Below are 144,179 nucleotides of genomic sequence, written 5' to 3' on the forward strand. Positions count from 1 at the left end.
GGCGGAGACTCAAGCCGCGAGGCCACGTGGAAAGGCTTCTTCAAGCGGAATCCTGATTGTCCGGTGTCTGCGTAGTACGTACGCATCTCGGAAAGGTTTCCCACGATTGATTCCCAAAACCACGGAAGAACCGGTGCGCACGTGGCAGGCAGGATGAGCTTGCTGGCGTGGGAGCCTGGAGGTGAAGTGGGTAGCCTGTCTGCGTCTTGAGATCACGTGGCAGAAGGCGACAGTCCTCAGCGGAATTTGAAAGTAGTCTTTTCCATGAGGACTCTAGTGCAAATTGCAAATGTTGCATGCGCCTCTGCGCCGGTCGGTCGCTCCGCCCTCACAAAATCCACACGAGTTACAGCTACCGAAAAGGAGGAGGCGAGGATTAGTAGTCGAAGAGTTAACTGAGAGACGCAATCAGTCACGGTTCTTCCCAACTCCGATCGTGGACTCCTTCCAAAATTCCAATCCCTGCTCTTTCTCTTTGTTTGCGTTCTATTTCCTGCCCGCCTCCCTCAATCCCTTCGTCTGTCGACGTTCCTTAGCCTACTACCTACTCTCACAAGCTGGTCTTTTCGTTCCCCCATCGATAGGGCAGGCCGGAAACGAGTTCTTCGTGAAGGCGCCTCGAGCAAAAGCCGCAGGTCTCTCTCTCTCTCTGCGTAGCTATAAGCTTTTCTCCTTTTCTTTCATGCCTCAGTATAGACGCTCTCGCTTTGAACAAGCTACACGTTTGCTTGACTTTTACTGGTATTGCGTTTCCTTTGATGGCCTATGTGTGTGTGTGTGTGTGTGAGAGAGAGAGAGAGAGAGAGAGAGAGAGAGAGAGAGAGAGAGAGAGAGAGAGATTTGCAAGTCTCCTTATCATTGCATCTTTTCAAGGTCTTTATGGACTGGAGAGAAAGAAGTTCCTCTCCCAACTGCTTGTGAAGCACTAATGGTAACCCGCAAGAACAGCTACAATAGCAAAGATAAATACGTTGGTTGTTCCTATATGTGACAGGTTTCGGAGTAATACAATGTTTAGAACAGCCCGAAAGTCAACAAGCTCCCTTATTCGATTCCTTTTCTCCAGGTAATCTGGTCAGAATATGCTGAACACCGTCTATAACGGTTTTCTTGATTGTTGACTCTTGTAATTGAGACAGAGGTTTGCGAACATACTCTCCACCAGCAACATGCAGGGGTCTCCTCCATCTGCCAAACATATCTCGGCCATTCTTTCGCAATCAAGATGTCCTTAAACCACAATGGTTCTTTCCACGGGTATGCAAATCTGGCGTGCTGTGAAGTTCAACGTGTTTTCAATAGAAACCATTGAGAGCAATATGGTGATCTGCAGTTGATTGAAAGCAGTCTTGGATTTCTTTTGGTGTGCATTTAGTCGTACTAGTAAGTATTAATTCTGGTAATGTTAGATGAGGATTGTTAACTTTGGTCATCTTACTGTGAATAGACCTTTGGGTCCCAGTCCATAAGGGAGATTGATGACAATATTCACACACTATCCAGTGAACCGGTTTCATTCTGTTTCACACTTGACACACTCATGCTGCACACTCTTTGTATGTCAACTCAAAGAGTTATGTAGTCTTTGAGAAGAGAATCTAGGAGTGAAAGATCCCACATAGTCATATCTCAAAGTTCACATTCTAAGGAGTTTGTTGTTTGTGCATCTCAATCTTAGATCCCACAAGTCCCACCTCATATCCATTCTCTACTTCAATTCATCTTGTTTCTACATCACCACTCACTGATCCTGTTCCATCTCAACCATTCAATGACGCAATGGCTATAGACTTGGAGTCTCATCTCCATATGGCATGGTCCCCACTCGTGTACCAAGTGTTCGTGGTGCTTCCCTGTGAACGCCACGTATGCACACTGTACCACCCTCATGCCACATGTATAAAGAGCCCTAACATAGGGGATCCCCACTCACACCCACAAATTGCTTAAATGCCTTTTCTGAGTTGGCCTTCTTACAATTTTAGCAGCCCTTGCACTTGTAAATCCTTTTCGAAGTGCTGCAGATTCATCCCTCCTTGTGCCAAAGCCATTGTGTCAAGCATCCCTCATGGGTATGGTGGGCACTTTGGGATCACCGGAAGCACATTCTACTCCTAACCATCCTCCATTAAGCTTGTTGCCATGGCCCAAGTGACAAGACACTTCAATGGGTCGATCTTCACAACTTGGTTGGACCTCATACAACAAGTCCTTGAGTCCTAGGGTTATTGAGAACTTGTCCAAAGATTAGAACCACATCCTTATCCTCACATCTCCCACCTTGAGCTTATCAATTGAAAGCTTGCAATGCTATGGCAAATATCAGGTTGATGTAGGGTCTAATGCTTGAAATTCACCTTCAATTACAACACTTCTCCCATGCATCTGTCTGTTGGAGCTGAACCTGGCTCGTCTTATATACCTCCATTGGCATGGGATTGTACACATTGCATAATGCTTGTTTATGAACTCTAGGAGTTTATTGTGAAGAAAGAGGATGACTTGAAAGTCAAGAAGACCGAGTATCAATGTTTGCTCGCCTATTTTCCCACCAGTGGCCCTCTAAAGTCAAGTGATGTTCAAATCACTCTTTTTCTTAAAAAGATGCTACCCAAAATTTCAACTTCATGTAGCAAGTCGATGCACTTGGTCTTGGATGACCCACCTAGGTCTCCGACCATTCATTGGAATGTGTGACCTGGAGGAAGAAGTAGTTCCGCCCATCTCGAGGAGCTAGTAGGTGTGCCTTGCCATTTTGAGACTTGGAGATCATGAAAATTCACCCCACTCTCATGTATGACCCATAGAAGTAACACTCTTATGGGAGGAAGGTATGGCCTTGTGTAGGGGTCGTGGCACCCGGCACTGAGCAAGAAGGGTGGCTTGGTTACTGTCGAGGAGAGGACACTAGGGTCGTAGATTAGGAAGCATTCTTCTTTATTTCCACCTATTTGAGAGTTCTTCATCCTGGATCTGCCAGTAATTGTTGTACATTGAGTCTGCTATGCACTGCAAGCAAAAGAAAAGAGCCTTTATTTATTTCTCAAATCAGTCTTAGTTCTGTTTTTTGTTTGTTTGTTTGTTTGTTTTGCGGTTGGGGGGAAAAGGGGGGGAAAACCATGCAAATGTAGGAAGTTGTCAATGTTAAAGCTCAGGTTGTATGTCTATACCATTTGCACCTGCAGTTTACAGGGATGCAAAGCTTTGCTTCAAACACCCTCGGTAGTGTTGCAGATGATGGACTTCAGAGGATTTCATGGTATGATTCTTTTGTGTCTGAGAGGAAATGCTATGCTTTGTTTTTTGAAGCTTGTGGTGTAAAGTTGATGGTTGAAATCTGTGTGTGAATGTGTGCATTTAGAGGGCACAAATCTTTTCAAGAACCTGTGACATATTTGAATGTGTACATTCAGACCTTGTTGTGTTGTCATAGTTTCTAGTTTGTGATGCTGCCTTATCATGGGTAGATATATTAAAACATGGGCTCATCACCACAATGCAACACTAATCACCACAGAAAGCATCCCATCTGGTTGAATCTTTGTTTCTTGCAAAAGAACTGAAATTTTGTGAGCAAGGAATCGTGCTCTAGGATTGTGGAACCTTGTCGGAGGACTTAAGGGGATAGGCCCTATTCTGCTCTATGCTGTGGGCCTCTTATGTGTGAACCAAGGGTTGTTGTTGTTCAGTGCATGATGTTGAAATTCAAAAACATTTACAATCCATCAGTCTACTTGCAGTCCAATTAGTGGCCTTCTCAATGATGCGAACAAAATTCATGCTAAACAAACAACCTTTTACTTGATAATCTATGCAGTTGACAAAGGATAATTCCCTAGAGTTAGTAAGAATCATTTCATGTCTTGCACTTTCCATGATGATTCATTGCGAAGAGGACATGGGTTAATAGTGCGAGATGCAGTTTATACTTCTAGGCTTAAACGAAGTATACTATTTTAATGGATATTAATCCAATTTTTAATTCATTTCAATGCATAAAGCTATTTGCTAGAAATGCATTTATGCTTCCTTTATTTTGCATATTTTATGTAAGTAGACTTTTGTCCAATTAAGAATGTCATGGTTCACAAAATTTTTCTTCATAATTCAAGTTCTTTACCCAATTATGAATATTATTGTAGGCAAGTCCCTGTTGTTAGAGAAAAGAGGAGAGATGCATAATGGGTATGTCCCCACAAGAAGCTTGATTAGAGTTAGGTTGTCCAATACCCTTACTCTTGAAGTGCATTTATGTGTATAGAGCTCAAAATCCTAGATTCATATTTGTACAGATTGTCTGACATGCATCTTTTTAATTGATAGACAAAATGTTTTTCTTTTCCAATGGAATTCTCAAATTGTGTCAGCTCCTTAAATTCTTGTAGGGATGCTGATCCAGTATCTGATTTTGACTGGGATAACCTTGGGTTCAAGTTTTGTGAAACGGATCACATGTTCGTCATGAAGTGCGATATGAATGGAGAATGGTATGAAGGGCAACTACAGCCCTATGCTGACTTAAAACTAAGCCCGTCAGCTGGAGTGTTGAACTATGGACAAGTGTGTTTTCTTTACTGAGCTCAATTTCTCCAGATTATGGTAACCGTATTTCCCTGGTTGGTTGTCAAAATCGTTGTTATACCTTATTTTCAGGGAGTTTTTGAAGGTCTGAAAGCATATAGAACTGAGGATGAATGCATTCTTTTATTTCGTCCTGAAGAGAATGCAAAACGAATGATCTTTGGTGCGGAACGTATGTGTATGCCAGCACCTTCAACAGATGTGTTTGTGGAAGCTGTCAAGCAGACAGTCATGGCCAACAAGCGTTGGGTACATATTTTCTAAGTTGCTTCTTGAAAGTGGAGAGAATCTGTCCTCAATGTTTACTCCAGTTTCAAACATCATGGTTTTGTACAGGTTCCTCCTGTTGGAAAAGGTGCACTGTACATCCGTCCATTGCTTATAGGCTCTGGACCGGTCCTTGGATTGGCTAGAGCTCCTGAATACACCTTTCTCATATATGTAGCACCTGTGGGAAACTACTTCAAGGCATGTTTCTTTTTGGCTTTGGTTAACATGCTTGGTGGGGATAGCGGGCTTGAGCTTGTTGCTTTGCACCCTACTTCTCCTGTTCACATTATCATGTTTGCCTGCTAGTAGGAGTTTTATGCCTACGTTTCAAGGATGTGTTATGGCATTCTGTAACTGCTTCAACATCTCTACCTTCTCTACACTGATCAAGTATTTCTCCATCATTTGTGAGTCTTATGACAGGATTGTGTGTGCACACAATGAAAGCATAGTAAGTTAGTTGCATTGTAATATGTTTGTCATAATGCAAGAACTGCGAAAGAGCAAGTGATGAGCAGGAGTTGGGACATCAGAATAGATAGAGGCCTTTATGTAGGCTATGAATTAAGTGGTTCTGAGTGAGTGATAATGGATAGGTGGAAAGTAGACCAGGTGCTTTTGACAGGATGATGCCAAAAACAATGACATTGAGATACATCTATCTATTCCCCATGGATATGCAGAGTATGTTTTACAGGAAGATACCTGACCCTAAAAGTGGCCACCTAAGTGTGTGCTTAATTGCCAGTCAGGAATAGGTGTTTGCTTCTCAACATTTTGGATGTCACTGAATTCTTGAAACTGTTCATGCTTGAGCTTGCATATGCCCAGCAATAGACTACATCAAAGACATGCAAAACTGCACGAACATGTTGAACTTTGAGTAGTATTTTGTATTTTTAAGTGCAATCTCAAAAGATCAATCTGCAGGTAATGCAAGTAAATCTATTCCGTGTATTTCCAGGAAGGTCCATCTCCCATTCACTTGAAAATAGAAACCCTATTTTCACGGGCTGTGCAAGGAGGAACAGGTGGAATCAAAACTATCTGCAACTATGGTCCTGTAAGAAATCCTGCTCTATTTAGGCAGGCCTGATCTGATGGCATGCTTGTTGAAAGGTTCTCATGTTTTGTAGATTTATTTTTGAAATGTTTGGAGGTCTGAACTTGAGTTAATGGCATGTAACTTCCAAAGTGGGCTTACAGAAGCCAAAGTGAGTACAAATTCACGCACATTTAATTGACAGCATGCATGAGTCCCCAGATTTGTTGTGCTTTGTGTCATCTATTATTTCAAGTTGTCAAGGTCAATTTTATATTTCATTTGATGTCATGGCTTTCTCAAATGCAGCAGAGAAATTGAGAAATATAATGCCAGGATGGACGTGATGGAGAATGCTTGCATAGTATGGTCACTGCTTGTTTGGGAGCATTTGTAATGCTCGGTGGTTAAGGCCCTTCAGACACGACCTCAACCCGGGTTTCAAGAGTTAGAGGTTCCATATTTGCCCACATGGAGGACTTATCATGCCTCTTTTTTTCATAAAGGCGACCTGTTAAAGAGATATATGTATTTTTTCCAACATTCATTTCCTGCAGGTGCCATGATGGTAACGACCTGTTTTCTGAATCTTTCTTAGGATGCCTTTTTCAAGGGGTACACCATGTCTTCCTAAAGCTGAAGCCACTGTATTGGGGCTGCTTCTGCAACTTCTCACCTTTCACCGATTTTCCCTTGTGAACCCTGCCCCAAGATAGACCTGTTCTATGTGCATGAGTAGGGGAATTATGAAATCTCTCCAAGATAGACCTGTTCTTTGTGCATGAGTGGTCTTGTGATCAAGGAGGCACCTCAATCTCTGCCCTCATATCCTCTAACATTCATTTACATCTTGGTCTCCTCTCCTTCTTCCTTGGAATGCTGCCAAAGAGGGTTTGGCTGCCCTCTCCCTCTCTTTAAGGGTTGTACTCCTGCTCTCTACCTCTCCTAAAAAGCATTGATCACTTGAAGGCAAAGATCTAGATTGTGGGTTGCCTGTCATGCCTTGGAGGATCTAGAGGCTCCAAGCCTCTAAAATTGCCATCTTGAGTATGATGTCATTGTTGCACTTGTGGTGGGGTCCTAACCTTTGTGAATACAAGCTGAAGTAGTACATGAGAGCGCCCAAGGTAATGCCTATGCTTCTCTATCAGAGGCATATCCATGCACAAAAATCTATAAACCTTGGAGATGACCCAGCATCCTTCTCTCTGTCTCTCCTAGAAAACTGTTAATAATTTAGTAGACCTACCAAACTGGGCTACAATCTAGAGATCATGCCCTTTGATAGCTACATGAGCTACTCCCAAGCTTCCTTATCTCTTCCTTGGGCTTACACCATGTTGAAGTCTTGTCCAAGGATCCACACCAGCCTACGAAGATTCTGTCTGAGGATGGCTAAGCAATGTTTACGCTCACCTCGTCTATTAGCATCACCCTAACGTGATGCCTAATGGAAGGTGACAATGCAGAACTTCTCTATCAAAGGCATATCCATGCACACAAAATCTATAAACTTTGGAGATGACCTAGCACCCTTCTCTATGTCTCTCCTAGAAAACAGTTACAATCAATAGCCAAGCCCTCTTTGGATGCCTTGTTCATCCCAATTAGCATAGTTCTAAAATAGCAAAAGAAAACAAGGGGAAAGGACAAAAAAGGTGGAGGTAAGAGGGAGATAGCAGAAGGGACATGAGGGTTAAGGCCATTGGTCGAGCGCGCACGCATGCACACACACACACACACACACACACGCACGCGCACACACTAACTGCTCCCATAGTATCAGCTTGGGTCCATCATCTCTTGGAGCTTTTTGTCACAAATTATATACATGATTGGTTAGTAGGGCCTAGATCTAATACTCTGTCTGTATGTTTTTTGTCAAAGGTCAGTAGAGCCAAATCAGGGACAGAAGGGAAGATGGAGTGTGAGAGATGAGTGGCCATGGGTCGATTTGTGTGTGCACATACACACGCATGCAGCTGCACACTTTGTGTGTGCACATACACACGCATGCAACTGCGCACACATGCATGCATGTGGCGCACACACGCACAGATCTTTTGTGGAAGTAATTATGCCAATAATCAATATACAATTGACTAAACACCATAAAAAAGTGCAAGAAAGCACTCATTGAAAAGACCATATTGAGGTCTATTCAATGCTTTCACGACAAGTTTGTCAGAAAGAGATTGATGCAAACATCTTCCAAAGTATGTATAACCATTAAAGACAATGGCCTCAAAAGTAGCTAAGTTTTGAAGCTTCCAAACAGTTAAATGTGTCCAAAAGTGTACCCAAAAAAATAAAGAAGCGTGAAGTTGGAAAATAACCAAAGACCAAACAAGGTTGCCAAATCCAAAAGAAGGAAAACGGAGTCTGAGAGAAGTGGACACTTTGAATAATCTGTTGTGATTGAGGATGATGTCCAAAAATGTGTAGAGAAGTCTCATATGAAGTACCACCATCCAAGGAAGGAGCAACACCAATCATACATCTCCAAAGTAAAAGATGCTCGTTCAGTGGCAGCTTGCAGGCCCAAATTTTGGAGTTTCTTCAATACTATTGACTAATAGAATACATACAATGCCATAATGGATTGGCAGGTGTTGCGGTTTTGAGAGGATATAGAGTTGTTTGAGCACTGCATCTGAGAGAGAAGAATTGTGGCAAGAAAGATGAGATCCAAGGCTAATCCGAGTTGCATGACAAGAAAGATGAGATCCAAGGGTATTCACAATTGCATGTAGCTTTACCATCCTCAATGTTGCACTCAGCCTCTAGATGATATTAACGTGCAACTGTACACCTCAGGGTTATTGAAATAAGAGAGTAATGAATGCAGAAGCAAAGATGCAAAGCCACACAAGCTAAAAGTACTATTAACAAGACTTATTGGTCATTCATCAAGAGAGGTATTATTGGGGCAACACGATTTAAGGCCCAGTTGTAGTGAGCACAAGTTGTGGAACTTTTGGATTCTTTCAAGGACTAGTTATTTGGAACATATAACTAGTTAGGGAGGAATGTAACACAAAACCTTCAAGATGAGAGACTTTCAAATTTCATGTTGAGGTTGAAGCAAAATGAGAAGATTCAATTCTTTTACTACAATTTACAAGAACCAAGAACACTTTTGCATTACTTACAAGAAGAGAAAGCTAGATAAACTATGTTGAAAATCTAGAGAAGTAGGATAAGTTGAATCACACTCTGATAAACTATCATGACATTGATCTGTTGAAAGCTCTCAACAGCACAGCCAACCACCAAAAGCCACAGCTCTGTCCAATGGAGCATGAGAAGGCATGCAGTAGGACACCCTCAGACCAATCCAAGCCCCTTGAATGGTGACTACTAACCCCACTCTCTAAACATCAACAGTCTTGCACCGCACTTAAGGCAAAGGCAAAGAGTGTCACCATTAAGAAATAGGCCGTCTCTACCAAACAAGTAGTAGGTGAGTCCCTAGATGCATAGGAGATATGAAACCAACCTTTCTTTTGTGGATGGGTGGTAATTCCTTGATTACAACCTAGTTATAGCAGCAACATTTATTACAAAACTAAGAAATGCAAATTAACTTATAATCTTGGACAATGAACATCTTGTTGGCCCCAAAACTGGTGCCCCTTTCGGTATTTCTTTAACTTAATTAAAGAAGTTGATGCACAATGGGATTTTCCCAATCCCTTTTGATATTCCAACTCTCCTTGCTGTCCAAAATGACTAGCAAGTCTTCAATTTGATTTGCCCCTTGATTCGAGTAGTCAATTGACCTTCACCCACTTTGATGAAGATGGAAAATTTCCCAAATTTATTGATTTGTTGGTCCCTCCATATGAATTTGACTGCTTCAGCCCTATTGTATTCAAGTCTTGGAGCTTCCAATTTCTGGCAGGCTTCCTAACGTTGCTACTAAACCCTAATTTTTGTTATAGATTAGGCTTTACAACAAAGAAATCTGAAATTTCTCAGCCTCTAGTGATCTCAATGTTGTAATCTTCAAAGCAAGGCTTTAGAAAGGTCGGGAGATGAGAGAGAATACTGAAGGGGAGAGAAATTTCAAACTTTCTTCGCAATGAACTTAAGAAAATTGGTCATTTACTGCTGTTGCCTTGTCTCAACAGCTTGTAGATGCTGTCACTTCTTGTTGATTGGTCTTCTCCTGCCCTTGGCTGTGTTAGAAGATCCTCCAATGGCTGTAGATCAGACCAACAGCATCTCCTCTCTCTCTTGCATGCTGAATGCACAAAAAATGCCTCTCTCCAGTCTCTAAATACATTTTTCAGTCTTGGATGGGCATTTTTGACAAGTGGTAGCCTTTTCAAATGGTTTTTCTAACATCATTTATAATTAAATATTGATTATCAGTCTTTAAATACTAAAAATTAATCTAATAATTATTTTGGTATCTAGAAAAATAATACGACTAGCCAATAATTAAATTGGCCAGGCAACTTCCATTCGCGAGTGTCTCTGTGTCATCTTTGACCATTAGATTGGTGTTAGATACTATTGAATGCCACTTCTCTAGTGTCACCAATTGACATTTATGTATGGCCCAACAATGAATGACCTAGGCCAAGAATTGGCACCAAATATCACCAAGTACTTCTGCAGCATAATACATATTAAGTGAGGTTTCAAAAATACAAGTCCTCATGACAAGATATAGTAGGAATAGCAAAAAAATTTGCAGCCCTATAGCCTAAAGTGATCTCCCTTTCCTCTCCCTCCCTATATTGCTGAGAGCGAGCAGCCATGTAGGAGGAAGAAGACCGTAGATGTAGCTCCGAATAGGTTGTAGTAGCCATGGAAGAAAAAGTGGAGAGGAAAAACACACAGAAGAAGAAGAAAGAAGAGGAGGATGAGGAGAATGAAACAAGAAGAGAAGATGAAGAAGCAAAAGAAGAGGCAAAAGAAGAAGAAAAAGATGAGGCAAGAAGAAGAAGAAGAGGAGGGACGAGGTTGGAGAAGAAGCAGAAAAGGAAGCAACTAGAAGGAGAGAGAGAAAAAGGGAAACATGACACCCCTCCCCTTCCACCATCCCACCACGATACCTTCCCCCTCCACCATCAACCTCTCACCCTCATCTTGAGCCACACACCTTCCCTCTCTAGGCACTTTTGAATTAGTTTCTCAAAGACGCCTAACACCTACATTAAGCCTTGTACTGTACCTCCACTAGTCACTTAGATCTCAAAGTGTCAACAATTGTTATTTCACAGTGGTTTTGGCTAGTCATATGTAGTGATGGCTCCTATAAAATGATATTATTTCTTGCAGGTTTATACTCAAGCGTTCACACGCCAAGCATTATTTGTGCCTCATTTGCATGTAGCTGCTTTCTTATTTTGCTGCAGAATACTTGTACTTGGGATATTGAGCCATATTTTTGGCTATCTTTGTACATCACACAGTGGATAGCCTGCACTGTAGAGTACACTCTTGTGCTTCGCTGGAGTTTGTGCACCACATTCACATGCTAACCCATATTTGTATGTGTTCACACGGATCCTCATCGCATTGCTCTTTCGTTTCATGTTCTCACACGTGTGTGTGCGCATATGTTTGTGAGCCTAGTTCTTTCCCCATCTTGCTCATACCTTCTCTCACAAACTTTGCATCGGTTCGAGCTTTTTTCTGCAAGCTATCACACACCTCACCAAACCATTATTTCTAGTTATCTCTCATCTGCCTTATTCACAGTTAATTGTGCCATATTTTCAGCGTTTGGTGTTTTTTACAAGGGGATAGAGTATAACTGCAGCTAGCACACTACTAGCTATTTCTAGATCTAGATTTCACACCTTGACTTCACAGTTAGATACCATAGATATAGATTCAGATTTCTATGCTGATTTATATCATGATAAGTACACATTATCTTAATTTAGATATCTTGCAACGCATCGAGACATCCAATTGCATCATCTAGACTAGTTGCTAGACCATCACGTGTATCATCTAGAGCAGTTATCATACCATCTACACTTCCTTGTGATTCTTCAATTTCTGATAGTAATCCAGATGATTGTTCTCAGCCAGTATCTACTATGATCAGATCAGCAAGTAGATCTGCTGGCTCATCAGTGCTCTCGTTTAGATCATATACTAGTAGACCTCAATCATTTATTAGATCTCCTAGCTCATCTACTAGTGGACCTATGCCATCAGCTACATTCACTAGAGTTTCACCGTCTACTATCCACCCATCCAGTGATGAGGATCCTATGGAGGAGTTTTGGGATTGTATATTGGGCTATTCTTTATCATGCATGAATTCCTAGATTGATAGAGATGTCCTTGAGCAGTTTGATGATCATATCAGAGTTGTCAGTTTGGGGACATATTGCACGAGATGCAGGAGCTTATTCATGGTAACATCTCCTTATATGCTTGTGGATTAGTACTCTGGTTGTCTTGGTGAGGCATGGAAACATAATCAGCAGAATGGCCTAGCTAGGTAGAGATCTTTTGATGCTTGGCATGATTCTATTGTTTTTGGCAGCAGTGCTATCGACCAATTATCTATAGATCTGTGTTTCACATTCCTCTAATGATACATCTAACCCACCAGATGACACAAACCTTCTGATGTAGCTGACTAAGAGATAACTATCTTTCATGAGCAGTCATTACCCATTGTGTTCCAGTTTCAGGAGGCATCCATTTAGTATTGTCTGTCGATTGTCTCTCAGATGATTCTACTCCATGCTCTATGATGGGATCAAGAGGATTCTGCCTCAAGGATACTTTTACTAGAGGATGCAACACTACTAGTGGACATAGGCTCTTTGTTTGACTGAAACCAGCCTTCTTTGAAAGGGTGGTAAATAACTTGATTAAGCACTAATTACAACAAGCATAAAATTCATATAAACTGAAATCCAAATGTTACCAAATAGTAGAGTAGACTCCCAGTTGTCCCCAAAACTAGCACCCATTTCTTTAGCTTCTATTGATATTGGATGAAGTACACTGAGATTTGGCTCCAATCTCCTTCAATACCCAATGTCTCTTCCCCTCAGAAATGACCAGCAAGCCTTCTTATCACTTTGCCCCTTGATTTAATAGGGGAATGGCCTTCAATTGATGCCTGGCTGGTCACATCTAACTTCAATCCAATTGAGATGGTTGGCTTCTTAAAACTTTTTCTGATTTCTCAAATTCCAATCATTGTTTTTAAGTTAAGCCTTCAATTTATTGGCATGAGACACAAGGTGGCTACTAAACACAGATTAAGCTGTAAATTAGGGTTTACAGCAGCAAAAATAAAGGTACTTTTCACCAGGGCCTAAAAATGGCTGAAATCTACCGAGGAATTTTTTATAAAAGAGAGAGAAATTTATGATTTCTATCACGAGAAGCTGCTCAAATTTGCTCCTGCACTGCTGGAAATGGCTGAATGACTGCATCCCACCATGAACAAGAGCCCCACATGCAGTATCTAGCTACTATGGGCCCCAAAATTGCTATCACCCGCCTATAGACAGCCTATAGGGGTTGTCGATGCCTCCAACGGCCTCTTGATCAATTGCCAGTAGCTCTCTAACAATCTCCAATGGGTGGGTTGATCACCAATGGCTGGAAAATTGTAGTAGTAGCTCTTTCTTCTTCTCTACCAACTTCTAGATTCATTTTTAATCCATTTATTTAATTTTTCAGAATTAATAGTTCTAAAAATTAACTTAGCTCTTTGTCCCTGCCGAGAAAACTAGTAGCGCCCATCCACAATGAAATTGGCTAGGCCATTTTGAAACACAAGTGGTCTAATGCATGCATTGACCCTTGAGCTAGAATTAATTTATTAATAAATGCCTAGTTCGTAGCGCGTCATCACTAACACTCGTTGGTCAAATAAATGCCCTAGGCCAAACTTGACACCAGACACCACGTTGTCGAATATGACTTATTACAACTTTTGCGTTTGATACCAAACAATTGATATCTTGGGGTCTTTGCTCCATCATTGTGAATTAATTGCCTTACATAACACGTGCACTTCAAACCTGTATATTTGATTATTAACTTAATCAAATGCTAAGCAAAACGTAAAATATTCATGTCCTTGTGATACAAACTCTATATTGATTGCTAGATTTGTTTTTTATTGTGAGGAAGATAATGACATTCTGTATTATGATTGCACCTATGATAGACACTTTCTCCTTTAATCAACATGCATTTGATATATTTTGGGATTCTATTTTTCAGTGGGATGCTTTAATCAACATGCATTTGATACATTTGTGAAACTTATGATGAGGATTTCCTAACCTTTTAGTGGAACCTAGCTAATTGGGATTTCTTTTTATCATCTTGTGGGTGTAAGCTCTGTTATTAGCATGTTGTATGATTATGAACTTTGGATATACATTCCACAGAACACTTACAGAGGCATATAGAATAGAACAAAACAGAAACAGAGCAGGAATAGAGGCTCTACAGAAGCACAATAGAGGGTTACAGAAGGTGAACAGAAAGCATCAGAACCTCATAACTCATACTAAAACCATTTCAAACTATCAAAAACCATTCAATGATATTTCAAACAATATAAACTTCCATCAATCATTAATCCATACTTCATACAGAAGAAAAACAGAACAAAACAAAAGCTAAACAAAACCAATCAGAACCTCAACAGAACCTATCAAAACATCATAGAGCCTCATATTTCTATTGAAAATTATCATGAGATTTCAAAACATAATCAATCTCATTCAAAACACTTTCAAACACTTCATGATTCCTTCTTCAACAATGTTACTCATTTGTAGCCTTCTCATGGTGAGATTCTTATTGGAGATAGTTCGTCTATTTCTATTCTCAGGGACGGGGCAATATGCATCTTATTCCAGATGGGCGTGGTGGTGCCCATGCATTTGAGGTACTTTATGTGGTGGCTTTGGGGTATCATCTTCTCTCGGTGCACAAGATTTGTACCCTCAGCCTCTTGGTCGAATTTGATGTGGATTCTTTTCGAATTCTTGATTGAGGATCGAGAGGGGTTCTTTCTCCAGGTTACGAGGAGAATGGAGTCCATAAGTTGCAGTCTTCTTCTGCCTTGACTTCTCTTCTTCTTACCTCCCAAACTCAGTTCGAGCTTTGGCATGCTTGGTTTGGTTACCTCAATTATGAATATCTTCGAAAGGCGTCTAAGGACAAGTTTGTTCAAGGTTTGCTAGATATTGTGGTGAGTCACCAGCCTTGTGTATCTTGCATTTGTGGGAAGCAGAATCGTGATATTGTTCCCAGCAAGGCTTTGAGGCGGTCTTCAACACCCTCAGAGCTTGTTTCCACCGATCTTTGTGGACCGATGAGGACAGAATCGCTTCAAGAGAGTTTGTATTTCATGCTCATTGTAGATGATAACAGTAGGATGAGATGGGACTATTTCTTGAAGCTGAAGTCGGAGGCTTTCTCCAACTTCAAGGATTGGTTGCTCTTTGAGGAGAACTGATCGGGGCAAAAGCTGAAAACCTTACGATCGGATAAGGGCGGAGAATTTGTTTCTAATGAGTTTACTCGGTTTTGTGTAGATCGTGGCATACACCAGGAGTTTGCCAATACAAACATCCCTCAAGAGAATGGCATTTTGGAGCGGAAGAATCGCAATGAGATTGATATGGCCCATACCACGATGGAGCATCGTCAAACACCTCAGTGTCCATGGGCTGAGGCTGTGGCTACTTCAGTTCACATCCTTAATCGTTTCCCTACTTCCGTTGTTGTTAGTATAATTCCTTTTGAGGTGTACTTTGGCCCGATGTTTCTTATTTCAAGGTTTTTGGGTGTGACGCTTATGTTCACATCCCGAAGACACAACGTGATAAATTTGAAGCGGCTTCCAGAAGATAAGTGTTTATGGGCTATAGCTTGCAATCTGAAGGCTACCGATTGTATGATCCTGTTAAGCAGGATGTCTACACGAGTCGTGATGTTCGGTTTGTGGAGGTTCCAACCCCAGAGAGGGGTCAGGATCACCTTGTACTTGGAGATCCCGATGATAGCTGGGCCCCAGTGATTGTTCCTCTCGAGCCTGTGACTCTTGAGGACTCTTCTTCGGATGAGGAGTCTACTTCCCAGCCATTGGATTCACCGATTGGTCCTCCGTTGACAGTGGACCTTCCAGAAGCTTGAGTAGATGGAGAGCGCCGAGGCGAGATTCGGCCTCCTCCTCATTGGGCCCATGACACGCTCCGAGATTTAGGGATCGAGGGGGTCCCCAAGGAGTGGAAACCGCAGGATGGACTGCGGAGGTCATGGTAGCACCAAGCACATACTACGGAGCTTGTTTGCTCTAACTATTGTTTGATGTCCCGTGTTATGTAGGATAGAGAGCTTACATAGTAAAGGAAGCTTTACAGTTTGATCATTGGCGAAAAGTGATAGAAGCCGAGTTGGAGGCTATTGAGCGGAATGGCACTTGGTACCTTGTGCCTCGTCCCTCTCGTAAGAAGGTGATTTGTGTCAAATGGGTTTTCAAGACCAAGTACCATAGTGATGGCTCTTTGGACAAGCACAAGGCTCGCCTTGTTGCTTAAGGTTTTGCACAGCGTCCAGGTGTTGATTTCCATGATACTTTCGCCCCTATTGCTCGCATGGTAACTATTCGTGCTGTTCTTGCCTTGGTCATAGGAGACGGCATGTCTTTCAGTTGGATGTGAAGTCAACCTTCTTGAATGGTGATTTGAAGGAGGAGATCTATGTAGAGCAGCTTCCTGGCTTTGTTTGCTCAAATGGGAAGGTTTACAAGTTGAAGAAGGCCTCGTATAGCCTAAAGCACACTCCGTGTGCTTGAAACGAGAAGATTGATTCGTTTCTCTAGGCCAAGTTGGGATATCGGCGCTCTAGGGCCGATACACAGCTTTATGTGCACACTTCTGAGGGTGGTCTTGTGTTTGTTTTGTATGTTGATGACTTGATTGTTACAGGTGATCATGCCCAGCAGGTCACTAAGACAAAGGTAGCCCTACATCAGAAGTTCAAGATGATGGATTTAGGACTTCTCCATTTTTTTTTTGGGCCATGAGATATATGAGCCTTAGAGGGGGATTTTCATCTCTCAGCAGAGATATGTGCAGGAGCTCTTGGTGACTTTTGAGATGGAGAATTGTTGGTCAATTTCTACTCCTATGGATCCGAACTAGAAGGCCACTTTACACATAGATTCTCCTTTGACGGATGCTACCCGCTACCATTAGTTGATTGGATCATTGATTTGGCTCCTCAACACATGGGTTGATCTATGTTTTGTTGTAGGTCTCTTGGCTGGGTTCATGAGTGCACCTCAACAGGTGCATTGGCAGGCTACTCAGAGGATACTTTGGTTCTGAGGGGAACCTTCTGACCTCAGGATTTTCTATATAGTAGGTACAGATGCTTCTGAACTTGTTCTTGCAGGTTGGATTGATTCGGATTGGGTTGGCGACGTGGATCAAAGGTGGTCTACTATAGGTTATTGTTTTACCTTGGGTGCTGGTGCTATATCTTGGAGTAGCAAGAAGCAGCCTACGGTACCCCTATCTTTGACTCAAGTAGAGTATTGGGCTGTGTCTTCTACCACATGTGAGACTATGTGGCTTCGGCGGTTGTTGGAGGAGCTTGGCTGCCCCCAGACTCGTCCTACTGTTTTGCGGTGCGACAATGAGAGTTGCATTGCCTTGGCACGGAATCTCGTATTCTATGTCCGGACGAAGCACATAGAGATCCAGTATCACTTCATCAGGGAGAAGCTTCTGGATGAGACCATCGATGTGGATTATAAGACCGAAGACAATCTTGCAGATTTGTTTACGAAGGCACTTCCCCAGGCTTTACTTCACTGACACTCCAGATCCCTCCATCTGCTGCCTTGTCCAGGATCTGAGAGGGGGTGTTAAGAGTCATTTCTTGGATGCGGCCACATCAGTAGTGCCAAGTGGCAGCAGTTGGTTCAACTACATCAATTGGCTACATTTAATGTAGCCGACCCGATCATTTATGGGCATTACTTTCAGCCTATAAATAGGTTGAGTTTCTAGCAGTCTTTTTGCATTGTCTCTAACAGATTTCAGCCTACTGATTGCGGAGATGGCTCTCGGGGCTGACGGAGATCGAGATCCTCAAGGTGGAGACATACGCAGATATTTTCTCTACACATGTGTATAATTCTGCAACCTTATACATCATCCTTCACTACAGATTTTCTGTGTTTCACTCACTCTCTCTCTCTCTCTCTTCACTCTTTGTCATGGTCATTCGCTTCCGCATTGCTTCACTTTGACAGGACGTAGGTCCATTTCTACCCCTATGGATCCAAACTGGAAGGCCATTGCCCACTCCGGTTCTTCTTTGGCTGATGCTACTTGCTATCGGTAATTGATTGGGTCTTTGATTTGGCTCCTCAACACTCATACTGACTTATTTTTTGTTGTAGGTTTGCTGACTGGGTCCATGAGTGAGCCCAAGATGGTGCATTGGCAGGCTGCTTAGAGGATATTGCGGTTCCTGAAGGGGATCCCCGATCTAGGGATCTATTATCCAATAGGTGCAGATGGTTCAAATCTTGTGCTTACAGGTTGGAGCAATTTAGATTGGGTTGGAGATGTGGACCACAAGAGGTCCACGATAGGTTATTGCTTTACCTTGGGTGCAGGTGTTGTTTCTTGGAGTAGTAAGAAGCAACCCACTATTGCCTTATCTGAGGTGGAGTGTTGGGTGGCGTCTTGTACCACATGCGAGACAGTGTGGCTTCGGAGGTAGGAGCTTGGCTGCCCTTGCCAGATCCTACTACTCTTTGGTGCAACAATGAGAGTTGCATTGCCTCCGCACAAAACCCAATGTTCTACGCTTGGATGAAGCACATAGAGACACAGTATCACTTCATTCAGGAGAAGCTTCTAGATGATTCCATAGATGTGGAGTACTACAAGATAGAGGACAATCTTGTAGATTTGTTTACGAAGGCGCTTCCTCAGGTTTTACTTCAACAACATTCCAAATCCCTCAGTCTCATGCTATGTTTAGGATCTGAGAGGGGGTGTTAAGAGTTATGATCATCCCCTAGACACACATGTATCAAATTAGGTAGTGTTCATGCATTTTCTTGTCAAACAAGCATTCGAGAACAGTTCATTAGAGTTTGTGTTGCATATGCCACATGGTAGGCTATACAGTCAGCACAGGAGTGACACATGGCAGTTGCATTTATTCTAGATCAGATTATTGTGTTGATGTGATAGTTTTGCCATTTTTGGCAGATTTTTGTGTAGTCAGCCAAATCTAGCACAGGTTGGCTAGATTGGCAGGCCGACTGCTATTTTGGCTGGGCCATAATTACTGCTATATATCGCAGATCTTCAGCACACATTCACACTCTTCAGATCGCAGATTTCAGGCTGAGATCGTGTTGACTGCAGCAGACTTTGAGGTGTACAGCAGGGTGACATCATTGAGGTGGAAATATGCAGACATATGCACTGTGCCCGTGTACATATCTGCATTCTTATTCAGTATTCCTTCATTGCAGATCTTCTTGTTCCTCTTTTTGTTTCTATAAAAACTCCATTGCCATTGACATGAAAGAATCAACTTCAGCTTTGGACCACATACCTTAAGGTAATAAGACTTGGATGTAATGATAATAGATTGCATAATTCACAAGTGAACATACAAAGGCCCTATAGATAACTTCCAATAATCTCATTTGGCTGTCACTTTATCTAGTACCCAACGTAACATTCTAGTACCCAACGTAACATCAATTCGAGGGAAATTTACCAGCTTAAAGGGTAGCCCAAATGTTTGGAAATCACACATGACTTGGATGTCACACAACTATGATAAATGATGCCAATCTTTCACATTTAGATGAAGCAACTTAGGTTTTCGAAATCGACCCTCAAATCTGTGGTCAATCCAAATGTTTCCAAGGCGCTCATGATGCAGGAAAGTTCCTCTTGTTGATTTCTAGGTAGAAAAAAGATCATCAGAACGGATGAGTGGCAATCACATAAAGCATAGAGATAAGTGGACAACCCTGTCTCATTGATTTGCCCAAAGTCCAAGCTTTTGCCATCATGTTAGAACCAAGAATACAAGATGCATTGCTATCTTGATAGAGACAAGATATGGCATTCAGCATTTTTGGTCCAAAGCCTAATTTCGCCAGTCTGGAAAATGGCAATCATATGAAGCATAGAGTAGGTGGACAACCTTGTCTCATTGATTTGCCCAAAGTCCAAGTTTTTGCCATGTTGGAACCAAGAATACAAGATGCATTGCTATCTTGATAAAGACAAGATATTGCATTTTGCATTTTTGGTCCAGAGCCTAATTTGGCCAGTCTAGAAAATGATATCCCAATTCACCAAGTCAAAAGCTTTCTCCACATCAATCTATGACAACAAGCAATCCTGGTTTGTGTGCTTGGCATTTTCAATAGTAGAATATACATTTGCCATTTTGTTGGTGATTTGTTGTCTTGGGAACAAATCCATATTGAGCCTAATGCAGACCAAAATGGAGAACTCCTTTCAGCATTTCAACAATCATTTTTATGACAATTTTATAAGCAGCAATCATCAATGTAATTAGTCACATTCAACAAGTGAGAGACATTCACACAGACAAGCATGCACTCAAAAGTAAATTTATGTCGGGGTGGTCGTGGTTGGTGGAGGGTTGGCTTTTTGGTGGTAGCTATAGTGGAGAAGTCAATGAGGGGTCACTGTCTAGGTGGGCTTGAGGATGGTATACATCTCTCTCTCAAAAGCATGCTCTCTTTTCTGCCGTAGCTGCAATAAGCCTAAGGCACTCCATGACCCAATACAGTGGGTCAAGTCACTCTTGAAGGAGATCGTGGTATCACCCTCCAAACTCATAGTAACACTACAGTGGTTAATGTAGTGCTCCTCCATCTCCTCCTCTATCTTGCATGGTTAGCGGATATGATTTCCTACTGCAAGGACCTTGTATCTCCCAGTCTGCTCCTTAGCTGGCATGATCAAGTGTGGATTTGGCCCATGGCACATGTGAGGCCATGCAAGTGTACATCTGTGTTTGTTGGGCATGTGATCAATTCATCAAGGGAGAGACTCATGGACTATGTCCAATATTGCATCATCTTCGTACCTAGTGCTGCATAGGACACAAGCATGTCCTCTCAATGTCTAGCTTCACTCAATTCAGCACCAGTCTACCAAGTTCAAGATTTGCATAGTCTAACTTGCAATTAACAGGGGGAGTCTGTCAATACTCATCCATGGAGGCTCAGCCATGTGTACATCCGAGCATGCCACCAAAATTTGTTCCCTAATGCTAGTGAATTGTCCATAAGACTTGAGTGCCGATCATATCATGTGGTGTGGATGACTGTTTGTGAGTCATGCACACTATTGTCATGGTCAAAGGTCTTACTATGGGCTGCCAGCCATCATAGAAGTTTCTCTTGGGCCTATCCTGTCCTAATTATGGCTCTCTTCTCGCATGGTAGAGACCAGGTCCCCAGATCTCTTCTCCGTAGAAAAGGTAACACTACAGTGGTTAATGTAGTGCTCCTCCGTCTCCTCCTCTATCTTGCATGGTTAGCAGATGTGATCTCCTACTGCAAGGACCTTGTATCTCCCAGTCTGCTCCTTAGCTGGCATGATCAAGTGTGGATTTGGCCCATGGCACATGTGAGGCCATACAAGTGTACATCTGTGTTTTTTGGGCATGTGATAAATTCATCAAGGGAGAGACTCATGGACTATGTCCAATATTGCATCATCTTCGTACCTAGTGTTGCATAGGACACAAGCATGTCCTCTCAATGTCTAGCTTCACTCAATTCAGCACCAGTCTACCAAGTTCAAGATTTGCATAGTCTAACTTGCAATCAACAGGGGGAGTCTATCAATACTCATCCTTGGAGGCTCAGCCATGTGCACATCCGAGCATGCCAGCAAAATTTGTTCCCTAATGCTAGTGAATTGTCCATAAGACTTGAGTGCCAATCATATCATGTGGTGTGGATGACTGTTTGTGAGTCATGCATGCCATTGTCATGGTCAAAGGTCTTACTATGGGCTGCCAGCCATCATAGGAGTTTCTCTTGGGCCTATCCTGTCCTAATTATGGCTCTCTTCTCGCATGGTAGAGACCAGATCCCCAGATCTCTTCTCCGTAGAAAAGGTAACACTACAGTGGTTAATGTAGTGCTCCTCCATCTCCTCCTCTATCTTGCATGGTTAGCAGATGTGATCTCCTACTGCAAGGACTTCGTATGTTCCAGTCTGCTCCTTAGCTGGCATGATCAAGTGTGGATTTGGCCCAGGGCACATGTGAGGCCATGCAAGTGTACATCTGTGTTTGTTGGGCATGTGATCAATTCATCAAGGGAGAGACTCATGGACTATGCCCAATATTGCATCATCTTCGTACCTAGTGCTGCATAGGACACAAGCATGTCCTCTCAATGTCTAGCTTCACTCAATTCAGCACCAGTCTACCAGGTTCAAGATTTGCATAGTCTAACTTGCAATCAACAGGGGGAGTCTATCAATACTCATCCATGGAGGCTCAGCCATGTGTACATCCGAGCATGCCAGCAAAATTTGTCCCCTAATGCTAGTGAATTGTCCATAAGACTTGAGTGCCAATCATATCATGTGGTGTGGATGACTGTTTGTGAGTCATGGACGCTATTGTCATGGTCAAAGGTCTTACTATGGGCTGCCAGCCATCATAGGAGTTTCTCTTGGGCCTATCCTGTCCTAATCATGGCTCTCTTCTCGCATTGTAGAGACCAGGTCCCCAGATCTCTGCTCCATAGAAAAAGTGCCAAAGCTATTAGAGTAAACAAAGTGATGATGAAGTCCAGCAGCTCCAGATCTCAACTAGTAGTCAGGGTGACCGCAACAAATTGTGTTAGCAGAGTATTTGTCAGCTCATGTGTGAGTCTGAGCTTGATCTGAGCTGGGCATTTTTATTAGGTATTTTAGGTATTTTTCTGGTGTGGCATTTTATGCCATTGGGGCATTTTATGCACCAGTCGGCCAGCATTATATGCTGTCCGACCAGCATTATTGCTCCCCACTTTTTCAGCCTATTTATACTCAGTGGCTCCTCCTCAGTCAGTCACTTCATCTTCACCATCTGCAGACTCTGTGGAGAGAGGAGCCAGTGCCAGTGCCCACGCAGCCAGTGACTCACTGTTGTATGAGACTGTCTCGTGTTCAGATATATGGATTCCATTTCCCGTGCATACATCTGAGTTCTCATCTGTATCGTGTTCATTTCTTTTCTCTTTTTGTCTTGTGTTTCAGCAGTTTATTTCAGCACATGTTTATGCTTTCACCGCTGCTCCACTTCTGACATGGTATCAGTTTTCAGGATTTGTGTTTCTGCTGTGTTTTCTTGCTGATTTCAGGACTGTTTTGTACCCCTGCTGATCAGACGACTGCTGTCGCAGCCAGGCGACCTGTTTGGGGCTGTTTTCAGCCTGCTTTTTTTGCAGTTTTGCCATCGCCTGCTGCCTCCGCACCCTCTGCTGCCTACGCACCCTCTGCTGCCTGCGTTTTTCATCAGCAGCTGCTGGCGACAGTTTTCTACCTGTTTTTCTCTAGTTTACAGCCTACGTTTTGCTGATTCAACGTCTCTCGTGGCTGGGTGACTGTTACTTCAGGCCGTTTTCTCTGTTTTTGGCAGTTTTTGACTGATTTTTTGACTTTCTGCAGCAGATTTTGTCTTCTATTGATCAGATTTTGGGTTATATTGCATGTGACCTCACTATTTTTGGTGTTTTTGGTTGCGTTTTGGCTGTGTTTCCTCTCTAAATTCCATCTCTTCTCTACTTCTCTTCTTCTCCTCTCCATATGGCTCCTCCGTGCACTTCCCCTGATGATAAGTTGCATGAGACATCCTTGAGATTACAGGGGCGGCTTCCGGCACATTATGGAGGTGAGGCTTATATAGCTTCAGAGAGGGGTGACGGGAAGAAGAAGTCGAAGGCCCAGTGTTACCACTGTGGCAAGAAAGGACATTTGCGGAAGGACTGCAAGAAGTTAGCGGCTTCCAGGAAGAAGGAGCAAAAGACGAAGCGGGATGCTGACTCTACCGATGAGTCCTCTCCTTCATCAGACTCCGACTCCGATCCTCCGACCAAGATGAAGTCCAAGGAGCGGAAGGGATCCTCTTCTTCGGATCACGGGAAGGGCTTGGTGGCCCCTTCCTCAGCTGCTTTCTAGTGGTGGTGATGAGGTCATCCCTCACGACTCTCTTGTGCCAGAGAGGGAGTGTGAGCGGGTGTTTAGATGGGGCAGCCGTGCCTCATCTATACTTTTATACAGGTGCACAGGTTCCAGAGAGGGATGTCCCTGACGCATCGATTTTAGTCTGGCGGAATCAAATCCTGGAGCTGGGATTGACATCCAGGTTCATGATGAGCTGGTCATCTGACAGAGAGCGGGAGGCTTTCGTCTGGAGCTCACGTGAGGGGATACTTTGGCGGTTTGGCCAAAGGCGGGAAATCCGTGGTCACCTATGTTCAGGGGCATTTTTGACAGGATGGTCTTGTATGCTACTGCGAGACATTAGTGATGGACACAGAGACATGCTATGATCTTCTCTATTTTTCAGGTGTTTGGTACAATCGACATCGACATCAGGTTCTCTCCGAGGCACCTTGGTGGTGGCTTGATCACCCACTGCTTGGGTATCCATGGTTCTACTTGGTGGTTCTATGTTATATAGTTTTTGATCCCTTTTCATTGTACTATTGTATTGTATCAGATCACTCATGATCTGAGAGAGGGTGTTAGCAGAGTATTTGTCAGCTCATGTGTGAGTCTGAGCTTGATCTGAGCTGGGCATTTTTATTAGGTATTTTAGGTATTTTTCTGGTGTGGCATTTTATGCCATTGGGGCATTTTATGCACCAGTCGGCCAGCATTAAATGCTGTCCGACCAGCATTATTGCTCCCCACTTTTTCAGCCTATTTATACTCAGTGGCTCCTCCTCAGTCAGTCACTTCATCTTCACCATCTGCAGACTTTGTGGAGAGAGGAGCCAGTGCTAGTGCCCACGCAGCCAGTGACTCACTGTTGTATGCGACTGTCTCGTGTTCAGATATATGGATTCCATTTCCCGTGCATACATCTGAGTTCTCATCTGTATCGTGTTCATTTCTTTTCTCTTTTTGTCTTGTGTTTCAGCAGTTTATTTCAGCACATGTTTATGCTTTCACCGCTGCTCCACTTCTGACAATTGGGCATCTCAGCAGGTACAGGCTGGACAGCACTCCATGAACTGAGATGACTTCTGTATGGGGTGTGAACAGTAGTGGAAACAAGGCAGCAGTTGTTAGAGAGGGTAGATCTACAAAACCAGATGACTGAGTGGCTGTGCAGCCCTTCTATATATGGATGTGGGTCCAACCAAAGTTAGGGTGTTTGCTTATGTGACATAGAACCTTTGTAGCATATTGAGTTTTGCATTTCTCTTAGTCACATTGTACAAAGGCATGACTTGTATTTTTTGCTTAGTTGCTATGTCTGGCAGGTTAAGCAGCTCAAAATACATGATGATGTAAATCATGGAGAAGTTCATGATTGTGTTGATGGCAGTTGATGATCCACTTGGGATGCTTTTGCACGACTTCAAGAGTTTAGGACGTGTGACTCAGGCAAATATTTCTGGCTGCTTTCATGGCGCATTGTGGTGCTATATGTGGGATTCCTCTATATAACAAGATTTTGACCCTTCTTATAGGCCAAAGGAGATCAGCTCCTTACGAACAGAGAAACTCAAAGCTAGATGTTCAATATCAGGGAATTCAATCCTAGATGTAAGATCTGTGAATTAATCTATCAACATGCCACAAAGCTTGAATAGGATTCTCACTCCAGACTACTTGCAAACACATCGGACTCTGAGGCATTGTTGTAGGTGGCAGTCGATTGCTAGTATCATTGCTTGGTTCATTTGGATTGCAAGATGTAGCCATGCTATTGATCTTCAGGATGTCTCCATTGTCTGTATAGAAACTTTCTATGATCTAGAAAGAGATTCCTCATACTCTTCACAAGAGACGGGTGAGGCTGTAGGTGACTTTGAGCAGATGATGTAGAGCTTTGGCAGCTTCTTTCAAGTAGCACCACTTATGGTCTAGCATTATAGCCCACTAGATTGGTTGTTCGCTCGAAACCATTGTATTTATGATGTACTTAGCTACCCCTTACACTGCCGTCTTTGAACTGTGTATTTTATCTGAAGGGGGTTTTCTTGGGAGGTGTCATTAATAGAATGTTCTTCTCTTTGAGAAGAGAAATCTCTTTACTGCTACTAGCTCTTTGTTTTGCATTTGTGACACCCTCTATTCTGTGAGTTCAATGACTCAATCAAACACTTATCAGGTGTTGAAAGCGCAACTGCAAGCCAAGCAACAAGGCTTTTCCGATGTGCTCTATCTCGATGGAATCGAGAAAAAATATGTAGAAGAGGTCTCTTCATGCAACATTTTTATTGTTAAGGTACGCTTTCTTTTGTGATTTTGCCTGTAATTTCAGCTGCTCTTGCACTTTCATGTGCTTAAAAGAAAAGAAACAAACGTTTGGCACGGCGTCCTACATGTGGTCTTAATATGAACAGGGAAAGAGAATTTCGACACCAGAAACAAGAGGATCAATACTTCCGGGTATCACAAGAAACTGCATCATGGAGCTAGCCAGCAATTCGGGGTACCAGGTGGGGTTGTAGGCATCAAACGATTCGGACGTAGAAGCACAAGCGATTGCAATTCTGAATGTTGGGCAGTATCATATCGCAGGTTGAAGAGAGGAAAGTTCGGCTGGAGGAACTCCTGGAAGCTGATGAAGCCTTCTGTACTGGGACTGCGGTGGTCGTGTCTCCAGTTGGAAGTGTCACTTACGAGGGAACCAGGTGTGAATGTTGTTTCTACAGCAGCATTTTGCAGTATATTTGCGGACTGTCTGTGTTTTCCTCATACCCAAGAAGGAGGGCTTAGGGCTTAGCGTATACTGAATTCGATGCTCGCAGAATCTCATACCAAGAAAGAGGGTTGGGAAGCGTCTCTCGAGCACTTCACGACAGTCTTCTCGACATCCAGACAGGGAGCACTGCAGATCTGCGGGGCTGGACAATGAAGTTGTAGAGGCTGAGACGTGAAAAGTCCCGGGGTGCTGTAAATAAGGTGAATACTCGTACCGTCTGATAATTTTCTGTTTGTGCTCTTGATTTTCCCTACACTCTCTTTGGTTCTGACACAGGTATATAACATCACATTACTTGTCAAGGCTGGCATTTATCCTCAAAAGAAGGGCCTCATTATCTTAACCCGACAAGGAGGGTAGGGTTTTGCTAAGTAGGCCAAGGTGCCTACCGAATTCTTGCCGGGGTGTCCACACATAACCAAGGTTTAATGTACATGAATTGCAAAAAATCTAAAAAAACACCCTTCAAAATCCAAAGAAGCTTTTAGACCTTGAATTGTACATAAACTTTAATCATAATTAGTGGTAGATACACCTAATTTTATTCAAAAATCCCTTCAAAAGTCTAAGGGTTTTTGTATCTCCTACCTATAAAGTTTTTTGTGAATATTAATTCTTGCAATTGATTTTAAATGTAGCAATGGTGACTTAAAGACATACATCTTCTATATGCACATACTTCGTAATTTAAAATTTGCTTCTTAAAGATTGGTTGGTTACTTCACTATCTTTTAAAAAAATTCATTTTAGAACTCAATAATTAATATATAAAAGATGCATATATTTGGACTAATCTACATAGGAAAAGTCAAATACATTAAAATGAAAGAAAAATTACCAATGTACCTCTCCATGGAAAGCACTACCCTTTTGAGGTTTCTTCATGGCCATTTTAGATATTTCAAAAAATGTAATCCTCGACAAGTGGCATAAATGTATGTATATGTAGGTTAATTTACATGCCATTTTGAGGCTTCTTGATGGCCATTTTAAATGTTTCAAAAAATGTGATCCTTGACAAATTGCATAAATATATGTATATCTAAGTTAATTTACATATAAATATAAATTTGTTGTTAATAAGGGAAATTTACCAACATGCTTACGCAATTTCAAGCATTACCAAAATAATGCTCTTTTTTTTGTGCCAAACTACCCAAATCCCATCTATTTCATTGTTTCTACACAACATCTACTAAGTACTTAGTGAGATTGAGAATAGTTGCATCTGTCCCTATGAATCTTCAAATATTTCATCGAACTAATGCATGATACCATAGAAAATCATCTATCGTTGAGATTGACATGCACAATGAATTTCTTGGAACAATGGACTTACAGGGCAAAAACCAATTGATCCCAAGTGTTCACATATTGTTGTCATAATATATGCATGTAAATACACAAATAATAACTTATCCAATTTGTTAAATATATTGAACTTTATTTTCTTACATAGCAATCAAGGAATATGATTATGCCATTCACTTTGGGAAAAATCTATCACGCAAACAAGACAACTTTTGTAGTTTCATGTAACAAAATAACCTTTCCAATATATTTTTTGCTTCAATTTATCTTTACATCTTCATATGATGCCACTAAATTGAGACAACCCATATCAAATATGTCATGTACATTGATAGATAATCCCTATCTTTTCCAGATATTGGCCTCCTCACATGCGATACTCTTTTTAGAGCAATGTTGCATAGGCCTCAACTAATTGAAGCCCTAGTATAGTAGAGTAGATAACTTGCAAAACTCGTTGCACACTTGATAACCTAAGTGCTCCTATATCCATAGGACAACGGCCAACTCTCTTGTGATTTGTTAAACATACATATCACATTAGTAGTTGTGTCCTTTTGTGCCATGAAGAATCTTAGAGTTCCATCGTTTTGTCTTATGTGCCTTTCTTCAAGGCATCTTAAAGGACATGTATATATGTATGTAATCACATAAATCTCTTATTTCCTTTGAAATTTCATCACATATTTTCTTTGAAATTTTATAAATGGGGTCGCTTGTGTTCTTCTATGCCATGTGATACATGAAGACTATATTTGCATGTATGCATCTTTAGTAAAGAAAGGGAAAGTTTGTACGTATTGATTAGTATGCTTGTATAGGCTTGTAATAATTAGGGAGATTCAACCTAAATTTTAGGAAAATTTTACCCGTAGCTAACTAGCACTTTAAGGGCTTGATTTTTTCCCTTATATTATATGCACTATTGTTAAGCAAACATTATCTGCACTATTGTTGAGCAAAAGATTGGCGATTCTTTTTATGTGGGAATTTTTTATGTTTCTACTTTCACATATTAGGTTCATTGCATGTCTCTATTTGATAATAGTGTTTGCATTGAAGAAATCCATTTTCAAATGACATCAAGAGCTCCGAGTTCAAAGAAAATTTGGATTGACATCGTTGCAATGCTTTTGTAGTTGTTTTTGTTCTTTCATATTTCTCAAAGAATCCATCCATTGCGATATATAAATTTTGTATCCTTAGCATATTTTTCCTAAATCAATAATACAATTTATTAGTAAATGTTTATATCATACATGTTTTTACACAGTAATTATGTTCATCTAGTGATCATTTAATAAGAGATAATAGAATGAGGACAATTGTATTCCATAATTATATAATTTTATAAAAAAATAAAATGGGAATCGTATTGAGATGGCAAGCTCAACATGTGCAGACATTGATTATCTATTGGTTGGTTAGATGGGTTTGCATGTCTACACTTAGCACGTTGGTGGCCATTATGATTTTCAAATGGCCACTGACTTATCACTTATTATCTTTGGTTGTTGTACCTATCTATAGTTGGCATAGTTATAACATTAATTGATTAGTATAGTCAATTATATATTGTTTGACTTAGTAGGTTACTTTTTTAAATGTTATATCTTATATATACTTTGTGTACATTGTATTGTGGGTGAAAGAATAAGAAGAAGAAGAAACCAATAAGAAAACATTCTGGCATCCATCTCTATTTTTGTATTCCTTAAGTGAGCTTCCTCTTGTGTGTATGGTGTGTGTTTGACGCACAGCTCAAGCAAGTCTCTTCACCACATGATTCTTAACATGGTATAAGAGCGGACTATTTCTCTTGGATAGTGTTTGCAGAGGCATCGAAAGCAAAGCAAAGCAAAAATCTCAAATTGGTATAAGATTTGGTATGCAACTAGAGCATTGTATATTCTATAAACAACAAGTCCTTAATGACTCCTTCGCATTTTTTTTAGTCATCTAAGATAGTTTAGGATCTTGTTTTAGACATATAAAGTTGCGGACATTAGCTTTAGGGTATACTCTGATTTTCATTGTGTGGACTAGAAGTTAGTGCACATGTTACAGATTTTGAATTTATAAGTTTTGAGGTGTTTGGCAGGAACCAAACTTATATTTTATTTATAAGTAGGTTGCAAATTATATGTACTATAAAGCAATTAGTAAAAAAGGTTGCTTTCTGTATTGTTGCCTACTTGTTGTGAAAGGTTGCAAAAGGTAGGCTTGCTGTTTTGTATCAATTTTGTGATAATGGCAAAGAATAGTGAAAACCCCATTATTGAGAAGCTAGATAATAACAACTACAATCAAAGAAGTTGCATGTGACGAATTGTCTTATTGGAAAATGCATCTTCAAGTTTGTTTCAAGTAAAAAAAAGAAGCCAGAGCTGAGTGACCTTGCGACTACAGATGAATTAAAGATGTGAAAAGAATGGAATGCAAAGGAAAAAATGTGATGTATTGGCTATCTACAGTCATTGATAATACTATAGTGGGATATATAAAAAATGTAAAAAGTTTACATGTAGTATGAATCACATTTAAAAATATGTTTTCTGTGAATACATTGGTACGGAATATTCAGCTTAAACAAGAGCTAAGTACTTTGAAGAAAGAAAAATTGTATGTCAATGAGTACGTTTTGAAGGTAAGGAGCATTGTAGATACTTTGGCAACGCTTGATGCAATGCTTGATAATGATGATTTAGTATTATCTACTTTGGGTGGTCTTAACAATGAAAAGGTTTGAAAATATTTTGTTACTTTTGTGTATATATGAAAGCCATTTTTAGATTTTGAAGATTTGGTCTCTCTTATGATTACTGAAGAGATCAACATGCAGGGTGAATCATCTGAAAGAAGTGGTGAACAGATCCAATGCATTTTACTCAAGCTCAAGAAGAAGACATGGCAGATTCTCTTCAAGAGGCAATTGTATGGGACATGTTAGTGATAATTAGCAAAATAGGTTAAATCAGAAGTTTGGTGAAATGCATGTTTGAGGAGGCTATGAAAAAACGAGTATCCATTTGTTATGTAACATATGATGAATGTTGTCACAAGAAAAGACACATGATGATGTATGTTATGTTTATTCAAGTGCATCTAATCATATGACCAGCTATGTTGAATGGTTTGAAGAGATATAGAATTTATAAATTTTAGGTTATATGTAGGTGGGTGATAATTCATACTGCCCAATTTTACACATTAGAAAATGTCTCTTGTCCTTGCATAATGGTTACACAAAGAGTCTGTCAAATATATTACATGTGCCATTCATCACAAAGAATTTAGTGTTTGTTGGTTAGATAGTAGAGCAAGGGCCGTAGGTTTGATTTAATACAAATATTATTTTGTGAAAGAATTTAATGATAAGTGTAGAAGACTGGTTGCAAAAGAAAGTAGAGTTGGTTGCAATTCACCTTAAATATTGAAATTTCTATTATGAATGATGTTATGTATGCTATAGGGCAAAGGAATGGTTACATACATTGAAATATAGCACAAATGTATTGGGCATACAAATGTGCAAAGACTAAAATTAATACAATCCAAAGGATTTGTTACAAGATTGCTTGCTTTTAGAGTTATAGAATTTTATACAGTGTGTGAAGTATGTCAATTTGGTAAGTAGGTAAGATAACCTTTTTCACATGATAAAGATATAAGTAAGAATATACTTTATGTTGTGCATACAAATGTTTGGGGACCTACACAAAAAATCTTTCTTGGTGATACCATATATTTTGTAACATTTATTGATGATTATTCAAGAAAGTTGTGGGTATATTTCATGAAGGAAAAGAGTGATATATTTGAGCACTTCAAAACTTTCAAGGCTGTTATTAAAATAGAAATAACCTTGAAAGTTAAGTATTCAAAGTCAAACGGAGGGTGAGTACTTCTCTAATGAGTTAATTGATTTCTTGAGATCTCATGGGGTAAAAAGACATTTTACTTTGCAGGTATATTCCATAGTAAAACGACATTGCAGAAAGAAAAAATAGATATATTATAGAAGTTATACGAGCATTGATGGTTGAAAAGAAAATGTCAAAATATTTTTGGATTTCTCTAATGAGTTCGTTGATTTCTTGAAGTCTTATGGGATAAAGAGACATTTTACTTACAAGTATATCTCATAGTAAAATGGGGTTGCAGAAATGAAAAATAGATGTATGTAAAAGTTATATAAGCATTGATGGTGGCTGAAAAGAATATGTCAAATATTTTTTGTCTGAAATTGTTCATACTACTGTCTATATTATGAAAAGAACTCCCTTAGATAGAGTTCATAGGATGATCCTGAATAATGCTTTACATGTAAGAAGTCCGATATATCACACTTGAAAGTGTTTGGTTGTATTATATATGTTAATGTACTAGATGAGCTATAAAAGAAGCTTAATCAAAATGCTAAAAAATGTATTTTTATTGAATATTTTTTAGAGCAAAAAGGATATCATTATTATAACCTTGTTATATGTGAGTTCAAAGTGAGCATGGATGTTATTTTTTATGAGATGAGCAGTTGATATGTATCTAGTGGTGATGCATTGGATGATCATGATAATCCTATGCAGAAAGAAAAGCAAGAATCACATAGTCTTAGTGGACCAAAAATATCATTTGATACTACATCTATAGTTAGTCCTTAGTTTGGGAAACTAAGAAGCAGTCCCACATCTTCACGTACATCTACTACTGTTGCAGGTAAAAACAAAGGAAAGAAGAAAGTATCAGATAGTAATGATACATTAGCTAGTCATTTGGGGTTTGATAGAGATTCAAATGGTTCAAAGAATTTGGATGATGAGCTTGGTATTCCTTCAGTTAGGACACTAGGTGTACTGAGAGCACATGGTAATGTAAAGGCTCTACTAAGTGATCTAGTGGTATACAAGCCTAGTAGGGTCAAATACCCTATTAAAAGATTTGGTTTTGAAGGTTATGCAACCTACCATTATGCTTATACGATAAAGGTGGTTGAGAATGTTAAGCCCACTTGCTTTGAGAATGCTATTGGTCATGCTCATTTGGATGCATCAATGGATGAGGAGATGGTTTTGTTAGAAGCCAATAAAACTTGGGATGTAGTACAATTGTTTAAGAGCAAAAAAGATATTAGCTGTAAGTGGGTCTAAAAAATCAAGCATAATATAGATTATTCTATTAGCATGTAACAGGCTAGGCTAGTTTGCAAAAGGCTATGCTCAAATATATGGCATACATTATGATGAGACATTCAATCCAGTTGCTAGGATAGCAATTGTTAGATGTGTGATTGCTTTGGCAGTAGCCAAAAGTTGGAGTTTGTAACAAATGAATGTTAAGAATGCTTTCTTGTATGGTAAATTGCAAGAAGAGGTATGTATAGAGCAGCCAGTAAGTTATGAGAATTTAGAGCATCCCACATATATGTGTAGGTTAAAGAAGACACTCTATGGGGTTAAAGCAAGCACCTAGAGCATGGTCTAATAAGATTAGAGTATCTTGTCAACATTGATTTTAATGTTTCTAATACTAATGACTCACTTTATGTGAGAAAGAGAGATTCAAGTTTGATCATCACAGTCATCTATACGGATGACTTGATTATTATATGATGGTGATAGCGAGATTGCTAAAGTTAAGGTATTCTTTATGAAGAAGTTTGAGATGAAGGATTTGGGTGAGCTAAGGTATTTTCTTGGTATTGAGGTGATCAGATGTGATGATAATATATGGCTGTCCCAAAGACATTATGGCTTGGATATATTGTCCAAGTATTGTATGATAGTATGTAAGCCTCTTTTAGTGTCCTTGAAGCAAAACGTGAACTTGATTGCTCATGTTGGGGATGAGATAAAAGGCCCTACTATGTTCAGGAGGATAGTAGGGAGTATAATTTAAATAACTATTGCAAGGCTAGACTTAAGTTAAGTTATTTGCCTTGTCAATCAATTTATATAGATTCTTAGAAAGCCTCATTTGGATGTAGCTAGATGCATATTGAGGTATGTGAAGCCCACTTTGCATTATGGACTTTTTTATGAGGTAGGTAAGGATATACAAGTATTTAGATGGGTTGGTAGCATGTCTGACAAAAGATCTGCCAACAAATTCATATTTTCCCTTAGTGTAACATTTATGTGGAGCAACAAAAAGTAATTTACAATTGCTTTATCGAGTATAGAGATGTTGTTATGGCAACATGTGAGGTGGTATGGTTGCAAAAATTATTGGGTGATTTGGATATGTAGGGAGATAGTCCAATTGCCATTCATTATGACAACATGAGTAGAATACAATAAGCTAGGAACCCGGTGTTTCATGCTAGGACAAAACACATTGAGATGCATTAGCACTTTATGAGAGAGAAGGTACTTGCAAGAGAGATTGACTTGTTGATATATGTTAGTATTGCATCAAGTACAGAAATGAAGCTTACTTGAAATTGTAGAGATACATTTGAGCTTGAGGGGGAGTGTTCATATGGTAAGCTCAATATGTGTGGACATTGATGATGGATCGCTTGGTTAGATAGATCTGCATATCTACACTTAGCATATCAGTGGTCATTATGATTCTCACATGGCCACTGACTTATCACTTATTATATTAGGTTGCTACACCTATCTATAGCTAGCGTAGTTATCACAATAGTCGATTAGTATAGTCAATTTTGTACTCTTTGACTTAGTAGGCCACTTTTATTAATGTTGTACCTTATCTATACTTTGTGTACATTATTGCATTGTGGTGAAAAAAAATAAGAAACTAGCAAGAGAACATTTTGGCCTCCTTCTCTCTTCTTGTGTTTTTGAGTGAGCTTTCTCTTGTGTGTATGGTATATGCTTGGTGCATCAGCTCAAGCAAGTTTCTCCACCATGTGATTCATAATAGATCATTTCTAGGCTTGGCCATGGTCATCTCTGATAGCCCTTGTAGTAGAATGGATTATTGCAACCATATCAAGGGTAATATATTGACACCTCAAGGTTATCCTTAGCGAGTCAATACAATTGTACCTTAGCACAAATGACTTTTTAAAAGCAATTAAAGCTTGGGATATTGGTTGGTTCAAAGCAATTGAGGACAATGACTTTGAGGAAATGGTTGAAAAGGATAGAGAAAATGAAGTGCAATCTACTTCAATTATTGGAGGAAATGCAACAAAGGGTGAAGACATGGTGAGTAAGCCTAATGTTGTTGAAGCAGTTAGAGTTGCTTTAGGTCAGTTGAGTGTGAGCTTGAAGCTAATGAAGAAGTTAGTGTTACTTTGCTTGATGACAATGGATGCGAGCTTGAAGCTGATGAAGGCTCTAGGGTTTCTTTTGTTGATGTTATTAGATATGAGCCCATAACTATTGCAGCAATTAAGGCTACTTCAATTGATACTAGTGGATATTTGAGAATATAGGATGGGAGGGTGTATCACCTTTGGGAGGATCCAAAGAGTCACTCGTTTGAGACAAGCCTAGCTATTATCTTGGACATCAATGGTGTGCTACTTACATCATTAATAGAAGTTATGTAGAATTGATGCCACACTTTTTGCATTAGTTGAAAGAGGTAAATATTGTTGTTGTGGCATTTTCCAATTAAAAGGGAGATACATATTAGTCCTTGGATTTGTGCTTCAAACACTTAAATGTATTTGTGGCATTTATTGAGATATTATTTCCTTTAGATTCAATAGATCAAAGAAGTCTTTGCACAAAATTTCTGAAAATTAGAGAGTGAATGTGAAAGATGTGGAAGAAAACTAGATATTTAGAAGAAGTTGTTGCTTTTTCTAGTGTTGAGATGTTTTGTCATCTCAAGTGGACTTGGAAGGACTTTTCTATTTAGAGAGATGTTACATTAAGCATGGAATCCAATATAGATCCATTGTAGACCCATATTGAGACTTACTTTGCTCCTACTACTAGACTTAGTGCTACTTCTCACTACACAAGCCAAAGTACACCCTCCTTCATGTCATGATGCTACTTATTGCTCCATCGAATGGGGCATCCAAGCAAGTGAGGGTCATGCTTTTGAAGCACTATTATGAGATAGTAACCCACATTAACAAAGGAAACTTTAGAAGCAATGACTAGGAAAACCTTACATTCAACCTAAATAGCGAAATCCTAGGATCCTATAGTGTAGAAGAGGTAAGGATAGGATTGATACTTTTAAAAATAAGTACGAGACGGAAAAGGAAAAGGAAATACATAGTTTTGAAAGTAGTTTAACTTCACGTGGGAAGAAACATTTTTATTTTAGAACTTAGTGTTACTTTATATTTCAACTCTCACTTCTTATTTCATATTTAATTCATTGTATCACTCCATTCTCCCCTCCCACAAGTGCATCCTTACACTCTTTTCTCATGGATCCTCATATCCACTATAGTGAGTGGTACTAATATTACCTTCTCTAGTGAATCTAATCTAGTTGTTGTCTATGCCTCAAATATTTTGGCTTTTGGAGCCAAACAGTGGAAATTTCGAAAAGACTAAATAGTGGATTGGATGATCTTGCTAGCTAAAGATTTGGAACATGTCCTCTAGGTTTGAAAATCAATTGCATGGGCAAGTGTAGGCTTGCTTGCAACAAGGATTCATGGGATCATCTCGTGCATGCTTCTGTCATAAATGATTTTGCTCTCATTGCCTCCTTTAGAAATACCTGACCTTACACTTGACATATTAGACACCAAACTCCATTGTAGAGCAAGTAGACTAGATCATTTCTTTCACATGGGGCTTTGTGGATTGATGAGAATATGACCTATCTCACAGTCATAATGTTTCTACATCCAACCACATTCCAATTTTGGCAACAAGAGGGATATATCTACTGTGTGGAAAAAATCTAGGAATAGGAATGCAACACCTAATTTCATTTGGGAGGAGTATATTAATGTTGTCATGGCCTATGCCTAGGAATATGGTAAGTGGGTAGTTTCCAGGCAAATATTCAACTTCTATTTTTCCATAAAATCCAGGGATTATGAAATTGAGGATTGCTCCATTTTCATGAATTTTTCTTCCCTAAACAACCCTAATGAGTGCCTAAGTCAACCCTAATGAATTTTTCTTCAAAGCCCTAAAGTTGAATTCTAAAATAAGTTGAATTTTTCTAGACAACCCTCATGAGGGTTAGACAACTTATTTTTAAGTACAACTTAGAGGTAAGTGCAAGTGCCTAAGACGACCCTAATGAATTTTTCTTCAAAGCCCTAAAGTTGAAGCATCAAAAGAATATTATAGCCTCTATTGAGGAATCTAGTGCAGGTTATTATCCAATATGAAATCTATAGCTACTATTTTTTAGAATCATTTGGCTGTTATAGTGGGCATGAAACTTGATCATGTTACCAATTACAATGCGTTGCTCAGATAAATTCTCACAAATGTCACTTGCCATTCTATCTAATGAGTGTTTTTTTTTGGAGAAGCCCTTCTCCAAAGAAGAGATCAAACTGGTGGTAATGATAATGAAGCTAGGGAAATCTCTTAGACCTAGAGAAGAGAGACAAAGGGCACATGAGGGTTAGAATGACAATAAGAAACCGTTTCCTCCATGTCAACTTTTTAGAAACATATTATTGATAGCAACCTATGACCTTTTCTTATTGAATGCTTTTTCGAGCACATGGATAGTAAGGAATGTCCAATAGCCTAGAATAGCCATCAGCCATTCCCACCATCTTGGTCCCCCCCAAAGAGGCCAATTTGTGCTAGGCAAGGAATAGGAGCTACATTCACTCTATGTTTTGTTTACAACTTCTGTCTTTAGACTACATCTAAGTACTTTTGCCTCTTTTCTGATGGATTGAAACTAAGAAAAAAATCTATTTTTCTTTTGATTTCTTGGATTGTTGGGATACCTTTCAACATATGTTAGTCGTCCTATTATATCATGTGCATTAACTTTTCTTCATGAAAACCCATAGCACCATCAAGTGTAGCAATTAGTGGAGGTGAAAACTCTATATTATCCAAGAGTGCTTCACTTACTAAGAGTGATGGTGAGTTGGTTAATTTTGTATCCAAAACTAGACCTTGAAAGGGCCTCAAATTGCCACTTAGGTACACAAAGGCTATATAGTAGCCCAAGGTACACAAAGACAATCACAAAAGCAACAAACCTTGGCAAAACAATGATACACTCATTAAAGCATTATGGAAATAGCAAAAGAAATTGGGTCATAAAAGCTATATAGAGGTAACACTCACCATAGAAGTACTAGATTTTGACAATGCCAATACTCTCATTGGCATTTGAGATATGTTTTTTTAATGTGCACATCTCAAGAAAAGTGAGAATAGCATAAGCATAAACTATTCTCTTTGCGACAAAGATGCTACACTAGTGTAAGTATATCCAAGAAGGATTGCATGCAAAATCTCTATGATGCATAATATCTATAAATTACTTTTAGAATTGAGATCTCCCAAACCAAGAAGAAAACCTCCCAAATTCTCCATTAAGTCATCACATGGAAATATGTCGACCCACATAATGGTCAACCATTGCCCAAAATTTTCTTATAGGCATATAGAGTGTACACAAATGTGTTAGATTGATTTATCAACTTGAGTTGCAAACATTTAACTAATGTAACCCAAAGTATTAAGCACCTTCACATGGGAGTGTAAATTTGAGTCAATGCTAATGGGAGGTATGTTTGTTAAACTCTTAATGAAATGCTTTCCATATGACCAGCATTTGCTCTTTCCTCTCATGATTAATTTAGGAAGTCCATGAGTTCATAATGTTTGGAGGTTATGAGAGATGCAAATCACTAATTAATATTTTGGATTCCCATGAACCTTGTGGGTGGTCTATCTTAGTCATTTTACTAGTTCTTGTATAAGCAATAGTAAATAAAACTTTGTGCAGAGCTTCTTTCTATCTCCGCAAGAAAGGGGTTACTTTTTGCTTAATGATATTCTAACGTACTTGGACCAAACTTGAATGATGAACCTTAGATTGTAGAATTTTTCTACCAAGTGGTCTCAACATTGCCTCTATGTTTACTTGATAAAAGAGTAATGCATATGCTCAATAGTAAAAAATGCCAAAAATAAGCATTTAATAGTAAGAAAATTATCTCTCTCTCTCTCTCTCTCTCTCTCTCTCTCTCTCTCTCTCTCATCAAGGAAAAGCAGAGAAAATAATAATAATACACTTCTCTTCTTGCTCTGGTTTTAGAACCTCAGTTTGCTTTTTCTATATTATCCACAAGGTATTTGCCCAAATTATTCGTATCTCCTCATTGAATAGTCATTTTTAAACAAAATGTTATATCTAGAAAGTGACGAGTTATGGGAGTGTGATAGGTTCTCACAATCATTATTTTAGTGCCTCCTATTAATATTTTAGTCTACAATACCAAAAATAATAACTCAAGTGTTCTTTTATTTATTTTAATGGGATTTTTTCTATGTTGAGTCATAATCGATAGATATTGTTTTGGGTAAATCTTCATGTTTTTTAGACATCTTTTTGGAGGTTAATAGAAAATTTTTCAAGTAAAAATTTACAATTGACTTTGCTTCTTGGCACCTTTTCACTTCCTTTTTTTGCATCCTCCTCCCTCAACATTATCTCTACCTCAATTCAACTATGTCATTCACCCCCTTCTCTCTCCCCCCATGGCTCTATATAAATTTTTATGATCACACACATTTGAGCTCTCCTACTAGAAGAAAACAAGTTCAAGAAAGAGGGATCTACACATTCAAATAGATATTGAATGTGCTCCCTTATTCAAGGGGACAGAATCAATCCTTAGGTCCTACTAAGCTTCAAGGATAGAGACATTAATTTATGGGTGATGGAGCTATACCCAATAGATCTTGTTCCTTTTACACTCCCATTTTCTTAGTGACGATATTTTTAGAATATGTTTGTGATTGTGCTAATGGATCGCTTAGTTGTACCATAAGTGTCTCATTGATAGAGGTGATGAAGATTTACCCTAGCTACCAAGATACAATCAACAATTTCATGCTTACTTCAATGGATAGCATGCCACAAGTCAATAACTTTTAGGTCAAGCTATGCATATCAATGGATTACTAAATGAAACAATCAAGAAGATGAATGCAATGGAGGAGATTTTCTATTATCTTAGCATCCAATGTGAGGACACTAAAACATAGTTGAATGAGTGTCAAAAGGTCAATGAGAAGTTGCATATGAGTGCAAGCAGAAGAGAAAACCAATCATAGAGCTAAGTGAGAGTGGTGGACATTGGAAGCCACACATCAAGGCTTGCAAGGATGCCCAATCAAAAGCTTTAGGTGGAGGAGAGCTTGGATAGTTCATTGATAGGTCAATGAAGACAAGCACACTAGAAGTCGCCTGGTATAACCCCAAGTTCAAGCTTGTGAAGGACAAGGTTGTAGAGTCCACTCCAAAGGATGTTTCAAAATTAGTCCACTATGGATGCAAAAGCTATGTGTGATAGGGTCAGCATCAACACAATTACTTATTCCAAATTATTCAAAGTTGTAAAAGATGTGTTTAGTTGTTGACTAAATAATAGTAGGGTTACACCCTTTTTTAAGCCTTCAAAACTATTAGATGCACGTAAAATGCTTAACAACAAGGTTTTGGAGCTTACTAGAAATACTAGACATGTTACATGGAAATTTTGAACTCATGGGCACAAAGGATGTCCATGAGATCAAGTTCTCAAAGACTAACTACTACTTTTTGGACGCCAACAAAGTGCAAGTTTCCACAGTGATATACTACAACATGATTGTCGATGGGACATGGTGATAAACTACAATCTCAAATTAGATGAAAGTGAAGTTATCAAACAAATAAAGCTTGAAAGGGTTAGTATCACTTTAATGTACTAATATTTCTATTACGATAAACACAATCTAAGGAATTTTAGCATCAAATTAGATGAAAGTGAAGTTATCAAACATATGAAGGTTGAAAGTGTTAGTAACAATTGAATGTACAGATATTTACATTACAACGAACACAATCATAACACAACATATGATGGGTTGTTTCATCTCAAGTTCTAGAGGGAAATTTTGAGGTGCTAAAATCATTCTTCATACATACGACTAACCCAAAGATTACCAATGATCATGAAGAGGATGAGAGGCTCTCAATTAATGAATTTCATAAATATTGTTTGAAAAAACATTGCAAATAATTTTAATGCTTTAAAATTGAAGTTTGGAAATTTCAATGCTACAAATGTAAGATTTCCATGCCAATATTGCTTAACAAAGAGGGAAAATGGAGTTGATGGTAAGAAAAATTGGTAATATCTGTCGCAAAATTCAATATCTTCCCCACCTATCATGACAAAGAAGACCCAAATTGGAAGTCTATCTTGAGCATGTCTCTAGAGCATCTCCATGTATGATCTTTACATGCATTTATTCATGTTTTGGAAAAAATAGTGTACAAAATTATTTTTGCAAACAAGATGCAACTGGAGGCAAAAGCCACTACAACTTGTAAGAAGATGGAGAAAGCTTTATCAGACACTAGGTTACTCAAACATCAAGTAACAATAGAGAAGGATGACAAGAGATTTGGAAAGAGTGGAAATGTGCTTAAGAAAACTTGCTTTGGAAGGGCCAAAGCTAGAAAAGTCATTTCTCTACTACTAAGACGAATTTCATACACATAAAAGTTGGAAGACTATAAGGAGAAGGAAAAAATTATATGTTGTGGTTCTAAATCTTAGCAACATAGAAAGCAAGGGTGCCAAAAGCCAATCTTTGGATTATTCTTAATATGCCAGCTCCATTGCTTTGAAAGATAGTCTTTGACAATTAAGATAAGGAAGGGACGTTCAATGCCGCTATGCATAGTTTCTATAATTAATATTTGGAAATAATTACAAAGCTATGATTCTTGATTGTAGCAATAGAGGAAAAAAATGGTGGCAAAAGCCAATGTTTGGATTAGTCATAATACATTGGCTCCATTGCTTTGAAATATGGTCTTTGCTAATGAAGATAAGAATGAACACAATGTTGATGAACATAGTTTCTATGATAACGTAATGGAGGCCTAGGGTGCAAGCTCTATCATATATGGTATGTACACCAATCAAATTCTTAGATACCTTGGGTTTAGATTAGCTTCTTTTAGAAACATGATCTAAATAATCTTATCCTTGTAGCATATTCTACAAGCACATGTGCTATTTTCTAGCACAAGGATGCATTTGAGTTTGGTCCACATCAAGTAAAAAAATCACATTTGATATCTCCTAATGCATAGAAAAGGAAGACCAATCATGGGGAAGGGCTACATGGTAGAAACGAATGCTTCAATTGCTATCTCGGTGGAATAGGATAATAGTGGCCAATCGAGCTCACAAGTTGCAAAGAAAACCAAAGGGAAGCATAATGAATTGGTTACAAAGGATGGTAAATTATGTCATATGGCTAAATGAGCATGTTGTGATGCACCAAGTGGACAAGAGAATTATGTAAATTAGTTGGAAATAAGGATTAGAGAGGGTAGCAAATGGGAACTATGTGAAATGAACTAGTTAACATGTGAAGGGTGATGAACCTTGACACATGTCTGTATGGGATGTAGGGTGTGCTCAATATCATCAAAATGTGATGAAGCTCCTTACACCCCTAGGACATGTGCATTAAGGTTTGTCCCATTCTAGCATCAATGCCTTGGTCGTGTAAAATTTTTCACTACACATATATATGACATGCATTCACAACAAAAATGGTGCACAAGGCTTTACAAGATCACACTCAAGTAGCCTCCGTAGATTTTGGAAACAAGTAGTGCACATCAACCTCCCATATGATTCACTAGCTCCATGGAGGCCTTACAAGCAACTACAAATGGATACCTTATCAACCTATTAGATGACACCCATCTAGTAACCATATATGCAAAGCATGTAACTATCAGAGACAAGGACACAAATCCTTTGTGAGAGACAGAGTCTCAGGGAGGGCAACACACTTATGGATGTTAATTAGAAATTTCAAGGGCTATAGACATGCACCCCTAGATACATGTACATATTACCAAGTTTTGTTGTATAAATTATGAGATATTATAACTAAATTTTTTTCTTCACACTACTTATTTGTGTACACTTTGTGTAATTACTTTATGTATCTAATGAACTATTAATAAATGATGTGATGTGTACACATTGATGCTTGCATAGTTAACATGTAGATGAAACTATATATGTACACAATGCATGCTAATGACAAAATACATACATGTTTTGCAAGTATTGAAATGTAAATATGGTTGCATGTATGCATCTAACATATCATGTACACGTTATGTATGCATGCATGTATGCATCTACCATATCTTGTACTACATGTTACATATGTGCATGCATAATCGAACATATTAACAAACATAAATTTATAATGTGTGAAGGCAACATTTAAGAATAATTGATACAAAACCAATAAATATTGCATTGTCTTGGAAGAATTACCATAGGGAAATCACTTGGATGCCTAGCAACAAAGTAAATTAGACCTTGGCTCTTTTGTCAAGATGGTGTATCTTGGTTCATTGATAGAACATATTCCATGCAATCATATTCACCACTCATTTTATGTATAAAATTGGCAGGATGGTGAACCTTGGCTAGTTGATAGGCTCTTGCTTCAGTGTAAGTGATAATGAGGGGTTTGGAACCTTTATCCTCACCAGTCTCTTCATCTTTCTTGGGAAGATCTAATGCAAATAAGGAGATTAAGAGTGCAACATCACACTTAATGACTGCACATGGTTCCATATCTTGATTTTTTCTTGCAAGAACAAAAAATACCTTCTGCCATAGAAACACATGTGTTAGGCACCTATCCGTGACCTTTGTGATTCTTTTCATGGTTTGTGCCATACAATACCTATTGAGGTATCCATAATAGATTGGAGCCATTGATGTTGCCTACATGAGGAGAAAAGGTGCGGGAAAATTCATGCACAACTGGAGCTCTTCATGAAGCCCTACTGTAAAGATAGCTTTCTTGCATGGAGCTTTGCATAATGACATTTATATATATCAACCTATAGTAGCATGAATGGTTTATTATGGAAGGACAAAAACAATTGGTGTGTAAGCTACATAAGACTTTATATGGTTTGAAGCAAGCTCCCAAGGAATGATAACACAAATTTGATGCCTTTACATGGTCCAAAGGGTATACTAGAAGTGAGACTAATTACTACCCATAACTAGGAAAGCTAAGAATAACAATCTTATGATGTTGATTCTTTATATGGATAACATGTTGATTGCTGGGAAGTTAGTCATGAATGTGGATGCACTTAAAAATATGTTACGTAAAATCTTTGACATGAAGGACTTGGGAAATGCCAGTCACATTCTTAGCATGCACATTATACGAGATAGAGGTAAAAATATACTCTATCCATCTCAAAAGAAATAGGTTTGAAAGACATTGGAGCATTTCAACATCAAGAGAGGAAAAGCTATCTTGCATCCATATTTGAAAATTAGCCACAAGAACAACTCCAAGTCAAATGAGCAAAAGGCTACGATGGCCAAGGTTCCTTATGCATCCACAATTAGTAGCTTGATATAGGCTCTAGTTGCCACACATCCAAATGTTGCCTATGTAATGGGAGTGCTTAGTAGGTATATTGCAAACGAGGGGGTCATGGCGTAGTGATTTAGGCTTGAGTTGAGTTTCTAGTATGTGTGAATTTGAGCCCTACGATATGTTGTCCCCACGGCACTACCGAATGAGCACACATTACAAAAATAAGTGTTGGGAGGCAATGAAGAGTATCCTAAGATACTTGAATGGTACTAAATGTATAAGCATATGCTTCAAAAGGAAGAATGTATCTATTTTTAAATATGTAGATACTGATTTTGTAGGAAGTGTAGACTCTAGGAGGTCTTAGCGCACAAGTTTTGTCTTTGCTTTCATAAGTGGTGTAGTCTCTTTATCCTCTCAATTGCTATGTACGACTTTATCTACCATTGAGACTAAGTATGTTGTCAACACTAAGGCTTGCAAGGAAGCTATATAGCTTACTCATCTAGTAGGAGATTTGGACACTATAGGAGAGGTGCCTATCTTTCATACAAAGATAGCACATTGAGCTTGTTCAAATCCATATGGATTAAAGCCTTGCAAGTCTACTCACAAAGAGTTTATCTTCTAAGCACGTTGCACACTATAAAGCATTAATAGGCATGGATAGTATCTTCACTTTCTTCTTATACTCCCATAAAGGTAGATTGACCTTTAAGTGGGAGGTTATTAGTGTAAAGACCAATGTCCAATAGCTTAGCAAACACCCCTTATGTAAGTACATTTTATAAAGTCATATATTTATTTATTTATTTATATGTGTGTTTCTCTCTCTCTCAACCCTCATATACTCCATAGCTTCTACCTTGCACCCTACCATTGCCTCCCTCTCAATAAGTACATATAATTTTCACAAGAGTGAGCTTTATTCCCAAATTTTACAATAACCATTCTCCATGTGATATGCTCCATTGTTTTTATAAGCCATGCCTTAGTTTCTTCTTACTAATTTCAATTGTTGGCCATCACTTCCTATTTCTTGTAGTTACATTTTATCACGCGTTATTTAAGCCAACTTATGAGAATGATGCATTTAGTAAATCCTAATGCTATTGGCAGCTTCCTTCACACTTTTGAACTCTTTCTTGGTCTATTTTTAATAAATTCTATTTTTTACCATTTCTAAATTAGATAAGCACTCTTAATGTGCCATGTGGCATTGTCTTTAACGGATTTGCTAGCCATCAATATTACTATCTATATTTTTCTCTTTGTACAAGAAAAGATAGCTTCTACATGGCTTTATTAAAATATTTATAACTATAGTTTTGTAAGTTGATGTACTATTATTTTTCACTTTTCTTAGGTGTACCTTCCAATTCATCTTTGAAAATTACAACACTAGAATTTACGAAGCCAGCCATACTAGCACATTTTAATATTGTAATATTTTCATCATAGATTCATTTTCATATTAACTATTTAAGAAAACAACCAATCAAATCAAAAAATCTTGCACACCCTTTTAAGAAAATAAATAGTCATATTTATTGCAACCCATATTGTTTATTGTGCATACTAATGAAATCGATTAACTATAAACTTTAGTTGATTAATCACATCATCACTTCATCATTCAATTATCAAAAAACATTTCTTACTCTATTGAAGAGATGTGCCTTAGAATGGTCAGCTTATACTCTAGTATTTGTATGATGTCAGCAGTTTTCAATCATGTTTCATTTGCTAACTAGTGTGCAAGTATGTTTACTCTCTATGCTACTTTTAAGCTCCAAATACCATACTTGGATGGTGGAACAATTAGTCTACTTTTAGGACAATTTTGCTACTTGGATGGCTTAGCAATTAGTTTACTTTTAGCACAATTTTGTTTCTCTTGTTATCCATATCATATCTACATAGCATGCCATCAGCTATTCCATGTACTACATTGAATTGCTACCACCATGGAGATTCTTTCCTTTGATTAAGTTGAATTGATGACCTTTAGATTATGGATAAGTCACAATTATGAAGTGGCTCAACCCAAGTTTTCTAATTTTACTCAATTAAATATATGTTTATTACTTCGATGCTTATAGGGAAATGTTAATGATTACTAGAAATACATATGACATGATATTGCGAAGCATGAGTATCTTTTATCAAAGAGTGTTTTCTATTCTCAAAATATAGTGAGGTACCCTTGCTTTGCATTTGGGGCCTCATCCCATAACATGGCATGATATTGAGGTTATTGGCATGTTCTTAAAGTTTTAGGCATGTTTCATTGTATAATGTGTTGATAATATTTCATACTTAACCTCTAGACAATTACAATGCTTGCTAGGGGCAATAAGAAGAAATATACAAAACGAATTTGGAGGATTATACCTTATTATCCAAGGGAAGATTATGAAAAAAAAATTAGCTCTTCATTGAAACTTGGATCATTATCTCTACACTCTTCAAGTTTTGACTTAAAATGGAGTAATGATTAGCCTACTTCAACTTGAAATTAATGGTTAGCATATAATGTATCAATATTTACCAATAAAACTAGGGTATAAGAGACATCTAGTTATGAACCACATTGTTTTTGAGATTATGTGAGATGTTTATCCATTGCTCATTGTTTCATTTTATGCTTCACAATGTATTTCATACAAATTTGATGCTTGGTTGTGACTATTAAAATGATTTGAGTTTTAATTGGCAGCCAAACAAATTTTAGCAAAGTGATATGATATAACTTACATAGTTGATGTGATTGTTATTAGCATGCACTTTGTGCAAAACTCTTAAATTGATTTCTATCAACAAATACATTGTCTTGTACCTTGTCTAGTTTTTATATCCCTCTTGTGAGTCACTTATTATGTACTTATCACAGTCTTTTTCCAAAGAAGCCCAAACTCATGTTCTATAAAGCATGATATGCTATCATATTGATGTAAAAATAAATGTCAATTTTTTATCTTATAGCTTTTTGAAAATTTTTGCTATTGTGATTGAGCTTGTTGGCAACCTCTTTTCTCCCAACATAAGAGTAAAACATTTGTCCCATAAGTAGAAACTATGTTGGAGAAGCCCTATGCTCAATTTTGGCATGGTCCATCTTTTTCATATGGATTTTGTACACTTACCATTCTAGATTGCTAAATTTATTATTTCACTTCTCTAGCTATGATGGATACAGTCAATTACACATCTTTGGTTGATAACCAATCTCTAATTTGAGTACTTCAACTATCTCTATTGTGTTGTATGTCAAAACTAGAATCATTGAAGATGGTTGGGGCTCTTAGACCTTGAGCAATTTTGTAATTTTACCTTTGAGATGAAAAAGCAATTAAATAGGTTAACTATAGATGAGGACCAAAGTAGATAAATGAACATGATAAAGAAGTTTATTGAAGTCTTATGTAATGCATTTATTGCATTTTCAATAAAATTTGTGGGTTTATTTTTTAGATTAGCATGGAAGTTTCTCCTCTTTGAAGAAAAAGGGGTATGATAAGAATATGAAGGATCATTGAGCACTTTGTGGGATGTTCCCATGAACGAGACTAATTGGGTTAAAGCATACATGAGGGCCAAATAAACCACTCAACACTCTTATGAACACTTTTAAAAAATGAACACGGTTTAAAGCTTTGGGAAATCTTGAAAAATTTTTATGGAGATAAAATAGTGCAATACAAGACATAGTCATGAGTGGCAATTAGGGATATAGTCATTAGTGATAGGCAATGCAGGATATAGTCATCAATTATGGGTAAGAGAGATGCATTTGCTAAATATATAGAATATATAGATGGAAGGCTTTCTAAGTGAACTAATGTCTATGTATCAATTGTCACCATACTAACGATTATATTAAAGAGAATGATTCAAGTAGATATTGCATTGTAATTGTTCCTATGTAGAAATCAAGAAAATGGGATTTTTTTCTATCTTGCATGGTAAGGATGAGTAGAGGGCTAATAGCCTCTTAAAGAAAATTAGGAAATAAAGGGGAATAACTTACATGACTACAAACCTTGGGACCCCATAGAATAGCATACACATTATGATAAATATAACAAGCATGTTTTGACTATTAAGTTATGATTTACCAACTTCACATTGGCCATGTGTTAGCATCATTGATGGCTTTGAAGCATGTTCATGTTCTGGAGTTTAAAAGAATTGCTATCTAGATTCTCAATTAGAATCTAGTACAAAATATCTATAACTAGAGCTTTAAAGGAGTTTATAAGATTGATTCCATGTTATTATTGCTTGAAAAGGAAACGGTAGGGTATTCAATGCACATAATCTTTATCTCGTGTGGCGTGCACATTACATTGTCTCTTCAACAAATGCAATATTGAACTAGCACACCATAACATGCATCTTTATAGAGCCTATCTTTAAAGATGAGGTTATTAAGAAATTCCTTAAATAAATTATAACAATTGGTTGTATGTGTAGCTACTAGGATACTCATTATGAGTGTTTGGAATTGATGTGTCATTTTTGCTTCATCGTGCATCTTACCTTTCATTGGATTAGATTTTTAATGGTTTAAAAGAAATGACTTTTAACAACAAACATGATATATGTAGCCCCTTAAATGGTTAGCCATCATGGTCCTTATGGGTCTAGCCTACACTGCTTAGTGAGCCTTTGCCAATGTACCAAGTGGCAAGATTCGATACCTTTTCCAACTCCCTCTTCCTCTTTATCTTCACCCACAATTGGCAACTAAATTTACATTATACGAACTCGTGGGGCACACTTAACAAGCATGCTCCATGCACAAATCTACCCCTCTGCACTCTACATTAAAGATGTAGAAGTTAAGTTGGAATAACAAATAAAACCAATGATTGTAGGCAATCAAAGGTGGCTTCAATCCAATGCACATCAACACATTTTTCCACTTCCAAAGGAGGATGCAACGATCCCCCCTAGCAAGCCATGTTAGTCCAAAAGGGGTGTTAGCATAACAATTAATACCAATCATAGTATACAATCAAAGGGGGCTTCAATCAGATGCACATGGACACATTTTTTCACTTCCAAAGGGGGATGCTAAAGACATGGCCAAGGTCCCCAACCACCATCTCTTATGAAGTATTCCTGTACCCAGTTCATGAACTACAAGCATGGAGATTCAACTTTCCGAGTTCCAAATGTAAAAAAACTTACATATGCTAGGAATGTGTGAATTCTCTCCCTACAATGTTAAGAACCTATTGTTTGCAACCCTTCCTAAGGCACAAAATGTTTGATAGGTTGCACCTATGGACCTAGAAAATCATATAGCATTCCTCCATTTGAATTTTATCGAGAGATCTATTTCAGTGGCATAATAGTCAGAAAAGAACCAAGCAACAATGACTGCAGTCTGTGTAGGTTATAATGATCCAAGTGCAAACACCAGCTTTAAAGCTCGCTTTCAAAGTTCAAGTAGATAGCCGTTCCTTTTATTTACGCTATTCCATTCACATGTCGCAGAACATCTAAACTACTCATCAATTTGAGACCAATTATTGTTACATCTGTCAGGAAGAAAGCTTGACTTATAACAACATCCAGTGAATGATTCTACTGTCAAACAAAAATAGTCACCATTCAGAGTTGAACTCATTGGCAAAACTTGTAGGTGGCACTGCAAGAGACCAGACCTGTTAAATCATGTACTTTACATCAAAGATGAAGCAAGTTAGTATAAAGGCAACTTATTTGTGTGGAGCACAATGCAGTAGCAGCTTAAAACCCCTTCATACAGCCAATATCTAAAGAGGTCGTTGTTTAATGGTCCAGACATAATCAGCTATGGCAGCAACCACTAACCAAGCAGCATAAACAGGATGCAATAAGGCTAGTCAAACCATAGTTTCTGAGACTCCACAGTTGACACTAGCAATATCTCGCAAACCTTCTGTTGATAAAGCGGGACTACCTGGCATCAAAAACAGAATTCAAAAACAAGTCCCTTTTTCCAGGGGATACCATTGACCCAACACCAAACCCAACCCGGATCTTCATGGAACATTAGACAACTACACACTACAAATGCCCACCTTTTAACTCCACACTAAGCTGTGTTTTGTCAGAAAATTTGGCCTCACATTTGATGTAAAAACGAGGAGAGCCATAATTAAAGAATTAATCAGAAGCTACTATAAGGAATATATACATGCTAGCACATGGAAGCTTCACAACATGCTCCATCAATACGTCTTCAAGTACAACACTTGCAACGATACAAAAACCTTGCAATTATTGCATAGGGCTCTGAACATACTAAAACAGACAGTTGATTGCTCTACTGCAGCCTTCACTGCTCACCGGATGTCAACTGCCTGAAGCTGCAACAGTTGTTTGCGCTTGTGCCTTCAAATTTGAGGACATTGTCCGCAACTCTGCTGCTATGTCTGTAAAAGAAGGCCTGTCCTCTGGATCTGCTGACCAGCACCATTCCATCAGAGACTTCCATGAAGAATCACACCAGCTTGGAACTGGAGGACGTAATGTATTACTTGCGATTCCTCCTGACAGGTGAAAATCACTTCAGAAAATTTCCCAAACCCTAAGATGTAAGACTATTCTCTTAGTTCATTAACCCTTTCCCATGAAGCATACTGTGAAATTATTATACATCCATTATAAGACATATCTGTTTGAAAACCTGTCCTCGTGTATTACCAAGAAATTAATCTCATGTCTTTTGTACTTCATACTCTGTAGTCTTACTGATGGTGGAACCATAGTGCGTTTTTGCACAAAGTACTTAGTAGCCTTACCTATGATGGCACCATAGTGCATGTTTGCATAGGGCTCTTCCCCTGTAAGAAGCTCCCACATCACAATCCCAAATGAAAAAACATCAACCTGCAAATCGAAATAGAAGAGAAACTGAGCATATTAGGTTTCACCTTATTTGCTATACATGAATTCCTCTTTCAAATGTATAAATGCAATGTGCATGTCTGCTGCAAACATGTGCACGCGAATGTATATGTGTGTGTGGAACTGCTATGGAGAGTTACGTTTGGATATTTGATACTTTCAGGTTAATTTCCAAAATATGGATATAACCGTGTATATAGAAATGCACCAATGCAAAGAGTCAACTCCTAGATGTATGGGGTTATAGATAGGAAAGTGCATTCTGCTCGCAGGCTAGGAAGCTAGGGGGCACGAGCAGCTCTACAAGGCCTTAGTTTTTCAAGAGGAACTTAGAGGTGCTGTGCAGGTGATGCCCAATGATGAAGATGCATGATACATGTGGGTCAAGCTACATACAGGGAGACTATGTGACATCCTCATTGCACTGTGTTATTTTCCTCCCACAAACTCCAAGTTATGCTCCATGAAATGGGTCACACTTTGATGCATGTAGCGGACATCTTGAGATATGCTCGCATGGGAGATGTACTATTAGTGGGGGACTTCAATGCATGGACTGGGGACAGACATAGTAACTTTTACATGCATGAGGATGCCATGTTTAGAAAGATTGACATAGATAAGGTTGGCTTGCACAAAATGGACCAAGAACAGGGAGTGAGTACTTGTATGGCACACTTGCTAGCTTTACGGAGTACACATAGATTGGTCATTTTTAATGGTCTCTCATGCTGACCAGGATTAGACATCCTATGTGTTACAACCGTAACTGGGGGGCAAGTATGGACTACCTAATAGTATCACCATCGGTGACACCACATGTTAGGAGCTCTGAGATATCTAGGAGACCAATTGGCATTCCATGCCACAAGGCCACTTGCACCCGTCTATATAGAGAGACTATTTTGGGCACTAGGACACGTTGTCAAGCAAATACACTCTTCAAATGCCTCGTGTGGAAGAAGAAGTGAGACTTCTTTGCAAAAGTTGAGATAGAGATATACCAGCTATTCCAAGGGCATGGTTGCAAAAGAGTATGGAGGATAGTTCACAAGAGGCAAACCCCCCATACAAATCACATCGCCAGATGTTGGGTGTAAAGTCCCTTCGTCTCCATGTAAAAAGACTTATGGGTGGGAGCACACCCTTAATGTACCCTAACATATAAATACATTCTTTTATTCTTTGTGTACCATAACAAACGGTACACCTATCTCTGCATTCACTCTCTCTCTCTCTCAACTCGACTCTGCTCTTCAGCTAACGCCTTGATCTCGCACACCATTGTGCACTCACCCCTTCAAACTGGTATCAGAGCCCAAAGTGCACGCTTCCTGAGATCAAAGGCAGCTCGCAAACAGCTCGGGAGGCAAAACGTCAATCGAGCACCAAACAGTGTGACTCGCAATTGTTGAGTGTGTGGCCGTCAAGCGACACACTGACACAGGCACTCGACAAGACTTCTAGGTAACAGGGAACAACTCACAAGCACAAGGCAAGATCAAGGCAAGTCCAACATGGACCACAGCGACAGCGGGCAACACCAGCGAGGACCAGTGACAAGCAACGTCTACACGGAGTCGAGGCGTGACGGAGCCACGACGAGCACGTGACGAACAGGCGACGCGCATCAGACGGCAACTAGCAAGGTTCCAAGTCACGCAACGTGATGTGACTCCCAGGTCAATGGACCTCGTCTCATCATTCTTTTTGGACCACAAATTCGTTTTTCTTTTTCCTTAAAAAGTCTCTTGGAATTTCCCCTTGGCTCGATGGGGGTTCGCATGTGCAAGCACAGAGTTCAAATTTGTGCATATCTATGCCCAAAAATTTGGGCCTCTTCAAGTTGAGTGTTGCTCATGCAAAATTGAGGCATCTGTGTCAGAAATTGCAGACATTGTGCGCGTTTGAATTGGGGATTTCGCCAAATTTACTGAAATTTTGCTCATCCAAGTGAAATTTCTCAATATTGGACCCGTAAAATTTAGGGCTTTTGCTGTATTGGTGAAATTTTGTTCAGCTGAGTTAGATTGACTAACATTCGTGCACACTTGGACCTGGAAATTTTGGAGCTTTTGCAAATTTTTTTGAAATTTTACTAAATTTTTCCGTTTTATGCTCTCATAAACATGTATTAATGCAATTGGGACAGATTTCATAGTGAAATTTTTGGGGCTTTTGCTGAAATCTCTGGATTTTGGCAAAGTTAATGCATGAAATGCACTTTGGGAATATTGCTGAAGCAATCTTGTGGTTATAAGCAGAGTGATTTGAGCATTTTTATCTCCCGCTTGTGCGATTTTGGAGAAATTGCAAAGATTTCTTGGTGTTTTGGGAATCAGAAGATGATACGAGCACATACGTATGCAGTACACTTGCTGGACAACTCCCATTGAGTTAATGTATTGCTGTTTATTCATGGTGCAATAGTCTTAGTGATCATTTGCAGATCCAGGATTAGTGTAAATGTATTTTTGGTGATATTGCTGAAGTGGGAGTTACCTGGCAGTGGTGTATGCATTTAATGTATGCTGAAATTGCAGTCATACTGCTGAAAGTCATTCTTTCTATTGTTGTACATGTACTTGGATTGAATCTTGCTATTATTTGCTGAAAAATTGGGCTGAAATCAGCTCAATATTCGGCTCATTTTTTGCTGTCATAAATTGCAACATTGAATTTCTGGTTTATTGCTGAAAAATGGCTGCAAATGCTTCTAGCAGCAGTGACACTAGATCCCTCTTTGAAATCAAGAGGTTTGATGGCACTGGCTTTGACTTTTGGAAGGATAGGATACAAGGCATTTTGTTTCTCAAGGACTATGAAGATGCTCTCTTGAAGACTAAGCCTGCAGCTATGACAGATGTGGATTGGGCTAGACTTAATAAGAAGGCCATTGCATACATTAAGATGGCCGTGTCTGATGATGTACTTACAGACATCAAGAGTCTTGACACAAGTTAAGCTATATGGAAAAAGCTTAAGGACACTTATGGAAATACAACTCCTGTGAATCAAGTGCATCTTATGCGTAAACTTGTGAACATGGAGTTGGATGAGTCTAAGCCAGCATCTGCACATTTGAGTGCTTTCACAAGGGTTTTGAGTCAGTTGTAAGACTCTGGTTTGGCGGCTTTCGATGATAAATTAAAAGCTATTTTCTTATTGATGACTTTGCTTGACAGCTGGGAATCTTTGGTTGTGTCACTTAATAATAATCCTGCTTTGACTTCTGATGGTGTAAGAGGTTCAACCCTTAATGAAGAAATCAGAAGAAAATCTAGTGGTGAAAGCAATGGCTCAACTCACCAATGTAAGCGGCAAGTCAGAAAAGAGAGGTAATGCAGCCAATAAAGGGAAAAGCAAAAGCAAAAGCAAGGGCAAACAGCAAGATGTCACGTGCTATCAATGTGGGTGTAAAGGGCATAAAAAGCCCAATTGCCAGTACTTCAAGAAAGAGCAAGAAAGAAAGAAACAGCAGGCTAAGAAACAAAAGGATGATAAGAAAGATAGAGACAGCTTTTCCTCAAAAGAAGTTGCAAAGGCAAATGTTGCATCTAGTGTGGTCATTGAAGAGCTTCCTAACACTGAAGAGATACTTGTTGTAGCCTCATGTAATGATGCAGATATTATGGCAATAACAGGTGATATGCACATCACCAAAAAGGAGGTAATTGATGCTTACTTTCAGCTCATAATGGACTGTCACAATCATGGATAGTGGACGGCGGTGCCTCTTTTCATGTTACTCCCTCTTTGGAGTCATTTTCTGAATACACTGAAGGTTGCATAGGCAAGGTTTACTTGGGTTATAACTATGCATGTGAGATAGAGGGTGTTGGCACCATTCACTCGGCTCTTGAATGGTCAAGAGCTGATTTTGTAGGATGTCAAATTTGTACCTGGCATAAAGAAGAGTCTACTATCAGTTGAGCAGCTTGATGCTAAAGGGTATTTTACTACATTTGGTGGTGGATCTTGGAAGGTCCATAAGGGCTCTATGCTGATTGTTAAAGGCAGCAAAAGGGAAACTTTATATTATTTGCATTGTAAAGCATTACCTAGCAAGTTCTTGGCTACGACTGAAGTCCATTCACAGATGGATCTTTGGCACAAAAGACTTGGTCATATGAGCCAGAAAGGCCTTCAGGTTCTCTCCTCTTTAGGGGGATTTGATGTAAAAGGCTCTGGTCTCGAATTTTGTAATGATTGCTTATATGGAAAATAAGTGAAGTCTCTTTATTACTTTGGTGTCGTTAAAAAGTCTAATGCTCTTGACCTAGTACACTCTGATGTGTGCACTATGCCTGTTAATTCATATGGGGATGCACGGTACATTGTTACTTTCATTGATGATTTCAATAGAAAGTCATGGGTGTATGTACTTAAGAGCAAAAAGAAAGTGTTGGATTCTTTAAAAAAGTTTCATGCTTATGTTACCACACAAAAAGGGCTTAAGTTGAAAGCCATAAAAACACATAATGGAGGTGAGTATGTCTCAAAAGAATTTAACAAGTTTTGTCAGATGCTTAGATGCATACTGTCCGCAGCTAATCTCCTCTAGCAGTTTTGGGGAGAGGCTCTTAAAACTGCAATTCATGTATACAATCGTTTTCCCAATCATGCATTGGAAAATGGCATTCATGAAGAGGTTTGGTCTGGCAAACCTGCTTCATATGATCATTTGTGTGACTTTGGCTGTGATGCCTTTGTGCATGTACCTATAGAACAGAGGACCAAACTAGACATGAAATCCATCAAGGGCATCTTCATGGGATATGAAGATGAGGGAGGGATGGGTTATAGAGTTTGGCTTCCTCAGGACAAGAAGATAATACGTAGCCAAGATGTATTTAACGAGGCAAAGTTGTTGAAAAATGCTACACATGGTGATCTTGACAAAAAGAAGGTCAAATTTCAACATGAACAGCTAGCCATTCAACAGCCATTAGCTGAAAGTTTTGTCCCTTTTGATGCTGAAAATGAGCAGCAACCTATTATGATATAGCCAAAAGATCATGGACAACAAATAGATGCACTAGATGAAATAGGACAGCAAGAACATGCTGAAAACAGATTACAGCAGCAAGAAAATGCTGAAAATCGGCCACCTGGTGATGGTGTGCACATTCCTCAAGGTGTAGGCCCACTGCCTGATAATACAAATCATTGGGTAAGACGGTCTACACGTGTCAGAAGGCAACCACAGAGGTTTCGGCCATTTTTGGATTGCATTTTGTTGACTGATGAGGGTGAGCCTCTGACATTTAAAGAGGCACGGTCATGTGAAAACAAGAGAAAGTGGGAGCTTGCTATGCAGGAAGAGATGAAGTCTCTATATGCAAATAACAAATGGGAGCTTGTACCTTTGCCCAAGGATAGGAAAACTATTTCAAATAAATGGGTTTACAAAGTGAAATGTATTGATGGGAAGCCCAAGTACAAGGCACGACTGGTTGCTAAGGGAAGGGCTATACACAAAAGGAAGGCATAGACTTCCAGGAGATCTTTTCACCAGTGGTAAAGATGACTACGCTCCGTGTTTTGTTTGCTCTCACTGCATCCTTGGATTTAGAGTTGGATCAGATGGGTGTGAAGACTGCTTTTCTTCATGGTGACTTGGATGAAGAGCTGTACATGAAGCAAGCAAAAGGATTTACTATTCCATGAAAAGAGCATTTGGTTTGTAAGCTGAAACGCAGCTTATATGGGCTGAAACAAGCCCCTAGACAATGGTACAAAAAATTTGATACCTTTATGCTCAGCCAAGGATTTAAACGCAATCATGCAGATCACTGCTTATACACTAAAAAGGCTGATGATGGCAGCCTTATTGTGCTGGTTTTATATCTGGATGACATGCTCATTGCAAGACAGCATAAGAGTACTTTGAATGCTCGTAAAAGGCAGCTGAGTTCAGCCTTCTCTATGAAAGATTTGGGGGCAGCTTAACACATTTTGGGCATTGCATTAAAAGAGATAGAGGGCAGCGTTTGTTGTTTCTCTCACGGGACAAGTACATCAGCAAAGTACTTGGCAGGTTTAATATGGGTGATGCTAAGCCTCTTGGTGTGACTTTACCACCACATACAAAGCTTAGCAAAGCTGATTTCCCTAGAGATGATGCAGCTGCTAGTGCCATGAAGGGCATACCTTATGCATCAACTTGTGGATCTTTGATATTAGCAAAGCTGATTTCCCTAGAGATGATGCAGCTGCTAGTGCCATGAAGGGTATACCTTATGCATCAACTTGTGGATCTTTGATGTATGCCACGGTTGCAACTCACCCTGACATTCGTCATGCAATGGGAGTTGTTAGCAAATTTATGTCTAACCCTGGCAAGCCACATTGGAAAGCAATGAAATGTATCTTCAAATACTTGAAAGGTACACAAGAAAAGTGTATATGCTATGGAAAGGGTACACTAGAGTTACAGGGATTTTGTAATTCAAACATGGTAGGAGATCTTGATACCAGAAAATCTGCCAGTGGGTATGTTTTTACTTTGGCTAGTGAGGCTATCTCTTGGGTGTTCAAGATTGCAGAAAATTGTGGCACTAAGTACTACAGAAGCTGAATATATTTAACCCATTGAAGCTTCCAAGGAAGCTATTTGGCTTGGCCGTCTGGTCAAGGATTTTGGCCTTTCTTCACGTACTCCAATGCTTGGTTATGATAGCCAGAGTGCATTATGTCTGGCTAAGAATGCCATGTTCCATGCACGTACCAAACACATAGATGTTCGGTGTCACACTGACTAAGGTCAAAACCCAAGATAACCCTGCAGATGTTCTCACTAAGTCTCTTGTAAAGGCTCAGTATGAGCATTGCATTCGTTTAGCGGGAGTTGATTAGCTTAAAGGTACCACTTCGGGCCTTTAAGTGGGAGGTTGTTGGGTGTAAAGTCCCTTCGTCTCTGTGTAAATAGACTTACGGGTGTGAACACACCCTTAATGTACCCTAACATATAAATACATTCTTTTATTCTGTGTGTACCATAGCAAACGGTACACCTATCTCTGCATTCACTCTCTCTAACTCTCAACTCAACTCTGCTCTTCGGCTAACGCCTTGATCTCGCACACCATTACGCACTCACCCCTTCACCAGATGCTTGGCTTGACTAAGGGGGTCAGTTCTATGATGTGCCAAGACAACTTTTTTAATTCAGCCTTGAAATTTGCAATTTTTGCTTCTGAAGGTCCAATGAGCAGCATGTCATCTACACAAAGAATGATAATCAGCAAGTCCCCCACTACATTCTTAATGTATAGAGTGAGAGCAATTGGACTATTTTTGGACCCTTTGTTGGCCAAATATGCATCAATTTTAGAGTACAATGCATGAGGAGCCTGTTTGAGACCATAAAGAGCTTTGTTTAGCTTGCATATCATGTGCTCTTTCCCCTTAACCACAAACCTTCGAGGTTGTGACACATAAACATCCTCATGCAAATCCCCATTCAAGAGTATTGTCTTAATGTCCAACTGATGTACCTTCCGACACATCTCATCGTACTTGTACGGGATATAGGAGCAAAGGTCTCTTCATAATCTATGCCCTTCTTCTGTGCATAGCCTTTTGCTACTAACCATGCTTTATACATATCAATGGTACCATCAGCCTTGCATTTGAGTTTAAAAACCAATTTTGTGCCAATGGCCTTCTTGCCAAGTGGTAAATCCACAAGACCCCATGTAGAGTTAGTGGCAATAGAGTCTAAGTCATCATGCATGGCCTGCATCCAATGTACATCTTGTTGAGCTTGGTCCAAGAAAGTAGGCTCATCATCATCCAATAGTAAGCTCATAAATACATACTCATCACAATAATCATCATAATCATCTACTTCTATAAAACTAGCCAAATGGGCTCCCCCTACATCATGTGATGCATGTCTAGCAGTGCTTCTAGTGCGTTGAGCTAAAGAAGCATCCATTTTACTCTCCTGAGTGTTTGTAACAACTATCTCTGGACTATTTTTGCTGCATTTACAGCAGCCATTTCATGCTCTATTGTATCTTCCACTGCATGTGGCAAACCATCATCAATACCTTGTTGTTCAAGTGCATATGGTGCAACAACAGCTTGATGTATTATGTCTGTCCGTCCATTTACAGGAGGCACGGACTCCAAAGAAAGTGGCAAGAGACCCTCAAAGACATCACCAATGTCATGGGTGGTCGGCATTTGAAACTAATCATGTGAATATGTAACATCTTCAACAAATATGACATCCCTACTGATAAAAACTTTCTTTGTGCATGGGTCATACAAGTGATAGTCCTTGCTTTCCGAACTAAAGCCAGTAAATATGCATTTTACAGCCTTGTCATCAAGCTTCTCATGAAGCTCTTTCAGAACACGTGCATAGTCCATGCAACCAAACACCTGAAAACCTTGGGTTTCTTGCCATGCCCAACTTCAAATGGGGTGATCGTCATTAGTACCTTAATGGATGCACGATTCAACACATGATTTGCACACTGAAGGCCTTCTAATCAAAATTTATGAGGCAACCCTTGCTTTTGAGTATACAACAAGTCATCTCCATAAGGGTGCGATTCTTCCTTTTAGCAACACCATTTTGGTGAGGAGTCATTCTAATAGTGGCTTGATGCGTAATGCCATGATCAAGCAAATATGTCTCAAAAGCACGAGACATGTACTCACCCCCTCTATCCCTACGAAGTGTCTGCACTTTCAAGTTAGTTTCACCCTCAAACTTTGCAACATGGTGTTTAAAATGCATAAATACATCAGATTTTGCTTTCAACCCATACCCATGTATACCAAGAGTAGTCATCAATAAATGTAACAAAGTAAAGATGACCTCCAAGTACACATGTCCTCATGGGACCACAAACATTAGAGTGAATAAGCTACAATTTCCGAATAGCACGCACTGCACCTTCCTTTACGAAGGAAAATTTGTGCATCTTGCCTAAAATACATCCTCACATGCATGAGGAGGTGAAGTATCCATTGGGGGCAATGCATCTACCATATGACACCTTTGAAGGGTCATCAAACTCCCAAAACTCGTATGTCCAAAGCGGGCATGTTGTAGCTCCACATTCTGCATTGCAAGCAATAGAGTAGTGACGGCCATAGCATCATGAGACTGGGCATCACACGTATTCAACAAAAACAAACCCTTATACAAGGTTTCAAATAGCCTGAGTACATAATCCATCTCCCTATCTCCAACAATGCATTTATCATCCTCAAAGATGACCTGAAAGCCATGCTTGTTAAAAGCAGAGATAAATAACAAGTTCTTTCTAATGCCATGCACAAACAAGACATCTAGAAGCATGAAGTCAGAACCATCTGCAACAGTAATAGTTATTGTCCCAATGCCACAAACATCATAACTCTTCCTGACACGAGCTAAATGCAAAGAGGAAAACAAACACTTCCTAGAAGTGATGTGCTTTGAAGCTCCACTATCAAAATACCATATTTGCTGCGTTTCAACAAGCATTAAATTCTGAATAAGCCATTTAAGAATCATAACTGCAAGTCAGAAATGCATAGTCCTCCACAAAGCTGGCTGAAGCATCACCATTAGTAGATTTACGGGCTGATGTCTCTTGGATAGCCAAACCAGAGTTCTTTTTCTTCTCTTTGGCTAATCTCTTACGGCATTCATCAATGTAGTGACCTGGCTTCTTGCAATGATGACATTTCTGCTTCTTTTTAGACTTTTCTATGTCTTGGACAGCCTTATTTGTTGGTTGTCCAATATCACCTTTTGCTGATTTTTTGCATTTTGCTTGACTTTTCCTTTGCCTTTGAACTTGGAAAGCATAACTACATCTCCTAAACCCAATGCTACATTCTTCTAAGTTTGTTCCTCTTGCAACAAGAGGCCTTCCAACTCCACAAATATAAGGGGCTGCTGCTCCCCCCCTCCTCAAAGAAAACATCAAAGAATACAACTCTGAAAGAGAGTTCAATGTGATGTTTACCAATTCATCCACATTGACCAACTACTCATGCAAATCTTGTATGTGAGTAAGGTAATCTGTCATGCTATCACCCTCATCCATGTTCACATAGGCAAACTCTCTACAAAGATAAGATATTCTAGCCTCGTTACGTGCTGCAAATATATGTTCAAGTACAGTCCATGCTGATTTCAAGGTCTTACGAGACCGGATGAGTGGAATGATCGATCTTTTTACTGACAAGCTAATCAAAGCAAGTGCATGTGCATCTTTTGAGTCCTATCTCCTCTGATCCTTGGTAGAAGGGGAAGGAGAGACAGTAGCACCAACAGCCTATCCTCTAGCGTTATGCTGAGGTATTTGAGATGCAAGACCTCCTAGTCACCACAAATCACCTGTAACATAGTCCCACAAGTCCTTCACTACAAGAAGTGAGGACACCAAGGATGTTGCTCTAATCATTAGTCACCTGACATGCCATGCTGTCAGTAATGGACAAAAATCTGCAACCCAATAATTCTCTGTTGAATTATAGATTGTACTCCTCGGAGTACCAAAAATCCTCTCGGTATTATGCAACAAGTACCAACCTGTCACACAAATGCACTCAACCAAGAAATAACAGCAATTCATTGTTGTACCACACTTGCCTTGTAATGTGTGCCCTCAAAAGTACAAATTACAACAACTTAATGCCGATTCTTACCAAAATTAACTGAATTTTCCCAAAATCTTCTGCTCAATTTGATTGTAACAACAATTAAATATTGTTGTATTGTTTGTTTGCTGCCTTGAAATGCATGTTGGGCAAAAGCCCCAAATTTCTTCCTAAAATATCAAAGAAATTGAAGAAATTTGTACTTCTACAATAATGTCACCTCGAGGTGCGTACCAACAACGAACAATAGCTGGAATCTGCCTTATGATGCATGTTGGAGCCTGTAGGATAAAAAGCCCCAAATTTCTTGCACAAATGTGAATGAAATTGTGCAACGTCGGCGTTTCCAATGAAGATTCGCATTGTCGGTGTTTGCAATGAAGGTTCACACATAGGACTACAAATCAGGCAAAAGCCCCAAATTTTTTTGCGGGAATGCCAACAAAACTGTGAAATTTCTTCACATTGGTTGTATACTTGAACTCGAGAAGCAAAAATTGACAAAAGCTCCAAATTTTAGACGGCACAAGCTGAGATTTGAAAACCGATGGCCAAAATGGATAGGAAATTGCAGAAATTTTGAAAAACCCCCAAATCTGAAAATTAGGGTTTTTGCACTATTTAGGATTTGCAAAAAATTGCAAGCACAGCTCAGAATATGGTGGGCAGAGGTGAGAAAATAAGGGGCAGAGCTGAAAACAGCAGGAGCTCCTCCAAAACAGTAGCTCCTCCGGCCGCATACAGGATTGCGTGTAGGCCGAAAACAACAACAGCTTCTCCTCTTCCTCCTCAGGCTGAGAGCTAGCTGACAACAACACGACCTTAAGGCCAGGCAACACCAACTGACAGTGACTGAACAAAATCCACGCGTAGAAGCTGCTTTGATACCAAATGTTGGAAAATGACAGCCAGCTATAGAGGAGAGGAGAGAAAAGAGAAACAATGAGAGTGTTCTGAAGCAAAAGAGTAGAGTGTACTTGTTGAACTGAAAGAATGAGAATGAAAGGTACAAGATAGGTCTAAGATAAACCTAGCTCTAACTCAACTAGAGTTAACTGACTCTACTCTAACTCTAAGAGTGGTGACACAACTTATAAATTTAGTTGTGTTCACACTAAGAACTTAAAAAGAACTAAAGACTAAAACATTGGGCACTACCCATAGAATTAGCAAATTCTAACATTATCACGACAAATATTGTGAAGATTGATACAAATCATACATGGTTGCATCCCATAGAGCCCCTCGGTATGAAGATGGCATAGTATCACCATCATTTCCTACGTGTGTTAGCTGAGGGATTCATTGTCACGTCAGCATACATGGAAATCCACCTCACATGGGATATGCAATGTTATTGGACAGAGATGGACATTATCACACCAGCTCAAGATTGAGATAGAACGATATACACACATCTGAGGATACATGCATCTACCAATTATACCACCAGGAGATTGGGCCGCAAGAGAACACCCTGTCCTGTGCCTGATATCCTTACATCCAATACATTCAAGCCATCATCGCTCACCATCAAAGACGAGTACCTCCCCTTAGTGGACTCAATGTCTTGAACCAACCCATTACGCATTCTTGGCTCAAGGAGGGTACATTGTTCTAGAGAGTCACGTTGATCACGATGGGATCCTACAAGATAGTTGAAGGATCATCAAAATATCATTTTGTAAATGACGATAGCCTATACTTGCAATGGTCAGAGTTAGTTGTTTTTCACTATTCTTCTCCACTCGAGATGACATGGTCAAATGTACTCATTTCTTTGTCTCGTAGGCCCTTTGGGCTTTTTGGAGACATAGACATCTCTCTCACCTAACCCATCTGCCAACCCTTCTCGCTCCCTCCCTCAAGGAAACCATATCATCCCTAGTAAGAGCCTCACATACTTGATGATGCTCAACTGCCATGGAAGGAAACCTTGCAAACCATCGATATGCTATGCATGATAGGACAAGAATTTTAAAATAAAAGCATTATGGATAGTCCAATTGTGCCAACATCTGTAAAAGTTTCGAAGGTCAAAAACCACCAATACATGTGGTTGTGCAGACCTTGTAATTTGGGGTTTTCAATAACCCAGTCTGCAAATGCACAAAGCTTCTAGACACTAAACCCCAAACGCAAGACGAGAGAGACCAAATGCTCCAAGCAACCAAGCAAGCCAAAAACTAATCAGGAGAGATCTCCTCAATTATAATACAAAAAAGGAAAGAGCCATTTGAAATAGTACATCTCAAAAGGGATACAACAAGTGGGGAACCACTCACACATTCTAAAATGAAGAGCTCACATTTCAGAGAGCTTTTATCGAGCCATCCCACATATCACTATAAATTTCCACCAAGCTCTACCCTTGTCGAGATCCCATAAACAATTTCCTTGTCCATTAATCATGAATGATCCTTGATAATCAAATGACATATAATTTGTAAATACTCACTCTATGATCAATAGATTATAAATTGTTCAATCCCCCCAAGGGTGTTCCATGTCCATTAAGAAAAGGGTTGCCAAACAAGCAAAGGATCTTAAATTGTTACCCCTACATGGCGTACCCTCTAAGCATATGGAAGGTCGTTCTCATTGAATGGAATGACTACAAACTAGTGCTTGATGCACTAGACTAAGTCAACATTTCTAGAAGTAGCCAAAATTTCAATTGGCAAGAAATTGGCTGATGGATGATCTTTTGGGGGAACTAAGAGTATTTCTTAAGGACCACTTGCCAAGAGCAAATAAGATGAATCAACATTGAGAAGGATTTCAATCATGGTTGATCAGCATTAAGCACATGCCACCATGAGGCCTAAATTTGAGTGTTACCATGCCTAATACCCATGTCTTCCAAAAAAACATCTAGCAATAGCAACCCAAGGCTCATTTCCAATTCAGATGGCACTAACCAAAGTTCATTAGAGGACTCTCACAGGTGCCTCCATGTCTAAATTGCACTTACCCCCATTTAACTACGTATACTAGAAAATCCAAGTAATGTTGGAATGAATTAGAGCCTTTTTTCACCACATGACTTCCTACGACATAATCTTTGATCAAGGCAGCATAGTTAGTAACACATGACCCTGGGCAGCATAATTATCTAGGTAACTTTGAGACACACGTGGAAAGGCCATGTCCATGAAACAAATTTGTTGTTCACAATACAAGCCGAAATCCAATCAAGCAATTGCTTGGGCAGAACATGTACACCTTGTTGAAATATGAAACCCATTGTATGTAATAGGGCCATACAAGAGATGCACTAGCTTAGGATAAATTGATTCCTATCTTTATTTTGTATGTATCAACAAAGGGAAAGTTCTCTATACACATGCGCATAGAAACACACTAGTATCTACCTCCCACACAAGTTTACGAGATTCACCTACTTACCATTTAGGTGGAATGCACTCTCCAAAACCATTGGCAAACACCACCATGTAATTTGCCTTTACAAGGCACCCTCATTTAAATAAATGTAGTGTAATCTCCTTTTGACTCATCTCTGGGCATGCTTCTCTTTACTTTGTCGCTTTCTCAATCTTTCAACATGGTATTGAAGAGTATTTGAAGGTATAGATTGTTGAAGCCACATGGGATGCTTTGACTACTACCATAGACGCTCCTTTTCTGCTCCTTGTAAGTCTCTTTGAAGCCATCTATAGCTGTTGTCGTCAACCGTGCTGAAAATGGCACCTATTTATGTTGAGAAACCACTTCTTCAGTTCACACACTTCAATTAGGGTTTGGCACTAACAACCCCAAAAAGGACTAGTGTCCACATCTCGGTCATCTTTTTCAATGGATACCAACACAATGGTGCACCACCCTAGACAGCTTATGCCTATAAATAGGTCACCTCTTTATTCATTGTTCACCCATTTCACTCATTCTTCACCCCTCCTCCTTCATCACTACGACACTCTTTGCTCTCCACACCACTGCTGCCTATACCCCTATTGAAAAACATTGCAGTTCATGGCCACGCTTCCTCTTCTCCTTAAAGCACCATGTTCCCATCACCTTTCAAGTTGCATTTGGAGACTCCATCCTACTAGCGTCGTCATCTAATAGTTGATGACATTATCTCCCACCTAGCGACCATCAAACAGCCTGCATTTGGAACTTCTATGCCTGGCGTCAACTCTTCCCACCTAGCAACAGCTTCTCACCCCTGGCATAAACCCAATACACCCCAAGTATTTGAGTTTTGCAGCCTAGGAGATCCTCTACAACTGGTGTCATCATACTCCACCTGACATCACCATCTAGGTTGCTTTCCCTACGTTTGATAGCTCTGACACACTCTAGGATTTGCGTTTTGCTGCCCAAGCCATCTCCCCAATATCTAAGGACTACGGTTTGCTCCCTCGGCAACTAGCGATCATCTTACTCATCTCCGACGATAACAAAGGATTGGATTCACTCCCTCGACAACTATCCTTCACCTTCCAATGATTACTTCAATACCCCACTGCCCAAAGGACCATGTTTCGCTCCCTTCACTTTGCAAATTCCCCACAGGTACTACCGTCTGATTCAGACAGGACAATGTAGTCATCTTCTAAGCTTGGACTCCCCTCTATCAACTTTTCTTCTCATAGCATGATTCATTGCATCATCATTGTGTTCTTCTTGTGTTTTCTGAGTCTCTCTTCTCTCTCAGTGTTTGCCATACACACTTTGTGTTTCTCACCACAAACCCTATTCTCTCTCTGGTCTCTTGGTCATTTTTTGACATGGCATTAGAGCCTTCTTCCATTAGTCATTTTTTACCATTTTTGCCTTGTATCTGTTGTGAATCGGCCTCAGGTGTTATAAGGATGTGAAATTTTATTGCTTTGCTTAGCATTTGATTAAAAGTTAATCAAATGTGCTAATGTGACTTACACATGTGAGGTGCTAATGTGATTTGCAGCCAGCAAGGATCAGTCCAATAGCATGTGACAACAGTTTGAAGCTCTCCAAGAACAATTTGAAGGTCCGTTCGGTACAAATGACAACATACAAGAGGGGGCAGCAGTCTTTCTAGTGGCCCTAAGCTATAGGTAACAACTTCCATGGTTGTTTAAGCAAGGCAACAATAGCTTTTCAATGTTTCTCACGATGAAACCCTGACATTTCTCTCTCTACAACATTCTCTCATCTGTCAAGTTATCTCATCATTTTCTAGCACTTTCAGCTATTGGAGAAAGAGATTTCAGTCAATCTCTAATGTAAATGCTAATTTACATCAGAAATTAGGGTTTGATAGACACCTTAGGATGCATGCTTAGAATTGAGAGCCTAGGACTTGAATTCCAATAGCTAAAATTGAGGAATTTCACAAAGATTCAAAAGGCCAACCAGCCAATAACAGATTTGGGGCTGAATTTGTCTTTCAAGGAGCACGGTGAAGGTCAGTTCTTGAGTAAACCAAGGGGTAAATTGATTTAGAAGCTTGCTGTAAGTTTTGACAGCAAGTGGTACTTGGATTAGTACAGGATTTCACTTGTACTCCTTCCATTTGCAATATAAGATAAAGAAATACCACAAGAGGCGCCAATTTTGGAGCCAACAGAATATCCATTGTCCAAGATTAATGTGGTAGAGTGTGCATTTTCAATTTATGAGAATTTTATACCTACTGTAATTAGTTTTAAATCAGGTTATCTACCACCCTATCGGAGAAGAAAGACTGGTTTCATCGTATCACTTGTCAAAAGACCATGCACCAGCGAGACAGTACGGTTTGCAGGGAGGAACACAAAGTGAACTCAGCAAACACTGAGAAGAGAAGAGAAGAGAGACGAAACTCTGATGAATGGAATGAATGTGATACAAGGGAACAAGGGTGCCGTAGCACAAGGAAGATGATGAAGACAACCACGAACCACGAACTGCAATGTCCTTCTGAAGGGATGTGAGGGTAGTGGAGACGCTAGAGAGAAGAGGTGACGGACTAAATGAATCAGCCGTTAGGAATGAATGAAAGAGTGGCCTACAAATAGGCACAGTCAGTCTAGGGTGGTGCCCCTTTTTGGGAATGCAAACCCTAAACGCAAAACGCAGAAATGCAAAAACGCAAACTGCGGGTGAAGGGTTTCTCAACACCCCCTCTTAGGCCCAAAAAAGGAACAAGAGAAGAGTGAGGAGGAGATGCAATGCTACATGCTGAAGAATACTCACACTGATCAATGCCAAATTATTTCCAAGACCTAGACTCAAATTTAGGTTAGCCCTAGATGTGTAGATTGTAGTAGGTGCCACTTGGACAGTGTTTCTCGTGGGAAAATTGTTCACTTACCCAAGCGCCCTAGTACAAAGATGATGAGAACACGTAGTGCATAGGAGAAATGTCGAACTTTGTATGGTACCGAGAACCATAAGGATATGTCCATACTCGATCTCAAGAGGTGACTCCATGCTGACCAAGGGATGAAGAAAATCCACCCTATAATCTGAGAATACTACTTGAAAGGAGACCTTTGAAGATAGTCAAGAGATTGGATGAGCCGTAGAACTTGAAACACAACCTCCGAAAAGAAGCCACTAGCTCCGTGACTTCAGGTTGGACGCAATACGAAGGCCTAGTCACTAAAGATCTAAGGACCCCAATCTAAGTAGATCCTCTAGATCTTGGGTATAAGAAGAGAAAATGACTACTCAAAGGAGATCCACTCCTCAAAAAAGAAAGGTGGTGGTGTGTGAAGATCTTCATGGCACATAGGGTCCCTCCTTGAATGGAAAGGAGTAGAAGTAGAAGCCCCCTCTAAAATCGAAGAAAAACTAGAAGCCCCCTCTGAAGTCGAAGAAAAATTGAAAGCCCCCTCTAGGCTGAAGTAAGAAAATCCCCCTCTGAATCCCAGTCTGAGAGAGAAAGGGAATCCAACCACTCATGGCTCACGGACTGTGAAACATTTGATGACGAAGAAAGCGCCCCTGGTCGTACCGAAGAAGGTATCTGGGGCTCGGAAGAAGAAGCCGGAAAACACCCAGAAGTGGCCTCTCGAACTTGAGTGGAAGAGGGTGGGGAAGAAGGAGGGAAGGAGGCTCAAGATGAGCCAAGGGTGGGGAACAGTCGCACGCTCTTAGCAAAGTGGATTGTGGAGGAGATGTGGGCCGTGGTAGCCACTATACCCAGAAGTGGGTGGGGGAAACCTTCGCACAGTGGGGTGGTCTCCAAGAGGGCTTATCACCTCATAAGGTCTTAGAGTCTCCGTATGCTCGAAAGGACTTAGTGCGCATCGGGTGCGGCTTATAGCCTTGAGCATAGTACTCTGTTAGCCAATGCAGAATGATCTCTGTGGCCCAAAAAGGAGAGGTGACACAAGGAGTGCTTGGTGAAAGACGCATATACTCCGGACGGGTAGGGAGCCAAGGTCGATGTCAACAGTCTTTGGTGGGATGACCCTTCCACCCAATAGTCTGGTCGTCTCTTGGTAAGGAAGCCACGGGTACCAATGTGCCTTGCTGAAGAAGAAAAAGGTCAGCCACGAACCATGACTGCAATGTCCACCTCAAGAGCTACGAGGACAGCAAAAGGGCTAGAAGTGCGCTGCCAGTGGAAGGAGGATGCTACCAGCAGTAAAAGGTTGCAACAGCAGTATGGTGGAGCTGTCGGGTTGTAGAGAATAGCCGCGCTAGCAAACTAGCTGAGCCACCAGCAGTAAAAAAAAGAAGGTGAAGGTGAAAGTGGAGTGTCGTCCTCCTCACCGAGTCCATAATGCCGTCTCAAGGCATCCAGTGATGGAGAAGCCTCATAGGACATCATAGGAATTGGAGAAGAAAGTGTCTTAAACATTGTGATTCAGTTACGAGTCACATTGTGTGCCCCGCACAAAGACTAGCTCTCCACAATATCCGCAAGATACTCTTGTACAGAGCACCACTTAAGCAGATCCTAATCTGTTTCCACCGGCGGTTGTTGTCACCACACCACCATACTACTTTGCATCTCATGGTATCATGTGGAGAAGACTGCTAGGGTTTGCACTGAGAAAACACAAAGTGTACGACCACGACAGAAACACAAAGAAACAAAACACAGACACAAAAAGCAAAACTCCAATCCTAAACACCAAACTCAAAACTCAAACACAGAAACTCAAACACAAACAGAAAAAGGGAGAAAAGAACACAACTCTGAAGTGAATGAATACTATAAATGAATGTAAGAGTGTACAGATACTCAAGGGCAGAGCAGTGTATCGGAGAGTGATGTCCACCGGAAACAAATCCCAAGTGCTATGACCACCAATTGGAGTGACAGAGTGAGAGAAACACTAAACGTTGATCACCAGAGTGTGAGCAGACTGAGGCGACTACAGAGGATGATACCTGATGATGTGGGTGAAGCAGCAAAAGGTAGCAGTAGAATGCCCCAGTAGAACATCGCAACAAAACGCAGCACTAAAAAGTAGCAGTAGAACGCTGCAATAAAATACAACAGTAAAACGTAGCAATAGACTGCCGCAATAAAACGCCGCAATAGAACACAGCAATAAAACGCAGCACTAGAACACCACAATAAAACGCCGTAGTAAAAGGCGGTAGTAAAACACAGCAATAGGAAGGTGGAAGCGGCAGCAGCAGCCTTGAACGCAGGCTGGAAAACAGCAAACACAAGAGGGAGCAGCCACCAATTAGAGTGTTGATGCAATGGAAGAAAAAGAGAAGTGGATGCCGAATCCGCGACCGGTTTTTGCCTTCACTAGAGTGGAGGATCTTTGCCACCATTTGAGCAAATCTAGCTCTGATACCATGTCAAAAGAGGATGCACCAGCGAAACACTAGGGTTTGCGAGAAGGAACATGGAGTGAACTCAACAAACACTGAGAAGAGAAGAGGAGAGAGAAGAAACTCTGATGAATGAAATGAATGTGATACAAGGGAACAAGGGAGCCATAGCACAAGGAAGATGATGAAGACAGCCACGAACCATGAACCGCAATGTCCTCCTGAACGGGTGTGAGGGTAGTGGAGAGGCTAGAGAGAAGAGGTGACAGACTGAATGAATCAGTTGTTAGGCATGAATGAGAGAGTGGCCTATAAATAAGCACAGTCAATTTAGGATGGTGCCCTTTTTTGGGGCTGCAAACCCTAAATGCAAAACGCAAAAAGGCAAACTGCAGGTGAAGGGTAAAGGGTGAAGGGTTTCTCAACATCACTTTGAATGTAGTTTCTTTGTGCCACAAAATATAGTTGTAAATAATGCCATAAGCTGCCTCAAAAGTCATAGACATTGCTCTTCTAGCTCCTTTGTGCCCTCAATCTACAGGCCAGCAGTACTACCTTTTGGTAGAAGATGCCTACAGCAAAATGAAGGCCAAATCTCTTGAAGTCATCGACTAAAAAGTTGTTATCCACTCAAATGCACACTTGCTCGTCACTTTTATGGAGTCATTTGACCCACTTTAAGGTTGGGTAATGCCATATTTTTTGAACAAGTACAAACTTGTGCTCTATAATCACTCATCAATGGAAAGATCATATCTTTCAAACCAAAGATCCAATCAAGGAATCGATAGCTCATCTTAGAGCCCATTTAATAGTGCATCTTTAGTCAAGACAGTCTAGACAAAGACATCTTTGTTATGGAGAAACAAGGAAAGCATCATAGCAAAAGGGAAGATCTGTAGATGCCAATTTGGAGCAACCAATGCTTCTCACAAACAACATTATTTTCTGAGGTATCATAATCTATTTGTAGCCTATTATATGTAGGTAATTGTGGCTAAAAGGACTTGATACTATTCTATCTCCATTGTGAGCTAGAGGCTGAATACCCAGACTTGGAACTACTACAATTTGTGAGCTAAAAGTTGAACGCTCAAACCTAGTACTACTACCTTTTCGTCCCATCACTCGAACCTCTCTTTGCAACACTTCGCTATTGTCATGAGAACATGTATTTTTTAAACCTCACTTAACATGTGGATTAATTTATAATCACAATGTTAAGTAAATGTTGCACATGTGCAATGTAATTGGGATCAGAGTAAATTTACAAGTTTGGGACCCGAGGAAATCACGGGATATCAAAGGCAAAAGTTGCTATAAGTTATGCCGCACAGGTACTTGGTAGTATCTAGTGCCACTTATTGGCCTAGGTCATTCATTTGACCATAAGTGACAGTTGATGACACTAGAGAAGTGGTAATTATTGGCCAATCAGATTATTTCTCAAAGCACCGAAATAATTATAAGATTAATTTTCAGTATTTAAAGACTGAAAATTAATATTTAATTATGGATAAAGCTAATGTTGAAAAACCCATTTGGGAAGACTGCCACTTGTCAAAAATGCCTATGCAAGACTGAAAAACGTGTTTAAAGGCTAGAGAAAAGCATTTTAGTGTATTCAGCTTGCAAGAGAGAGGGAGGAAATGTTGCTAGTCTGATTTGCAGCCATTGGAGGACCTTCTAAGGCAACCAGGGAGAGGAGAAGACTAATCAACAATAGGTGTCAGCATCTACATGCTATTGAGACAAGGCAACAGCAGTAGATGACGGATTTTCTTCAGTTTTTTGCATCTACAAGCTGTTGAGACAAGGCAGCAACAGTAAATGAAACCACCCTTCCTTCTTGGAATGGGTGGTGATAACTTGATTTAAGAGTTAGTTACAGCAATAAATAAATACACATAAAATGAAATCCACAATTTACCATAACATTCTTGGACAGTAGACATATTGTTGGCCCCAAAATTGACGCCCCTTGCGGCATTTCTTTAGCTTTCATTCAATTGGAAGGAGTACAACTCGAGATTCTTCAATCTCCTCCTGCTAACCGATGGCTCTTGCTGTCATAAATGACCAGCAAGCCTTTTGGGTCATTTGCCCCTTGATTCACCCAGGACTTCTTCTCCAATTTGACCCTTCGCTGGCCAAATGCTGCCCCAAATCAATTTGGGATGGACTAGCTCCTGAAATTCCTTGATAATCCTCAATTATCAGCTGCTGATTTCAGTCCCTTGAGCCTTCAATCTCTGGCTAACCGATTGCTCTTGCTGTCATAAATGACCAGTAAGCCTTTTGGGTCATTTGCCCCTTAATTCACCTAGGACTTCTCCAATTTTACCCTTGGCTGGCCAAATGCTGCCCCAAATCAATTCGGGATGGGCTGGTGAAATCCCTTGATAATCCTCAATTATCAGCTGCTGATTTCAGTCCCTTGAGCCTTCAATCTCTGGCAGAAATCCGAAGGTGGCTGCTAAACCCTAATTTCTGCTGTAAATTAGGGTTTACTACAGAAATTACAGATCAGCCAACCAAAAATGGCTGAGATCTCCTCCGAATGGCTAAGAGTTGCTGCGAATGGCTTAGCAACTTCCCAAGTCAAGAATATGCAATCTCCATCACCAAAATGGTCTCCAATGGCTGGGAAATGGCCCCAAAAGCTGGCAGCAACAGTCCAATATCTCTTTTCAACAGCTCCAAAATGAAAAAACAAGATTTCCCTCTCCCTTTAGCCCTATTTAGCCTTTCCCCCACTTGCATGGGAAAGTTTTGCCAAGTGGCAGCTTTCTTAATCCATTTTTCAGCAATTTCCAGCCATTTAATTAATTTTCAAAATTAATTCAGCCCTTAATCCATGCCCAGAAAAGTGACCTTGCCCATCCAAAAATTAATTGGCTAGGCCATTTGCAACGCAAAGTGGTCCCATGCATTAATTGACCCTTAGACAAGCATTAATCCATTAATTAATACCTAGTCCCTAGTGTCACCGCTAACACTTAATGGCCAATTAATGGTCCTAAGGGCAAACTGACACCGAAATTCACCTAGAATCTAAGTGTAACATGTTACAACTTTTGCCTTTGACACCCATCTTTTTCGCAGGGTCCTTCGGCCTTCAACTGTGAAAAAGTAGCTTGCACCTCACATGTGCAAATGTCAATTAAACATAAGCAAAGCATCAAATTTTCACGTCCTCGTGACAATAAATGACTGATTTTCTTCAGTTCTCCGCAAAGAGAGTCTAAATTTTCTCTCTTCTCAGCACTCTCTTATCTCCCAATCTTTCTACGGCCCTGCTCCGAAGATAATAGCATTGAGATCACCAAAGGCTGAGAAATTTCAGATTTCTCTACTGTAAACCCTAATCTGTAGCACAAATTAGAGTTTAGCAATAGCCTCGAGAAACTTGCAAAAATTGGAAGCTCCAAGACTTGGATTCAACATTGCTGAAGCTGATTTCAGTTAAATTCAAGAGGAGGAACCAGCAAATCAATGAATTTGTGGCATTTTCCATCTTCATCAAAGCAGGTGAGGGCCAATTGATTGCCCGAATCAAGGGGCAAATCAAATTAAAGACTTGCTGGTCCTTTTGACAGCAAGGGAAGTTGGAATACCGAAAGGAATTGGGAGAATCCCATTGTAAATCAACTTCTTCAATTAAGTTAAAGAAATACCAAAAGGAACGCCAGTTTTGGGACCAACAAGGTGTCCATTTTCCAAGATTGTAAGCTAATTTGCATTTATCAGTTTTATAATAAAGTTGTAATTAGGGAATTACCACCCATCCACAGAAGGAAAGCTCGTTTTATCTTTCCACTGGTATATTGTTTCCCTCAATTGCTATGTGACATCATGCTCAACTCCAGTCAAATGTATCTTCATAGACTTTGGTGGTGTTGTCGGACTCAAGTTTCATACACAGAGGACCACACTCTCCGATACTCAGTCTTAGCCCACTCCCACTAGGATTCGTGGTGGTTGGACAATTCCACTCCTTAAGCATTACATTTGTATCATCTTCTTCACTCATTCATAATCAGCATTCATTCTTTCAATAGATTCTTCTCCCATTTTAGAGTTTTGGCATTTCTGCATGAGTTATTGTTTTTCAATCGTATCTTTTGTGTTTTCTTTGTTCAAACCCTAGTGTATCTTCATAGCATGCTCATGTGTAATTAAGTAGCATTAAAAACCTCAACAAATCAAGTTAAATATGAACAACCTAAAATTGACCCTCCAAAAGTGTCTCAATAACTTCCCAGTGATATCCAATATCGACATAGCATAGGTGGCCCACCTTGGACTGATTTGCTTGGAGTGGATATCAAGTCTATCTAGAAAAGCTCAAAGATTTCCTACTAGTATTTGACTTCCATAAAGGTTACATTGGCTGGGCATAGGCAAACAATATCTTTTGGCACGTGTCAAAAGATAGATGAAATTTCACACAAGCCATTGCCTATTTGGAGTCCAACATGCAAGGGCCAACTTGACAACTTTCAAGACACTTATAAGATATTGTAAGTGTCTTACAATCTCATGCAACTACAAAATTTGCCTTAGCCAAAGAAAGCTATGCTAATTGTAGCATTTGAAAGGCAAAATCTTAGATTTTCGTAATATCATGCTGCCATTCCAAATGTAGGTATGGTATCCATAGATATTTTGATATCCACAGCCTCCTTTTGGGCACAAAGAAAGACTATCACCAAAAGCCTAGGTCAAGAAAGTTTTGGCGCCTTGTATTTGCAGGCCATATATGGATCCTAATCTATGACCTTGTATATACATATGACAAACAATGTGCAACAATAGCATACACTAAAGTGAAGCCTTTCCTACAAATATACCAAGGTCAAAGGGATTGGCATGTCCATATGAGTGTTGCGATGGGACAATTGCATTTAGGTTCAGTAAGTATATCATACATGCCAATTTGTGACCAAAGCCTAAGTTCATCATCAATGTTAAAGGGATTGGCATGTTCATATGAACATTGCCCTTGGACAGTTGCATTTTCAGTGCACTATGCACCACGTAAATGATATGTGCCAATTTGTAACCAAAGCCTAAGTTCATCATTGTTTGAGAAATAAATTCCCACTACTTGTATTGAATCCTTTTGCCACAACTACTTGCATAATCAACACATCCTACTCGATACTTTTATGTACAGAATAGTAATCAAGGATGTTTTCATTCTGTTGTCATGTAGGGCCAAACCAGTCATGTCACGTGATGCACTCGTGATGCTTATGATGTTCCAAGAGGGACCTTCCATCCATGACAAGAGCAGGTCCAAAAAAGACCGCCCATTCCTATCACCCAGTGTGAGTGCCATGGGGGCCTATGAATGAATCACCCCCTTGGCAAGCAAAAAAAGGCTAAAAACGGCCACACAAGCCTAAGAACCCAAAAGGGCCAATAGAGAGCTACACATAGTAAAAAGGGATGGCCATTTTCTAGCTTCGCATCCCATCCCCATACTGTCCTTGTCTCGTCCCCATGTTAGAGCCCCCTCTCATAGTAACAAGGGATGGCAATTCCTGCCCTTGTCCCCAAAACCCATCCCATGTTACTATGGAGCTACCCTCAAATGCACCACCCATTTGCCAATGCATAACTGCCCAAGTGAAGGCCATCAAAGAGGATCCATATTCTGGTCGCCTAGCAAAAGGAGGCACATAGACAGGTCACCCAACTCAAAATGGGTCAAAATGGGCATTGTCCAAGAGCAGTTTTACCCTATACTAGCATGTCAATTTCGAACAATCCAAATGGTTGCTTTTGCACATGGATGAATGTGCATTATGTTTTCAAATTCAAAGTTTATGTGCAAACATTTGGGTCATCTAGTGGGCTAGAATGTCACTCAGCAAATGATGGGTTTGGCTTTCAAAAATTGGAGAGGCAGATGTGACTATTGGAAAGTGTCCACGTGACCATTGCATGTAAGACTGAAAAATAAATCATTTGTACTTATAGAATAGATACAAACTTTAAATGGACTAGGCTAACATTGATGGTTTTATGTCCACAGCTATCATCTTTGTGGAGAACCAAGAGAGAAAAAAGAAGTGAGACTATTGGCAAGTGCAAAGTTCTCTCTTCCAAAATCATGAGGGACTGATTGCTGTTAAAAGGTATAAACATGTCTTAGGTCTGTAAATTAGTATTATTGTGGAAATATTTGGAAGGACAGCAACCTTGAACTAAAATATCAGCTGCTTTATGCAAATTCTCACAATGAATGCATTCGATGACAGGATCAAATGCCGAGGATTGGATTTTGAGAAATTTTAAGGATTCCATACTGCATCCCCCTTTGCTATAATTTCCTACAAAACTGGTTTTGAAATAGAAAGAGGCACTATGTAGTATCAAATAGATAGATAGGTAATGACATGTGGAGAGATTTGCTCATGATAGAGAGTTTCCATTAGAGTTCAGCATTTGACTTCTTTTGGCCATTTCATAACCACAAAATGATCATTTTTAGTAGTCAAAAGATATCTCTAGAGTGAATCACACTCTCATTAGTGATGACTCTCAGGCTCAATGTGTGTATGTTTTGGAAGGATCATTAAACATTTTTGACCAATTTCTCTCTTGAGTGCTAGCATAGATAACAGGCGTGGAGCATTCTGCAAAATGCAATGATATGGAATTGATTCAGAAAATTATTAAACCTTTTCAGCCAGTTTCTCTGTTCAATATCGAGCATAAAATATTGGATTGGAGCATTCCATATATAGTTAAGGTTAACTTTGAACGCAAACAGAAATAGGAATGGAAATGAAAACGGAGATGACAATGTTTAAGAAGAGGGAAACGGAAACACCACATCATTAAGGGGTGGGAGAGAAGAGGTGAAGAGGACGAAATAGTGAAAAGAGAGAACAGGACAAGACATTTCTAATGGAGGAAAAGCAAGAGACTATGGGTGTCTTAAAAGGATAGAAAGGTAGAGCCATATTATGGCCTAAATCCAAGTTCATTTCCACAATTTGCCACTTGGCATTCCAAAGCCTAGTTGATGAGGTAAACATTAGGGGAAACATCCCAATCCAAGGGGAAGCACAATGCGGCACCATTTCAGACAAGAGAAACATTTCGCCCAGGAAACATTTTTCAGGGTTTCTTGAGCTGTTTCAGAGTTTCAAGCACCTCCAACGAACGGTTTGGGGCATTTCCTGCTTCTATGATTCCACATGTGCACCCACCCAAAATCTTGGGTCCAAAGATTGCCCCCTCTCTATTTCTTGGGTGACCTCTCTCGTGTTAGGCCTCCGAGGGACTAGTTCGCACTCAGGGGCTTGGGATTTTGTCTAGAGAGATTCCAACATCATATGGACAAGCCATAAATTCTAGAGAGATTAATTATTTGCACTCAACATGACTACATCAACGCTTTCCCTTGGTTTTATCATCAGACATCCTGCTTAAAATGGTTGGTCCTTCCTGTGTTTGAGGAGTTAGGTTCAATTTCCATCACTTATGCTCATCTTTAGCTATGCAGATATTCACAGGGGTCCTAATGGATCATTTTTGTTCAATGAAAACTTAAACTTCACTGCTCTCAACTATCAAAAACAAAATGCAACATCATGAATGAAGAAACAAGAAGAATGATCAAAATTTTTGAAAAGATGGCCAAACCTCCCTTGGATGATGCAATCAATTCCTAGATCAAGAATACTGAAACTATTCCTAATTTGCTTCTAGATCTATAGAATGCTCTCTAAATGCCTCCTTTTGTAGTGTGTACAAATGCACAAATAGATAAATACATGTTGTTCATGTAAAACCTACTAAGTGAAATACCTTTTCAGATACTATACTCCCATTTAGAAGCTCAGGTGCCATCCATGGCAAGGTTCCTCGCACACCACCAGATATCATGGTTTTATGCTTTACTTTAGACAGCCCGAGGTCAGCCACCTGCACACCCAAAAAGAAAACGACAACAACAACAATAACATAAAAAGGCATCCTTGGATCATTTTCTGACCACTCCTCAAATTACTTGTGTAGCTCATCTAACTAATACAAGCCCTGGGTGAAGCAAATTGTGGCAGAAAAGCTAGAGACCATGAGTGATATCAGACAATAACAGTAGTCAAAGGGAGCAGATTCCAATAGAAAATCCAGATGCTGAAGAATGCTAGACAAACGATACATAAGATCACTACGTGTGCAGCTGCAAACCTTTGTCTGGTTAGAAGTATATGTAGAAATATTGCACATCAAATGTACTCATATTTATAATAAATATAAGATATTTTAGAGATTACATGCAGTACATTGACTGCAACCTTTTCATTATCATATAAAATTGATGCTATTACTGCTGAAAGCGTACATTTAATCAGAACAGCCTTCAATAGCTTTGTAAAAAGCTCTACAAATGGCTCTTCAAAACAGAACCCCTCTTGAAAATGTTCACAGCTCCAGCCAGCTATGCAAACACGCGTATGCATTGTGAGACAGCATGTGCATGTGTGTGAGTGCAAGTGATCTACTTTCTCTAGCCTTTGTTTTCTTTCATGAATAAAGAAACATCAACCTAGCTAATTTTCAAAGAGCCACTGTGACATGCACTGTAAAGCCACAATAGCAAAATGACATTCCTCTCTGCCGCCTAACTTTTCAAATTGGTTCCATCCAATTTATTCAAGTCCCCAAACATTTTCATCAGGTCATTCTGAGCTGCCATTACTTACCAGCTGCTGTCCAAAGTACAATTGTAGGTGCAGCAGAAAAGAAAAGCAATGAGGAACTCAGAAGCTTACAGTTTATGGCTCGAATGTTGATATCGGAGTTGAATGACAAGGAGGATGCTGAAAATTGAAGCAAACCTAGTTCCAATGTCCCCGAATATTGCATAAAACAATGAATTGGACCTCAATATCAATGAATGCGAGTGAATTTCACAAAAGCCCCAAATTTTTGTCATGAAATTTGGCATCAATGATGAAAATTCTTAAAATTTTGGAGTCACCAATGGCCAATTTTGCAAATTGATGAACAAATTCTGCAATTTCCAGGAAAGCCCCGAAATTTTTGGTGAAATAATGATGAATTTGGGGGAATTAATGGAATGCCCTAATTTCCAACCAAATGTGCTGGGAAAGAGTTCAACTTGTGAATGGGGACCAGTGACAGTTGACTTTCAGGCTGATTTTTGAAGTGGCTTGTTAAGCATGAAACACGCTGTCAACGTGTTGGTCAAACTTGGCACACAACACAAGGCAGGAAACGCAAGCATGCAGAAGACGGAAGACACAACATGGGGCATCAAACAGTGTGTGCACATTTGGGGTAGCAGGTCGTAGCGACTTGGAACAAGCAACACGACACAGCATGTGGCAGCAACCCAAATACGGGGCACGACGGTTGCAAGTGACATCTCTACTCTAGTCAGAGTGCCACGCAGGTATGATATGGCGAAGGAAAGAGAAGGTAACATATCTGATCCAGACCGAGTACCAGCACACACCAAGAGATGACTGCAATACTGAACCAAGGAATATTGTAGTAGACACGTAGAAGGCACCAGCTCCATTGGGGCAGGCACATAATCTGATGGGTGTGGAACAGCAAGGGCGACTGGAGCAGCAGAGGCGAGCAACTGCTGATTGATGAACTGATGCAGATGTCAAAGGCAGCAGCAGCAAGTATAGCAAGATGGAAGAAGAGAAGGACCGAGCTCGAAGTTCAATGGCATCAGTAGGTGAACAGCAAGAGAGAAGAAGAGATTGCTGGAATATAGCATCCATTGAGGTGAGAATGATAGAATGACAGTAGAATCCTTAAGGTACCATACTACCACACCCAGGTTGGGTGTTCACATACAGAAAAAACACTTCCATATGTAAGTTTACCTTGCACCTTTAGTCTTCCATCAAAAGCATCTCAATATGAAGCAATGGTATGCAGGTCATTAGGTATCCTTTTGGTACTTACATGCTGGGCTTGTACTTTATTTAGGACTAAAATTGCAAATCTATCAGTTCTGGCTAGCTGGAGATTTGAATTTTGGTGTCCCTTGGCTCCACACTTTCTCCTTGAGCCATGATCCTTCAACTAGGATGGAGGCTTCCTTCCCAAGGTAGCATTTCAAGCATCCATTGATGCTACCATGGAGATTGTATTTCCTCATGTTTTCAGCTGAAATGTTTCTAAAGCTTCTTCATCAAGTCCTTTGTACCTTGAACAAATTGGTCCACCTCCTCCTTTGAATCCTCCCACAATCCTTGCATTGTCCAGCATGTTTCAGAAAAAGGAGACTTGAGGGCGTTTTGCTGACAACAGATCCCAAACAAGCCAGTGGTCACCATGCAACATTCCTTCCTTACTCTTTACTCTTCATCTCACTGACGCCTTTCGAGGGTGCTTTAGTATTGTAGTTCCCTTTACATTAGGTTTAGGCATGTAAATATAAGTGAAACCAAAAAGTAAAGAGGATCAAAAGAAGATATCCATTGCCTTTGCAATCTTGATAAGCCCTAGGACAAATCCATCATGACCACCTTGGTCCAATTCCTTGGTCTCTTGGGGGTTGGACCTTTTGAGTCCAGCAAAGAGCCTACTTCTCTTCCTTGGGATTATATTTTGGTCTTGAGAGGGAGTATTAACCTACCCCAAATTTTAGCCTAAAGTCAATCTCAAATTGGGGGCTAATTTCTTTAGCTCTCGTACAGCCCCAAATCAAAATCTAGATAAACTATGAAAAAGACAAAATTCAAGATTCTAGGTAGGACAATTGGCTCAAAAGGTCCTAAAAAAGGGATCCATATCCATGGGCCGGCCAAAGTTTCGATCTCTCAATCTATCCTTTGCCATCACTTTCTTCACCAACTTGCCATCATATCTATCATCGCAATCAGCCTACATCCCTTCAGCCCAACCCTCATCAGCAACCTGCTGCCAGCGATCATGTCCATTTGCTGGCCTACTTTCCATCCCTTGATCTTTTCTCTGCCATCACTTTCTTTGCCAACTTGCCATCATCTTTTCCATCACCATCAGCCTACCTTTGTTAATCCCAGCCCTCATCAGCACCCTGCTGCCAGCTGTCCTTACCTTCTTGATCTTGAAAGCCTGGCATTCAACAGCACGTGCAAGCACTCTCAAAGATATCTCAACTAACCTAATGTCCCCCTTGGAGCCTATTCCTTCAATGCTTATTGCCCCGTTAGTGCAGGTTGTGAGGGATTGATACCCTAAATCTCCGAACAAGGCTATAGGAGAGGATGTCCCTTCAAGATCGCACTACCTACTACCCAAAGATGAATAAACCAAAGTCTTCATATGGAGGCATCGAAGACTGGCAGAAGAAGCAAGTCCAAGTCACCCTTTGACCCAAATTCCATCCTGTAATACTCCTCTATTAACTTCGGCATACCATCCTAATGGCCCAATCTACAACCTGGAAGGAGGTGCACAATAGTAGAGCTACACCGCTTGCAAGAATCTAGAACTCCTAGCTCAAAGAGGACACATTGACATGAGCACAATGGGATTTCCAACATCTATGTGTCCATTAGAAGTGGTGCAAGGCACCTATGGTTACATTTTCCTAGCCCCTCTCTTATTACTCCCATTGAAATGCAAGTTGTTACTATGGAGATCGAGACCTATACCAACATGTGAACATGAGAAGAGGTGGTTTTAAGAGATAGAATGACAAGTATAACTTCCCAAAAACATGCATATTTAGATGATTTTGCTTTTGGTACCTCATCTTTTCACACACAATTCCCACCCATCCCACCTATTCCTTCACTCATTCTATCTTTTGTTACTCCATTCACTCATTCACCTAAACCTAATCACACCATAACAGGAGGTCCTAATTCCTTTCGGCGCCAACCTAGAACCCCATATATTTTGTTCTTATACCTCAATCGAATAGTGGAGGTGCGACAATGGTGGACATGCCGCTCAAAAACAAGACTGTCAAGAGCTCACATGCAATGGTATCCATCCACACGCCAAACATCACTCAAATGGCCACACAATTTACAAAAATGTCAATGCCTAGTGGATCATCTTCTTTCTATTAGGCAACTCCACCTTATAATGGTTATGCACCTAAAATACCTATGATGAGCACCTTGGTGTTGCTTGTAGTACCTATTGAACTACCTACTATTTTTCCGCCCACTTACCCATCACCTCATTCTTTCCACTCTACACACTCTCTAAAAACATGTTTAGTAATAAGGGAAATCTCACCTCATGCAGCATGTGTTGAATTCCTAGGATACATGGAACCTCATTCAAGGGCACCAAAACCAACCTAACCCAAGATGGCCTTTATATGAGGTTTCACAATCCTTGAAGAGCCATAATGTTGCAACCATAGTCAAGCTAATGCATAATCTAGTGCCCGACTAACCTTACATCTAAGCATTATACACATTAGATGGACCCCTATGCGGCATGTGATCATAACCATTGTATCAACCTTGCCTATGAGCTCTAGAAGTTCAAATTTGTTGAAAGGAACAACTTTGACAATCAAGTTAGCCGAGTATCAACATTCTCTTGACCAATTGGCCACCGTTGGTCCTCGCCTCCCCCTCCCCCCCCCAAAATTTGACGATGACCAAGTCACTCTATTTTTTAACAAGCTACCACCAAAACATTTCAATTTTATGCAACAAACCATCTCCCAACCTCAATTGCCCACCTTCTACAAATTCGAGTGTAGCTATTGCACTTTGCATAGTGATTCCCCATGTTCAAAAGAAGTTTAGTTTGCCATCTTTGGAGGGACCCCTAGTTTTCACCCCTCAAAAGGGAAAGCAAGGGCATGGGAAGAGAAAGACTAGTGGGGAGCAAAGTAGTTCCATTCAAGGCTAGAACTAGGTTAGCAAACATACCAAAGAAGAATAGGTTTGCCGACGTTGCCAAAAGGCAAGCCATTTGGACGACAAGTATTTGTTAAAGGGCCAAGGGCACTCACCCAAACCTCGCAAGTCTACTTCCCGTAGGACCTCGAATCCACCAAGAGGAAACAATGTTCAACCTCCCTGGCAATTGAGAGGAGGTCACTCTCTTGCACTTGCAGCTCATCCACCACACCTACAAGATGCTCACATTGATCGATGGACATTCGTTAGTCACATGACCTGTGGAAAACCCCCTCAACTAGTCCTCTTCTCGATATGTCACGAGGACTTAAAATTTTGATGGTTTGCTTAGCATTTACTTAAAAGTTAATCAAATGTGCAAATGTGAGTTGCACATATGAAGTGTAGGTCGGTTGTTTCACAATGTGGGACTTCGGAGCTTGAAACATCAATGAGTGCCAAAGGCAAAAGTCGTAACAAGTTATATTGGATAGGTACTAGATGGTACTTGGTATCAAAATTTGGCCTAGACCATTTAATTAGCCCTATGTGTCAATGGTAACACTAGAGAATCTACATTGATTAATTAATTAATTAATGAGAGTTTCAAGCTAATAAATGCTCACGATCACTTGGGTGATGAATTAGCCTAGCCAATTTAATTGTTGGCAAATTAAATTATTTTTCCAAGCCATAAATGGATAAAGCTGAAAATCGTTTTGGAAGGCTACCACAAGGCCAAGCTTGCCCATGCAAGTGGGAAAAACGTTTTTGGAGACTGTTTTTTTTTTTTCCGCGCGGGGGGGGAGGAGGGGAAAAGAGAAATTTGTGAAGATGGAGAATCAAGGAAGGAGCCGTTTGCTGCAAGCACCAGCAGGCAAGAGGCATTGACAACCAGCAAATAGGGTTCCCACAACAGGCAGTCGTGTTTAGAGGTTGACCAGCAATAGGTGACAGCTCACAAGGACTGCCAACAATAGTAGAAGGCTCCAAGGTAGCAAGCAACAGCATTTCATGCTGTCCAAACAATGAAGCAACAGTCTTCCTCTCCTCCTCCACGAAGAAACTCAAACTCTCTCTATTCAACATTCTCTCTCATCTTCCAAAAAATACCCATTCTTCCTTAATAATTTCCAACAAAACCAACCATTAGAGGTGGAGATTTTGACTAATCTTTGTTATGTAAACCCTAATTTACAATAGAAATTAGGGTTTGATAGCTACCATGGGAAGCATGCTCAAAATTAAGGCCTACAAACTTGAATTTCAATCACTAAAAAAAAGGGGCCATTTCAGGAGATTCAAGTGGCCATTTAGCCACACACACAGACCATTGTGAAGATGGAGAATCGTTTGCTGCAAGCATCAGCAGGCAAGAGGAATTGACAGCCAGCAAATAGGGTTCCCACAACAGGCAGTCGTGTCTAGAGGCTGTCCAACAATAGATGACAGCTTACAAGGACTATCGACGGCAGTAGAAGGCTCCAAGGCAGCAACCAACAGCATTTAATGCTGTCCAAACAATGCAGCAACAGTTTTCCTCTCCTTCACTAAGAAACTCAAACTCTCTCTATTCAACATTCTCTCTCATCGTCCAGAAAATTCCCATTCTTCCTCAATAATTTCCAACAAGGCCAACCATTAGAGGTGGAGATTTTGACCAATCTCTGCTATATAAAACCTAATATACAATAGAAATTAGGGTTTGATAGCCATCTTGGGAAGCGTGCTCAAAATTAAGGCCTGCAGACTTGAATTTCAATCACTAGAAAAGGGCAATTTCAAGAGATTCAAGTGGCCATTCAGCCAACAAATATTTGGAGCTGAGTTTTCATCCAAGGAGCACAATTGAAGGCCAATCCCCAAGCAAACCAAGGGGCAATTTGGTTTGAAGGCTCATTGGTCACTTTTGACGACAATAAGCAATTGGAGAGTGAAGGAAATTCAAGGAATCTCCATATATTCCATCCAAATTGCACAATACAACTTAAAGAAATACCACAAGAGGCACCAATTTTGGGGCCACCCAACTATCCATTGTCTAAGATTAAGTGGTAAATTGTGCATTTCAATTTTATGTGATTAATTACTTACTATAATTGTTGATTAATCGGGTCATTACCACCCTCTCTGAGAAGGAAGGCTGGTTTCACAATACCAAAATGGTTCTTAGATCGATCTGTTTTGTTGCTCCCATAGGCTTTGGTTCTCATGCGTATTTTTCCTCCATTGAGGGTAGACAAGATGCGACCTTGATATCTCCTTCTAAGTTGCCATCTATTTCCATTACACAACCAAAAGCTACCAATTTCACTTTCCCACAAGGCGATCTGATCTAGAGGACTGAGAAACATGATGTCTCTCTTGGTTCAAATATCCATGACACTAAGTAAGAAGATGCCACTACATCGTGCAAAGCTCTAAGATGACTACATTATCCAGGCTGATCAAGCAGCAACACCTGTACAGAATCTACACAGTGAAAGAGGCAAAACACAGTCCTCCAGACAGTAGGATATCGAAGTAGATGCTGCAAAAGGATAACCAGCTCTAGAGGGAGCGAAACGCAAACCTCAAGGGCTCTGCTTTCATAGCAAACCAAACTATAGGAGGGTCTACAACAGCAAAACACAAATCTGCCCATGCTAAAAACTGCAAAAGGGAGCCCCGAGCAAAGTTGGGAAGGGCATGACAGCAAAATGCAAATCTGCCCAAGCTGAAGATGAAAACGTAGGTGTTGATGATGTGAACACAAGTGGGCAGCAATCTCGAACAGTGCGACAAGTTGGGTGACAGCCAGCTGATAATCACGACAGCTCCAAATGCTCTGGGTGCCAGCCAAACAGCTCCAAACGGCAGCACTCGAACCACTCCTGTGAGAAGCATCCACCTGGAATAGGAGAGATGGAGAAGGAAGAGTGGATCTGGTGGGGATGAATGAGTAAGAGAATGTATATAATGAAGGGAGTCAGTGCCCATTTTTTAGGCACAAACCGTCTAGGATGGCACCCCAAAATGTGGGTGCCCAGCCCTTTTTGGGGCTGTAAGAGTGAAACCAAAATGAATTAATGAAAACAAATGTAGTTAACAAATGGGTTTCTTAAGATATCGTTCTTTAATGGGGATCCTACTGTTTGTTCTTGGTTCTTTTAAAATAATCATAAGAATCATTCACTTGGTAAAAGAGGGGCGTAGTTTTCCTCTCCCTTCCCTCGGGCACCTTTTTGAGCCTAAGAGGGGCTGTTGAGCAAGTAAAATTAAAGGCATTGGTTGTCAATTAACACAAAGCTATCATGCATTTCAGATTAATGTAAATCCACAAAAGAAAGCCCCAAAAAGAATTATTGAAAAGAAAAAGGCATTATCTAGGACTGTGGTCCATAGGACAAGTGTCCAAAATTTCCTCTAAAAGGACATGTTGTGGGCATCCTTCACTATTCCATCATTATCATCCTCTACCCTCAGGCATCAGCCATCACTTTCTCCTCCAGCAAGCAATGCTCACACCAACAAGCTGCCAACCCTACTGTTGGATGTGACACACAACCTATTTGCTGCCACCACAAGCTGTCGCCACCAGCTGGCCATGCCATCCTACATTTAGATGTGATCACCTGCTGTCTCAGCCTACTGCCAATTGTCCTACAATGTCACCATCAGCTCAGAACTGCTGCAGCCTGCATTTTGCTGCTGCAAGGGAGGACAGCTGGCATCATCTTTGCCATGATCTACTAGATGTGGGCTACATTTCAGTTGGCAAACCCTGTGGTTTGCTGCTCAGAGTCTACATCAACATCTTGCTGCTTGGACGACTGTGTCTCACCCCCTCCACATAGTAGACTGTTGCTGCTACAATTTGGGATCCACCTCAAGTACAACATGCTCTCAGATCTGTTCTCAATGTTTCTGACACCAGTCTGAGCATGTCTGTTCTCAATGTCTCTAACACCACTCTCTGCTCACCTCTGCCTTGGTCCTTGAGATGAGGAGCTTGTGTCATCCTCATCTCTATACATCCTCATCTTCATTTGAACATTCATCATATTGTGTACTGTGTTTTATCATGTCGCTGTACATTTGTGTTTCTCTAAATTTCACCTAGCATTCCTTAATAATTTACAGAAGGGACATCCTCTCACTGTTGCACATCTTTGAGATGATACATTTCATGTACTTACCGAGTCCCACTCTTGCCCCATTCATGAACTTGATTGAGAAGTTGCTTACCTTTTTTGGCTTACCAATAACACCCCACTTTGACATGCGCTTACTTCAAAAGCACCTAACGCATTTCATTTGTAACTCTAGTGTGATGGTCATCAAGTATCTTGTCCTTACATGCTAGGCTTCAGTCTTAGACCACCATTGCAAGGATCTATCAATTCCAAGTACATTGGCACTCCCATGATGTCTCCATGCTCTCTCTTGGCTTAGCCTCGTTTTCTTGGTCTTACTCTTACCCTATTTCTACCATTTTCACATACCTCCCAAGTCCCATTCTTATCCTATTACTGAGCTCAATCAAGAAATTGCTTACCTTCTTTGGCTTACAAACGCCCGCCTTGGTTTGACATAACCTTCCTTTGAAACACCTAACACATCTCATTGTGACTCTAGTATGTTGATCAGCGAGTCTCTCTCTCATGTTTACATGGTATGATTGCATTTCAGTCTTAGACCAGCATTGCAAGGATCCATCAATTCTAATTGGGCTGGAGACCTGGATTTTTGGTGCTCCCATGATGGTTACATGTTCTCTCTTGGCTTGCTGGACCAATATGAAGATAGAGATGAATGTTGCTAATTACTCTGCCAAGGCCAAGTTCCAAGAACTCTATGATGCTAACACGGAGGCCATCTATCTTCATGGTTTTTACTAAATGTATTCTCTCTTCATCAAGCACATGGCACCCTTTTCATAAAAGCCTTTCCAAGTGTCCAATACCCTTATCATCAGAGTTGTTATCATTCCTTCCAAGTATCTAACATCCTTGTCAATAGAGCCAACTCTATTTCCTAACCACCTAGCTATCACTGCATGAAGCAACTCTTCTCAGACAATTGGTCAAAATGCCAACATTCGACAACATTGCTAGAGCATTGGCCTTGCTGCTGCTCCTTGTACATCAGCTTAATAGTGAGAGGGGGTTGCTTTACCCTCTTTGTACATACAGGTTTTGGGATTTCCTTTTTCTTTTCTGACTGCGATTTCTACCCATGTATCTATGTAAAAGAGCAATTGAGTAAGTGAAAACCCTCAAGGGCCTTACTCTTGTGAAAACTGAACAACATGCCCCAATTTACGACTCCCTTGCATCAGCATTGTGTGTTTGTGATTTGGGTGCTTGGCTGGCTAGAGAGCCACTTGTGTCTCCTTCCAAAAGAAAACCCGTGCATATATGTTAGCATGTTCTCTCTACTATGAGAGGCACTCATGCCCTTTGTCACCTCATCTTTTATCATTGATCCTAAGCAGTCACTTATGGTAACATTACCTCATCACTATGACAGGCACTCGTGCACTTTGTCACCTCATCTTTTATAATTGATCCTAAGCAGTACCGTCACTTATGGTAACATTACCTCATCACTAATATCCTCAAGGGTGGTCTTTCTCGTTCAGTTCCTTCAAAAAAATTATCCTCTATAAGGTTACTGATATCCTCAAGGGTGGCCTTTCTCCTTCACTTCCTTCACAAAAATAAATGTGTTGCTACCATCTTCTATAAGGTTCCCTTTTAGGGCCAAAGAGGGGATGTTCAGCAATAGTAGATCAGGCCAAGTTAATTACAAATCCATTATCCAAATTATTCATTAAACACAGCCCCAAAAAAAGCCAGATTAGATTGTTTGTCCAGTTTCAGTTTGTGTAAGCATTAAAAGGGCCAAGGGGGACAGCCACTTTTATCCACAACTATCAAGCTTCATCACCATCGTCAATATCATCCACCCAACTGCCACAACTACTCTCCACTATCCATGTTGCCACTTCATCCTTTGCAGCAACAACCTTTCCTGGTCACCTGCTGCTGTTCAGTCCCCCAAAATGCAGCTGTAGCTGCCACCTGATGCTACTTCACTGCCCCAGGAACTGCATCAACTAGTGATCCAGTCTGCTACATTGTTGCCTCAGTCCAAAATGCAGGTTCCTGCTGCCTGTCATTGTATGAAGGTGTCGGGCACCAAAACATGTCCTTTTCCTGCCTGGCAACTGCATTTGCTGCCCACAGTGCTGCTGCTGCCTGCCACACAATATGCTTCAGGTAAGAACACAGCTTCTGTACCACCAAGCAAGCCGTGCTGCTGCTGCACTCCTGTGGCCAAAACACAGATTTTTCCTCTTTCGTCAGCATCCATCCTCACAGTTCAATGCATCCTATCTTTTGAGTGCTGACTGGCTGCTCATGTTCAGGAACTGTATCAGTGACAACACACTCCACCATGCTGTGTGTCATATCTTGCTTCTACATTTAGCAACACCTGCACCCCAAACTGCCTCTTCCAATGTCTCTGACATCTCTGAACCCTACTATCGCTTTCTTCCAGGTCGTGAGACGCTATAATTTATCCTGTACAGGCGATGTGCCATGCAAAAGTATTGAGGCATTAAATCTGCCTCTTGACATTATACTCCATACATAGTTGGTTAGATCTGCATAAAGAGAGCATAATACCTGTAGGCATTTATTTGAATAACACGTCTTCACCCATTCCTGAGACTCCAGAAGGAAATACATCTCTTTTGACTCAACACCACACCCAGAGAAACATACCTCAACTTGAATCAAATATTCTAGTTAGAACAAAATGTTTATTTGGCGACATCACTGCTTTCTAATGCCAAAAATAAGCCCTAGCAACAAATAACAGCTAAAAGTTAATTGATAAAGGTATTGGCTTAATCAATTTCTGTGCTTTTTCATTGTTCCCACAGTCCAACAGCGCCTTGCAAATGGAACCCAAAACTTGCCAGATGAACAACTTGTTTGCCAGAAAAGCACCTTGCAAATAGGTCGTTGTGGATCTCTCAAGTTGACAAGCAGATTTTCACACTTCAAATCAAAGTGCACAATATTCTTTCCATGCAAGTATTCCATGCCAAAAGCAGCATCCATTGTTATCAGCAATCGCTTGCGACGATCCATTGTCCTGTACAGGTTTGCATGTAGATCACACATTCAAACACAAATCTGTGATGACTAGAAGCATACCATATCACATGATTATGTCTACCTTTCTTGCTTCTGTAGAACTTGCTTAAGAGAACCGTTAACCATGTATTCAGTGACAGTGGCTAAGGTCCCACCAGGACCATCAGGTACTACACCATAAAAAGCAACAACATTCGGATGATGAAGTTTCTCAAGAATGCAAGCTTCTTGCCAAAAATCAGCAATCTGCATAACATTTGAGTATGACAAGTCTTTATCACTTTATTCAAGCAGGTATTGAACTTAAAAGGGCAAAAAGAACTGGATAATATATAGTATACCAGCCGTTCTCTCTCTGAAGGTCTCCCAGTAAAGCAGCTGGATTTAATGCGTTTGATAGCAACATCAGTCCCTCTCCATTTTCCATGATAAACTGTGCCAAAAGTGCCAGATCCTAGCTCCCTTAGCTCTTCTAAATCCGAATACTTTATGATCTGCTTGAAATAATCACAAAAACAGTTACAATTGTTGGTTTATTTGTCTCAAAAATTATGACATTCAATCACATAACAATGAGCTGTTGACTTTTTCATAATCTATTCATTTAATCTTCCAGTTTCTCCTCACCACGTCTCAAAGACTGTGTAAAGGTGCTATGTAGATAAGTGTTCTTCATGTGAGCCTACTGTAGCCTCATAAACAGCTACAAAAACCAGTACTAAAAGATCAACTAGAGAAAAATCAGACAAAGCCATTTTAAGCATGAAGACAATATCCTCACTGGATGGATGGAGATTAGGTCAAGAGCAGTTTCAGTGGCATGCACCTTTGTTATGAAAATATCACCAAACATTTGCTACTGACACAATAGTGCTTCATAGGAAGTGATTGGAGATGCTCAAGTTTAACTTCCGAGCTAGCCACCGAGGTGATGGAAAGCTTTGTCAAGGATAAAGACAGTAGAGTCGTTTTTAACTTTTAGCCACAAGTTCTTGGAAATTATTGGCAAGGGATGCAAGGTAATGATTGTAGCTAGACATGGATCAGCTTCAATCAAGGAAGCCACAATACAAATGAAATAATATTGCAACCCACGATATGCAAAAGGAAATAAAGCCCTCTATATTAACAATCTTGATCCAACTTGCAAAAGTGAACCATAAACGTTACCTTTTTTCGCATGACTAACAGCCTAGCTCAACTACATTGGATCAAGCTCAAAGCCCACAATTTGAAGGATAGCCAACATAATAAACACAAACCCAAGTAGTAAGAGGGGCTGCAATGAAGTCATCCTAGATCTAGAGCCATAATGGCCCTGAAACATCCCCCTAGGATCCAATCTACACACGAGATACGACACAAGCCACATTTGCGAACATGAGGGATTGGAAATCAAACTCACCTCCCAATCATACAACTAAACAAGTCCACTCCTAAGCCTGAGAGCTAGTAGTACTTCGTGGCATAACCATGTCAAAAGGGTTGACATCCCATATGTAGTGGGAGCTCACGCTCGACCGCCAAGACCCACGGACCGCTTATTATTTCAAGCATTTTAAGCCGAATGCAATGGCTATCTCTCACCTAGCCATACGCACTCTCGACCTATGGGTGTAGTGAGCTTACATCCATGCCTCATTGAGTTGCCTCCTCTCCCGAGTACCCCAATAGCTCCGCGATCCAAGTGCAAGCTTCAAGCGAGCTTGATCCTTAAGCTCCACGCTCTAAGCTCCATTTCCGCGAGCAAGAGAAGAGAAGAGAAGAGAAGAGAAGAGAAGAAAAGAAGAGAAGATGGAGAGCTTTTCCACCACGGTCCCTCACCCTCACACACTCACTCCCTCACACTCACACTCCCTCTCTCAAGCACAAGCTCAAGCAAGCAAGAACAAGAAGAAGAAGAAAAAGAAAAGAGCTACTTTTGGCCACACACAAAAATGAGCTTCTTCATTCACTTTTTGCCTTTTATACAAAACCTTAACCACCCTAATTCCCTTTGGGCAGTCATCCCCTTTTTGGACTGGGCTGTTGCACTCATGGCTTGCATAGGTGTTGGTGTTCGTGATGATTCTTTGGTGGGCTTGCATGATGATAAAGGACAAGAGTTCAGAGTTGAGTGTTAATGAAGAGTTAATGGTACTTTCGTTGGAGTCTTCTATACCTACAATTGAAAGCCTCTCATATGGCCTCTCCCTAGGGGTTAGTGCTAGTCTTCTTATCATGCACAAGATGTAGTTTGATTAGTTTGGGAGACACGTTGAACTCTAAGCAAGCCGAGAGTATTGTCCTACACTTGAGAACCCAAACTGTATATAGATTGTGGTGCAGATATTATGTGAGTGCACACATATACTTAGATATTACGTAGTTAGAAGACTACCAATCTCGTTCCTCGTAGCAATGTGTGGATGAAGCGAGGGTTCAATGGGGTGGAAAAATTTGTCAATGTTGAGGAGAAGTACACTTGAAGGCTTCTTGAGACATCATATGTGATTTTGACAACACGATGTAGCATAATTGAGCTCATTGATACCTTAGCTTTTGATAGTTTGTGGCTATTTATAGTGTTTGAAGAGTACGGTGTACTTTCCATGGTCTTTCGTGCCTTGCTCACCATGATTGAGATGGAGTGCCCTTGATGTACCCTGAATAATTGTGGGGGATGTGTAAAGGGCTAGGAGACTAGGGACGGAGATAGCTGACCAAGGTCACAAGACGTATCTAATTTGAATACCCCTAGGTGTTGTGATGTGATCGTAGGTGCCTTTTTTTTTCTTTTCTTTTGTTTTCTTTTTTTCCCCCTTTTTTTTGGGATAAAATGAATACAATCAATGCAATACGTTGAGGCTATCGGCCTTTCATTTGGATTGAGAAATGTCGAGATTCAAAGGCTATGAAAAATGGATATTACAAAGATGATTGTGTTACTAGCCTCAATGCTAGAGGAATAGTTGTTGAGATGAAAAGATACACTTCAGATTTTACAAACCTCTTTGTAACATGTGAGACATCGGAACAATTGAGGTAGTAACTAGAGTGAGCTGTGCATGGACAAGGGACAAAGCATCTGACAACTTGAATCCTGGTTGATGAAGAAATGTTTTTCATTATTGAAAGCGTGGCTCCTATCCGAATGTAGAGTTTGGCCAAGAAAGAGAGAGTAGCCAATGACTATGCTTTACCATGCTCAGACGCAATGTGTGCTTTCTACAGGGGTGATTTTCTCTTCCAACGGGACTTTCCTCATGGCTCTTTGTTCTTGGTATTTCTGTCTCTTTCTCCATAATGGTTCTTTGTGGGGTTGGTGGTCTTGTGGTGACTTGGACATTGAACCCTTTCGTACAAAGACATGTGTCGTCCTGCATTCACTTGGCAACTCGTGAGAGTACATACAAGTCATATGCTTCAACCATAATGAACAGGTGCGGCTCAAAAAAACATCACTTATCTAAATTCCATAGTGTTGACTTCAATGCATATCATCTACGCTTGATTATCATTGCTTGTGTATGTGTTGGCTTTGCTTCTTTTGGTATTATTTATACACAGTCACAAAACACATTGTTTATTTATATACACGTTTATGAATCCATGTCACTTTGTGAGGATAAAAACCGATTTACTCAGGATTGTACTAGAGTGTGGCATACGTATCTAGTAATCATGACAGCCTACTCAGTAACAACATATATTTTACAACATTGAGTAGCATGGTGCCTTGTCCGAGTCTATTAGCAACATATAGATCCTCCTCAGTGAGAATTTTATTAATCGGAGAGTTCTCTTGGCTAGTTCCTGCTAAGTCCATACCCCAAACGGTAGTCAGTACTCGAAAGCAAGTTGACGCCACATAAGTCAGGTCTCTTTGAGACGGCCATTGGGCTAGGAGACTATCATAATCTGGGCTCCAAGTTTGACCATTGTAGAGCGGTTTTCAAACCAACATTTTTCAAATTGACTTCAGCCCTCTCGTTGTCACTTTAGTTGGTTTATCTATAAAAGATTTGGTTGGCAAAGCGCTTCGTTGAATGTCACAATTAAGCGTAGTTCGTCAGCTTCCTCGTCAGAGATAAGTTGCATGTCTTCACATAAAAGCTTGTCATAGTGCTCGTTAAGATATTATTTCTCTTACCAGGATAGCGAATATGACAAATATTCCTCAAGCTGCTCCCTAGGAAATGTACCCATGTCTACAAGGACATAAGCACATGCGAATAATTTGAGTTTAGCATCCAACTCAATCAAGCACTCTGTGACACTCCTATGTTCGATGAGGGCTTACTCGGTTGCTATCTCATCTAAGGTTCTGAAAGTATCCCTAGGCTTTAGCATAGCTAGGGGCTCGGGCCTAGACGAGCAAGATTGATCAATGCTAGGATTGCTCATATCCTCGGGGTTTTCATGTTTCTCCTGAGGCTTTGCTGCTATTGTGTCATGGTTCTCCTCGGATGTGACTAGTATAGTTTCGTTAACCTGTTGTAACAATATTGTAACAATATTATATAAGTTCTCTTGTCGATGGATTGATGGTGATGGTTGCTTTGATTTATCAGAATACACGGATATGTTTGAGATTTCACCACCGTTAGGAGAGATGGCAATGGTTTCATTCGTAGGTGGACTCAATGCTTTACTCCTCAACTCTTCAACACTCTTGGTCTCAATCTTCTCGGCGTCTATAACCACTTGCAACTGTTGTTGTTTTTGTTGTTTTCTTCTCTTTTTCTTGGGCAATCGAGGTGTACCATTTAAAGACTCAGGATTGTGAACTAGGTTAACTATAACCGGCCTGTTCACTGGGAAGGGCGGTAGTGTACAACCAAAATATATAAATGCTTTCACCCAATTCACAGTCGCCCACCTAACCTGAACTTAAAGACACATAATCAAGAAGAAATACAGGAAGCTAGAATGCTCCTATTGCCACACAGACACCCTGTTGGCCCCTAAGTTAGGCGCCCCTTGCAGTATTTCTTTATCTTTAGAAAGGGAGAAAGTGCAATGGGCTGTCTTTCACCTATTCTGGGTGAAATTGGACAGCATAACAATACAATTACTGACCCAAAACAAGCCAACCAGGAAGGGAAACTCTGCCCAAGTCTAAATCTTCTGGTTGAAGTGCAGAATTGACAATTTCAGCCTGCTGTATTTACTGGTTCAGACCTGTTCTGACACCTGTTTACAACTCATACTGTTCCCTGTACTATTCAGCCCACTGTAATTACTGGTTCAGACCTGTTCTGAAACCTGTTTTCAGTTCATACTGCTCCTTGCACTGTCCTCCATCATCTGGGCCAAGTGCCCCTTGACTCTGACATCAATTGGGCTCTGAAATAACCTCTGAACAATCCAAAAACAGTACTGATTCAGTGCTGTTTCAAACACTTACTTGGTGAGGTTACCATCCTCACCTGTCCCTGCTGAGACAGCATACAACTGCTCCTGTTCCTGGAGAAAGGAGGCTCTTGCCTCATGCAAAAACAGCATATTCCACACAGCTGTACCTGAATCAGAAGAAAGGCCCTTGATTCTGCAGCATAACCATACTGTCAGGGAGAGAAAGAGAGAGAGTAGGAAGCAAGCTCAAGCCTCTGTGCATCATAGACAAGGTAGACCAGCTCTCAAGAGCTCTCCATCTGCAGCTATCCATCTCCCTTTCACAAAAATGAGCCCCCCATGCATTGAAACTCGTTTTTGTGCTGCCCTCTCTCTCTCTTTTGGGAATTTATGCCCAATTTGTGACACATAGCATACATGTAACAATTTTCCTGTTTAAACCTTTCGGTCTAAAATTCTCCATCCTCGGTTCAAAATTTGACCTCGACACAGACCAGAGGATTAATCCTCGTACAAAAACGAAGATAATGACGCGAACAGATTCTGGGGTCCAAAAATAGTAACTCCCTAAATTTTAGGAGTTGCTTCCATTGCATCCCACTAGTCTTCTGACCATCTTTGCAGACTATAGCTACATCCAAATTTGTAATGTAGCAAACTTGGGCTTCTTTTGTGGTCTTCTACGATATTTGTAAGTCCAAAGCCTATCCTTGGCATTGTCTCCTAACCTTCTTGTTTCAAGCATGGTCTCGTTCACTAGTTCTCTCTATTTAATATGGCTTGTATCAACTCTTTCAACAAGTCCTTGCTATCGTTACTAGGCTTGCCTGGTATGTCAAAATATTCATTGTCTTTTCGGCGAGGTTGGATGAGATCATCCTTACTAAAGGTTGTGATTATCCTCACACCCGGTAGTGTCAAGTGTATCCTCTATGCTACATAATCGGCCTCACACTTCCTCGCCCTTTTAAAGGGTCTTCCTAGGAGAGTTTCCTTTTCACAATTTGCACTATTTGGAGACACATGAAATAGGATAGGCAAGCTTTCAATTTCAATAGTTACAAGGATCCTGCACTTCCCTATAAGTGCTTCTAGGTATCCATGGTAAGGATTAAGAGTTGCATTAGTCGATGTGAGCTCTAGTTGGCCTAGTTGAGTCCTTGCTCCATACGTCAAGATATTAAAATCTGCTTCTTCATCGATGAGAGCATCGACATTGTGCTCTCTTTTTGCGATGAGTTTGACCCTAAGATAAGCAGGCGGTACTATGTCTTCATCTTCCAGGTCTTGGCTTATAAGTTCAAGCCTTCTGATACATGCCTTTGAGTCTCCAACTACACGACCAGATGTGGATTTTCTACTGATGTCTTGGGTTGTCAGTTCAGTGTCATTCAAGGTGCATCTATCGTCAGGACTATCATGTCCAGTCATCCTCACAGTTGTAGCGTCATGTTGTTGCATTTTGCTTTGACTAGATACAATCCGAATGAAACATATACATGTTTTTGTAGTGTGGCCTTCTGGGTCTTGGCTTATAAGTCCAAGCCTTCTGATACATGCCTTTGAGTCTCCAACTACACAACCAGATGTGGATTTTCTATTGATGTCTTGGGTTGTCAATTCAGTGTCATTCAAGGTGCATCGATCGTCAGGACTATCATATCCAGTCATCCTCACAGTTGTAGCTTGATGTTGTTGCATTCTGCTTTGACTAGATGCAGTCCGAATGCAACATATACATGTTTTTGTAGTGTGGCCTTTTTGCCCCTGTGGCTAGATTGGCTCTTTGAGGTTCTATGGTCTCTTTGTTTTTGTTTGGGTATGGGCTTTTGGTGTTTTGCAAGTGCGAATCTATGCTTGTGCAGAGCCATTTCTACACTAGGATCTAATTTTGAGGACTTGTCACGACGCACATTTTCCCTCCAACCTACATGATGGAGGTGCGGAGAGGGCAATCCCCTCTACGAGGAGGATAGTCCCCTCCGCTAGCAGGGTCGTTACGCTAAATACTATGCGCGATTTGAAGGACCGTTCCTAACCAAGTTTTGAACCACTTGCTCTAGATTTCAACCCAATGATAGATCTATGATGTGCTTTCAACTCTATGCGGTCTCTAGGTCAGTTTAGATGTGTCAAATTTGTATTCTATTCACCTGTCCGATTTTGACAGTTTTCTATCTGATTCTCAGAGGTTTGATTATCAGAATCGGATGGTCCGATTCTAAGTGGTCCCTAACTCTGAGAGCCGGACGGTCCGAGTCCGATTGGGTATGTCCAATCGGTCCAATCAGACTAAGGTGATCCGATTGGGAATTGTCCAACTGGACACAAGGTGGTCCGACTAGCACCAGTCCAATCAAATGATCCGATCAGACGACGATCCATCGACTGGGCCTATACTGCAGACCAACACCGGTCCAATTGGATCGTCCAATCAGACGACGTTCCGTCGACTGGGCCTGGTCCGCCGATTGGCACCAGTCTGATCATAGATGACGGTCCGCAGACTGGTCTGGTCTGACTGACTAGTCAAACAGTCCAATTCTACCAATCGGACTATTCGACTAGTCCAACTCTGAGAGTCTGAATCTAGAAATCGAACCATCCGAGTCCGATTCTGGAAATTGGACTCTGATAACAATGTCTGATTCTTGCACATGATTTCCAAGGATAACAAAAATCAACTCAATTCTGATGATTTTGATTACGAGGGATCGCATAAACTTCCAGAATGTAAGAATAGACCCTAATGAAGGATTGTATATACTTGGAATAGCAAATAAACTCCAAAATACAAATCCGCAACAAATCAAACCTCCTTGCCCTGTTATAACAATAAAAACCTTAATACTTGTTTTCCTTTTTTTTTTCTATCACATCCAAATCACAAAGCAAACATCTACACTACTCCAACCTACTTTTCCAAAACCAAAACACTAAAAACTTACTTGCTAAGGAGATCAAATACCTCTTCAAACTCCCTCGCTTCCTACCTATCTACCTCAAGCACCGGTTCGGAGAAAACCCTACTTCAATGCTTAATTCGGAGCGCGTAAGCACTCAAGGCTTGAATCCGTTGGTCCCTGTAGTGGGAGCTCACGCTCGACTGCTAAGACCCACAGACCGTTTATTATTTCAGGCTGAATGCAATGGCTCTCTCTCACCTAGCTTTACGCGCTCTCAACCTACGAGTGTAGTGAGCTTATCTCCATGCACGCGATCAAGTTGCCTCCTCTCCTGAGCACTCCGGTAGCTCCATGATCCATACGCAAGCTTCAAGCAAGCTCGATCCTCAAGCTCCACGCTCCAAGCTCCATTGCCGCGAGCAAGACAAGACAAGAGAAAAGAAGAGAAGAGAGAAGATGGAGAGCTTCTCCACCATGGTCCCTCACCCTCACACACTCACTCCCTCACACAGACAAGAGAAGAGAAGAAAAGAGAAGAAGAGAGAAGAAGATGGAGAGCTTCTCCACCACAATCCCTCACCCTCACACACTCACTAACTCTCTCAAGCACAAGCTCAAGCAAGCAAGCAAAAAGAAGAAGAAAAAAAAGAAGAAGAGAGCTACTTTTAGCCACACATAAGAATAAGCTACTTCATTCACTTTTTGCCTAGTATATAAAACCCTAACCCTAATTCCCTTTGGGCAATCATCCCCTTTTTGGACCGGACTTATTCCATCCTCCAACCCTTCTCCTCCTCTTCCCTATTAACACAGACTCAACCCATGCCTCTAACCATTTACAATTTGCAGGGTGAAAGCCTGGTGCTCTTTTACAAAATAAATCACGGTGCGCCTTACGCTCTTTTACAAAAGTATTTACTTGCGCTTTTTCTTGTGCATCTCTCTCCTTGATTTAGGACTTTTTGCACTTCTTGTGTTTCCACATTTTTCTTGGCATGCCTTCATCTTCCCTCACTTTTGCCTTGGCCTTGTTTTCTACTTTAGATTTTCCGAATTTTCTACCTTCTTCATATGAGGGTTAACACCATACCACCAACTCACACCATCCCAATGTACAGATGTGTCAACCTACACGTCATGAGGCCAAGAGTGGTAATCACACAATGACTATGCACAATAGAGCCTTGAGTCCTATAAATAGGTATCGGCTTCCCTAATCCCAAAGTGTACTTAGTGCATTCGTTCTAAGCCACTTTATAATCACCATCACCAATGCTACCGGCACCCATCTGGACATCCAAGGATACAACACTTTTCCCCTTATGAATGACTGTTGTCCTCAACAATATCCTTAGGGACAAAGTGAGAAAACAACTCTTCAACAAGCATACGTACACCCAAGTAGCCTCCACCTCCGAGCACTTTTTCCACTTGACCAAATATTCGGAATAAACGACTCAACATGATCATTTAGTCCTAAGGTTAAGAACCAATTCAAGTTTCAATGGAATATATCAAGCAATGTTTTCGAGCCATGAGACTTCCTCAATAGGAACAGTTAGTTTACCTTGTCCCAGTCATTTTTTCAAACAACTAACATGGAGGGTAAACTTGGATTTTTTATGGTAAATCTAGCTCATAAGATACGCTACTTATTTTCTCAACAATTTGAAAAGGACCACAATACCTCAAAGATAACTTATAGCACTTGCAATAGTCATCAAATCAGTGTTCTTTGGGAATTTAAGGTAAACCCATGTGCCCTTCTAGAGCTCTCGAAGAGTACGATGTTGGTTGGCATAAAATGTGGCATGATTCTAGGCCATTTTAATACTTTTTCTAGCAATCATCAACATCTCCTGCATATCATACAGAAAGTCAACCACGGATGGCAATTTCACCCCCTTCAGCTCGACGGCAATCGGTTATTTTGACTCATAACCATACATAAGCATAAAGGGCTATGACCAATAGCCAAATGCTTAGCACTCGCCTTGCAACCATGGAGATCACGCTAATCACAAAGGTATTTCAACGTACGATGATCAATCCAAATAATGAATGGAGCACCATACAAATAATGACACTATATTTTAAGTACATGGATGACTGCCAACAGTTCCTTCTCTTGGGCGGTGTAATGTGTTGGGGCATCGGTAAGCTTATGGCTCTTAAATGTAATGGGTTGATCGTCATAATAAACAACAATACCCATAGCGTAATTCCTCACATCCATATAAATCTTAAAAGATTTATTTGGATCAATAATCTGCAACATCAATGCAGTGGTAACCAATCATTTCAACGTTTAAAAACATTGATTGAGCCCACTAGTCCAAATAATTAGTGGATTAACATGCTTTTTCTTCCTTTGGATATCCTTAAGCAAACATATTAAGGGTTCAACAATATGAGTATAGTCTTTCTATGAACTTTTTTAAAAATCCAATAAAACTCAAAAAAATATTTTACTCGCTTTATGGACCGTAAAATAGACCAATCAAGCACTATTCAAACATTTTCAAGATCAATCCAAATGCCATCAATGGAGATGACATGTCCAAGATATAACTTCGTGCAAAATAGTCACACTCTAATAGTTTTGCAAATAATTACTCTCATCTTAAGAGACGTAAGACGATACACAAATGGTATGCATGCTTCTCCAACAACTTACGACAAATAAATACAAGGAAAACAACTATCCACTTTTCGAGATACGAACGAAACAAATCATTCATCAATTGTTGGAAAGTTCAAGCATCAGTATTTAATTCAAAAGGCGAGACTAAAAGTTAATAGTGTCCATACCAAATCTGAAACATAGTATTTTGATCATCCTCTAAAGCTATCTGTATTTGATCATAACCGGATCAATCTTAGTAAAACATCCTCTACCACAAAGTCAATCTATAAGGTAATCCATTCGAGGTAACAAATACTTGCTCTTGATTGTCACCTTATTGGGATCTTTATAATCAACATAGAAGTGCATCATACCATCCTTGGAGATTACTCAATTCAATAAGACCCTTAGCTAGATAATCGTAATGTTGCCTAGCTATCTCACCCTCCTTTTTTGAGCTAAACCTACAAGGTTTCCCTAACAAAATACGGCTACCGTACAATGTCTTGATCCTATGGTCTAATGTATCACAAGATTACAAAAGTCTTTCAATTAATTTGAACGGAAAGACACCAATGTACTCGTGTAAAATTGGATCCGTATATTTACTCGCATTTGAATTTACAATAACAACATTTGAATTAGAAAAACATCTACTAAATTTCAAAGCTAATATCATATATATATCATTTTCCATGATCGTGGAAAGTAAATAGCCCTCAATCACATGATAATCATCATCAAGTTCAAAAGACAATATACGAATTTTATAGTTAATGTAGAAAGAAATATTTATCAAAAACCATGGCATGCCAAGAATGACATCAACATAGTCAAGGCCCATCGATCGAGAGTCTAAAGGCTCATGATATTGCTGAATTAAAAGATTCAAACTCGGTATCATCTAATCCCAACCATCCACAATAGGGGCCTCTACATAATGGGCACAATAAACTCCATCAATGAGTATTGTATGAAGCTGCAATTTTGCACTAATTGAGAAGAAATGAAATTATAAGTAGAGTCATTATTGAATAAAATTGTAACTTATTGGTTATTAATATAAACAATGACCTTTAAAGATCATGCAAACCAAACACAATTTCATTTATGAAGCAACCATTGCAACTACTTGCATTAACAAAACAGTCTTCCCATTAAAATTCAAAAGAAATATATGGAGTTTCTACAGTATTAACCGAAGCCTTTGAAGTAGACTTCTTCTTCTTATTTTGAGGACACTCTATCACCACAAAAGAGACCATCAAATGGCAAGCAAAGCAACAACCCTTAGAGCTATCATCACTACAAGTTACATTGCACTTACTGTCCTTCTTCTTGCACAATTCCGAAGGCCACTAATGAGTTGCTACTAGGATAGAAGATTTCTTCGGCTTAAGGATGGAAATAGCTCGATGAGAACCACCCAATTCAATTGGTAACCTTGGCTAGCAACAAAGATATCAAAATTTTTTACATACCTATAAGCATCCTCTAGTGAATGTAATGGATTGCAAAGCACCTCATTCTAGTAGTCTAGTCAACAATCCTAAAAAATAGCACATGTAGAGCAACACCTAAGGATCATTCAAAGCTCTTATTTAATGAACATCTTTGAATTCTTGTGAATATGTGTCATAGATCTTCTTTCCATAGTAGAAATGAAACAAAAATGAAAGCAAGAAAGTGGATCCCAAGGGAACGGAAACGAGACCCAAGGGGAATGGAAACGTAAGGGAAACAACTTGTACTATATAAATGATTTGTATATTTCAAACTATTCATTTATATATTTCATAAAAGCTCTTGAAAAACACATTTACAATTTACAAAATATGATAATCTTTTTCATAGATAAAAGGTTAATTATATTGAAATGGCATATAAGATCCAAAATAGATTATAAACTAAGGTCATACTACATAAAAGAGTCAAGAAGCATTAAGTAACAACCATAGTGGACAAAATATGGCAGCTTGGAATTTGAAAGTCTCTCAAAGTAACCATTGAATCGTACATGGCTGCCACTAGCAGCAAGACTATCCAAAAGACTAAAATCGACATTGTCTAAGAAAGCAACATTATTGTCGAAATCAGCATTTGCAAGTTCCAAAGCATCAAAATCGTCAGCCATATCTACAGGCAAAGGTATCTCCCCATCAAGAGCTATAAATTTTTCTGCCTTGAGAGAAGCCACATCTGCAAGCAAGCAAAAGTTTATACTCACAAATATCAAGTCATCCACTTATTTTGTCCCAAATCTATTCCTCTTTTTCGATGCAAGATGCCTAAATACACTCCATAGTTCCTCAATGGGAGAGGAGCTTGCACCTTGAGATAAAATCCGCATTACCAATGTTTGAAACTCAAGTGTCTATGCCTCATAATCTTCCCACCACAAGGCATTCCCAATCTTAAACGAATCTATTTGTGCATCAACAAACCCAAACATTCACAACTTATTTTTGCAAAAAGCAAGCTAATCTTTCACCAATCTTCTCTTAGTATCAATGAGAACCAATCTAGAGAGCACTATGTCCCAACCATGCATTACCTCATCATCCTTCTCTTGATCACACCCTTGGAACTCTAGATCCAATGCATATAATGATGCATGTATAGGTGAGTGATAACCATTCCATCTTTCATAAACAATTCTAATGCATAGCTCTTATCCATCTACAATTCACATCAAGCACATGATTGGCTTCATGACAATATTAATGCTTTTCAATTCATTCCAAAATGCATGATCTTGTATGCACTACTATACCAATAGAAGCAACCCATCCCATTCACTAAATACTTACCACCAATGGCTTTAGGGGTAAGCTTACCTTCTCAAGTCCCTTCATCATGAGAAAGTTATAGCCAAGTGCATCACAAAGTGCTTTAAGAGATCTTTTTTAGATGATCTCTTGCGGAACTTACTAAGAATGAACTGATGGCTTTGTATGAAATTGATTATATCCTTGCCCTTTTGGACGAAGGGATCAATCCATGACAAGCTACAAATGTCTTTCGGCATATTGCTCAAACAATGAGCAAAGCATGGGCTAAATGTCAGGTGTAAGTATCTCTCCTCAAGTCTCATACCTGCTGCCCAATTTGTTGCCTCACCATCAGCAATAAACCAGATTACATTTTCAGCCCTAACTTTTTCAATACCTTCGACCCATTCCTCCACAAGCTCATTTGCACTTTTTCCTATACTTAAGGCAACATGTGAGGAAATGAATTGCAACTTTTCTTGGGAATAAGCAACCATCCCATGGGAATGGACCATTTTCAAGTATCACTCTACCCATCTCCTATCAAAGAGACACCATTCTTCACCCAAATTTCTTCCACAATTGCCAAAGCACATTTAATTGCATCCTTTTCCTTTTGCAACAAAGTGGTATGCAATATCTCATATGATGAACACTAATAGGTTGGACCATACATTGCAATCTCCAAGACCATCTCAAGCAAGTAGGAAGGCCTTATAACATTGAATGCAACATGATCATAGTAGAAAAACATTGCCACAACTACATCCACCCTCTCCTTTCTACAAGGATTCCAAGCTGTCCCCAAGGTTTGATGCTTGCTGCATATTCCAAGATGGGATTGTGAGAATGCAAAAGCTCAAAGTCCCCATGCATGGCTCCATCGCCCATGACTACATCATCAACTTGTCCACTAAAAAAAAGGAGACATCAATTGGTTGCTTTATCCTTGCACATGCTTTGTCTTCTTCACTTGGATACTTTGCCAAGAGCTGCCTTCACATTTCGGATGTGATATTTGAGCACAAATTTACATGGCGTAAGTGTCACTTCATATGATTGGATCCTCTTGTTTTCAATTGCTCACACTTCTTGCATTTCCATTTCTTGGCACCTCCCTTTAATGTATAATGGTCCACTTTCTCAACCTTGTTCCACCAACTAGGCTGAGATCGTTTTTGCCTGAACGCTTTGATCTCAAGGAAGCCATGATTTCTACAAATTCAGAAATCAAAAGCATTAGTCAACCCTCCATGAGACTCAACATGTTTTGAGAGAGAGAGAGAGAGAGAGAGAGAGAGAGAGAGCTGTAATTAGTAAAAGAAAAGGCTAATAGCTATAAACAATAAAATCTGAGGCTCTAAGCTTGTTGAGAGAGAGAGAATCCTGTAAAAACAAAGTTATTATAGAGATAAATGTAGAGAGAGAGAGAGAGAGAGAGCTAATTAGTTAGGCAAGGACTGAGAGCTCTTTTAGAGGGAGGTACTACGTGAGAGTCTAGAAAGAGAGAGTATGTTGTATTATAGACAAACAATTAAAACAAGCCAAACAGAGAGAGAGAGAGAGAGAGAGGAAAGAGTTTCAACTTTCTATTGCAGCCTGTTTTGGGGGAGAGGGGGAGGGGGGGAGAGAGAGAGAGAGAGAGAAAGATGACCATTGTAGTCTGTTGGATCTAGTCCTAGGATACAAATAGATTGTACCTTACCTAAGGCTGAAACAATTGCACGCAATGTACGGAGCCCTGCTCCCAACAACTTGAGAGTGTGCACGGCACTAACGATCCCAACATTGTGTGCATGACTTTCAACAATCCTGACAGCCCCAATTACTCTTACAATGTTCCCCTTTGTGGAACAGCAGCATTCCACATTACTCTAGTTGTTCCCCCTTCACAGGCATTATCCCGCAAGCTACAACATTCCCCGTTTCTTTGGCCTTTTTTTGGTGTAGAACGCATTTCCACCTTCCCAAGGGGGTGGAGCAACGTTCCCCTACTACTATGCTTCTTCCCCACGTCAAGCTCAAAAAATTTACAAAAATGTCCAATCCGGTGAAAAGTTGATTGAAAATTTGGCCATGTTTCCAGATTGGAGTGTAGCCTTGCTCACCAAGCATATGCCTCCCCCTGTAACATGATTTGTATCTATCCAATACGCTAAGCGTCATCAAACTAATACAAATCAAAATAAATTGTCCATTTGACCAACTATGAGTCAATGTACGTCCTATCACATGCTTTCTTCTCCCCTTTAAAGGGATCAAGTTAAAATTGAAGAGGCAATTACCTCATAGCTATGGATACGAATGAAAAATGGGTAGTGCGCATCTCGGACTATTTATGCCGTATGTCTTTGATTTCAGCTTGGAAAATCACCACTAGCCGCAAATCTCCATCAAATTTCAAGAAAGAAGATCCTTCGCGATGTTGCCCATGCATGTGTTCGGGTTTGGGAGAAGCCAGACAGGCATCCTCCATGTCATAGTACGATGGAGTTTCAAAAACAAGAGAAACGAAAACAGGAAAAATCAGAGTTTTGAAGTTTCGACAAAATTTTGAAAATAAGAAAACAGCATTTTAGATTGTACACTAAAATAAACATATTATTACATAGAAAAGTAAATATATCAATCTTACAACAACATCTATCCTAATTTTATACAAAACTTTTTGAGTCTTCATCTCATATGATCAAAATCATGATTCATTACATGTGTCATGAGGAAAGACTCAATGGTTAAGACAATTTAACAGAGTTAAGACACCATTTTCAAAACTTTAAACAACAAAATAAATTATAATTTATAACTCCTGAATCATCTAAAGACTGATATTAAGAATGATCGAACTAGGATGCATAATAAGTAAAATCAAGATACATGTAGCTGTGTGCTGTGAATAATTTGTCCAAAGTCCAGTGAGCACCGAGTACAAGGAACTACTAAGTAATAACTATCAACATCAATGAATAATCATGATATCATCATGTGCGTGTGACATGTGTAATGCCACTAGTGACTGATAACTAGCAGCTGCAATGCTAAACTGACTCCTAAGATATCATGAGTTTAGTTTCTAGAGTCCACGAGTCATGACTCATACAAATTCTAAGGATCCATGCACTATCTCCTCATCCGACTCTGAGGACCCTTATATCCCTTGATTGAATTGACGTGCCTCCAAATTAGATCTAGTGCCATGATAAGGTAATGCCAAATAGGAATTTGAAAAGAAGTTTAAAAATAAAATAACATTGAAGAAAAATAAGGAAGAGGAGGAGGAGGAGGAGGAGGACGGGAAAAAATAAAGAAAAAGGAGAATGAAAGAAGAACAACTTAGAAAAAAAGAAGGAAGGAGAAGAACCCAGAAGGAGGAAGGAAAAAGAAGAAAAAGAAGAAAAGAAAGGAAGGAAGGAGGAGAAGAAGGAGGAGGAGAAGGTGGAGTCGAGAGCTATAAGAGATAATGTGCTTGAGTCAGAGGAGGAGACGGTTGCATAGAAGATAGGGGTGCAACCAAAAACCGATCTGCCTGTCCACCATAGGATACCAAAATAGCATTTTCCCGTTCCCGTTTCAATCCGAAATGGCCGTTCCATTTTGGGGCCTCTGAAGCGCCATTTCAAGGTACTATGCTCTATGTGTTGAGGTTCAATAGAAACAAGTATATCAAAAGAAGATACTCTGTGAGAAGACATGGTGATGAGAGACAATGACTAGACCTAGAGAGAATAAGAAGATTTAGAGAAAAATATAAAATGTGAAAGTATATGCAAATTAAAGAGAGAGAGAGAGAGAGAGAGAGAGAGAGAAAGAAACACAGCACAAATGAGGGGAGGACTATAAATAGAGTGCATTTAATACAAATCTATGCAATCTTTTTTTTTTTTAAAAGCAAGAGGGCAGCTTCTTTATTACAAAGGCTTAGGAGAAAAAGTTCCACAAAAAGACGGTTGAGCATTCATCAAAACAAGCAGTTTGTCCACGACGACGTGAAATTTTGAGATGCTTTAATCTTGCTGATAACATTTTATTAAGTTATTAATCAAATGTGCAAGGTTGTTTAAGCAAATGTGATGCACATGGCAAATATTCCATAGTAACAGGCCAAGGATCCCGAGGATGCAGTGGATGTCAAAGGAAAAAGTTGGTCAATTGCTATCAGATTGAACCCTAGGGCAGTGGTTTGGACAAAAAGTGTCAATGGTGAGACTAGGGACTAGCATTAATTAATTATTTAATGCTAATCGACGGGTCAATAGAGATTGGGACCACTCTAGGTTGCAAATGGCCTAGCCAATTTAATTATGGATGGGCAAATTTCATTTTGGGCAGGGTTAGAAGGGCTGAAATTAATTTTTAGGACTATATAATTCTGAAAATTAATTAAATGGCTGGATAATGCTGAAAAATGGGTTTAGAAGGCTTCCACTTGGCAAAAATGCCCATGCAAACTGAGAAAACTTTTTTGGGACTGAGTCTCAGCCATTCAGTTAGTCTAAAGCTTGGGAGAGAAAGAGAGAGAGCTACTGGTCCATTCTCTGATTGGTCCATTTTCTAATCAGAGAATAGAAATTCATTGCAAAAGACAGCCATCTAGGGGCCTTGACAGGCAAGGGACAGGAGGGAGTCACCTTCCAAGGGTTGGCAACAGCACTACTGATCAAGTGATATCATTTTGGAGATGCCTAGCAGTAGGCGATTGCATTAGATGTAGGTTGGAACAAGTTGCAGGCAGTAGGCAGAATTTAGGATTTTCTCACGAAGAAAATCAAATTTCTTACTCATCTTGGCTTTCTCGCAAAGAAAATCGGAATTTAGGGTTTTCTCGTGAAGAAAATCAGATTTCTCTCTCATCTTGGCTTTCTCTCGTCTTCTCCAACCCATTCTCACGAGATCTCAGCATTTCTTAGCCATTTTATGTAAATCTCAGCCAAATTTGGTGGACAACAAAGAGATCTCTACTGTAAATCTCAAGACATGTGCCAATTGGTGAAGGCATCGTACACTGAAATCAGCACCTGGAATTTGTGTAATTGTCAAGGAATTCAAATACCGGCCCATTCATTGTAATTTGAGGCAGCATTTGGCCATTTGGTGGTTCCATTTGTGCAAGCGCGTCCTCGCACGTAAACGGGCACTTCCAACATGTAGAAAATGCAAGACCCGCACCAACACGCGAATGGCCTGCGGAGGGGTAGGGTGTTATGGCGTTATGTAAACCGGCGTCGTCCACGGTGTGGTCCTATTATGAAAGGGGGCTAACGGGGGGGAAAAAAAGGGTTTCGGTGGGGGTGGTATGAATGGGATTTAGGGTAGGGGGTGTTCCTGCAACAACCCCACCTTACCATGCTCTTACTTAAATTCTAGAACATTAACTTGTATCGTTGTGCATTTAAAATGTTTCAAAAGGCTTTTCAAATCCTTCATTTTGACCTTGTCGAGTTGATGTGTATATGTAGTGCACAAAGACTAGGATAGATGCCACTTAATGGAGAATACACAAAGTCTCGTGACAAGGAACTAGAGGCTATTATTGCCATAGTTGTTGCCAAGCCAGCCCTACTATCATTGTAACTAGGTCGTGGCATGAAATGTGGCATGCATCTTCCAATGACTAGAAACTTGCTTCGTATGTTTTGAGCTCTGGCACTCTCCTACCTCACTTGCAAGTCATCATACTACATATAGCAAATCAACTATCAACCACATATGCGATCAATATTACTCTAAATCTCAACAACAAGGGTTGCCACCTAGATGTCCATAAACAATGTCGGACACTAATGCCTTTGTGAATTCAAGACAATGGAGTTCACATCATGCTCCGCAAGAGATAAGAACTCTCACTTTGATTCTATTGGTCCTTGCAAAACCAAGAAAACAAGATTACCAAGCTCTTATTCATGGCCTCTATCTATCCACTTCCCTCCAATAAAAGGTAGTGAACATTGTAACTTCATGCCCATAGAGCTTTCAAATGTCTAATGAGCTTGGTATCCTATTGAATAGAATCCTTTTTAAAAGACCACGCTTGCAAACAAAATCTTTCGAATGAAGCATCATCACCTGTATTACAAATATTGGACACACATATTGCTATGAATTAAAATGGCCCACCACCATGAAGATAGAAAAAGATTCCTCGTAATTGCAAACTTGGCTGAAGCTCTATACATTAAAATGGACCAAAAGGTACTTTAGTCGCAAGGTGGACTTTCATGATATAGCCAACACACTAACCTAAAACTTCTCATCTTCTTATGTGTTTCAAGGTTTCAAGGCTTCATTTCCCATTTCGTTTCATTGGCCACCTCGAGGTTTCAAGGTTTTGTGTTTCGTTTCATTGGCCACCTCAAGGTTTCATTTCGTTAGCTACCCCAAGGTTCAAGGTTTCAAAATTGAAAAAACATTATTTATTATTATTAAAATTTACAATAAATTGATGGTATTAGAGAAATAAATAAATCCATAAAACATATTGCATGTGGCAACGCAACCCCTAAGTCATCATTTTGCTAACTAATGGTCACTAAGATCCTCTACTCTTGCCTAGTTAAAGGCAAGAAGTAATGAAATGGTTCATTCTCTTTCTTCGTCATCCTGTCTACAGAAACTCCATCCTATCATTCTCACCTCACTCTACATTTGACTCCATCCCATTCTCTTTCTTCATCACCCCTGCCTATAGAAACTCCATCGTATCATTCTCACCTCACTCTATATTTGACTCCATCATCCCATCATTCTCACCTCACTCTACATTAAAGTGGATGGCTCACTATGCACAAATGAGTGGCTTGCTAACGATTTCACCTCACCTTTGATCTCTCACCAATAACTGTAAGTTCTGAATCACTTAATTGACATGATCTATGCATATTTTGTTTCAAACTTCACATGATTTCACAATGAAAACACGGCCCTAGGATAAGAAGCATCAAAAAAACAGTCCTTGGGTCTCAGTTGAGATCCATATAACAGCAAAGGGGCCCAAGTTCAGGCAATGGAAGGAAGATTCTCTAACAAGAAAATCTCTCTTCACATTAAATGGCAATAGCTGTAAGATACAAGCGCAGAAACAACCTCAAATTCTGACTGAAGCTGTTGCCATTTATCTCTGCTGATAAATAGTAAAAGATGCCCATACCTGTAAACCACGACCCTTAGCCTCTGCCTCAGCAATTGTTGCAAGATTTGTCAATTCATCTGTCCTGACTCCATCCTCATCTCCTTCTTTCATATCCAACTGCATTTATTACACCATATTAACCATTTAAGCATGCAAGATGGCTCACATTCATCTTAATTTGAACATATTTATATTACCTGAAAAGTCACTCCCTTGTCATGGTGTTGTGGCTTAACTTCACTATGAGCTTTATTAAGGGATGTATTGCTCTTGACACTGTCCCCTCCTAAGTTGGACTCTGCCAATGTATCCTCCCAATTTTGGATTGACAAAGTGGGCGATGAATAAAGAACAGGTTGCAGTACTGCTGCTGCTACATTTTTGGCAACATGTTCCAGGTTTTCTCTGATCTCCTCGTTTTCACAATCAGCATTTTCTGATGCATGTACTGAATCTGAATCATAAATCGGAAGGAGAGTTTTGTCCTCCAAAACTTCTGGTGCTTGCACTTGGCTGAACGGAAAAATGCCAGAAGTACCCATCAACCCTGTGTGTGTTTTATCATTGCCGGTAACAGCCTCCCTTCTAGTATAGGAGCTCGCAACTAGTTTTGCGAAAGGATCCATTGTGGAGGAATCAGGGTCATTTGATAACAATGGACTGTCAGTCCTCCCATAGCTGTCACTGGGTACAAACACATCTTCATCAATCAAGCTCTTGCTGCTACCTTTCTTGCTTATGTTGGAGACCTCAGAACCAAACGATTCATTGTGACGTCCAGTCATGTTGCCACTAGATGATTTTATATGCCCATCTTCCCCTATCAAATTGATTGTATAATCAGAACCATTTTTATTTGACTGCTGGTCATTGTCATTACTGTCTAGATAGGACATCAAGTTCCCTATCAACTGGCCCTCCTCCATGTTAGATAAAAATAGAGATTGGGAGCTCACTGCATTTGATGTCATCTTCAGGGGAAACAGGCTAAGAGGAGAGCTAGAATTTAATGAAACCTCATCCATGAACTTCTCATCTGAAAGACTGTGTACTCCAGAATTACTGGACAGTGATGGTTGGACAGTTGGAGAAGGTGTATATGCATTGAGAAGACTGTCTCCAGAAAAAGGCATTCCATTTTGCACTTGATCTACATTTGGTCTGGCTGGCAGCTGCCCTATTGCAGCAGAAGGCTCCATGGTACCATTAGCTTCGGAAGCCATAATGTTTGCAAGGTGGTCAAACTCATTTTTAGCATGTTCATGAGAGTCAATCTTATCCATACCAAATTTACCGAATGTGGACTCCATGACATCGTCATTTAATAATCTTTTGTTAGAAACAATCTGATCAGAAGTTGGATACTGGTCCTCCATCTCAACCCAATTTGTCTGTTGCAACTCTCTTCTCATCTCCTCATCCTTGCTTTGAAGCATCTTTCTCAGACCATCTTTATTGCCGGGATGTCCAATCAATCCTTCAGCCTCTAATGCTGATGTCAGGCCATCATCATAGATCCTACCAGCAGCATGAGGATTCATCAGAGATTCCTGATGCCTCTGAGCAATGGTCTCAACATTTGTTGGTGGCCCAATTGGCTGCTGGTTAGCAATTTGACCAGTTGAGCTTGTCTTAGCCCAAGACACCAGATGACCACGGGCTGGCAACCCAATATGAGATTGTTCAGCAGAGCCCCCAGGACCACCTTGGATGGCTGCTAAATTCTGCTGTGCAACTCCAGTCTGAGTGAAAACAGTCTCTTTATAAGCCAAACGAGGAGAAGTAGGAGCAGATCCTATGGGAGATATAGGGACAGTTTTAACAGGCCGTGGAACAGAGGGATTAACCGCCATCTGAGCTGGAAAAGCTTTTTCAGCAGGTTGCATAACTGATGTGCCATCTTCTCCTAGATGCCTGAATGCTGCAAAGTCATAAGCCATTTGACTAGGTAGATTTGCAGTTGTAAGAAGCTGCTCATGAGGAGGACTGCTGTCTAACTTAGGATGTTGCACTAAATTTGCCCTCTGGTATTGTGAGGATGCCTGCGAGGCAAGAGACTGAAAATTTAGAGGGGCAGCACTTACCTGTGAATCAACAGCTGAATATATTGCCCCATGACTTATTTGATGCCCTCCCAAAGGCAACAAGTTGCAGTTATTATTTGCATAGGATGGGTCATTCAAGGCACCACTTATAGGCATGGCACCTTGACCTGCCACTGTTGGATCTCCAATTTGTAACCCTTCGAATTGATACAACTGGTCTATCATATTTCCCAATCCTCTTGATGTCTCTTGATAAGGCACCCTTGGTGACCCATTGGATCCTTGAGAACTACTCTGCTGATGGCTCAGCACTGGAGTTGGTGCTCCACTGCCTACCATCTGGTAAGCACCATCCAGCACTGCCATAGGCCTTTTGATAGGTTGATCCAGGAAACCAGCCGATATGTCCGGGATGATAGAAGGTATCCCTTGAGATGCATGGAGGAAAGCTGATGTCAATGGCCCTGAAGATAAGGGAGCAGACGGGATCTTTGGAACAGCTGGCCTGACAGCTGTAGGAAACACAGCAGCTGATGGGTTTGCTGAAACAGTCGAATTGCCCTCAGAAGCTGGAAATGCAAGGGTTGCAGGAACACGAGAAGTGATGGAAGTAACAGGCACCTCTGAAGAGTTGGCACCGATAGCAGCATCATTATATCGCTTGGCAGCTGTTTCAGAAATCCCATTAATAGCCTCAACATAAACCTGTTCAGTGCTTCTCGACTCTGATGGATCACTAAACTGGACAACCTCATTCTCAGCTGGTGAGAATAGGAATATTCTCAGCCTTGAAGAATTCTCACTGGCTTCCAACCTGTCATACTCTTCCATCATGTTTTCAAGGTCTTCATCTGAAGATACAGTAATAAGTGCATCGAGGTCTTCATCTGGTAGCTGGTATTTTAAGTAGACAGGTTGACCACAAAGCTGCAACATTTTGTGCATTAGATCGGCATAGGTTGTATTTCGCCGCAGAGACACAATTCTGGTTTCACCCCCTGCATATCGAAGCTTACCATCCCCTGGCCTTGGTAAAATCTTCCCGCCAAAGCTGCACATAAACTTAAGCCTTGGCCCTGGATGTTCACCCAAAGAGCTATTTCTAGAAGATCCAGTACCGTCCACATGCTGCTGCACAGACATCAGAGTGCACTACATTGGCAAACCGCAGGTATCACAACATGAGAAATCGAAAAAGTGCTGGAAACCAACCATACCTGCTCTGAAACTACAGAGGTGGCTGCCTCACTGAAATTTCCGGATGCAACGCGACTATCTCCCAGAATCCCTGCCAAATCCTCATATTGGTGGTGATAATTAAGCATCTGATGGTACTGGGATTGCTCTGCTGTCTGGTCACCACCATAAACAGATGCGGTTTGCCTTCCAGCAATCTGGGCAACTTGAGGGAACCTGGGGGAGAGATTGTGGCATGGATCGGTATCGTTGATTAAAGCCTCACCCGGAAGAAATCCCAGTGGCACATCCAACATGCCAAACGGGTAAGGAGGCTGGTGATGTTGATGATATCCACGCATCTCTAATCCAGAATGAGGAGGAAGAGGACCGAAATAAGCCTCCCCGGGTAGATCGGATCCTGCAAACTGGTGGGGACCTCTGGTAGCCATTGGTTACTGAGAAGGTGCTGCTCTAAACGATCCTCCCGTTAGACCATTCTATCGGGACAAACCCTAAGATCTGCCTTTAGCGAGAGCGAAGCTTCCGTCTTTGTCGTGCCAACAGCTGCTCGTTAGGCGACTCAAGAAGGGACAGGGTACGGATGAGCAAGGTGAGCAAGGTGAGCAAGCTGCGACGGCGTCCATGCTAGAATCTCAATCCGTGGTGGGAATCGGAGGAGACAAGCGGGCAAGCGTGTCGGTGGCATGCGCCTGTGTGTCAGGATCCATGGCCAGCGGTCAATGCCGGGGGATTGGATGCGGGGAGGGAGGGAGGGAGGCCCTTAAGGCGTAAGGCCCGCGTGTGCGGGGGGGTGCATCAGGCAACGACAAAGGCAAGGTAAGCCTGATGCCGCCACGGATGCGATGGGGACGGGATGCAGAAAACCCTGCCTGGGGTTGGGGTTGGGGGCGGGGGGGGGGGGGGGGGGGGGGGGGGGGTGCGCCCAGGCGGCGATGGCGCCAGCTTGCTCCGGCCAAAAGTTACAGTGGCTCAGAGTCGCACACAAATTTGTCGTGGGGCGCTCCCTCGTGCCTTTTCTTGAATCCTCTTTTGTCACATGGACCAAACAAACAAACCACAACACAAAACCACCATACCATTGTTTCGAGTTTCAACCATGACTCCCATTAAACTACATTTTATCATCAATTAAATCAATCAGAATCCAAAACACAACCACCATACAAGTGTTCCAACAATGACTCGCATTACATTACATTAAATTTACCATCAATCAAATTATCAATCCAACCCTTTCTTGTTGCTTCATGCGAATGGAAGAATCAAGATTCAAAATTACAATGATTACAATTACATTATCCATCAATCCAAATTGAATCGCCGTTGTTGCTTCATGCGAATGGAAGAATCAAAACTCTACCTCCTACGAATCATAGGGTATAAATGAAGTCTCGCATGCGTATATTGAACCTTGCCACTTTTCATCCCTTCCCACCATGAATGCACATAATGGAACATTGACTCCCTTTCATCTCTTTTGTCAATAGATCTTCTCTCTCCACATGCTTCCCCTCGAATGTTTCCAATAATTGCAAATAAATCCTAGAGTTTATCCAACTTCAAAGTCTACAATGACTACCATTAAGTTATCATCGATCCAAATCCAACCTTGGTTGTCGCTTAGAATCGAAATTCTACCTCCCACTAATCATGGGGTATAAATGAAGTCCCACATGCATATATTCAACCTTAGCGCTTTTCACCTCTTCTCTCTTGCTTTCTTTCTTTTTCACTAGATCTTCCTCGCATGCTTCCCCTTCGATTTTTCAATCATTGCAAATAAATCCAAGAGTTTGTCCAACTTCTACCATTGACAAGGGAGTAATCACATTGGAATTTTAAATCATCTCTTACTAATTATAAATGCACACTCAATGGTGTTCATTTTACACTATAGTGAAGGCATATCAAATATCTTCAAGCCATCGAGCTTTGCTCAATACATGCATCAAGGAAGTGTAAACTTTCTCAAGTCTCAAGATTACATTTCCCACACTTGTTGTGATACCTTTCAAGTCTAATAGATTCTATGGCTAGGTTCTTCTTATCATGCCCCTCATAAATAATGTGACACTTACACAATCACCGATCCAAGTCAATCTCTCTAAACAATGTAGACACAAAACCTCTTATACAACCCTCTCTGAAAGAAGTATATGCAATACTAGTCTCCACCAAGCTAAGACTTAGAATGGCTAGATTACAATCCTAAGAATTTTAAAACAATAAATATATCATTCTTACAAAGAATTCCCAGAGCAAGAGGGTTTACATGCGTTATGAACATTATCAATTGTCATAGTAATGGTTCAAAATCTTCACTTGCTCAATTTCAATTAATTAACAAGATAAAGGTTGGGTGCAATCAATCAATGTGATTCAACCTACTATATTATACAATACACATTACTTGAAAGCAAAGAGGCTTAAAATATTGAAGTCTTATGTCCTTTATACAAGAAAGTTGCTAATTACCAAGGGTCTTGCATCATTATATTTGCTAGAGAGACACTAACACTCATGGTTTTGGGACAAAAACTTTCATTGACCTTCCACAACAATATTTTGTGTTATGGTTGATGTTGTTTTAAAAGTCTTGTCAAGTTTCAATGTTGGATGGTACATGTTATTGTTGATGCTCTTCTATAGTGAATTATGTTCTTCTAAACTAATCTTTAAGTAAGTGGAAGCTACAAAATTAAATCAAATTGTTCAATTTTAACTTGCCATTTGCTCCTGTAGATAGTGTGCATGTTGCTATTCTTATCAAGAGAAAAATTCAAGTTTAGAGTGCATCTACAATGTTGCAATTTTTTGCACGGTCTGTAGTTTACCAATGATAATAACATCATCACCCCATATTGTAAAGAAATAGTTATTGGAGTCCCAAGGCTAATTCTCATGGAATCTCCCTAACTAGAGAGGAGACATGCTTCTTCCTTTCTTTTTCTTAGCAAAATAGTGAGGTACCAAATAAGACAAATTATCTTATTAATACAAATATAAGGATTCTCACTCATCACTAATCATTCAAATACATTCAATTCATTGTCAATACAAATTTACTACAAGCAAAAAGTATTTATAGTAATAGCTTTATAAGTATAAAATTTTAAATGCCATATTTTCAACCCATTGGATTAACTCTCTATTTTTATTAAATTAAAAAATCACAAGTAGATCCATGCCTAAACTTTTATACCAATCAAACTTTTAGTCTTTGAATAATTTTAGACATTATTTCAAAAAGATTGGTAGCATGATGATAGGTTTTAGTTAATTTCAAATATTTTTTAAAAATCACACTCCTATAAAGAACATCAAAGAATGATGCAATCCATCCTTAAGGTAATTTACTATGTTGAACTAAAACAGAATAAGTGAACTAAACATAATTGCTACTTAAATATTTTCTCAAAATCTTATAAATTAGTCATTCTACTTCAATCCACACGAAAGTTCCACAAATAGATGAATTTGGAATTGATGATAAAAATGATGGCTTGCTTTAATACAAATTTTTAGTAATAGGAATTTTCATAAATGTAAATGAAATAAGAGGATCCTAGCTTATAGTTGAATAACCAAACCTTGATGATTTCTTAAGGTTGCTTTTGAGATGAGAAGCACATACATTGGATTGACTCTCCAAGAGTTTGAATCAATAAAAACATTCTCTCTCCCAAAAATCACATGTACTCTTTTTTCTACATACTGTGTATAAAATCACTCAAGGTGGTCTTCACCTCGATTGGAATTGATCACTTTAATCAAGCTAGTCATCACCTCCACTAACTTCGCAAAACCACTGAAGGTGATCCTTCACTTTGATTGGAGCATTCCACTCAAGGTTGTCACCTTGACTACATATCACTATAACAATCCATCGCCTCCACTCAAGGTGCGAGTGACCTTCACCTCTACGATGCACATCACCATGACCAAGGTGGTACATCACCTTCATCAACATGAACATCACCTCAATTGAATCCTTTTTGCTCAAGGCAAACCATTACTACCTCCAATCAACTCGATCCTTCAACTTGAGTGTGTCCGTCTAGATTGGGCATTATTTTGTTTGTATAACATCACCTTCACTCAAGTCCAATCAGGGTGGTCATCACCTTGATGGGACCACCTCTACTAATTCCAATCACCCCAATCAAGGTGATCCATCACCTCTACTAACCTAAACCCACTCAAGGTGGTCACACTTGATCAGAAATTAGCTCCATTGCATCTCACCACTTAAACTACATCTCAACTACTCAAGGCAATCATAATCCATCACCTTAATGAAAATCAAATCACCTTGATCCATGTGATCATCACCTTAATTGATTTCATATCACTCTTGTGTATAGTATACATTGAGTACATAGACCAAGACAACTCACTTGAGGTTATCAAAATATATTGATCGATCTCCTAGTCTCTAGAAGGACAATCACTCAAGGTAGTCAATCACCTTGATTAGAATCGTGTTGACTGGAAATCCACCTTAAGTGGACTTTTCTATTTGAGGTAATAATGTTTCGTTTGCATGACCTCTAATGTATGCATTTAACCCCTCATTGCATAAAGCTCAACATATTGCATCCCATCCATATACAATAAGTGAAGACTACTTTGTGGAAGGTTTTTCAAGGCTCTTGAAAGGTATATGAAAGGTGATACATCACCTTGACTAGCATATTGAGCATTAAAAATATTAGACCCTAATCAAATTTGATCACCTCTAGTACATGCAAACCTAGAGTACAAACAATAAACAACAAGCATACATCAACCCCTTATATCTAGAAGTGTCAACCATTAACTATGACAGGCCAAAATCTTTGCATGGAGATTGCCTCCTGAGCACCTTGATTAGCCACATTTTTGCTTCAAAATTATAAAAGTTGTCATAACTAGGGCAATTTGATCACCTCTACTAGACATAGGCTAATGGATCTAGTATCATAAGATAGTGTTTGATCAATACACTACAAATCGAGCAGGGCATTAACTATTGGGAAGCTTAAGCGAGAACCTTGTGAGAGACCATAATTATTGCCACATCATGAACAAGCAAATTTCTAATAAAAAAGGTTGAAACTTTTCAAACCATGAGTTGTATGCTACAAACCCTCTCTCTACATATCATGACCACCATGCAAGCTTGAGAGACTATAAGAGATTGATTACATAAGCAAATGAAATATCATGTGCATTAGAGGGTGTAGATGAGCAATATTTGAGTGATTTGGAAAACCATGAGTAACCCATCTACCATATCAACACATACAAGTCTTCCATAGAATGTCTTTGCTCAACAAGCATGCCCCAACTATGGAATTTCTATTAAATCAAATGAGAATAAGTGATTGATTTCCTATTTGATTGCTAAATGTGAGTGAGACTAATTGCATATCCTATCGTCAGTACATTAGAAACACTTATTATTGCTTTCTTGAATCATCTTTATAACATCCTATCTCTCATGATCATTACCCACATCAATCCAAAAAGACTGCAATGAGAAAAGCATCACCTTGATAGGCTACATGCTATCTATGGATTGATGCATGTGGAAAAATTTGCGTTAAAGCTTGAAATCTTGAAGTCGGATAGTCCATTCTTTCCTATTTGGTGTATGAATTGTAACTTGGAGCATTTTTCTAATGTAAGGAAGCATCTGTAATGATCCACATATTATAGACATAGATTCTATAACCATCTCATCACCTCAATTGTATCCTAGCACCCCAAAAGTAGAAACATATCCCAACCAGACTTGTATAAATTCATCTCACATAATTAGGCTATTTGTAACTCAAACAAGCGTTAGAGATCTTGATTGAGCTAGCTACTTGCATGCTACAAACCTCAAGTAGTTGAAAAGTCCTCTTGGATCATCTAGACCGAGTTTAGAATTGACCAAACCCCATCCCAATACACCCAAAAATCATATCTAATATGTGTATAAAGGTCCTAAACTAATTTACAATACTGAAAATGCATGTCATATCAACATATTCATTCACAAGAGAAAAACCCATTATATAGGGCCAAATTAGTTCATCTTGCAAGATACATCTCGAATCATTTTCATGGAGTTTTCTCCAAAATCCTACCAAATTGTCCAAAAGTTAGAGTCATCAAATCCACAAACAACCTATATTGTTCTAATGTTCCTTATATATTTAGACCACTTAGACAAATTATCTAAAATGCAGCAAATGTCTTCGAATCATGTCTAGTGGATCTACAATACTTTTTTGGCTTGTAAGACTATCAATGACCCATTTGGAAATATTCCCTCTAGAACTTGCATTGATAGTCCAATCAATGAATCATCTAAACCTTAGCAAACTAGACTATGGGTAGTATAGGGTTGTAACATCAAACTCCACCAACAACTCATAGCTAGCTTGCAAGAGATGAATTCCCAATCACGTTGACCCATGTTGTAACACTGTCTCCAAATTTCAAAATCAATTAGCCAATTTAAGTATCATCTAGCCTAAACCTGACCCAATTATGCCTACAATGCATTGAATCATCTGATTCCAATGTGAACCCCACCCAGAGAACAAAGAGCCAGCTTCCAATCATGTTGAGTGAATTTGAGGATCACCTTACCTAAGAAGACATGCACTTGACCCATCTCACGATATTGACTACTAACTTTCACTCCATTGGTCCACTTTTGGGGTTGTTTAAATTGAAATGGGAGTGACTATGCTAAGCACTACATTGAGTTGCTAGATCCTAGAGGCAAGACCTACACCAACTGCAATATGCCTTTGGTTGATCACCTCAATTGGATAAGCATTTTCACATTGAGTAGATATTTTAAAATACAAAACATTATGCCCAACAATTATGGATAGCCAATCTTAAAAACCTTTAAATTGACTGATTTGATGAAAAGAACATAGCAAAAATAGCCAAAACTTCAACCTCTAACGAGTCATCTACGCAAGCATAAAATGATATTGGAATTGGAATTCAAGGTGTCTACTTGCCTAACTGAAAGTGTTTGAATAACATTGTGCTTGAAGTTTGTGGGTGAATTCTACCTTAATTCCATTAGTTTAAAACAAACATAGAGCTCATTGAGAAATATTTGGATGAGAGACAAGGGAGGGGGGGGGGGGGGGTAGGTGTACACTAGCTAGTGAAGAGTAATCCAAAATCCCACCAATTGCTAAACAATGGGATAAATATAGAGCATAGCAAAGGATAACCCCTATAGCTCTATAACATAATTTGAGCAAGTCTCTAAGGCTCACAAACTCTAGGCTATGGGGACAAGAAGGCCAAAGCCTTTAGAGTATGTCTTAATGAGAAAGAAAGAACATGATTCACAAGGCTTGTTATTGTAGAAAAGGAAAATTTTGATCCACTCAAGTTGCTAACAAACTCCAAGCTATGGACAAGAGACTAACAAAATTTTGATTGACTCAAGAGGCTAACAAACTCTAGGCTATGGATAAGAAAGCTCAAGCCTTGGGATTATGTCTTGGTGAGAAAGAAATAATGTGGTTCGCAAGTCCTGTTAGTATGGAAAAGGAAAATTTTGATCCACTTAAGGATCTATTCATCAATATATTATTTGAAGTTGGCTACATAGAAATGCACGATAGAGGACCTTATTTTTTCTATGATTTCAAGTACATAATGCCCAAGGGTAGTCGAGAATATGGAACCCTTGAGTGTATATATATACTAGATTTCGATAGCATGAAACTATCAATGTGTAGTGGTGAGATTTTGCACATGTGCAACACAAAAATCTCAACAATCATATTGATATCTAAGAAGCCAAGTAGCACTAGCTCAAAGAATGTACACTTAAGTCGGTTTATACTGATTACAATTTTTGTGCTCAAGGAATATGAGGGTTTGAGATGTACAAAGACCATGTACTTATAAAAAGAGCACCAAACAATTATTAATGAGAATTCAAGGCAAAACTTTGATATCAAAAATCACTCACATTCTTGACATAGTACTCAATAAGGGACATGGCTTCCATGCAAAATTCTACTCTCTAAACTATTTTGATTGCTTAGCTAACTTCCTTTAAAAATACAAGTACGTTATTGAACTACAAACTTTGTGCTTGGTATACAAGTATTATATACATGGAGAATGCTTGAGGGCGAGTGGTTATGCCTTGATCGAGACACATGTGATAGTACAACAACAGATGTTATTGTCATTTGTGAAGGTTATGAGTTCCAAGTGTTGTAGATGGAGGAAGATTGGCCCTTGAGTATAATGCAATAATTCACAGCGTTAATGGAGAATCCATCTACTAACTTCGATTTCAAATTACATGTTAGGAAGATTCAAAGCCAAGTAGAGATAAATTATTGATGGAAAATGTGTGGCTCCACATAATTTAGAAATTGTAATCTTCTTAAATATTCCAACCCCACAAGTTGTAATACCAATTATTATCATTTTTGGAATTTTGGTTAATATAATACAAGTACTTTGCAATGTTATATGCATGTACTTTTTCTAAATTTTTGTTATTTTCAGACTTATCACATGTTCATGCACTTTATTCAATATTACTTGAACATCTATATGTGTGTTTTAATTTTTGACAAAACACTCATGCACTCAAAGGCATACGAGGGGAGGAGACACCTCCAATAAATTTGAATTTTCTAAATATGTATACATGCATTTTTTAATTGAGATAAGACAAGTACACCCAAAAGCCTACCCAGGGGAAGGGAGATGCCTCCCCTCCAAAATTAGTTGATAGACTACTTATGTATTCTTAGACTTTAATACATTTATTGAACACATATATATGTACTTTTTTATGAGGTATTACACACACACACACACACACACACACACACACACATAGCGCTTCCTTCAAATATATTAGGCTAAATTTGACAAGTGCCACATTGGCACATCTATACATACACGCTAAACCTATAAAGACCTTAGTTAAAAACATAAATAAATATAATGTGTGAGTAATTTCTTGATAGTTCAAAAGGTAGGGTTTTTTAAGATAAAGCTGCTTTACTTTTTGTTTCATTGTTTCATTTCACAAACTCTCTCTTCACATCCAACACATCCCTCCTACTGTCCCTCCTACTTACTGCAATGAATGCTCATGCACACTTCAATGAGTGGATCCATGGCATGCACCTTACTAGCCAATGTGATGAGAGCTTTGAGGTGTTCTCAAAGGTCTTCGAGCTAGAATATGTTCTCTCAATGTTGGATCTCAATCTCTAAGTCATGGAGGAGTTTGTGAGCACCCTTTCTACTCACTCATACTCCATTAATGGATTTGACATGTCTTGGGGTTTTTTTTGAACTAGTTGATGGGCATGCAAGAGGAAAGAACCACAAAAAAGTGGTCCACAAGTGTTTTGGACCATGTAGCTCTGTGGCACAAAGCATGCGTTATACCTATGAGCAGTACACCATGTACAATACCCTTTAAGCTCATGGAGCATGACTCTGCCTTTGCCATCTGCTGATTTGTATTAGACATACCCATAGAGAAGGAGAGCGATGAAGATGCAAGCTCAATGGCTCCTATTGTTACTTATAGGGGAGAAGATTAAAGAGCCTATCAACCTTGAAGAAAAATGTTGGATGGCAAGATAGTAAGGGTTCACAATGCCATCATCTTCAAAAGAACCAATCCTAGATAAACACAAACTTTCTTGATGCCTATAGAGATAGAGGGTGTACAATACCTAGTACTGTCTAATTTGCTAGAGTACTTGGAGATGAAGGAGGGAGAGCTATCCTTGATCTCATTATTTGATGGATGACATTAGCAACTATCATTATATGGATATGCCTCCAATAGTAGCAGGGGTCAAAAGGTATAATGGCATAAGCTCGGATATAGTGAGTACAATCATAATAGGCCAAGAGGACATTGCCACAATTAAGGCAAATCACAGCAATTTCGAGGGTGAGTTTCAAGCTTTATAGCATGATCTTTGGATCGAGGCATGATGTTTCTAGTACAAGGAAATTCGACAATCCCTCTACTCAAAAGGGTGCTTCATTTTTAACAAATGTGAAGTTTAAGCTACATGATGGATTGAAGAAAGTTTTTTAAGTTCCATGCATTTTAATGTGACAAGCCTTGACCATGCGGTGCATTTGATTATCCTAATGAGGCTGTGGATCAAAAATTCATGAACATTGAATGTTGCAAGGCCTTGCTTGGACCCAATGAGGCTGTTGATCAAATCTCAATGGAAGTTGAATGCTACAATGCCCTAATCTGAAGTATGGTATCTAGTTTCTAGCCCTAAAAGCCTAAGCATCTAGGGCTAAGAACTAGACACCAGACTGTGGACCAAGGCCTTACAACATTCAATTTTCATCAAAATTTGATCGATAGCCTCATCGAGAGTTGACGCACCCCAAGGTGAAGCTTCATCACATTCTAATAACTCTAGGTCAATTAATAATCACATTTTTGTTTTGGCAATGTGATCCATGACTTACTCTACATTGATAAGCTCACATGATAGCAAGTAGACCTAGGCATGCAAACTAATGCAACAATTCAACTTTGAAGCAGTACAATATCAACCTTGTTCTATTGATATGGCCATCTTCCATAAGAAGTACTCACCTCGAGGGGATGAGACAATAATCAAGATTCAAGCATTGATGAAATCTGCACCCTTTCATATAGTAAGTACAAAGTCTATTATGGGAAAGGTGATGCTTCGTGAAGTGGCAATAACTTTTGTGCATATTTTTTTATCCAATCTACATCCTTGCTACATTAGGTGAGCTTGGTAAGGTGTCTGATGTGCTTCTCCTATAAGAAGAGTTGAAGGCTCCTCGTATATTGAATCAGTGGAAGAACTCATGTTCATCTCTAAAGGTCCCTCGTCTCTACCATCAAAGAAACCAAAGAAACATTGAGATTCTTTGTTTGCATATGTTTATAAACATATTTTATATTAGTCACTATCAACTTTCATATGTTGTATCTTTTTTTGTTAATACAATCTACTTTGATTTGTCTTAATAATTCCACATTTATAAAATAAATGTGGGGTGCACATACATGCAATGATAATATGAGGTACATATATGTATGATAAACATGTAGTATATTCACACATGATATAGTGCACAGTACGTTTTTATATAATACTACGATGCAACTCAATTGTATAAATGTGTGGTACACTTGTACCCATTAAATAGATACATGTTACTTGTTTACACAATAACATAACCTAGAGCTATAAAATACGCATACATGATGTGGTACATCTAATGTGATCATGTGTATTACATGTATGTATGACAATTTGTGGTGCATGTACTTGTTAAAGTAATTTAAATTTCTTAAACATGTGCGATAATGGCTGCACCGCATTTAAAGAAACACAACAATTAAATTTACCCATTAGAAAGGCAATGATACACAAGTATGTGGGACACATATATATACAAATAAATATAAATGTAAATGTAAAAGAAATAAATAAATCATATTTGAAAATTTTGTATAAGGCATTGGCTTTGAAGATTTTTACAATGCATGGCCATATGTGGCAAAATCTCATGCGTGTGAGAATCCTAAGAGTAGGTCCTTTGCCTTGACAAAGGCAAATATTTAAGTTCATATCCATGTCAATCTCATCAAATCACATCACAATGACCCATTTTGCATGGATCATAGCTAGTTGCATGCCATCGAAGAGGTCACCTCCATGTTTGTTTGCAAGGCCTCCATGGATGTAATGGTCCACTTCCACAACCTTGGGTCATCTATAACTCATTCCTAAAACCTCCCTAGGCTCATCAATCATGTCCTTGAAGATCTCCAAACCACCTTCTAAAACAATACCTTTGGTATTACAAGTTCATATAACCATAGTGGATTTGCGTCATTTCTCATAGGGCCATGGTACATGGTCATCATCTTCTCTTCTTTTATGGATGTCTCCATATGCTGAGAGAAGCATTTGTCATCTTAGAGGATGCTCCACTTGTTGCCCCAAGGAGCACTGTGTGCACAATAAGTAGTTTGCTTACTGCATGGCATGCAAGCTCGAGGAGAGAAGAATGGAGAAGAGGAGGAAGCTAAGGAGGAAAGAGTGAAACTAATAGGTGAAAATGAGAAGAATATTAGATGTTTGACCATTATAAAACCCCTAAACCAAGTAAATATGATATTATATGCACAATCCATTATGTACTTGTAAATCATAATCTTTTATCGAAAAATGATGAAACTTATCACATGCACCTATTAGGTGGCCAAGATCACACCAAAATGTTTTTGAGTAAGAAAAAGAAAAATATTCCTAGACCATAGAGCAAGTCCTTTTCCCCTTTTTTTGGCTCAAATAAACATTTGTGTGCTCTTGTCCACTTAATGGGTGGTTAAGTCTCATTACATTTCAATGTGGTTAGGTATTTATAAAATTATCCTATTCAAAGTTATGGATGGCATTAGAGGTAAGTATTCTATACATCTCTTAAGCTCCTTACTATAAGACACTCTCACGATAGTTTTCGACACTTGATTAACTCTTTCAATCTTCCCATCGGCTTGAGGATGATAGGTGGTGCTAAAACAAAGTTGTGCGCCAATGGCTTGGAAGAGATATGTCTAGAATTTAGAAGTGAACAATGAGTCTCTATCATTGATGATCCTTTTTGGTAATCCATGTCACCTAATAATTTCCTTGACAAAAAACCTAGCAATGTTGGATGCTTTGAAGGTAGTCTTCATCATAAGAATTATGTGATTGACCTTCGTCAGTATATCAATGACTATTAGATTTGAGTCATAACCATCTTGCACTGTTGGTTGACCTACTACAAAATCCACACTTATGCACTCTCACTTCATTTGTGGTATGTGTAGCAAGTGTAGCTTTCCGAGTAGCTTGATCCTTTCGGCGTTAATGTGTTGACAACTCAAGCATTGAGTGACAAGTCTTACCACATCAACTTTTGTTCCTAGCTAATGATAACCTTTTCTCACTGCATTTATAGTCCTTGCATAATCAGGAAATCTAGCTATCGGACTATCATGGACCTCCCATAGAATCTTCTTCTTAAGGTTTTAGCTATTGGGTACACACAACATGCATTGATAATATAGAAGCTCACCCTCAATGTTGTGATAATACTTGAATTTTGCCTTTGTACTTTGGCTATTTCCCCCAATTTGGATGGACCTCTTTAAGGTAGTCGAGATCCTTAAGAATTTCAGCTGAAGCTATAATCTCTAAAAGGATTACTAAGCATGGAAATCAGACTTGCAATAAATCCTTTGTTGGTAGGCTCTTCCAAAAGTAAGAAATTTAGGAAAGATTTATTGCTTAGGGATCAAGTTGGGTGAAAATCCACTTCAGACTTTTGTGACCTATCACAAGAGTGAATCTTCTTCCGAGCAAGTAATGACGCCACAATTCGAGGGTGTGAATGATTGCTAAAAGCTTAAGTTCATGTGTAGCATAATTCTTCTTGTAGGGTTGAGATTGACAAGAAGAATATGCCATTAGATGCCCTCCTTGAGTAGGAACACGTCCAAATTCCATGATGCTAGCATTTGTAATGACCTCAAATTTCTTCATAAAATCTATCACTTTTAGGATGGAGGAAATAGTGAGACATTGCTTCAACTTTTCAAAACTCTCCTCCTCTCAAGACATCCATGTGATTTTTGCTTGCTTTTTGAGTGATTCAATGAGGGATGTTGCTATCAAGGAGTAATCTTTGATAAAAGACTTGTACCACCCTATGAGACCAAGAAATCCCCAATAAATCCTTGGTATTGTTATCAAGGAGTAATCTTTGATAAATAATATTGTATCCTATGACACCTATAAATAATATTGTTATCAAGGAGTAATCTTTGATAAATAATATTGTACCGTATGGAACCTATAATCCCCAGATTTCATTGATACTCTATGATGGTGGCCAAACATGAACATCCTTGACCTTGGTAAGGGCCATTGATATGCCTTCCTTCAAGATGATGATGAATCCAAGATAATCAATCGTCTTCTTGAAGATTCACACATTTTCTTTTTGGAAAAAAGCTTATTTTCATGAAGAATTTCTAGGACAATTCATAGATGGCTTGGATGATCTTCCTCTACCTTGGAATAAGTGAGAATGCCATCAAAAAATATGAGAATAAATTCATCTAGGTATGATAGGAAAACATATTGAACTATCCTATTAAAAGTAGTAGGAGTATGGTCAACCAAAAGACATTATGGTGAATTCATAATGGCCATACTTGCTGTTGAAGGTTGTCTTTAGTACGTCTTCATCTTGTATCTAGATTAGATAATATCCAGATCTTAGATCAATCTGAGAAAAGATCACTGCCCCTTGCAATTGATTTAGTACCTTATTAATCAGGGGGGAATGGGATACTAATTCTTGATGGTGACTTAATTTAATCCCATATAATCAATACATGATCTAAGGGTCCCATCCTTCTTCTTTTGGAATAGAACAAGAGCACCCCACGAAGAGTTATTGAGATGAAAAAACCCTTGATCAAGTAGTTGTTTTAACTACTCCTTCAATTCGATTCCCTCACGAATGGACAATTTGTAGGGTCTTCTTGTGACTAGTTCAGCTTTAGGGACTAACTTGATCTCATGGTCTGTATCCCTTCGAGGAGATAAATTTATTAGCTCCTTGAGAATGAAATATTTGAATTCACTTAACCATGACGGCTCATCCTTATCGTTGGTATTCTTGACTCTGTTGAGTTTGGCTGAGTAGACAGGAAGTCCTTAATCTCTTTAGGATTCAACTAGCTTTGGCTAATTGAATCTTAGGTTTACCTACTTTTCCCTATGATTTGACCATTTTTCCAAATAGATATTTGAACGTGAATCGATTTTCCCCAATGTCTATATTTGCTTGATTACATGCTAACAAATCCATTCCTAACAAGAAATCATAAATTCCTAAATGCATGACTTGGAAATTTGCTGTTGTGTTCTCTTTTTTCCCTAATCAAAATTGGGTATTGCTAATGTCCCTCCCATTTTCTAGTTCTATGATGAGTTTCCTAGAGGGTGTGGGATTTAACTTCAATGTTTTTGCATACTTAGAGGAAATAAACGAGCGAGTAGCTCCATAGTCAACGAGGTTTTGGAAAGAAACATCTTGCAATTCTGTTAGAATTTGGATGACAAAAAACTATTGCCCAATGCCTTGGTTGTTGATTAATGAATGAATAGACCCTCTTTTGACTTTTTCTTTAAGGGATGAGTCTAAATTATTTGTTGTTGCAATAGCACAGATATGGGCTCTGGCTTCACGTCCTACTCTTTGCCTTACTCCCTATTTAGCTGGGCCTTGCCTTGCGTATGCATCCTCAATCATTAAAGTTTCCTTTCCTCCTTGGAGCATTACAAGAAGCATAGCATAGGCATTCATTCCCTTATTGGGACATTGAGTGCAAAAGCAGCCTACTTGGTTGCACTTGAAGCAGTGTGGCTCATCATTCCAAGCCATTGCCTTACTCCCTATTTAACTGGGCCTTGCCTTGTGTATGGGTCCTCAATAATTAAATTTTCCTTTCCTTGGAGGATTATGAGAAGCATAGCATAGGCATTCATTCCCTTGTTGGGACATTGAGTGCAGAAGCAACCAACTTGGTTGCACTTGAAGCAACATGGCTCATTATTCCAAATCTTCTTGTTATTGTTATTATTATTGTGGTTATGGGGAGTATTGGTAAGATTTGCACAACCCTGATTATAGTTCCTGGTTTGTAATTTACTAAAGCTCTTTTGGCATAAGGAAACCTATTGAACCTGTTATGTTACTTGGAAAGAGTGGCTATGAGCAGTTGTACCCTCATTAAGGCATCTTCCAAGTCTGTGGCTCTCATTGCTTCCAACTAACCATTGAGAGGTGGATTCAAGCCTTGCAAACAACGTGTCATTGGACATGTGGGGCACCTATTTTTGCATCATAACAAAGCAGGAATAATATCCTTCTATAGTCAGCCCTTGTTGCTTAAGGCTAAAAAGCTCATTCATTTTGAGAGTCTAATAAGTATTGGCATGGGAGACAAGTACTGGCTTTGGATTGGCACCTTGATTTGGCTCCACATTATGCTAGAATAAGGGACAACCTTGTCATAGAATTACTATTTCCATGAAAGCCATGCTTCTCCTATAAGCCTCAGATGTTGCTTGGTTCACTGCATTAGTGTTAGCACAATAGAGAACTAATCGTCCATGTGCCTAATCCAAGTTTCGACACTTATCTCAATCTTCACTCCTTCAGCATTAAATTTAGGCGGCTCGACCTGTTTAAGTAGGAACTTCCTCTCTTTCTCTTTTGTCAAGTTATTGATAGTTGGAGTAGCCATTGAGGGTGTTTCGATAAAAGGAACTTGAAAGAACTTATTACATTTTACCTCAATACCACTTGCAATTCCATCCACCATTAGTGATGCATTTAAAAATAACTTAATTAATTGAAATATTGTAACGTAAAAATGATATTTGTAATCAAAGGTATTTGCTTGTATGCAAAGCTTCGTTATACATATAAACTATTTCTATTTATTTCAGCATAATAGCATACTATCAACATGGTGGAAATTGTTCCCAAAAAGAGAGTTATATACTCGTATATTCTTATACCATTGGCAACACAAATTTTACAGAGACATCTCATGCAAGGCCAAAGAGAAATTTTGTGTAAGATTACAACTTTCTCCACTAGGGATTTTTCATGGATAATTTGTATCTCATTAGTCATGGATTCAATATAATTTTCAAATGGTGTAAGTAGGAGGTTCCTTGTACATTTCTAGGGTTAGATAAATGTTAGGAAGGTTGGGAAGTTTGTAAATATTGTAATTATTTATGTGAGATCAGTGAGCCACAATGACATGATTTAACTAGACAACTTTGGTGATACAATGATAAATCCATTGGTTTAGGGTCATCATTTCACCTTTGATGTGAACCAAAGGGTTTTTGCTACTTCTATGAAACATTTAAAGTCTAACTAAATCAAGCTTCTCTACCATTCACAACCTCTATAGGTTGTATTTTAGTCTATTTGTATGGTCAACAGAAATTGAGAAATAAGTTAGTGACATCCCCAACCTTGATATAACGTCTAGAGTTCAACGTTGAACCAATAAGCTCGAGGGATAAAAATCTTTTCCATTGTACAAAAAATTTATTTTCTTGAGAAGATGTTGCATTGATTTTCTACTTTGGTAGACTATAAGAAATACCTCTTGGGATTGTTGTTTTGCAGTTCCATCCACACACACTGCAACCAATGAGGAATATAGTCCATTGGGATCCCTTATACAAGGCAAATAATTTATTTACTAATCAACGATCCTTAAGTTATTGCTACCCCAATTCATTCCTTGATCCTATCCATGCATAAAGAATCACTCTCACGATAGTGCACATCCCATATTCCTTATAGGCCAAGTCCAGGGACATGAATCTATTGGCACTCCAATCACTTGGTTTCTTAACTTTTTTTGGGGGTTAGATTCTTTTTCTATGACCTTGTCTATGCTTTGTTACAAGAGCAATAAATCATGCATCCAAGTCTATCCCAACTATTACCATCTATACTCCATAGGAATAATTAGACTTTGGTTTGATGGGTAGCCCTAGGTCTACCTCACAATGAGAGTGCTTGGCCTCAAACCACAAGGATTGAATTAAGGGTTCCTAAAGACTAACAATCTCTAATAGAATTCTAGCACTCGATCAAGATTATCACTTTGTAATCTATCAAGATTGAGAGTGGGTCAATCATCGCACTTGGTTCATATAGGGAGTAAGAGACAAGGAGGAGTTGAACTCTACCCCTCTCCTCGCAAGGCAAAATCTCATATTTGTTCCCCTAAAATGGTTCGTGACTAGGTTCTAAGATCAAAGCCTAGGAAAACTTTGCATCAAGCTCTCATCTTAAAATTTCTAGATGAGGGAAACACTCAAATTATCGAGTCCACCTAGCCTTTGATTATTTTCAATGATCACATGTTTTCCATTCTAACGTGGTTTTCTTTAGCTTATTAAACATAATATACTAATACATTGCTTGATATTTAAAAGTAGCTTCCTTAATTATTCCTTGTCATGGGGTTCGTTTCATGTCTTCTTCTTAAAGCACAACAAAAAAATAACAAAGATAGTTCTTTCAAAACACTTGTATTATTATTATATACAATTATTACAGGATTTCTAGTCATAGAGCCAACTACAAAAATTGGCTCTCTTCTTTAGAGCAATAATTAGCTTATAATTTCTAGGCCCTCGATACTCGTTGCATCATACTCACTACAAATATCTTTTGTATCACAAGACCAACTATGTAATCACCCTTTTCGACCACAAACCCCCTAGTTTTGTATGAGGGAACATTCTATACGAGACCTTCTTGCCTAGGACTCATAGGCTAAACAAAACTAACTCAAATTGAACCCCAATAGTTGCCTTTGGCGGAGCGTAAACTACTCAATCTTACCCGTCATCTAGGCATAAGTAAAAGTTCAAAATTTATGATGAATGTATTCGTTAATCAAATTGCAAACCCAAAAGGCAATAACCAATTAATCATTCTCAAACAATATTTTAAAGAGAAAATGAGATTTATACTTCTTATATGACACTGCTTTTCTCATTTTAGTAGTGGCAATAAGCTAAACAAAATTTTCACTGTTCAATTCTTTGATTACAACGTACCATTAGCTAGAATCACATGCTTTTATCATTGTGTGCACTTTGTCATGTGCAAAAAATCCTAACTTTTTGTCACTTTTGCATATTATATGGATTGGATAATAATTGTAGGATTTTTAAGCCTTATTTTTAAAAAATTGACAAATGGTCAAAACCATGTGTCCACTTTGTTTGGCATGAGTCCATTTATGAAAAATAGGTAGATCTCCATTTGCACTCTATGGTCTTATTGAAATGCTCATTCCTAAATTACATGTATAATGCAAAATTATGGCATCCATAAGGTTACGATTTATAGATCAAGAGGTTTATGGATTCAAGAATAATGACGATATGGCCATGTGTATGTATAATAGATATTCAAAATTTTTTAAAAAATTTTGAAACACTATCCTCTTGAAAAATAAAAAAAACTCAGGCCAATATATTGTGGACTCTACAATATTATTAAATAGGAAATCTTGATTTCTCTAAGGGAAAGAGGATGCAATGACCCTATTCTTTTACAAATAATAGTTTCTTTTTTTCCTCGTGTACCACCATACAAATTCCCCCCCCCCCCTCCCCACAGTGCAACTACACAATGCCTCAAACTCATCAAAATTCTCTCACAATCTACAATAAGTCCTATGGTTTGTTGACAACTACATGCCTCACATAAGCTTCACTTCACATGCTTATCCTCCCCCCCCCCCCAAAAAAAAATACCGTGTAGGAACAAGGAAAATTAGTAAGGTTAAAAAAACCTTATAATGGTAGAGAAGAGAAATGAAGAAATGGATGGGGGGTGGCCTATTTAGGACACCAATCCAAACAACATGCCCCTCCCCTAAAACATCATTATTTGTTTTTAATTAATATATTAGTTACATTAATTACTCCCTGTCCACACCCCTCCTACATATATATGTACACACACATGCACGCGCACACGCACACGCACACGCACACGCGCGCGCACACACACACACACATTCTTTCCTCTCCCATCCTAGCTGTTAAACATTACCTTTTTTCTTATTTTTAATATGATAAATGTTATTAAAATACTCACACACACACACACACACACACACACACACACACACACATACAATCGCCCTTGTGTTTTTACCCAAAAGAATAAGAGAAGAAAGATGAGAGAATTAGCACTCATCTCCTTGATATTTTTTTAATGACAAAAATGTGAGTTTCAATGTGGCTACTCCTCTTCCTTGAACAAAAAAACATATTCAAAATATCTTATATTTTTGTACTCCCCCCCCCCCCTTCGGCGCCTTTTGACTAAGATGCCAACCCCTTCTCCAATTTTTGGAGAATAAAATTTTGGAAAATCAATGACTCTTCCTCTCTCCCATGGATTTAAAAAGCTACAAATTTCCCTTGTACCAACACACTCCCAACCCCCTTTTAAAAATCAAGATATTTAAGTTCTTGTTTAACACAAAATTAGAAAATTTCTAGTAAGATGACACATCAGTTCCCCCCAGAAATCTCCTCTCCCCCTTGCCACCACATGACACATTATTCTATGAAACGAGCAAGTGATCCCCCCCACTCCCCCTTCAACTACAAATAGAAGGCAAAATGTGAAGAGTAGGACATAAGGGGTTGATAACAATAGACCCATTCTAGTGTGAAAGGAGTGAATAAAAATGAGAGTGTGATAGCATGAATGTGAAGAGGGTGAAGACAATAGCTCTTACGATCTAGTGCATCCTAAGGTGAACAATTTTCAATGCGTATCCCAAGGGAAACGTTTACAACTTCTTTTGATCCATCCTCTTCTCTTATCAACCCTCTCTTTTTCTCTAACTACAATATCTCCACCAAAAGAAGCTTCACATGGCATGACCGTCCAATGAAGTAGGATCCTTGAATATGGCCAGCCCATCAAATGAAGCAAGGCCATCCCACATAGCAACCCCATCTTTAACAACTTTTAATGGGGGAACAAATGTGACCAATGATACCAACATGTCCAATGCTTATAACTAGGTATTTTCCTTCATTATTCTATCAACACATTCTTAAATACCAAAATAAAATTGGAAATATTTAATATTGATAAAAATAATGCACAAAAAGATAGTTGCACTATTATTTGTAATTTTGAGAATATATTTCAAGTAATGTTTTCCTACTAATATTAGAAATTATTCTTCTTTACAAAACTTTCTTCATAAATATATTATATGATCATTTGATAAGGTGAAAGCCATGGGATCTGTACATCTCGAGTTACTTATTTAGTTACTAAAAAAAGCATGCATAAAGCATAGAAAATGGTGAATACATTAAATATTATTTTATATTTCATCGATTCATATAACTGATATTTACTCATGGGTTGCAACTAAAGAAGGTAACCCATAGGGATAGTGTTTCAAAATCTATTTTTAATATGAGTAGCTGTCGTACATACATAAGGCCATATAACCGTTATTCTTTATTTTATGAACCTCTTGGTCTATAAATCATAACCTTATGGATACCATAATTTCATATTACACGTGTCATTCAGAATGATAATTTCAATAAGATTATAGAGTGTAGATAAAAATCTACCAAGAGGTTTATTTTATAAACCTCTTGGTCTAAAAATCGTAACCTTATGGATACCATAATTTCATATTACACATGTAATTAATAATGATAATTTCAATAAGATTATAGAGTGTAGATAAAAATCTACCTAATTTTTATAATTAGACCCATACCAAAGAAAGTGGAAGAATGGTTTTGACCATCTATTGATTAAATAAGATGAGGCTTAAATATCCTATAATTGTTATCCAACCTATATGATAGGCAGTACCAACAAAAATTCAAGTTTATTCGCACACAATGAAGTGTGCACATTGGTAAAAGCATCTAATTCTAGCTAATGATACATTGTAATCAAAGAATTGAATAGTGAAAACTCTGCTTGGCTTATTGCAACCACTCAAATTGGAAAAGTGGAGTTGTATAAAAAATATAAATTTCATTTTCTCATTAAATCAATAAAATATCATTTGAGAATGAGTGACTCGTTACTACCTTGGGTTTGCAATTTGATTAAGGAATACATTCAGAAATTTATAAGAACTTTTACTTATGCCTAGATAATGGGCAAGTTTGAGTAGTTTACGCTTTCCCAAAGGCAACTACTAGAGCTCAATTTGAGCCAGTTTTGTTCCACCTATGGCTGGCTAACTAATGTTTAGGTAGGAAGGTATCATATGGAAGGGCTCCTCCTATGGCAACACAAAAATCGGGGCACTCCAATTGAAAATGATAATTGTGTAGTTGATATTGTGATAGAGAATAAATCCATGTGAGTATGATGTGGTGAGCATTAGGAGCTTGAAAATTATGGGCTAGTTATCACTTTGAAGAAGAGAGTGGATTTTTGTAAATGGCTATATGACAAAAAATCCCAGGTAAAAATATATACATAATAATAATCCAAATGTTTTGAAAGGATTGTCTTCACTATTTTTGTGTTGTGCTTTAAGAAGACATGAAATGAACCTAGTGATAGGGAGTAATTAAGGAAGTTGCTTTTAAATGCCAAACAATATATAAGCATGTTATGTTTAGAAAACTAAAGAAGACCGTGTTGGATTGGAAAGCAAGAGATCAACTTTCTCCAATGAAAATAATCAAAGGATAGGTACACGTGATAATTTAGGTGCTTCCCTCATATGGAAATTTTAAGATGAGAGTTGGATGCAAACTTTTCCTAGGGTTTAGTCTTAGAACCCAATCATGTGTCGTTTCAAGGGAATGGAGATGAGATTTTGCCTTATTGACTAAGGGATAGAGTTCATCTCTCCCTCGTCTCTCACTCACTCTGAACCAAGTGTGGTGATTGACCCACTCTTGGTCTTGATGGATTACAAAGCGATCATCATGACCAAGTGCTAAAATGTTGTTAAAGACTATTAGGTCTTTATGAACCCTCAAATTAATCCTTGTGGATTGAGGCCAAGCACTTCATTATGAGGTAGAGACCCAAGGCTGCCCAGTTAAGGCCAAAGTCCCATTATTCATGTGGAGTACAAACAGGGGCAGTTGGGATAGACTTTGGATGACTACCAAGCATTGGCTTCTACATTAAGCCAGGTTATGCTATAACATTCCAAAAGTTATTAACATTTGTAGATAATATGTACAGTGTGTTCCACATGATACATGGCTTGGAAAACTAGCTCTAATGTTGAGATGGAAGTGCCACTCGTAGGTGGATAGCCTCATGTTTTATAGGATGGAGAGGTGGAATAGCCAATGGTTCTTGTTGGCCCAATTTTACGATGATCTATGAGAGTTTCTAGGCTGCTAAATAGATACCTCCATCACTATACTATGCCATGGTTACAAATTATAGTAAGCCTTCTTGTTACGATGATGGTATGATTAGGGATGACAATCATACATGGAGGAAGGCTATGTGGTCAAATATGGATTAAAGCAATATAAACTTTTGACTTTTATGAGATATTCTCACTAGTAGTCAGGATGTCTACCCCTCATAAATACTTGCATAAGTTGCCAAGGAAGACACGGAACTTGTTTAAATGGATGTAAAGACAACCTTCTTGTATATGGAGATTTACACAAGGACACTTAAATGTAGCAATCTGAAGGGTTTGCTATGGAAAGTAATTAGCAATTAATGTGTCTGTTATATTAGAGATTATATGGTTTGAAATAGGTTCCCAAATAATGGTGACATAAGTTCGATGCTTTAATGTGGTCTCAAGGGTACACTAGAAGTGAGTCTATCTACTTCCCATACCCTAGGAAGGCTAGGGATGTCAATCTTATGATTTTGATTCTCTATGTGGATGACATGCTGATTGCCAGGAAGTCAATCATGGATGTGATTGCCCTAAAATAGAGGTTGCACAAAGCCATTAACATGAAGGACTTGGGGATTGTTGGTCGCACTCTTAGCATGTGTATTATGAGGGGAGAGACAAATAGATTATTTATCTCAAAAGGAATACAATGGTAAAGTATTGGAGCATTTCAATACGAAAAGAGGGAAGGTAATAGAAGTTCCATTACCTCTATATTTGAAATTTAGTTTAGAGGATAGCCCCAAATTAGATGTATATAGATGCTAAATTTATAGGCAGTGTAGACTCTAATAGGTCTATCTATAGCTTTTGTCTTTATTTTCATAGGCGATATAGTCTCTTGGCTCACTCGATTATAGCCATGTATGGCTTTATCTATCATTAAGGCTGAGTATGTTGCAACCATTGAGGCTTACAATGAAGCTTTGTGCCTTACTTGTCTAGGGGAGAAACTTGGGCATTGTAGGAGAGGTGCCTACATTGCACCATGATATTCTGTGAGCCATTTGATTGGCATAGAACACTATCTTTCATGCAAAGGGAAAGAACATTGAGGCGAAGCATCACTTCATTAGGGAGGTGCTCAAGGACAAGCGTATTGAGCTTGTTAAGGTTTATACAAATGATAACCTTGGAGATGAAGAGTTTACATTCTAAGCGCTTTGCACACTATAGAACGCTAATGGGCATTGGATAGTATCTTTGCTTTCTTCTTATACTCCCATAAATGTTCATTGGCCTTTAAGTGGGAGGTTGTTTGGATAAAAGCCAATGGCCAATATGTCGGCAGGCAGGAACCCCTCATATGAGTAGATGTTGCACAATAATATAAAAGTGAATATAATAAAGAATAAGGGTACCATTCATTGTATTCACTAAACTCTATTGTGTGCTTCTTTGTCTCTCAACCCTCTTGAACTCCATAGCTTCTACCTTGTATCCACCATTGCCTCCTCTCACATAGCACAAAGAGTCATTAACTTTAAAAGCTCAACATTACTCTCATAAACACCTTAGACACAATTGGTTTGGGGCGACACTATAAAAAAATGTATAATCGATATAGGGACTTGTGTCAATATAGTCAATAGATGAGGCTTGAAGCGTGGGACAATCAAATAGTAGAGAACATGTACTTCGACTTAGATGTGGTTGATGGGTCAAAGGTGAAACCCAAGGAGATTTGGCTAGTGTAAACTATGGCAATGAAGTTTTAGATACCCGTAATAATGAAGGGTATAGGCTATAATACTTGTATAAACTCCTACAAAGATGGACAATGCTAGACTTATAGAAGATTGTGGTAATGGCCTAGTGCTCTTTGACAATAGGACAAGCAATATGTGTTGAAATGGAAACTTAAAGGACCTTTCTTATAGATCTTGATGCTATATCCAAACTACTAGTAGCATAGAAGGCACTACACCACATGTTAGCATCATGAACAAGTACGTTTACAGTCTAGAGGAAGAATAAGATTGAATGCATGTCCTAGTTATGGTAGACTTGCAATTCACAAACAATGATTGATATCAGACTCAATGCAATTCACAGACAATGATGGATTTAAAATGGCCAATGTCAAAATCAATGTAAAAATGCCAAAAGCATGTGTACTACTACACTAGATCTCCATAATTAGAGTTTCAAGCTATGAGATTGCACCCCCACTAACACAAAATACAATTCAACAACTATTCTCTACAAGAGCAATCCAAAATGACCATATTCCTTGCTCATTTTTACATTAAGCTCATTGCAAAGGAAGGATGCATGTTACAATTTATCAAAGAAGGACCATACCATAAAACTTTGATATGTGAAGCTTGGACTAAGATAGGGTAGTTGAAATTAGTATTATGCATTTGACACTCTTGGGATCCAGCTTACTTCTCTTGTCCTTGGGCACATGGCAAAATGCCTCACATCCAAAGACACAGAGATGCGCATAAGAGGGGGGTTTTCCAGTCCATACCTCCTCTGCAACCTGGAAATCCAAACCACTAGAAGGTGATCTGTTTATGAAATGCACAGCTGTACTAACTGCCTCAGCCCAAAAGCTCTGTGGTAGGCCTATATGACTAAGCATATTGCATACACGCTCCTGGATGGTTCTATTCATCCGCTCAGCCAAACCATTCTTGGGGGGGTGTAGGGGGTGGTCAATTGACGCTTAATACCCCTCTCATCACATAACTGCTCAAAAGCACGTGAGATATACTCACCCCCATTATCTGTCCTTAGGCATTTTAGCCTATACCTAGACTGGTTCTCAACCAATGCAAGCCATCTCTGAAACACAACCAAGACATCGGAGTTCAGCTTAATGGGATAAGCCCAAATTTTTTGTGAAAAATCATCTATGAACGTAACAAAATACTTTGCACCACCCATAGACTGACAAGGCATGGGCCCACAGACATGCGAATGTACCAATGCCATGGGCTCACTCATGCGTGGCCTACCAGACTTTTTATGCATAGACCTAGTCTGCCTGCCATAAAGACAATGCTCACATGAATCAAAACATGCATAATCAAGGGGCGGTAAGTACTGCAAAACAGAAAGCATTTTCATTCTCTTCAAAGATATATGGCCCAAACGGGCATGCCAAAGAGATACATGTGGGATAGAACCCACAGACAAAACATTATCAAGGGAAGAAGCGGATACAATCAAGGGATAGAGGCTGCCAGCCTTGGCACCTCTCGCAATCATAAGTCTGCCATGAGTGATTTTCCATGTAGAGTCTCCAAAAGATACATGATAACCTGCATCATCAAGCTGTCCAACTGATAGGAGACTGCGTATCAAAGCATGTACATGACGTACATTCTGCATAACAAAACTGTTGCCAGAAGGAAACTGCAGCCTAACATCACCAATGCCCACAATATCAAGAAAGCTGTCATCACCCAAGTGCACAGAACCTGAAACAATATGGTATGAATGAAACCACTCTCGGCAAGGTGTCACATGAAAGGACACACCTGAGTCCAAGAGCCAACACTGTGCATACATAGAGTGTATCTCTGTCATCTGCGAAGCACTAGAAGAAACTGCAAGGATATAATCATCATCATCAACATCCTCAGGCTGCATCACATTGATCTCTAAAATTTTAACACTGGACTTTGCAGGCACTATGCTATGATCAGAAGACTTATCCTGTACTTTTTCTTTCCCCTTATTTTTGTGCCTTTCATTGCGCAGTTCATGGCATTGTGGCCTAATATGGCCCTTTTCCCACAATGGTGACAAGTAACATCTGCATTCCTGCCACGGGATTTGCTACGTGACTTCCCAAGAGACTTGGACCGAGATTTCTGATAATCCTGTCCACTACCACTGCCATTGCCATGCTTTCCATATCCATCATTCCCACCTCTAACTGTCATAGCATGCGACACACGAGACGCATCGAAATTCTTACAGTTAACCTCTTCCTGCAAAAGAGCACTCTCAATATAAGATAATTTCAAGGTAGTAGTAGAGCCACATAATGCAGTGCGGAATACATCCCACGACTCATTAAGAGTACCAAGCAAGAAAAGAGGAGTGACATCCTCTGCAAAAGTGATGTCTTGCGAAGTCAAGTTCTTGAGTATAGCATGGAACTGGCTCAAGTGAGCAGACATAGTCACATTCTCCTTCATGTGTAGATCCATAAGTTGCTTCAACCAATACATTTGACTCGCTGGACTTTTCTTGTCATAGAGATTCTTGATTTTATCCCACAACTGCCATCCACTCCGTTCTTCCTCAAATACATTGTAGTGAACCTGTTCTGTGAGATACAATACAATGGTGGACTTGGATGCCCGCTTAACCTCAAAGGTTTGATTTGCGATTTCTGCACCAACACCTGCCAAATCTAGCTCTTTCAATAAGAGTAATTTGTACCATCAAGCTTAGTGATGTTGAAAATAGCATGATCAGTGGACGAACTCGCTATAATGTAGGCTGTAAGACTATAGACAGTTCAAAACTGCTTGCTATTTACTGCAAAAAATGACCAAAAATTTCACTAAAATTGAGGAAAAATGGTGAGGAAAGTGGAACCAAAGCTGGTGCCCACCAAGTACTAGTGAAAGTACATCAATTCAGAGTATTTCAGCATGAAAAATCCATGTCAGTCCATACATATATGCTTGTTGTAATGAATTTCAGATTTCAATAAAAGAGAGCTAATAGTGCCAAAATCGGATCCCAAGGCAATCGGATATTGCCAAGACCAAAGCCAGCATCATGCGGGCATAGCATAATCATATGACAGTCGATAAGCATGAATCCAACACCCAAGTATATTATACAAACATCTGCCAGTGAGTAGGCACACCCCCCCAGTCAATGGGGCAAAGTGTTCTTGCCACTACCAAAACTTGATACAAGTAGGTGTTAGTACACAAAGATACGGATCCAAAACTGAGACTTAGCTCATAAGCATGCAGTGAACCAAGACATATGATGTATCATCCTAAAAGGTAAGAAGTCCCAAAGTCTCAAGTGTCTGTAACTGCTCAATAGCATGTAACGGCTCAATGCATAAAAGTACCGCTTGCTCAATGTCTGATAAGCATTCAAGAATGCTCCCACTGGCACAAAAGTCGTATATACGAGCTCAAGAGCTCAAGCTAAGACAAGACACAGTGCCAATGACATAAGTCCAAGACAATACATCAATAGTACATCCCGAACATGTAGACTGTAGAGCATCCGCATGTAGCATCCATAAGCATATAAGACATCAAATACATCCCAATCCAAACTCTAACAAGCTAAGTAACATCCAAGACTACTCCAGATAATCCAAAATGCATCCAAGGTAGAGCTTCAATGAGCACTCAAGCTCAACGTATACATAGGATAATCAACCGTGACATGAGCATCAAGTCGTATGGAACGGGTATGCATAAACCCAAGAAGCATCATTGTCAAAGCATATACCAATATCAATAAATGCGGGCTGAAATAAGCTCAAGCTTCCAAAAACATTTGGATTCAATGACAAGCTCAAAGTCGTCCCTCGATGATCAATACATCATAGTATAACCCAAGACATACATTCGGAACCAATAGGCATATGTCAAAGCATGAAAGATAGCTTCAGTCCAAGAGTATTGAGCATGCATTTACTGTTATAAACTGTGTATTTCCAGCCCCAAAATCAGGCCAAAATCATAGCATTACATGTAGCTTCAATCCCCCAATCAATCGGGATGCAATAGGCATCAAACCGGTTATGTAGTTATGCCCAAACAAGCATAGGTATACAAATACATGCTGTCTCAGACCTGAAATCTATTGCAAAAGATTCTGTCATCAAAAATTGGCAAATCTGACATCACCATCGTATTCGGAGCATGCCAAAATCCCAACGTAGACTCTTACCTTGCCTAAATCGGGTTCCGAATGCTCGAGATATGACAAAAAGAGTGATTTTTAAGCTAGATTTTGAAACAGGCACAAAAAAAACAGTCACAATGTGTGACCGGGCCTTCCTTTATTCAAACTGTCACCAAAAGAATAAAGAATAAAGTGACGGTGACGGGCGCCCACCACTTGCAGTGTGCAGTGGCGGTGACTGTCTCAATGT

At 39.6% G+C, this 144,179-nt stretch overlaps 2 protein-coding genes across 7 annotated transcripts; one reads left to right on the forward strand and one right to left on the reverse strand.

Moving 5' to 3' along the window:
* The first annotated feature begins 253 nt into the window (after positions 1 to 253).
* Positions 254 to 30,062, forward strand: LOC148031929 (branched-chain amino acid aminotransferase 2, chloroplastic-like). Of its 5 annotated transcripts, none has more exons than XM_087682517.1 (13): positions 254 to 635; positions 995 to 1,066; positions 1,140 to 1,257; positions 3,186 to 3,259; positions 4,386 to 4,560; positions 4,654 to 4,830; positions 4,918 to 5,053; positions 5,820 to 5,914; positions 26,282 to 26,398; positions 26,517 to 26,612; positions 26,695 to 26,807; positions 26,925 to 27,078; positions 29,950 to 30,062. In XM_087682517.1, exons 2-12 carry the CDS (start codon positions 1,011 to 1,013, stop codon positions 27,037 to 27,039), a joined length of 1,272 nt encoding a protein of 423 aa, XP_087538643.1. In that variant the 5' UTR covers positions 254 to 635; positions 995 to 1,010; the 3' UTR covers positions 27,040 to 27,078; positions 29,950 to 30,062. The 5 variants fall into 5 exon arrangements, with proteins under 5 accessions (XP_087538643.1, XP_087538641.1, XP_087538644.1 ...); XM_087682515.1 differs by lacking the exon at positions 29,950 to 30,062 and adding an exon at positions 27,155 to 27,526 and having other exon boundaries at positions 255 to 635; XM_087682516.1 differs by lacking the exon at positions 29,950 to 30,062 and adding an exon at positions 27,182 to 27,526 and having other exon boundaries at positions 256 to 635.
* A 20,816-nt stretch (positions 30,063 to 50,878) lies between these two features.
* LOC148031930 (RAF-like serine/threonine-protein kinase PRAF) lies at positions 50,879 to 115,892 on the reverse strand. 2 transcript variants are annotated; one of them, XM_087682520.1, is made up of 9 exons: positions 115,020 to 115,892; positions 111,955 to 114,930; positions 111,776 to 111,874; positions 91,333 to 91,485; positions 91,074 to 91,237; positions 90,842 to 90,989; positions 78,805 to 78,921; positions 51,525 to 51,612; positions 50,879 to 51,272 (listed from the first exon to the last, which is right to left on the reverse strand). In XM_087682520.1, the coding sequence occupies exons 1-9, from the start codon at positions 115,428 to 115,430 to the stop codon at positions 51,076 to 51,078; spliced, it is 4,353 nt and encodes a 1,450-aa protein (XP_087538646.1). In that variant the 5' UTR covers positions 115,431 to 115,892; the 3' UTR covers positions 50,879 to 51,075. The 2 variants fall into 2 exon arrangements, with proteins under 2 accessions (XP_087538646.1, XP_087538645.1); XM_087682519.1 differs by having other exon boundaries at positions 111,955 to 114,933.
* Between the last annotated feature and the right edge of the window lie 28,287 nt (positions 115,893 to 144,179).

Source organism: Lygodium microphyllum, chromosome 8 (genome assembly GCF_053477565.2).
Source record: "Lygodium microphyllum isolate KBCC chromosome 8, Lygodium_microphyllum_v1.1.10, whole genome shotgun sequence".
NCBI lineage: Eukaryota > Viridiplantae > Streptophyta > Polypodiopsida > Schizaeales > Lygodiaceae > Lygodium > Lygodium microphyllum.

Bases quoted from the DNA above. Each gene is read 5' to 3' on its own strand.
- LOC148031929 (XM_087682517.1), top strand. From the start codon at position 1,011: ATGTTTAGAACAGCCCGAAAGTCAACAAGCTCCCTTATTCGATTCCTT. The intron at 1,067-1,139 runs GTAATCTGGTCA...TAATTGAGACAG, and splicing joins ATTCGATTCCTTTTCTCCAG to AGGTTTGCGAACATACTCTC. The intron at 4,831-4,917 runs GTACATATTTTC...GGTTTTGTACAG, and splicing joins TCATGGCCAACAAGCGTTGG to GTTCCTCCTGTTGGAAAAGG.
- LOC148031930 (XM_087682519.1), bottom strand. From the start codon at position 115,430: ATGGCTACCAGAGGTCCCCACCAGTTTGCAGGATCCGATCTACCCGGG. The intron at 51,613-78,804 runs GTATTTCACTTA...TTCGATTTGCAG, and splicing joins GGAGTATAGTATCTGAAAAG to GTTGATGTTTTTTCATTTGG. The intron at 51,273-51,524 runs GTAAGGCTACTA...TTCACCTGTCAG, and splicing joins GCACTATGGTGCCATCATAG to GAGGAATCGCAAGTAATACA.